The following is a 144179-nucleotide window of genomic DNA, read 5'->3' on the forward strand; positions in this document are numbered from 1 at the left end:
ATCCGGGCAGGTCAACCAGTTCGGGCTAGGGTTTGGGATGAACTCAAAAATCATGAGGAAAAAGAAAATTTGGGGGGTTTTGGGTGGATTTTGTGGTGGAGATTGTGGGGAATTGGTAGATCCACTTGGAACACAACGAATCTATGGATCACAACAACAAAACATCATCAAACCAACAAATCACAAAAAAAATTGGTGAGGCTATTTTTGTGGGGATTTTCATAATTGCACAAAAACACACAAAATTAGACTAGAAAATGGCGGTAGGGACTCCAAATTTGTGATCAACCATGGCTCATGATACCAGGATGATGTAGGGTGGAACCCTAATGGCCGATCTTTCACATTTTGGAGGGGAATTCCCAAAGAACACAATGAACATACAAGAGGAAAACACTCAAATCAACGAGATCTGGTCACACATGGGCTAAATCCACATACACAAAGGGGAACACAAGATCCAAAGTCAACAAGGGAGGATACACAGTAGCTAGTTCTTCTCAATCCATGAGTAGGGGGTCTTGAATCCACAAGGAGATCTTCTCCGTGAGGAGGTCTTGAATCCACTTGGGGGGATCTTCTCCTTGAGGAGGCCTTGGTCTCCAAAGGAGCAGGGGGATAAGTGGATGGGCAAGGCTCAATCTCAAAGTTGAGCTATCACAATGCCAACCCTAAAACATAGGAGGGGGAGTATATATAGTCTGGGGGGGCGAACGGATACATGGGCTTCAGCCCAAATCATGCACACATGCACTGTCCAGATGATTCGGGTGTTGGTCCGGATGATTTGGGTTGGCGTCCGGATGGTCCGAACGTGTCATGGAGGCTGCGGCAGGTCTAGTTGTCCGAGGCCTGGTTTGGACGTCGGGGTCCGTCCAGATGATCCGGGCTGGGGTCCGAATGATTTGGCTTTGCTGGGAGGCTTGCTATAGTCTTTGGGTGTTGTAGCCGGATCATCCGGGCCAGGGGTCGGATCGTCCGGGCGTCGTCTGGATCATCTGGGCACCGGTCCGAATCATCCAGGCAATCTCTATCTTGCTCCATTTGTTCTTCGTCTTTGTGTATGCCTTTCCCCCTCGATCGCACTTGCTCCTTAGCTTCTCCATGGCTAGCTCCTTGGTACTTGAGTATGCAAAGTGTCTCCGTTTGAGGTAGTAGCACCGGTGCGCGTCGGTCCTAAACAAACGGTTTAAAACCCCTTTCTGCGGCGGCATTTGGAACCGTCGCCAAGTGAGTGTGGGCGATAGGGGGGTCCTTCCCACACGACCCAGAAAATCGTCGGGGATAGGCCCTCGTGGGACCCAGGCTGGGGCCGTGTGCGATCGGGCGAGGCATGGAAACCCAATCATTTCCGTAGATATGTACATCCCACACGGTGAATCCCAGAAATCATTTTTGTAGGTATGTACATCCCACACGGTGAATCCCAGAAATAATTTCCGTAGGTATGTACATCCCACACGGTGAATCCTAGATCATTTATGTAGGTATGTACATCCCACACGGTGAATCCCAGAAATCATTTCCATAGGTATGTTCATCCCACACGGTGAATCCCAGAAATCATTTCCGTAGGTATGTACATCCCACACGGTGAATCCCAGAAAATCATTTCCGTAGGTATGTACATCCCACACAGTTCTTTGTGTGGAAACGTGTGTGCAAGGTGGCCTAACGCAAACAGTTCGCTGCCGGAAGCCGTGTGTGATTGTTAGTTGATCGAACACGCCTACTTTCTAGAAATCGTGCGGGTTGTTTGAGTTCATCGCCCACGGTGCTGTCTGAGTAACCGTTTGCAATAGAAAACCCCAATAAGCAGGGTAATTAGCCTATTATTGATAATCCATGTACTAATCAAACTAATATTTCTTATAAAACATGCCAGATATTTCATATCCGTATAAAAGCAACCAGGATTTCATAATCGAATTACATCAGATAGCTTCGGTACACAGTTACGCCATTACACAGCAGCACCAAGCTTCACATGCAGCATCAAAAACCTTTGGAAAGTAGCATCATACACGGTAAATAGGCAGATGAATCTCATCTGGGAAACTGCGGAAGCGGAAGGCAAATATTGAGCCTTCAGTGATGTTGAATGTCCTTGTAACTTTAGGCCAGTGGCTATGGATAATTGCCCGCCCAACCTTCGTCCTCTTCAGCAAGACTTCAATATTATACCATGGGTGTTGAATGAATACATTCCTCGCCTCTTGACCATGCAGGTGGTTTGAGAGGTAATCATCGGTGAACTGCTTTGAAAAGTATTGAAAACATAGCTATGCATAAATCGCTGTTGTAAAATTTGAAATGGCGCAAGGGGTAAAAACAAGGTAAAAGAGTTGGTACCATCTTATAGTTGATTGATGTCTTCTTCATTGTGCAAACAAAGATCTTGCCGTTATTCGTCGCAAGTTTCTTCATCCTAACAATCTTTCTGGGTTTCTTGACTTGACTGATATTCATGGACATCTCATTTCCCCATATGCAAAATGGGTCGAACAGTGGGTCTAAGCCTCTGACAGCAGGATCTACATGTGCAAGACCAAATTGTAATAAACCTAAATATTAGAATGATTCCTGCAACTGCACAATAATGTGCTATTAGCCAAAGGACCCTGCTTGAACAAACCTCGATGGTAAACCGCAGTGTCTCCCATTGTTTCCCTGCAACACACATAAGGAAGATCTTGATCAGGTTAACTGAGAGTTGTCATACTACCAGTAGAATATGTATTGAGTACAGCCAAATTCGATTAGTGTCACATGCATAACAATACAAAATTGTACCGACAGCAAATGAAAATCAAATTGCAGAACTGAACCAAACAGTTAAATGGACAGTAGACCAAATGAACCAAAATAGTTAACTGAGCACGACATTGCAGAATAGAAACATGTACTAGAAGATAAGACAGTTAACAAAATAAAGAATGCTTGAGAACAGTACTACGAAATGTAGCAATTGTTGGACCAAAGTGTTAACTGAACATTACATTTCAGAGGACCAAACTGTTAACTGAACATCAGATTGCATATTAACATTATAGAGGACAAATCACTAGAAGGCACTAGCGGTGGCCTCGAGAAAACATCACGAACTATATTTTAAAGTAGACAACCGCGCGGCGGTGTCGACGGTGGCCTCGAAGACGAGGTGCTCCTCCAAGATCTGGCGGTCGACACGCATGTCAGCCATAGCGACCTCGTTCGGCGTGCGGCCGCATGCTACTCAGCTCCATGTTATACTGTGTGTAAAATGGTTGTGGGCGGCACTTAATTGGAGGAGGGGGGCAGTGATTTCGGTGGAAGGTATCGCTCCGTCAGTCGGGGCATGTGGGACGGGAAAGGAGGAGGATGGTGTGGGCGGGGTGTGGATTACCTGACCATATCGACGAGGTCGCGCAGCAAGAAGAAGGGTTGGCGGTGAGGAGGCCGCGCAGCAAGAAGAAGGGTCGCCAGCGAGGAGGCGGCGCTGCAAGAAGAAGGGTCACCGGGGAGGAGGCGGCGCTGCAAGAAGAAGGGTAGCCGGCGAGGAGGCGGCGCTGCAAGAAGAAGGGTCGTCGGTGAAGAGACTGAGCTGCCAGTAAGTAGCAGTGGAGGTTTGAACTTGGAAAGCAAGGAGGAACAGTGGAAATGTGGCTTTTGGTAGGAGGGAGGGGCGGGGAGATAGATATTTCTGCAGTGGCAAAATTTTTTCGCTCGGTGCCGCGAGAAACTGGCGCGCAAGTGTGGTTCAAGCGGGGGCGATGGACTGTAGACGATGAGGCTTCCTGCGTAAGCCAGACAAAACGGTGCGCCAAGATATTTTATATCGCATCCCACACGATTCTTTCTAGTAAACTGTTTGTGGTATACCTGATTTTTTCATTATGTTTTGAAAGACAAGATGGTGTTACGGAGGGAAAGGGTGGTGTTTGAATTTCTAGAACATTTACGTACAGTGAACATGCAACTAGTACATGAGTGTCGTGTTTAAATTTGGAATTATTCCGGGTTCGTTTGGCATTTTTATGCATTAATTGAGTTTCTGGGCATTTAATGTGCATAATTCAAATTTGAACTACAAGCACATGCTCCAATGCACCAAAGTTTGCTGAAAAATCACATGTGTGTCTTTGGGTGAATTTATAGGTCCCATGCAAGAAATGGGAATAAAATTCAAACATCTGGGTGTCGTGGCTCAGCCGGAATGATTGAGAAACTTGGTTTTTTAATTCCTGTAAATCCAAAACACGGCTGAAAATCATGAAACTTGGCATGGTGTCATGACATGGCACCAACATGCTGCAGTAATTTTTTTGGCCGAATTGGGACAAGCTTTGGTGTAAGCTTCTTGCAAACCGGAGCTTCCCCTCAAGAAGGCTCTTAGTTCCGAAAGGGAACGTGTCACCTCCGTGCGCGAAACGACATACGTACACTGCCTTCTCCCGCCTTAGTTTTTTTACACAGGCAGATTAGACCAAATAGAAGTATCATGCTAAATTTTGGAATTATTCCGTGTTCATTTGGCCTTTTTTATACATTAATTGAGTTTCTAGGCATTTAATGTGCATAATTCAAATTTGAACTACAAGCACGTGCTCCAGTGCACCATAGTTGTTTGAAAAATCACATGTGTGTCCTTGGGTGAATTTCTAGGTCCCATGCAAGAGATGGGAGTGAAATTCAAACATCTGGGCGTCGTGGCTCGGCCGAAAATATTGAGAAACTTGGTTTTTTAATTCCTGTAATTCCAAAACACGCATGAAAATCATGAAACTTGGCATGGTCTCATGACATGGCACAAACATGCTACGGTAAATTTTTTCGCTGAATTGGGACAAGCTTTGGTGTAAGCTTCTTGCAAACCGGAGCTTTCCTCAAGAAGGCTCGTGGTTCCGAGAGGGAACGTGTCACCTCCGTGTGCGAAACGACATACGTACACTGCCTTCTCCCGCCTTAATTTTTTGCACATCCAGATTAGACCAAATAGAAGTACCGTGCTAAATTTTGAAATTATTCTGGGCTCGTTTCGCCTTTTTTATACATTAATTGAGTTTCTAGGCATTTAATGTGCATAATTCAAATTTGAACTACAAGCACATGCTCCAGTGCACCAAAGTTGTTTGAAAAATCACATGTGTATCCTTGGCTGAATTTCTAGGTCCCATGCAAGAGATGGGAGTGAAATTCAAACATCTGGGCGTCGTGGCTCGGCCGGAAAGATTGAGAAACTTGGTTTTTTAATTCCTGTAATTCCAAAACACGCCTGAAAATCATGAAACTTGGCATGGTGTCATGACATGGCACAAACATGCTGCAGTAATTTTTTTGGCCGAATTGGGACAAGCTTTGGTGTAAGCTTCTTGCAAACCGAAGCTTCCCTCAAGAAGGCTCGTGGTTCCGAGAGGGAACGTGTTACCTCCGTGTGCGAAACGACATACGTACACTGCCTTCTCCCGCCTTATTTTTTTACACAGCCAGATTAGACCAAATAGAAGTACCGTGCTAAATTTTGAAATTATTCCGGGCTCGTTTCACCTTTTTTGTACATTAATTGAGTTTTTGGACATTCAATGTGCATAATTCAAATTTAAACTACAAGCACATGCTCCAGTGCACCAAAGTTGTTTGAAAAATTACATGTGTGTCCTTGGGTGAATTTCTAGGTCCCATGCAAGAGATGGGAGTGAAATTCAAACATATGGGCATCGTGGCTCGGCCGAAAAGATTGAGAAACTTGGTTTTTTAATTCCTGTAATTCCAAAACACGCCTGAAAATCATGAAACTTGGCATGGTCTCATGACATGGCACCAACATGCTGTGGTAATTTTTCTGTCCGATTTGCGAAGGCCCATACATTAACAATCAACAAAGTCATTTTCGAACAAGTGTTGTCACGTTACAAATCGGAAACACAAGTATTATTGAAACCGTGGGTGTTCGACTTATCAATTACGTGCGGCCACGCGTCCCCTTTTTTTATTGGCTAGGAGGTGCCGTGCGGGGTAGCTATTTGAGTACGGGAGGCGTGTTATCAGCCCCCTGCGCGTGCTCATCGGGAGGAGAGCCCTTTGACCGCTACTCGCCGTGCACCTCCCTCCCAACGTCTCTATTAATGGCGCCCGAGCACCTGTTCTATGGTGTGGCTATATGTCTCACTGGACTGAGATTTAAGAGAGAAATGGAAATCTGAAAAAAAAAGTTTTGCACGGATCTTGATGTAAGATCCGATGGACCTATATAGCATCAACTACGACTTATAGCAAGCATGATGAATATGAGGATGATGACAGTGGATAATAATTGTCTTACATATTTAGAAACATAATTAAAAAAAGCCACATGCGGCAACGCCCGAAATACACAAGGGAAAAAGAAGAAGGAAGACAACGATCTGGCTCGCTGATCTCTATTTTCTTGATGCGTTGCTGCAGGCAGCGGGAACTAGTCTCCGCGGCGAGCGGCGACGAGCTCTTTCTTGTCCTCAAGATGCTGCTTGAGAGCATCCACGGATTCCTCCACCAGTCTTCTGCGCTCGATGCGCAACTTGTTATTCTCGTCCATAAGTTTCTCGACGATGACGCCGGTCCTCTTCAACAAGGCAGTGGTCTGCTCCGGCTGCTCCGCACTTCCGACGATCTTCGCCCTCAGCAAGTCGCGCTCGGCCCAGAGCTTCGCATTGCTCTCATTTAGTTGCCGGATGACGTCGGTAGACTGTTCAAACGAGGCTTGCAGGTCATCCTGCAACCTCGCCCACCTGGAGATCTGATCCATCTGCCTATGGACGAGGGCACGCATGCGCCTGTAAGAGTCCTCGCCTGCCCGCGAGGCATTTTCCCAGGCCGCCGCGGCAAGAGAGGACATCTCTGCTGCATTCGCGGTGCGGCAGGACATCTCTTCTGCTTCCACGGCACGGCCGGACTAGTCTGCTGCATCGACGGTGCGACGGGTCCTCCATGCTGCTTCAGCGGCGGCGGGACCTCTCTGCTGCTACGGCCGTGCGGCGGGACATGTTGGCTGCTATCGCGGCGAGGCGGGACATCTCTCGTGCTCCCGCTTCCAGGCTCACCTCTCCCTGGTCGCAATCTCTCGACCCAGAACTCACGCTGACCACGGCGGATGCAAGGGAACGATGATGAATGACTTGTTTGTTTTTGAATTTTTGTGGATGAGGAGTTGAGGAGGAATGTGCAGTCATCTTGAAGTAGTAGTATTTATAACCGCGTAGTAATACGCTCCTAAGTGGGAAACCGTTTAGGTTTTGATCGGTGTGAACAGGTTTGCAATTTGGAATGTGACGGGACGCATGCTCAAAATTTACTGACGGTTATAAGTGCGACACTATTCCCGGAAGGCGTAACGTGGGCACGTACGCCTTCTCGGCCGCGTACGTGGCGTTTGCACCATAGGGTGCACCGCAATAGGCAATGTCAGCACACGTCTTTTAATTAGAATGGGTGTGCCCGTCTAGCGCACACACGTTGATCTATCTAACTGTTTCAGTTTGTTGTGGCTAATCACAAACAGTTCATCCATGTGAAGTGTATGCCATCAATCGCAGACACTTTGATCTAGCTTACCCGTTTTTGTTCTGTTGCCTAATCGCAAACAGTTAATCCTTCTGAAGCGTATGCCCTCAATCACACACACCTTGATCTGGCTGACCGTTTTTTTTGTGTTGCCTAATCACAAACAGTTCATCCGAGTGAACCGTATGCTATATATCGCACACACCTTCATCTGGCTGCCCGTTTCTTTTGTGTTGCCTAATCACAAACAGTTCATCCGAGTGAACCGTTTGCTCTATATCGCACACGCCTTCATCAGGCTGCCCGTTTCTTTTGTTCTGCCTCATCGCAAACAGTTCATTGGACTGAACCGTATGCCCTGGATCGCACACGCAACTAAAATCTGAACTGTGTTTGATGCATCCTCCATCGCAGACGTTTTCACCTTTTTTGACGGTTTTCATACAGCACCATTTGCGATTATGCTATCACACACAGTTTCTCGAAGGGTCTCTGATCATAGTGTCGCGTTAGCAGCATCCTGCAGTAGTGTAGCCATGTCTCATGTGTTTCAAAGAGGAGTTGCAAGAGGAGAGATGTCACCTCGGTCTTAAGAGCTCTTGCACGTGCACGTGTAATGGGTCCACGTGGCACCTGGTGAGACAAAGGTAGGTCCATGGGGATGACCTTGGGATGCTTCGCATCACATATGCTCAACAAGATCATTGAGTAGTTACACGTGCACCTGCTTGTCTTGAAGATTCTAATGCATCTGTAGAAATTAATAATCCGATCTACATCTTATTCCGGGATGTGGACTTGTTCTCCAGGCTTCTAAAAAATCATGGGTTCGGGATACCCCTTTACCCTCATCCTTGACAATCATTTTGTGCAAAATGACACAACGTGTCATCAGCTGCCATAAAGTCTCTAATTCCCACATCATTGCAGCTCCACGAAAAATCCCCAACGAGCTTGGAGCACTCTGAATGCCCTCTACACATCCTTCCGAACTGCTTATTGCATTGTTGCAATGTGGCTTCGTTTGTTGCCATGGGGTTTGGATATGGTCTTCCCAAGTTAAGGATGTTTGACCAACCTTGGGTACAACAATTTGACAAGTAAGTTCTTTAAGTGCACAAAGAGAGAATATACCAAATAACAATTCAAAAATAAGTGGGATGTGCTAAAAAGAGTACATTATTTGGAAGACATTGAACCAAAAGGCATCCGACATTGGGTTAGATCCTGACCATTGCGGCTAGCAATGAATGCTGGGCAAGTGAGATACATGTACATATCTTCATATTAATTTCATTGGTTACTTTTTTCTGTTTGCTAATTGTTGCATTAATTTGTGATATACATTTTTTAGGGAAATGAACTTGCCGCCAAGTTTTGATTTGCTTCATTAGAGGATGAGAACAGACCAAGTGTCATCTTTGAAGATGTTAGTACGGAAAATGAGTATGCGAGGGCGCCACCTCCCTCGTCTCAAGTTGGTGGCTCTAAATTTCACAATGATGATGAAGGCAAGCTCATGATACGAGTTAGATTCTACCCATGTGACACCTACCAGAGCTAACGGTCCAAAAATGAGATCATGTCCTTATTCACCTAGTCATGCGATGGTGCAAAAGATAGTGAGGATAGAATGCAATTCAAGCATATTGCTGACATTTGGGGAAATAGGGAGATTAACCGCACATCTACTACATCTAAAATGAAGGAGGATCCTCTAAGAGATGAGATTAAGGAGATGAAGGACATGATGATTAATGATGGAGGTAAATCTGGAAGTGAAGTGTATTTCCATGCTCTAGAACTCTTTACAAGTAAGGAACATCGTGATGTCTTTAGTGCCCTCAAGTAGGAACATCCAAGTGTGAAGTTTGAATGGATCAAGAGGGCATGGGATACATTTATGTGAAAATATTAGAACATGTCTTATGTTATTTCATTTGATGTAAACTTATTTGCTTTCTTGCGAACTCATTTATATTGTTGCACACTTATTTGCTTTGTTGGGAACTCATTTGTATTGTTATGAGTTTATTTGCTTTCTTGTGAACTCATTTGTATTGATTTGAACTATTCTGTATCATTGTGGATCTATTTGGTACTAATTTCTACTGAAATGTATCATGTCTTGTGGGCCAAATAATTTGTCTTGTTGTGGACAAATGTTAATGATCTGTCTCTCGTGTTGTTTATATCACATATGTGTATCTCTGTTGAGGAGGAGGATGAAGAACTTGATTTTTGCATTGTTGCAATGGCACGTTATGTTCAAAACAAAGAGAGGGTGCCATATGGACCTAGAAGAGCACCAATGATGTTAGGACTACAGTGGGTGGGAGGGAAAGAGAAGCAACCACAAATATGCTACTCCATGTTTAGGATGCAGAGGTCAATTTTTTTCCCAGTACATGACATCTTAGTTGAGAAGTACTCTCTCCGTCCCAAAATTCTTGTCTTAGATTTGTTTAAATACGGATGTATCTAGTTGCGTTTTAGTGTTAGATACGGTGTATCTAGACAAATGTAAGACAAGAATTTTCAGACGGAGGGAGTACGATTTAAGGTCAACTTGCAACATGACAAGCAAAGCAGTATTAGCATAGTTCTTGTGGATTTTGGTGTCACGATAGACCGCCGACAATGTTGCAGATCGATTTGAACATAATCGGTCTACCATTAACAAAAAGTTTAAGGAGGGTCTGTTGTGTGTACCGTATGGGTGGTGATTACCTTCAACCCAAAGATCGATCTTACACCCAAGTTCATGACTCACTTACAAAAATTGAGATTTTGGCCTCACTTCAAGGATATCATTGCGGCAATAGATGGAATGCACATTCCATGTGTTGTGCCTGCAAGTGAGCAGCCCAACTACCGCAACGGGAAAGGTTCGACATCTCAGAATGTCATGGCAATTTGCGATTTTGATATGAGATTTACGTTTGTTGTTGCTGGATGGCCTGGATTATTCATGACACACGTGTATTGAATGATGCACAAGTTGAATATTCCTACTTCCCACATTCTTCGGACGATATTAACTTATACATGCATTCTCGTACTCTAATGTCTTATGTTGACTAATTGATTTTGGTTTTATTTATTATCAACGTACGCAAATACTATCTTGTTGACTTTGGATATCCAAACAAATGAGAGCACTAACATACAAATGAGAGCGCTGCCATGTACCTGATTTCAAAAAGTACCACCACGGGGGAGAAATGAGACCTTCAATCATTGACATTCATTACTATGAAACGTCATCGGGCAATCTTTCGGTGTATGAGGATGAAATGGTGAATCCTCCTTGGCATCCGTATCACACGGTACAAACCCGATACGCAAACAAAGACAATTACTGCATGCGTGTGTCTTCATAACTACATTCGTGAGAGCAAACTAAGTGACCAACATTTCGACATGGTTGAGAACGGATCTTATACTCACAAGGAGAACCTTTCTCATCACTTTGCATCCAACGATAATGGTAATATGGGCATCATCCGTAATGTTATTTCTGTGTGTGTCAACCCTTGATGGTTAGCTCTAGGGTGTATACTTTTGTTGGGAGAACCATGTAATATTTTGAAGATCTTCCCTATTCATATCTTCTTCTCAAGTACTCGTATGTGAGACAATGATCTTCCTTTTGTTTGATTATAACGTACTGTGGTATTTGAGAGTCAAATCTATGTCATATGGTCAGCAAAATGATAAAAGATAACTCGATACTGTTTAATTAGAACAACAATACAACCCAAGGCATTACAGTCTTTTCACTACCTAGAACACAAATAAGTTGAAAATAGGCACCAAATAAAACTGACTAACTTATTTTGACAGACCCTCATATGGGGCTTATGTTCACAGTATAGCTAGAAAATGCTCAAAAAGAAGTGGCCCTTTGGACCCTAGGTAGCCAGTTAGAGCATAAACAAAAATGCTCAGGCTCATAAGCTGTCGAGTTTGACTCGGGAAAAGAGAGATGAACATGAGAATTTGGGTTTGGAAATTGCCTGGCTTCGGTGAGGGAGGAACGATGACGACGACGTGTCTTTGATTCGCTTCAGTGCTTCTAATCGTTGCTAGCTGATCTACGGATTTGAATGTATTTATTATTCTTTATGATGTTTGTTGTACTGTCATGATTGAAAATAAACAGATTAAAAGTTCCAAAAAAAACTTGTTGTAACTAATCATTTATAAGAGTAATTTTTTAGGGGTATTTATAAGAGTAAATGGGTGCATCACAAATCTAGTAGACCTGAGCTAAAAAAGCCCACGAAACTAGATAAGGTTTTTTAAACACATTACATACGTAGACGCTCATATATATGCACATACAGTCATCCTTACGGGCACTCGCACACACACCTTATCCCCTATGAGCACCTTCGAGAGACGGAGTCGGTACAATATCTTGAGATTGATGAAGTCGTCACAGACATCTTCGTAGTTGACGGGAACATCTCCTCTCACTGAACGGCGCAGGGTGACCTAAAATAAATCAAGAAAAATGTAAGCACCAATAAACTCTAATGGTCTTAGAATACTATTGTTTTTGGAAAACGTTTAAAAACATCCGGATGAAAATATCATTGCGTAAACCGGGTCAGACGCACGACACGTGTCCCCTACGCGAGCTAGTCCGCCGCTTCCTCCCTCCAGCCTTATCTCCTCCACTCGTTCTCTCCTCCGCTCGTTCTCCGCCTGTTTCTTTTCCTCTCCCCATCTTCTATGTGTAACGCCCACGATGCGGCTATATCTCCCACGTGTAGAGGCACGACTTAGAGGCATAACCGCATTGTGGTTTTGTCGCAAGAAGGGTCATCTTCACACAATCCCATGTAATGAACAAGAATGGGATAAAGAGTTGGCTTACAATCGCCACTTCACACAATACATAAATATAATTCATACATCATCCAAAATACACACACAGACCGGCTACGGTCAAAATCCAAATGAAAGTAAGATAACCCCAAATGCTAGATTTCCGATCGTCCCAACTGGGCTCCACTACTGATCATCAGGAAAAGACACATAGTAACGACCACGTTCCTCATCGAACTCCCACTTGAGGTCGATCCCATCATCTGCACTGGCATCGTCGGCACCTGAAACTGTTTTGGTAGAATCTGTGAGTCACGAGGACTCAGCAATCTCACACCCGCGAGATCAAGACTATTTAAGCTTATAGGAAAGGATGGTGTAATGAGGTGGAGCTGCAGCAGGCACTAAGCATATATAGTGGCTAACATACGCAAAAGAGAGCGAGAAGAGAAGCAACGGAGCGGTCGTCATCTAGTAATGACCAAGAAGTGATCCTGAACTCCTACTTACGTCATTCATAACTCAAACCGTGTTCACTTCCCGGACTCCGCCGAGAAGAGACCATCACGGCTACACACGCAGTTGATGTATTTTAATTGGGTCAAGTGACAAGTTCTCTACAACCGGACATTAACAAATTCCCATCTGCCTCATAACCGCGGGCACGGCTTTCGAAAAATATTACCCTGCAGGGGTGTCCCAACTTAGCCCATCATAAGCTCTCACGGTCAATGAAGGATAAACCTTCTCCCGGAAAGACCCGATCAGTCTCGAAATCCCGGTTTACAAGACATTTCGACAATGGTAAAACAAGACCAGCAAAGCCGCCCGAATGTGCCGACAAATCCCGATAGGAGCTGCACATATCTCGTTCTCAGGGCACACCGGATGAACACTACGTACAACTAAAACCAATCCTCGAGTTTCCCCAAGGTGGCGCTGCAAGTGGCTCTAGTTTGGACCAGCACTCAGAGGAACACTGGCCCGGGGGTTTAAATAAAGATGACCCTCGGGCTCGCGAAAACCCAGGGGAAAAGGCTTAGGTGGCAAATGGTAAAACCAAGGTTGGGCCTTGCTGGAGGAGTTTTATTCAAGGCGAACTGTCAAGGGGGTCCCATAAATCACCCAACCGCGTAAGGAACGCAAACTCAAGGAACATAATACCGGTATGACAGAAACTAGGGCGGCAAGAGTGGAACAAAACACCAGGCATAAGGCCGAGCCTTCCACCCTTTACCAAATATATAGATGCATTAATATAATAAGAGATATTGTGATATCCCAACATATCCATGTTCCAACATGGAACAAACTTCAACTTCACCTGCAACTAGCAACGCTATAAGAAGGGCTGAGCAAAAGCGGTAACTTAGCCAAACAACGGTTTGCTAGGAAAGGATGGTTAGAGGCTGACATGGCAATATGGGAGGCATGATATAGCAAGTGGTAGGTAGCGCAGCATGGCAATAGAGCGAACAACTAGCAAAGCAAAGATAGAAGTGATTTCGAGGGGTGGTCATCTTACTTGCAAGGTTCTCAGAGTTGTCGAAAGCTTGATCCTCGTAAGCGTACTCAACAGGTTCCTCGTTCACGAACTCGTCTCCCGGCTCTACCCAAGACAAGAACACAAGCAACGGAACCACAATCAATCACGAGAAATGCACAAGCAACATGATGCAATACATGAATGATATGCAAGATATGATATGCGGTGCGTATGCGTGCTCCGGGAGGAAAATGATGAACAAGGCAGTAACTTGACAAACCAAGTATGCCACTGGAAATATGAGATGATTTCGGTCGAAATCGATATAAAGATCACCGGAAACGGATGCACGGTTTGCAAATGACAAGCAAAACAAAAATGACACAAATCTGTGATTAACAGCATGATAGCACTTAAAATGCAACAAGTAACAATGCTACAGCACTCCAACATAGCAAGAAAGCATATAAAAGTAATCTACAGGAGATGCTAGACAAAAGATGAACACTGAGCTACGGCTAGATCACAACAAAACAAGCTCAAATAAGCATGGCAAAAGTGCAAAAGATAACAGGTTCACAGACTTGGTGAAATTACTGGACATGGCAGAAAACAGCATCAGGTAGCAATGTTCAGAGCACGAAAACAACATTCTACAGGAACTTAACATGGCAAAACAAGACATGGCAGTGTTCTACTAAATGCATATGACAAAAGTCCCTTAATGACCATAAGCCAAAAAGGACCAGAAGATATGATGGCAACCATGCAAACATAGCAAGTTTCGTTAACAGGTTTCAGACTTAGCAGAAAACAGAGCATTGGCAGATACAATAATATGAAGGCATCTTTGTGAGCTTTATGCACTCACCACAAAGCAATTCATGACAAAACAAGCATACCTACACCAAGATGGCATGTTTATGAAGCTAACCATGGCAAGATCAAGTACATAGCATGTATGAAACAACTACAACAAGCTTGGCAAAATTGAATAACACGTAAACAATCTGCCAGAAATATTTTATAGCAAAAGTAAAGCAAGATTGAGTCATGCTATGGCACTCCATAATTGGAAACAAGTGCAGGAATGGATCAATTACAACAATATCTACAAAACATCCTTACTGAACATCTCCAAAATATGCATGGATCTCTCTGTATCATCAAGTTTACATGGCAACAAAATAACAGCAGACAAAGACTTAGAGAAATCACTAAGTCCCTGAAATCAGAAACATTACTGGGCCTAGTTTGCATGCTTGTGATAGTCACCACAGAGATCACAAAAATACATGGCATACACCACTAGAAAGATGGCATGGCATACAACAAAACACATGTAGAGCTCATGCCCATAAGATGCACAGATTAAATGATACAAAAATAACAAATTCTCAAGTTCTGCTAAGTAACAGCAGATAACAGCAACTAGCACTCTTGCACCAGAGATTTGGGCATCAAGATTTCCTCTAATGAACATGGTACAATTTAACAAAATGTAGAGCATCACGAGACGAACAATTTGATATATTACACGCGCGAAACGGAGCTACATACAGAGAGTTATGCTATGATGAACAGGGGTATATAATGTCAAACTAAAATGACTCGGAGAAATATTTCGGGGTCTCGGGGTCAACCTTAGTCGTTGACCAGATCGGATCGGGCTAGGGTTCCGACGGTGGCCGGAGCTAAGCTGCTGCCGGCGGCGGCGCGGAGGAGGAGGAGGCGCCGGGGCCCGGGGGAGATGGCGGTGAGGAGGAGGAGGACGGCGGCGAGCAGGGCGGCGGAGGCGCCGGCGACGGCTTGGCGGCGCGGCGAAGAACGGCAAGGCGGCGGCGGCGGAGGTCGAGGACGGCAGTGGCCGGCGAGGCGACGGCGGCGTGGCACGGCGACGGCACGGAGGGAGGCGCGCGCGGGGCGCGGGCGGCGTCGGCGCGCGGGCCGCGTGGGCCGCGGCGGTGGGAGAGCCGGCGGGTGACATGGCGCCGCAGGATTGGTCGGAGGGCGGCTGCGGGTTCGTCCGGCGGCGGTACGGACACGTCCGCCCGCGGAGAGGGAAGGGGACTAGGGTTGGACTGCGAATGGATTTCGGGAGGGTTGCATATTTATAGGTAGAGGGAGCTAGGAGAGTCCAAATGAGGTGCGGTTTTCGCCCACACGATCGTGATCGAACGACCTAGAGCATGGAAGAGAGCTTGGTGGGTTTTGGGCTGATTAGAGAGGGGGTTTTGCTGCAACACACAGGAGGCATCTGCGGTTACCCGGTTAACCGTTGGAGTACCAAACGACCTCCAAATGGAACAAAACTTGACTGGTGGTCTACCGGTGGTATACCAAGGCCACTTGACAAGCCTCGGTCCATTCCGAGAACATTTGACACCCGCTCACGAAAGAAAACAAGAGGGGTGCGCCAGAGGAGATGGGAGCGCCGGATTGCAAAACGGACAACGGGGAAAAAGCTCGGATGCATGAGACGAACACGTATGCAAATGCAATGCACATGATGACATGATATGAAATGCATGACATGAACAAAATGCAAAACGACAAACAAAACCCGACCACGAAGGGAATATCATAACACATAGCCGAAAATGGCAAGAGTTGAAGTTACAAATATGGAAAGTTACATCTGGGGTGTTATACTATGTTCCTTTGCAATCGAGAGAGATGCCCATGCTAAGGCCGACCGCCACTGCTGCCAGAGTTGAAAATAAACGATTTACACCATGGCCTGCCCCCAATCTCCACCTGCTGCTGCTCAAGGTCCTCCTGTCCAAGTCCCATCCGCCATGGCTGCCCCAAAATTCACCTGCTGCTGCTCAAGGTCCGCCATGGCTGCCCCAAGCTTCACCTGCTGCTGCTCAAGGTCCACATGACGATGAGACCTAGTACTGCAACGCAGCCTCGTCGTTGACTCGGATGCTGCCGGTGCTGCGACCCGACGACTCGATGGTGTTGTCGGCGTTGCGACGCGATGCTCGTCGTCGTCGGTGCTGCAACGCGGCATGGAGGCCGGAGTGCAGTCGGGCACCACTCGTCGCCGATGATGCAGCGTAGCACGCGAGGAGGAGGCGGGCGGTGCTGCGTTTGAGCTTTTTCCGTGCCGACGGAGTTGCAATGGAGCGTCGCCGGAGCTGCAATGGAGGGTCGCCGGAGCTACGCTGAAGCCGCCGGAGCTGCACTGAAGCATCGCCGGCGCTGCACTGGAGGGTCGCCGGAGCTGCGCTGAAGCCGCCGAAGCCGCACTGAAGCGTCGCCGGCCCTGCACTGGAGCTGCGCTGAAGCTGCCGGAGCTACACTGAAGCGTCGGCGGCGCTGCACTGAAGCCGCCCGGAGATGCAATGGAGGGTCGCCGGAGCTGCACTGAAGCCGTCGGTGCTGCAATGGAGCTTCGCCGGACGTGTCGATGCTGCGTTGGAGCTCCGCCGGACATCGTCGGTGCTGCATTGGAGCTTTGCCGAACGCCGGTCGTGCGACATGAGAACTGCAGTGGAGCTTCCGCTGGGTGCAGCAGCGCTGCGTGCGCGCCCAATACTGTCGTGGCACAGCTGTAATCCTACGGCCAGTAGAGCGCTAATCGGACGGCTGCCTAGCCAGATGATTTCTCTAAGAAATAGAGAAATCATCCGGCTGATTCGTAGCACTGGCCATTGTTTTTCTAACCATCCAATCATAGATTCTCGTAGCACTATTTTTTTTTTTAACTTGGTCGTAGCACTACTTTGGCAGTAAGCTTTGACGTGCTAATCTTTTTTTGTGGTAGAGACGGACGCGATAAATTTCTTGCGTGTAAATAAAAAAAGAAAAAAAGGAAAAGAAAAGAAGGCAAGGAAAACCAGATAGGAATTCAACCGTCATCCGGGAAAGGGAAGGGGGCGGAGGAGGCCGAAGGAAGTCACAGTTTGCATAGGGTTTCTCTCCTTCCCGTCCAAGACGAACAAGCACACCACACAAACCCACACACCCTCTACGGAATTCACAAGCCCACAAAAATTCCGAGCAAGATAAATCCTCTCGAAAAATCGGCGCTCCGAATCCCTTCCCAAGTGCTTCCCCAATCCCGCGAATCCCCGCGAGATTTCCCAATCCTCCGACGCCGCCGCCGCCGCCTTCCGCAGATTTCACGGCGAGACCCATCGAGGGCGCCGTACGGAGAGTGGTCGCTCGCCCGCCGAGGCGAGCCCGAGCAGCCCGCTTCCTGCTTGATCAATCTTCTCTCTTCCCACCGAGTCCTGACCTACAAACCGTGCCCTAGAGCCGCCGCCGCCGCCGCGCCGTACCCTAGCGTCACGGCCGACGCCTCAAACCCCCACGCCCGCCTCTCACGCGCGTGGCCGCCATCGCCGTTCCCGTCCTTCCTCCTCGGGACATCGCGTTCCTGCTGTCTCCACCCCGCCCGCAGTCTCTAGCCATTGGGGTTTGAGGTATGAGCTTGTTTTCATCCAGCGATTAGTTAAATCCCACTGACCTTCAAAACATCTGGGTGTGCCGCTGCACACCCGGCACACCATCTAGATCCGCCCCTGGGGGCTAGGCTTTGGTGGTCTGGGCTTCGCCCGAGTGGAGACTGGGCGCGGAACTGCGGATGTGCTGTTGAATCGTGTGTAGGCACCACCCTGAGTGACTGACTAGGACTAGGAGTGAAAGGTAGTTGTGGTGGTAGTAGTGGTGGTGGTTTCATTGCTGTGCCGGACCGGACGTTGCTGCTGGGGCGCGTAGATGGTGAACTGCGCCTGCTGGCATGGACCGAGGTGAGCCCTCATTGAAACCAGAATGGCTGGTGCGCGGGGTTGCCACACCGACAGTAGCTGCCACAGGCTTCCGGCCAGGAACTTCGCCCCGTGCAGGTGAGCTGCCTTTCCTTCAATTTACCATTTTGATGCATATAACGGCTAGGGGTTAGTGCTGCTTATAGAAAGTTTTGCAAGATTAATTGTTATTATAGTAGTCGAATCGCATACGTTTCTAGTGGTATTGGATAATTTTACACGAGCTGTTATTAGTTCTTAGACTTTTTTATGCTGGGTGGTGTTTTTTTCATTTATGCATGGTGAAGTTAGTGCACTTCTGGTGTGCAATTGCTGCCTGCTAGCTCACCATTTTTTTAAGAACAATGATCATTCTTCAACCTTCCTACCACCAGTATTGGCATGAGTCTGATTCAAGGACAATGCTTGTACTGTGAAGCGCTTTATTTAATATGTTTGTTGCATGAAACATGAAGCAAGTGTAATATGTCACATAAATGCGTAATTTTGGACTTGTGGTAATCATGGAGCAATCTGTCTTCAGAGACATTGTTTACATCAGCACATCAGCCTCGTGCTGTTGCATGGTAAAGTGATGGTTATCAGTGTGTGTAATTTTTAACTGCGGTTAGTGTTATTAAATTAAATATTATTTTACTTGGAAATGATTTAATGGTAGTTATTGGGCTATTGCGCTGGAGTCAGTCCAGACTTCAGAGACTTTCTTGGACGGGAATGTTTACTTGTTCATGTTGGTTAGCCATGTTGCCATAATGCATCAGCAGTCCGTGTAATGCCAAATGTACTAGGGAGTGCGTGAGGATTAGGCCGAATCACCTCTTAAGAATTGCTTGGAGAGAGGCATGATGTGTAGTTGATATATCATGACTATATCTCATGCCTTGCAGGCTTGCAGCTTTGTTGATCATTCTTAAATGCTTGCCTTTCTTGCCTGCATATATGGAAATAGATAGTAGAATGTATGCCCTTCTCCATACACAAATATATACATAGTTGGTACCTCTAATTTAAGTAGCTTAAGGGGTAGGCAAAACATTTTTAGCAATAGACAATTTTCTTTCCTTGGTGCAGTGGAATGTGCATGTTCACTGAACTTGCTAATTGCTATGGTATTGTTTATTGTAGTGTACTAGCAGAAGTAGAGCTATATTAGGCTAGAAGCAAAATGTGGTCTGGTATTTCGTACTATAACTTGTTTTGATTAGCAGACTAGCATAACTAGACCAAGCAAATGGTTAATGAATTAAATTATACTTCCTCCGTCCCAAAATAAGTGACTCAAGTTTATACTAGCTTTAGTATAAAGTTAGTACAAAGTTGAGTCACTTATTTTGGGATGGAGGGAGTAGTATGTAAAAGTTAACGCATAAATAACTATAAATGTATTCTTCACTTCACCATGTCTCTGCAATCTCACTGCCTGCAATCACACAAATCCTGAAATGGAAAGTTCATGACCAAGAGGTCCAAGGCACCATTTCATATTACTTGCTTTGGCCTGGAGACAAGTCTCGGGTTGTATATTGGGGTTTGCCCAGTGGAGAGGCACTGGGAGTTAACTGTGTGCAGTAGATTGGCCTGCTGCAAGGAGCCCAGGACGCAAGGTCCCAAGCTTCATCTGTGCAAGATCAGTTTTTAGCTGTCCATTGGTGTGGCAAATGTAATTATTGATTCAAGGCACAGAAGCTTGCTCTTGTAGTCACAAATAGCTATTTTAAAATTATTTTCTTTTGTTGATATGTCTAGTAAACTCATTTGTTGCTTGTTGTCACATGTGTAGTACCTGGGGACCGTTATGTGAGATACCAATCATACTGTATAGTGTATTACATCAACGATGCGGCCTTTTGTATTGTGATATATTGCATTAATGCGTATGAATTTTATTGTTCTTGCACTTGGCATGTAGTAAGGGTTGATGTCCATTGTTCCTTCAACAATTTTTGCCACGTCTTTCTGGTTGCTTTGGTTTAACTCTGCATGGTTTAGCTAAACATATATGAACCTCGTTTAAATGACTGTTCTTCTAAACTTACACACATGATGTATATTTGCTAATGAGCTGTTACTTGAATGCTTTTAGATGATCAAGACAGGGGTGCTTCATCAAGAAACCGATCTTCAGGCCGTGATCGTGAACGGAGCTCCCAACAGTCCTCTTCCCGCAGGGGTTCTGGCCCAAGTGTGTCCAGACGGCATGACCGGGATAGCACAGTGAAGTCAAGAGGGTATGCTAGTTTTGGAAGGAGCAACAGGGACAGGGGTTGTGACAAGGATTCTGATTTCCGTGATTGGGAGAGTAGATTGGGTCTTGCAGGTGACCCACTGCGTGATGGCTTTGGGCCCTTTAACTCATGCAGACCTGAAAGCGATAGGCTTAATCGCATTCGTCCAAAGTTGGACACATTGAATCGAGCATCTGGAGTAAGTTTGGACAATGGTAATCTATCTAGAAAGGATGCTGGCGGCATGTCCTTTGAGCGAGAATTCCCACACCTTAGTTCTGAGGACAACAATGGAAAACATGATGTAGTTAGAGTTCCATCTCCTGGAATTGGCTCCCCAATTCAGAGCATACCATTGGTTACTGCGCCTGATGGCTGGAACTCAGTGCTAGCAGAAGTCCCTGGACTTAGTGAGCCAAGTAATACCCAGACCTCTTCTGCTTCATCACGTGCTGGTTCCAGTCAGCAGCTTGTAGTGTCGAACTGTGGGACTGCCTTAAGCATGGCTGAAACAGTAATGCAGACTCCATTAAAAATTTCCACCACACCTCAGGTAATGTATTATGTACTGAATATGATATCTTGTGTTGTTTACTCCTTTTGGTCTATGATCATGCTCATTTTGTACCATTCACTTAATCTAATTAATGTTTCGTGTGCAATATCATTTTTTTTACCCAGCTATCGATTGACGCTCAGAAGATTGAAGAAAGAACTATGAGGCAGTGTATTCTAAGACCTCTGACGCCTTCATCAAACAAAAATTCTGTATGCACTCTGTACATTGCCTTCGCTGTGAGATCAATTGTTTTGTTTTGTTGTTTGTGTCTTGTGTGATTACCATGGTTGTATTTAAATCGTGCAATTTCTCGGATACACTGTCTGTTTTGTAATTTTGCTTTTGAAAGACAGATCATCACAAGCATAATTTCAACTTTCTTTGTCTTGCATGATCAAGTAGTATCGGACTGTTATTCATGGATGAACAATTCAATTTTGTTTCTATGTCAGGAATCTGCTTCATCAATGTCCCTTACAATTGTCTGGTCCTAAATTACGCATGTCATTAGTGATCATATTCATAATATTTACAAGATATGGTCGTAAGCTGGTTCAGTCGCTTCATGTTCTTTGCAAACTGCAAGTATCCATGAAGCGGATGTGGCAGTTACCTGAGGGTCTTCATAGCATAATAATTTATGTAAATGCAATGCATGATGTGGTGTAAGTATGGATACATATTAGTTGGTAGTTTGAACGTACGCGCTGGAGATTAGGAGATATGTTTTTCTGTTGTAAAATCTATCATCCTTTATATTTTTGTACACCTGTTATTTAAATACGCAGTTTGGTTCTGAACTAATTTACAAGGAATAGTGATCCAAAAGTCAGAAACTTCTATTCTTGTAGCATTGAGTTATGAATCGTATTGATCGTTAGAACAGTTGAAATACTCATTACATAGAAGCTGTTTGTTCTGATGTAAGACTTAACTGGTAGTGTGAGTTTTGTAGTTTCTCTTACTTGTTTGGCTCATGAACACCTGAAAGAAATTATTAGTATTACTGTGCATGTAGATTATGTATTTATGTTCCCCGCAAAGAACTTAGATTAAGAGAACTCTATTATTAGAATTTTAGTGGGATAATTTTTTTGTGTGTTTGACCTTCCATGTTATATGAGTTTGTCAATATTACTGCTTATGATCCATATTTTATTTTATTTCATAGTAGTATATGCCAACTACTAAACATTTTCTTGATACTATAACATCAACAAATATTCCACCACACAGCAAAACTGACAGAAACTTCCCTTTTGTATATTACTTGATCAGCATTTGATCATTAAGCATGCAATTGATATAATACACCGTAGTTTGTTCAGGCATGTCTACATTTTGGGGAAGGTTGCATAAAGTAAATCCTCTATATGTGCTTCTGGCTGGTTTTCTGTTTCACTTATTCTGGAGTGTTTTCTTGTGTGTGTTGATATGGAGTGGTGTTGCCTTGTACTGAAAAAAATACACTTTGGTTTGCCCTTATTCCTTAATGCTTTGCAGGTATCTACTTTGTCAGATAGGTTAAAAACGAAAGGTGCAAGAGCTGGGGATTCTAATGGTTCTATCAAAACTGCACCCCAACTGTCAGCACAGTCTTCCAATACCTCTGTTCGTACTCCAGTCAAATCTGAGGTTGCCAAGCCATCTCAACCAGGATCCTTTCAAGTCCTGACCCGTGAGCAGAATGGTGCTGCAAATACCTCAAAAGACTCCACTAGCAATCCTTTAAGCCCTATTCTAGGTCGATCTTCTTCAGTGGAACCACTGAAAAAGCCCCTTGTCAACCAAAAGCTTAAAGGTGTCATAAATGGCCTCCCTTTGCAATTACAACAAGGTCCATCTGGTGAGAGAAAATCAATAACAAAAGCCAAGCATAAATTCTTTGAGTTTCTGCGGAGCAAGTCTTTAAATGGTTCAAGCACGGGTATTGGGTCCTCATCTAGCTTGATTAATGAACAGAAGAACCCATGTCTTGATTTATCCTTGTTTGACGCTGGAATCAAGTGTATTGAGACTGGAAGTAGTTCTTGTGAGGATGCAAATTCTTGTGATGGGTCTCAGCGACACCTCTCCGACAATGAGGAAACAAAGGCATCTTTGGAACCTCTTGATGTTTTTTATCATGGGTCCCATGGGGTTGCAGCTGTCAAGGATACCAACTCTTTATCAGATCATGCTGATGCCGAAAATGGATCTATGGCGCCTCAGGCAGACAAGGCTGAAGCTACTCTGGCCATTATGGCAGCAGATATAAATGATGGTTCCGCAAAGGCAGACTCCAGCTATGGTGATGCCGGTTTGTTGTTTGTGCCCATTGTAGCTGGGGAAGAGGAATCATATCCTACTGAAGATGAACCTAGTCCAGAAGAAATGGCTTTCCTGAAATCTCTTGGCTGGAAAGAAGACGAAGTAGTTCCGCCTCTGAAACAGGAAGAGATAGCTGATTGTGTAAGTTTTGTTATGTTTCTTGTTCTAGTTCATCAACATTATTTGGCTTTCAGTACACACTCACGTGCTTAAGGTTTTTCCTTCTAATTAGTTTGCTAGCCGATAGGTACTCATAGGTCTCGGTTCATCTTCAGTTTCGCCAAAGCAGTTCCTAAAACTTCCAGTTCATCTTTAGTTATTGTACTCCCTCCATCCCAAAATTCTTGTTTTAGATTTGTCTAAATACATATGTATCAAGTCATGTTTTAGTATTAGAATCATCCATATCTAGAGGAATCTAAGGCAAGAATTTTGGGACGGAGGGAGTATATCCTCAATGCGCATCATATCAGCAAAATGAATTGATGATGTTGTTTACCATGAAAGTATTGGTTGCCATCATCATTGTACTTCTGATGAGGCATACTAAATGATTTACGGGGCTTAGAAAGAGACCATTGTCTACGAATCGGGACCCAGCCGATGTTTCTGAGACCATATCGGTATCATTTACGTGGCAGTGTGCATCATTCAAGTATTCTGGTAATCCACATTAGGAATTGACCACTTGTTAAATTTTACCATGTGTATTATTCTGACATAGATTCCCACTGTTTTGTAGTTAAGGCACAACGTGAGGCTGCAGCAGAAGCTTGAGGAATGCAGGGGCTAATGACAGGGCTCATCAACCAAAGTTTGTCACGGCGCTGAGAACTTGTGGGAATCAAGCTGTATTTTGTGATGCCATGGGACGATCGTGTCTAGCTTAACAAATCGAGATGTTTTAGTTAACTTCAGCTCTGTGGGAGTTGTCATGCTTAGACCGATGTTTCTCCCTGCTGAAAAGAGGGTTGAGGTTTTTCTTCATTTTCCCAGAAGGAATACCGAATGATAAAAGCATGTATGGTGTTGGAGGCACATAGAGGTGCTCAGAAAGAATATAGGTTGTCTTCTTTTTTATACTTCTCATGGCTTATCCTTGTTTCAGAAAGAAAGGAAAAGAATAGGTTGTCTTTTTTTTTATGCTTCTCATGACTTGCCTTTGATTATCGTGGTCTCAGATTTGCATTATGTATTTTCATTTTATGTTCTTATTCCTCTTTGTGTTTTTCTATTGATTCATGGTGCTTCAATTGCTTACCCCTTTAGGTTTTTTCTTTTTCTTTTGAGGGAATGTCATCAGTCCACAATAAAACTACGAATGAAAGAGGGAGGGTTCTCCGTCCACCCTGCCATGCTAGCTAGTTAATGAGCCAACTTAGACAAAATAATTATAAATAGGCCAGAGTCATGCGATCCAACTAAACGAATACTCCCTCTTTCTATCTATATAGGGTCTAATGCGTTTTTCAAGACCGTCTTTGACTATTGACAAGATTAATAGTACATGACATGCATAATGTGAAAATTATATCATTGAAAGCTCCTTTCACATACGAATTTGCCGGTATGCTTTGTGTAAGTTGCATGTCATATATTATTGCTTTAACATTTGGTCAAAGTTAGCCTCATGAAACGAATTAGGCCCATATAGATGGAATGAGGGAGTATGTCCAATCCCCCCCCCCCCCACCACCACCACCCCAATCCCCCAGCGTCATCTTCCTCCCCCTTCGTCTTCGATCTGCGGTGCCCTGGGAACATGTCATTCATGGCGCAAGCTCGCCACCAATGGCAAGGCTGCGTGTTGTCTGGTGGGTGTCGCCCCATCCCCTAGCGTCATCTTCTTTCTCCCCCTTCGTCTTCAATAGTAGTCTGCTACGGTGCCTTGGGAATGTGTCGTTCATGGCGCAAGCTCGCCACTGAAGGCAAGGCCGCGCGTCGTCTGGCGCTAGCAGGTGTCGGTTGCAGCATCCCGTGCCTCTGTCGTCTTTAATATCAAAGAAAAAGTTGTTGCCGTTGGTAGCAGCACCCACAATTGCTGGTTTCAGCATCCACGGCCGTGGTTGCAGCAAAAATGGCCATCGTCGCCGGTGGCAGCTATTGTTGTCGGCGGCTGCAGCACTGGTTTGGCCAGTTCCAGCACTAGGCTAGCCGGTTGCAGCAAAAACCTCACCGTCGAAGAAGTATCCTCCCGATTCCAGCAAACTTCATGGCCTGTTCCAGCACTCCGCCTCACGGTTCCAGCAACCCCGTGTCGCCGCGCGGGTCGCACTCGCTGTTTTGCTGGTTCCAGCACCGCCGCCAACTGGTCTCGTTGGGCACCGGCGGCTAGCAGTAACGGGCGATGCTGTTTCTAGCACTTGCCTCTCATGGTTGCAACTCCGCCGTGGTTTGCAGCTCGCCAACACATCAACAACTTGTATTTTTTGTCGGCGTGCGGTTGCAGCTTTGCTAGCGAGCGTTGCAACAACGGCTAGGAATAACGAACGTCGGTGGTAGTAGCGAGGCTTCCGGGGAGGAAAGAGTTCCGCGGAGAGGACATGAGCGAGAAGGATGATTCTTGATGGCTGGATATGGTGTTGGTCGTTGGGTGAATAGATAAGAGGGTCATTGGGGATAAGAGCGTCATTGCATTAGTTGCATCGGTGATACGTGGAAGTGAAAGTTGAGAAGCTTATTACTTTTGGGTGTTTGGGCACCCTAGAGCTTGTGCCCTAGATGGTTGGTGGTGTCGCGGAGCTCGATCATTGTGGTGTAAAGCTCCGGGCAAGCTTTGGGGTCTCCAATTAAGTTGTGGAGATTGCCCCGAGTAAGTTGTACGGGTTCGATGACCGCCCCAAGGGTCACCAACTGTACGGGTTCGGTGACCGCCCTCAAGTGTCCCTTCGTGGAATCACGGCACCTTGCATTCTGCGAGGGCATGAGTAGAATACGGTGGCCTTAGTGGCATTTTGAGGAGTATTGTACATTCACACCACTCTAACAGAGATTAGCATCCGCAAGGGTGTGAACTTCAGGATACATCGTCGTCTCCGCGTGCCTTGGTTATATTTCATCCGAGTCCTTTTTTTATGCACTTACTTTGTGATAGCCATAGTGATTCATGTTATACATCTTGCTATCACATAGTTTTTTAACTTGCTTAGCACAAGTTGTTGGTGCACATAGTTCAGCCTAGTGTATTTAGGTTTTGTGCTTGATAAATTAAATATTTATTTTATTATGCTTTTATTCAAACCTAAAACATAATTGTTTTAAAACTCCTATTCACCTCCCCTCTAGGCGACATCCATGTCCTTTCACCATTAAGATCGCCGACCATAAAATGGGTTACATCAATCGGACGTCCATCAACCACATTGTATGGTATTTGTGATCTCCCCCACACCCTTAGCTGCTAACAAATGAGTTTTTTTGTTATAGGCCCTTGGTTCACAGTCCTCCTATTCCAAGTTGTATTGATGGTCTATCCAATCTTATTCCTTTTCATTAGTTCCTTATGTCACCTATTGATCTCAAAATGCTTATTCATGGTCTAAATTTATGCACCTGGAAACCACGTCTCAAGAATTCATGTTTGATGAATCTGTCCTTAGTCTTCACGTAGACATGCCACTAATTAATATTGTGTAACGATGATAATGCACTACTAGGGAAAACCTTATACACAGAATCTTAGCAGCAGCGCGGCACAAAAAGAAGCGCTACTGCTGCTACTGCTAATTAGCAGTAGCGCGGTCAAGAAAAACCCGCTACTGATGCAAACTTAGCAGTAGCGCGTGAGAGCTAAACCGCGCTGCTACAAAAATCGACCGATAATAACCAACAACCTAAGTTTAGCAGCAGCGCGGGGTCACGATGCGCGCTACTGCTACATCAATAGTAGTAGCGCTTTTTTTGCTCACGTCGCTGCTGCTAATTTTGAAATTGTCCACACGGTTGGCCCTGTTTAGCAGTAGCGCGTGTGAGAAAAGTGCGTTGCTGGTACGCTCTTATCAGTAGCGCGTTTTCGATCCCGCGCTACTGCTAGGTCACAGCACCCCACCACCTTTTTCCACCCATCCTCCCCTCCCTCATCTCCTCTCCTCCCTTTCCCCTGCCTCCCATCCTTCCTCTCTCACTCTTCTTCTTCCTCAATACTTCTCCCCCCATTACTCTCCCTCTTCTACCTACCTTTCTCTCTCTTCATTACTCCTAGCTAACTACACCACCTCCATTAATGCATCTCCTTTCTCTTTTTCCTTCCCCCTCCACTAGTTGAAGTTGTCTCCTCCCAAATTAGCTAGCTAGGTAGATGTAGCATTTAGTTAAGTGCCTATTTGCCCCCTAACTAGATCTATCTTTGTCAAGAAGAGCTTTGTGCACTTTTGATCTCCCTACATATTCATCTCCACCATGTGCTCGATCTCGATATAGAGGTGATTAAAATTTCATGCTTTTGCAAAATGGAAATATGTGTATGTGTGTGTGATATGATAATTGGGCAATATGATGGAAATTGTGTCTGTGGCATGTGTTGACGCCAAATTGTGCTTTTGAGTTGCCTATGTTTTGCCGAAATGTCGATTTATTTCCGTTTCAGCGAATTCCGGGCAAACTCTAGATCTATATATGTCCTATTTTTAGGGAAGGTCATGCCGAATTTTTGTATGACTTTGATGCATGCACGCATTTTTATAATCAATTTGTTTATTATTACCGTGCAGACGTTCATGATGGTCAGTGGAACGATGGTGGACAGGTGGTTGCGGTCGGCGGTGCAGGACATGAAAGAAAATAACCGGACAGAGGTTTTATGTCTGTGTCCAAAATGCAAAGGAATAGTTTGGCTCGACCCTATGACGATGGTCGTGTCGAAGCGCACCTGCTCATGACTGGTTTCATGGATGGCTATACTCGGTGGATAATTGAAGATGAGGATGACGATGTTGAGGACGCCGACGGGGCAGGCAATGACGACACGGGGCAAGACGAAGAGATGATCGATAATGGCGGCGGGGAAGAGGCCGGACATGGCGGCGGAGAAGGGGCCGGACATGGCGGAGTAGAAGGGGCCGGACATGGCGGCGGAGAGAACGCGGACTCCACGCAGCAGAGTTCGTCGGTACTAAGTTCAATCGTGCGGGACCCTCATGTTCAAGCACTGTTTCGCAAGGAGACAAGTACTGAGAGAGCTGCTTCTAGAGAGGAGGCTAAGCTGGAGCAACTGGTGGTAGACTCGAACACTCCATTGTATGATGGTTGCAATCCTGAGGTGACCCGCTTGAGTTTCACGCTCGAACTCCTGAAGACGAAGGCTAAAAACAAATGGACCGACAGTAGCCTCGATGAGCATCTCAAGTACCTAAAGGATGTTCTTCCCGCGGGGAATCTATGTCCTACTAGTGTTGATGAGGCCAAGAAGATCGTGTGCCCTTTTGATCTGTCGCATGTTAGATACCATGCATGCATCAACGATTGTATAATTTATCGGAAGGAGCACGCGGAAAAAACAAGCTGTCCGGTGTGCAATGCTTCTCGATACAAGAAGGCCGGGAAGAAATGTCCCCAGAAAGTTGTATGGTACTTACCGATCACTCCCCGTCTCCAGCGGTATTTCGTAGATCCCAAGGAAGCAAAGCTAATGCGCTGGCACGCGGAGAGGAAGAAGCCCGACGATGGAGATGATCCGAAGCTGAGACACGTCAAGGATGGAAGCCAGTGGAGAGCGTTGAACAGCTTCTATCGGTATTTCGAATGTGATGCAAGGAACATCGTGCTCGGCGCGTGTACCGATGGCATGAATCCGTTTGGCAACCAGAACACCAACCATAGCACATGGCCCGTATTTGTATGGATGTACAACCTCCCCCCTGGTTGTGCATGAAGTCGAAGTACATTCACATGAGCATGCTTATTCAAGGGCCGAAACAACCAGGAAATAATATTAATTTGTATCTGGGGCTACTTCAAGAGGAGTTAGACACTTTATGGAAAACACTGGCCAAGACATGGGACGCCAGCAAAGGCGAGTATTTCTACATGAGAGTCGCGCTGATCACGACGGTGCACGACTATCTCGGTTACGGATATGTCGCAGGCCAGGTGTGCCATGGATATTGCGGATGCACGCGGTGCATGGATGATACGACGTCTCAGCAGCTAACGTCAAGGAAAGATGGCAGGTCTAGGAAAATCGTGTACATGGGGCATCGAAGATGGCTCGAACAGGACGACCCGTGGAGAAACCGTGGAGATCTATTCAATGGTCACGCTGAGCATCGAGGACCTCCAGGTAAGCGGAGCGGTGCCGAAATCGATGAGCTGTTGAAAAGCTGGAAGGAGTGCCCCGCGCCAGGAAAGACGATGAAAAAGGCGCCGGAGCCGCTGCTGAAGGTATGGAAGACGAGGTCTGTGTTCTGGGACTTGGAGTACTGGCACAAACTCGATACACCTCATTGCCTTGATCAAATGCACATCTGTAAGAATGTCCTTGAGAGCTTGCTCGCGACACTGATGAACATGCCGGATAAGACCAAGGATGGGCCGAAGGCAAGAAAAGACTTGCAAGATTTGAATATCAGGGAAGATCTGCACATGCCGCCTCGTAAACAGTCAGACGAGACAGAGACGGAGACAGAGGCGCGGGAGAAGAATGGCAAGAAAATAAAGAAAGAGGATTATTGCCCCCCTTCTTGCTTCACCTTAAGTCAGGCAGAGATCGATCAATTCTTTAAGTGCTTTACCGGAGTCAAAGTTAGTTCCGGATACTGTGGCATGATAAGCAGATATCTAGATACGGACAAGAAAAGGTTCAGCGGGATGAAGTCCCATGACTGTCATGTGATGATGACGCAGATACTACATGTTGCCCTTAGAGGGATAATGGACAAGCACGTCCGTGACACGCTTATTGGTCTCTGCAACTTTTTCGACATCATCTCTCAAAAGTCGATCAGTCTGAAGCAGCTCTGAAGGCTACAGGAAGAGATCGTTGTGATACTGAATGAGCTTGAGATGTACTTCCCGCCCGCGTTCTTTGACGTGATGGTGCATCTGTGTGTCCATATTGTGGGCGACATAATAGACTTGGGGCCGTCATTTCTGCACAACATGATGCCGTTTGAGAGGATGAATGGGATCATCAAAGGATTCGTTTGTAACATGTCCCGTCCGGATGGAAGCATCGTCCAGGGCTATCTGACACAAGAGTGCATCTCTTTCTGCGAGAATTTTCTATATGGCGCAGACCAGCTGCCTGGTGTTAGTGTTGGTTTGCCCGTTAACAAGCACGATGGGAGGCTCAAAGGAGAAGGTCACTCCAACGGTCGCAGGGAACTGCACATGGCATACTCAGATCGACGCAGCGACTTTGACAGAGCAAACTTGGTAGTGCTACAACACCTAGACGAGGTAGATCCTTTCGTGGCACTGCACAAAGAAATTATCGCAAAGAAGTATCGTGACCGGGGGGCATGCAGGACGGACGCCGAAGTTACTAGAGAGCACAACTCCACTTTCCTGCATTGGTTCAAAGAGCATATTATTGCTAATCCCTCGGAGGAGGGCTCTAAGGACGGATTGCTCATATACGCCTTAGCACATGGCCCCTCGCCCAACATCCTAACATATCAGGCATACGATATCAACGGATACACGTTCTACACGGAGGCCAAAGATATGGATAGTGGTGATCAGAACTCAGGGGTGATGATGGAATGCATGACCGGCAGCGACAACGGCGCAACTGAAAGATTTTACGGAAGGGTCAAGGAGATCAGGGAGCTTGACTACTCTGGACTGCACAACACGACGATGTTTGATAACCCACAAGTATAGGGGATCGCAACAGTTTTCGGGGGCAGGGTATTCAACCCAAATTTATTGATTCGACACAAGGGGAGCCAAAGAATATTCTCAAGTATTAACAGTTGAGTTGTCAATTCAACCACACCTGGATAACTTAGTATCTGTAGCAAAGTATTTAGTAGCAAAGTAGTACGATAGTAACGGTAACGGTAGCAAAAGTAATATTTTTGGGTTTTGTAGTGATTGCAACAGTAGCAACGGAAAAGTAAATAAGCGAAGAACAATATGTGAAAAGCTCGTAGGCATTGGATCGGTGATGGAGAATTATGCCGGATGCGGTTCATCATGTAACACTCATAACATAGGGTGACAGAGAACTAGCTCCAATTCATCAATGTAACGTAGGCATGTATTCCGAATATAGTCATACGTGCTTATGGAATAGAACTTGCATCACATCTTTTGTCCTACCCTCCCGTGGCAGCGGGCTCCTAGCGAAAACTAAGGGATATTAAGGCCTCCTTTTAATAGAGTACCAGACCAAAGCATTAACACATAGTGAATACATGAACTCCTCAAACTACGGTCATCACCGGGAGTGGTCCCGATTATTGTCACTTCGGGGTTGCCGTATCATAACACATAGTAGGTGACTATAGACTTGCAAGATAGGATCAAGAACTCACATATATTCATGAAAACATAATAGGTTCAGATTTGAAATCATGGCACTCGGGCCCTAGTGACAAGCATTAAGCATAGCAAAGTCATAGCAACATCAATCTCAGAACATAGTGGATACTAGGGATCAAGCCCTAACAAATCTAACTCGATTACATGATAAATCTCATCCAACCCATCACCGTCCAGCAAGCCTACGATGGAATTACTCACGCACGGCGGTGAGCATCATGAAATTGGTGATGGAGGATGGTTGATGATGACGATGGCGACGGATTCCCCTCTGATACGTCTCCAATGTATCTATAATTTTTCATTGTTCCATGCTATATTATATTCTGTTTTGGATGTTTAAAGGGCTTTATTATACACTTTTATATTATTTTTGGGACTAACCTATTAACCGGAGGCCCAGCCCAAATTGCTGTTTTTTTGCCTATTTCAGAGTTTCGCAGAAAAAGAATATCAAACAGAATGAAACCTTTGGGAACGTGATTTTTGGAACGAACGTGATCCAGAGGACTTGGACCCTATGTCAAGAAATCAACCAGGAGAGCACGAGGCAGGGGGCGCGCCTACCCCCTGAGCGCGCCCTCCACCCTCGTGGGGCCCACGTTGCTCCACCGACGTACTTCTTCCTCCTATATATACCTACGTACCCCCAAACCAACACAGGCATCCACGAAAACCTAATTCCACCACCGCAACCTTCTGTACCCGTGAGATCCCATCTTGGGGCCTTTTCCGGCGTCCTGCCGGAGGGGGCATTGATCACGGAGGGCTTCTACATCAACACCATAGCCTCTCCGATGATGTGTGAGTAGTTTACCTCAGACCTTCGGGTCCATAGTTATTAGCTAGATGGCTTCTTCTCTCTCTTTGGATCTCAATACAAATTTCTCCACGATTCTCGTGGAGATCTATTCGATGTAATCTTCTTTTGCGGTGTGTTTGTTGAGACCGATGAATTGTGGGTTTATGATCAAGTTTATCTATGAACAATATTTGAATCTTCTCTGAATTCTTTTATGTATGATTGGTTATCTTTGCAAGTCTCTTCGAACTATCAGTTTGGTTTGGCCTACTAGATTGATCTTTCTTGCAATGGGAGAAGTGCTTAGCTTTGGGTTCAATCTTGCGGTGTCCTTTCCCAGTGATAGCAGGGGCAGCAAGGCACGTATTGTATTGCTGCCATCGAGGATAACAAGATGGGGTTTATATCATATTGCATGAGTTTATCCCTCTACATCATGTCGTCTTACTTAAAGCGTTACTCTGTTCTTTTGAACTTAATACTCTAGATGCATGCTGGATAGCGGTCGATGTGTGGAGTAATAGTAGTAGATGCAGGCAGGAGTCGGTCTACTTGTCATGGACGTGATGCCTATATACATGATCATACCTAGATATTCTCATAACTATGCTCAATTCTATCAATTGCTCAACAGTAATTTGTTCACCCACCATAATATTTATGCTCTTGAGAGAAGCCATTAGTGAAACCTATGGCCCCCGGGTCTATTTTCCATCATATTAATCTTCCAACACTTTGCTATTTTTGTTGCCTTTTATTTTACTTTGCATCTTTATTATAAAAATACCAAAAATATTATCTTATCATATCTATCAGATCTCACTTTCGTAAGTGACCGTGAAGGGATTAACAACCCCTTTATTGCGTTGGTTGCGAGGTTTTTATTTGTTTGTGTAGGTGCGAGGGACTTGAGCGTGGCCTCCTACTGGATTGATACCTTGGTTCTCAAAAACTGAGGGAAATACTTACGCTACTTTGCTGCATCACCCTTTCCTCTTCAAGGGAAAACCAACGCAGTGCTCAAGAGGTAGCAAGAAGGATTTCTGGCGCTGTTGCCGGGGAGTCTACGCAAAATTCAGCATACCAAGTACCCATCACAAACTCTTATCTCCCGCATTACATTATTTGTCATTTGCCTCTCGTTTTCCTCTCCCCCACTTCACCCTTGCCATTTTATTCGCCCTCTCTTTTCGTTTGCCTCTTTTTCACTTGCTTTTTGTTTGCTCGTGTGTTGGATTGCTTGCTTGTCACGATGGCTCTACCTAGATTTGGTGATCTTCACCTTAAAAGGTTAGAAGAGATCGAAAGCAACCTCAGGAGTTTTATGACTTTACAATTTGAGCATAATAATTTCTTTAGGAACGAGCTTAAGGAACAAAAAAGCTTTATGGGTTACATGAATAAAGAGCTCGATGATATGTCTAAAGAATTTTATGGTTTGAAATCTCATATTGTTTATCTCGAAAAATTAATTGCTGAAGTTTCGGATAAGCAGGCCACCTTTGTTAATAAGATGGCCGCTAAGCAGGAAAATTTTGAAAATAAAGATGAAGATCTAAAAGTTATTGATGTGTCCCCTATTAAATCTTTGTTTTCCAATATGAATCTTGATAATGATGGGACTGAATATGATCCACCTTTACCTAGAAGGCGTCCCAAAAATTCGGAGTTTTTAGATCTTGATGCAAAAATTGGTAAAAGTGGGATTGAAGAGATCAAAACTTTAAATATTAATGAACCCACTATTTTGGATTTCAAGGAATTTAATTATGATAATTTCTCTTTGATAGTTTGTATTTCCTTGTTGCAATCCGTACTAAATTCTCCTCATGCTTATAGCCAAAATAAAGCTTTTACCAAACATATCGTTGATGCTTTGATGCAATCTTATGAAGAAAAACTTGAGTTGGAAGTTTCTATCCCTAGAAAACTTTATGATGAGTGGGAACCTACTATTAAAATTAAAATTAAAGATCATGAATGCTATGCTTTGTGTGATTTGGGTGCTAGTGTTTCCACGAGTCCAAAAACTTTGTGTGATTTGTTAGGTTTCCGCGAATTTGATGATTGCTCTTTAAACTTGCACCTTGCGGATTCCACCATTAAGAAACGTATGGGAAGAATTAATGATGTTCTTATTGTTGCAAATAGGAACTATGTGCCCGTAGATTTTATCGTTCTTGACATAGATTGCAATCCTTCATGTCCTATTATTCTTGGTAGACCTTTCCTTAGAACGATTGGTGCAATTATTGATATGAAGGAAGGAAATATTAGATTCCAATTTCCCTTAAAGAAAGGCATGGAACACTTTCCTAGAAAGAAAATTAAACTACCATATGAATCTATTATGAGAGACACTTATGGATTTCCTATCAAAGATGGCAATACCTAGATCTATCCTTACTTTTATGCCTAGCTAGGGGCGTTAAACGATAGCGCTTGTTGGGAGGCAACCCAATTTTATTTTAGTTTTTTACTTTTTGCTTCTGTTTAGGAATAAATATTTGATCTAGCCTCTGGTTAGATTTGTTTTTATGTTTTAATTAGTGTTTGTGCCAAGTTTAACCTATAGGAACTTCTTGGATGTTAGTTATTTGATCTTGCTGAAAATTCCAGAAACTTTCTGTTCACGAAAACAATTGTTAAAAATCACCAGAACGTGATAAAATATTGATTACAATTTAAGAAGATCAATAAACAAATTGTTTAGGTCTTCCTATTTTGGTAGATTTTTTGGAGTTCCAGAAGTTTGCGTTAGTTACAGATTACTACAGACTGTTCTGTTTTTGACAGATTCTGTTTTTCGTGTGTTGTTTGCTTATTTTGATGAATCTATGGCTAGTAAAATAGTTTATAAACTATAGAGAAGTTGGAATACAGTAGGTTTAACACCAATATAAATAAATAATGAGTTCATTACATTACCTTGAAGTGGTGTTTTCTTTTCTTTCACTAACGGAGCTCACGAGATTTTCTGCTAAGTTTTGTGTTGTGAAGTTTTCAAGTTTTGGGTAAAAGATTTGATGGATTATTGAACAAGGAGTGGAAAGAGCCTAAGCTTGGGGATGCCCATGGCACCCCAAGATAATCTAAGGACACCTAAAAGCCAAAGCTTGGGGATGCCCCTGAAGGCATCCCCTCTTTCGTCTACTTCCATCGGTAACTTTACTTGGAGCTATATTTTTATTCACCACATGATATGTGTTTTGCTTGGAGCGTCTTGTATGATTTGAGTCTTTGTTTTTGAGTTTACCACAATCATCCTTTATGTACACACCATTTGAGAGAGACACACATAAATTGGAATTTATTAGAATACTCTATGTGCTTCACTTATATTTTTTGAGCTATATAGTTTCGCTCTAGTGCTTCACTCATATCTTTTAGAGCACGGTGGTGGATTTGTTTTATAGAAACTATTGTTCTCTCATGCTTCACTTATATTATTTTGAGAGTCTTAAAACAGCATGGCAATTTGCTTTAATTATAATATCATGAGAAATTTGATGCTTGATAATTGTTTTGAGATATAAAGGTGGTAATATCATGGTTGTGCTAGTTGAGTAATTGTGGAATTGAAAAATACTTGTGTTGAAGTTTGTGATTCCCGTAGCATGCACGTATGGTGAACCGTTATGTAACAAAGTCGGAGCATGAGGTATTTGTTGATTGTCATCCTTTGTGTGGCGGTCGGGATCGCGCGATGGTTAACTCCTACCAACCCTTCCCCTAGGAGCATGCGTAGTAGTACTTTGCTTCGAGGGCTAATAAATTTTTGCAATAAGTATATGAGTTCTTTATGACTAATGTGAGTCCATGGATTATACGCACACTTACCTTTCCGCAATTTTCTAGCTTCTTCGGTACCGTGCATTGCCCTTTCTCACCTTGAGAGTTGGTGCAAACTTCGGCGGTGCATCCAAACCCCGTGATATGATACGCTCTATCACACATAAATCTCCTTATATCTTCCTCAAAGCAGCCACCATCCCTACCTATTATGGCATTTCCATAGCCATTCCAAGATATATTGCCATGCAACTTTCCACCTTTTCGTTTATCATGACACGCTCCATCATTGTCATATTGCTTTGCATGATCATGTAGTTGACATTGTATTTGTGGCAAAGCCACCGTTCATAATTCTTTCATACATGTCGCTCTTGATTCATTACATATCCCGGTACTCCGCCGGAGGCATCCACATAGAGTCATATTTTGTTCTAAGTATTGAGTTGTAATTCATGAGTTGTAAGTAAATAAAAGTGTGATGATCATCATTTTTAGAGCGTTGTCCCAAGTGAGGAAAGGATGATGGAGACTATGATTCCGCCACAAGTCGGGATGAGACTCCGGACTAATAAAAAAAGAGAAAAGGCCCAAATAAAAAAAATAAAAAAATGAGAGAAAAAGAGAGAAGGGACAATGTTACTATCCTTTTACCACACTTGTGCTTCAAAGTAGCACCGTGATCTTCATGATAGAGAGTCTCTCATTTTGTCACTTTCATATACTAGTGGGAAATTTCATTATAGAACTTGGCTTGTATATTCCAATGATGGGCTTCCTCAAATGCCCGAGGTCTTCGTGAGCAAGCAAGTTAGATGCACACCCACTTAGTTTCTTTTGTTTGAGATTTCATACACTTATAGCTCTAAGTACATCCGTTGCATGGCAATCCCTACTCCTTGCATTGACATCAATTGATGGGCATCTCCATAGCCCGTTGATTAGCCTCGCTGATGTGAGACTTTCTCCTTTTTTGACTTCCCACATAACCCCTATCGTTATAGCTTATTCCACCATAGTGCTATATCCATGGCTTGCGCTCATGTATTGTGTAAGAGTTGAAAAGGCTGAAGCGCGTTAAAAAGTATGAACCAATTGCTTGGCTAAAACCGGGGTTGTACATGATATGAATATTTTGTGTGGGGAAGATGGAGCATAGCCAGACTATATGATTTTGTAGGGATAACTTGCTTTGGCTATGTTATTTTGATAAGACATAATTGCTTGGTTAGCATGCTTGAAGTATTATTGTTTTTATGTCAACATCAAACTTTTATCTTGAATCATATCAAATCTGAACATTCGTGCCACAATAAGAAGAATTACATTGAAATTATGCTAAGTAGCATTCCACATCAAAAATTCTGTTTTTATCATTTACCTACTCGAGGACGAGCAGGAATTAAGCTTGGGGATGCTTGATACGTCTCCAACGTATCTATAGTTTTTGATTGTTCCATGCTATATTATATTCTGTTTTGGATGTTTAAAGGGCTTTATTATACACTTTTATATTATTTTTGGGACTAACCTATTAACCGGAGGCCCAGCCCAAATTGCTGTTTTTTTGCCTATTTCAGAGTTTCGCAGAAAAAGAATATCAAACGGAGTCCAAACGGAATGAAACCTTCGGGAACGTGATTTTTGGAACGAACGTGATCCAGAGGACTTGGACCCTACGTCAAGAAAGCAACCAGGAGAGCACGAGGCAGGGGGCGTGCCTACCCCCCTGGGCGCGCCCTCCACCCTCGTGGGGCCCACGTTGCTCCATCGACGTACTTCTTCCTCCTATATATTGAGGGAGTCCTGGATTAGGGGGTCCTCGGATAGCCGGACTATATACTTTAGCAGGACTGTTGGACTATGAAGATACAAGATTGAAGACTTCGTCCCATGTCCGGATGGGACTCTCCTTGGTGTGGAAGGCAAGCTTGAATACGGATGTGTGGATCTCCTCCCTTGTAACCGACTCTGTGTAACCCTAGCCCCCTCCGGTGTCTATATAAACCGGAGGGTTTAGTCCGTAGGACAAGAACAATCATACCATAGGCTAGCTTCTAGGGTTTAGCCTCTACGATCTCGTGGTAGATCAACTCTTATAATACTCATATCATCAAGATCAATCAAGCAGGAAGTAGGGTATTACCTCCATCGAGAGGGCCCAAACCTGGGTAAACATCGTGTCCCCCGCCTCCTGTTACCATCTGCCTTAGACGCACAGTTCGGGACCCCCTACCCGAGATCCGCCGGTTTTGACACCGACATTGGTGCTTTCATTGAGAGTTCCACTGTGCCGTCACCGAAGGGCTTGATGGCTCCGTCGATCATCGACAACGATGCGATCCAGGGTGAGGTTTTCCTCCCCGGACAGATCTTCGTATTCGGCGGCTTCGTACTGCGGGCCAACTCGCTTGGCCATCTGGAGAAGATCGAGAGCTACGCCCCTGGCCATCAGGTCAGGTTTGGAAACTTGAACTATACTGCCGACATCCGCGGAGACTTGATCTTCGACGGATTCGAGCCCATGTCAGGTGCACCGCATAGTCACGACGAGCATGGCTTAGCTCTGCCGTCGGACAGGGTTCGGGAGATCGCACCTGCAACTGCTCCGGCCCTCAATCCGGAACAAATCGCGCCGTCTGAGGACGGGTGGATGGACCCCGCCACGGAGGCCGCGCACTCAACGGCGATAGAGCCGAATGCTGACTTCACTTCCTATGAGACCCGTGTTGCCAGACACTTGGATTCGTCCCCGGCCACGGGCTCCGAGCCGCCTGCGTCCGTGCCTATCGAATCCGATTGGGCACCGATCATGGAGTTTACCTCCGCGGATATCTTTCAGCACTCGCCCTTTGGCGACGTGCTAAACTCGTTGAAGTCTCTATCCCTGTAAGGAGACCCTTGGCCGAACTATGTCCGGCTAGAATGGGATGCGGACGACGAAGAAATTCGCTCCCCGCCCACCACCCACTTAGTAGCCACTGTCGACGATTTAACCGACATGCTCGACTTCGGCTCCGAAGACATCGACGGTATGGACGACGATGCAGGAGACGAACAGGAACCACCGCCCACAGGGCGCTGGACTGCCACCTCATCATATGATATATACATGGTGGACACCCCCAAAGAAGGCGATGGCGATAAGACAACGGAGGATAATCCCTCCAAGAAGCAATCTGAGCACCGACGTCAGCGGCGCCGCTCTAAGTCCCACCATAGCAAAAGCAGCAAAACCGGCACAAGAGACAATAACGCTCCGGATAGTGCCAAAGACAACGACAATCCCCTCCAGCCAGATCTCGAGCCGGAGGATGGGCAAGCTAGCCCTAAGGAACAGGCGGCAGGCGGAGAACTAGAGGATGACAATTACATGCCTCTCTCTGAAGACTAGGTGAGCCTCGGCGACGAAGAATTTATCATGCCCGAGGATCCCGTCGAACAGGAGCGCTTCAAGCGCAGGCTCATAGCCACAACAAAAAGCCTGGAGAAAAAGCAACAACAGCTTCAAGCTGACCAGGATCTGCTAGCGGATAAGTGGATTGAGGTCCTAGCGGCCGAGGAATATGGACTCGAAAGCCCAACCAAAAGTTATCCAAAGCGCAGGTTGCTACCCCAACTCGAGGAGGAAGCATTAAAACCTACGCTCCCAGCATATGATGCGGCTGACCGGCCACCTCATGGCCGAGACAAAGCGGCATATCAGGCCGAAGCCCAGCTTGCACCCCGCCGCCAGTCAAATAAAAATACCAAGGCCCGGGGCAACACACAGGACCTGCGAGACGTATTGGAAAACAAAGCAGGACATGCAAGATCGATCTACGGATCACGGGGGCGCGCCCCAACGCGTGACGGTGACCGTCACACCGGATATACTAAAAGCAAATCCGGCCGGGCCGAATACAGCAGACAAGACTCGTATGAATTGCGTCGTGATATAGCCCGGCACAGAGGCGCCGCACACCCCCTATGCTTCACTGATGAAGTAATGCATCACGAATTTCCAGAGGGTTTTAAACCCGTGAACATCGAATCATATGATGGCACTACGGACCCCGCGGTGTGGATATAAGATTTCTTCCTCCACATTCACATGGCCCGCGGAGATGATTTACACGCCATCAAGTACCTCCCGCTAAAACTCAAAGGACCGGCTCGGCATTGGCTGAATAGCTTGCCGGCAAACTCCATTGGAAGTTGGGAGAACCTGGCAGACGCATTCCTGGACAACTTCCAGGGCGCTTATGTGCGGCCACCGGATGCTGACGATTTAAGTCACATAACACAACAGCCCGGAGAGTCAGCCAGGAAATTCTGGACTCGGTTCCTAACCAAAAAGAACCAAATTGTCGACTGTCCGGATGCCGAAGCCCTAGCGGCCTTTAAACATAACATCTGTGACGAGTGGCTCGCCCGACATCTCGGCCAAGAGAAGCCAAAATCCATGGCAGCCCTCACGACACTCATGACCCGCTTTTGCGCGGGCGAAGATAGCTGGTTGGCCCGTAGCAACAACACAGCAAGCAAACCTGGCACATCAGAAGCCAGAGATAGCAACGGCAAACCCTGACGCAATAAACACAAGTGCCGCAAATATGGTGAAAACGCCAAAGATATGGCAGTTAATGCCGGATTTAGGGGCTCTAAGTCCGGTCAGCGGAAAGGGCCACTCAAAAATAACAATTCGGGTCCGTCCAGTCTGGACCGCATACTCGACCGCCAATGCCAAATTCATGGCACCCCAGGAACGCCAGCCACCCATACCAACAGATAATGCTGGGTCTTTAAACAAGCTGGCAGGGCAGGCGCCAAAAACAAAGATGGGGGGTCCCAAAGCGATGATGGCGACGAAGAGCCCAGATCACCAAATACAGGAGGGCAAAAGAAATTTCACTCTCAAATACAAACAGTTAACGTGGTAAACAACACCTGCATTCCTAACCCGGACCGGATGCGCACCCTTAGGGATGCCGACTTAATGGAACTAGTCTTCCCACAATATAAACTAGGGCCGGTCACCTTCAACCGCATGGATCGTCCGGTTAATGCCAATCAGGGCAATCCAGCTGCATTAGTCCTCGGCCCAATAATTGGCGGGTTCCGCCTCAAACGAGTCCTTATGGACGGAGGCAGCAGTCTAAACCTGCTTTACCAGGACACAGTGCGCAAGATGGGCATCGATCATTCGGTGATGAAACCCACTAAAGCCACTTTTGGAGGCATTATACCAGGTGTGGAAGCCAGCTGTACAGGCTCCATCGCCCTTGAGGTAGTCTTCGGATCACCTGACAATTACCGTACCGAAGAGTTAATCTTCGAAATCGTCCCCTTCCACAGTGATTATCAGGCATTGCTCAGACGACCCGCATTCGCTCGATTCTACGCGATGCTACATTATGCCTACCGTAAGCTCAAAATGCCCAGTCCACGAGGCGTCATCACGGTTAATGGCAAGGACGAACTTTACTTCGGCATCAACGAATACACCACTGCCTTAACAGCAGAATCAACGAGCAGCACCTTGCAGCCGAACCTCGAGTCGACGGCCAGGCTCCCGGACACTGTCAAAGGACTCCGAACTACTTCGCAGAAGGATAGCCCGGCTCGTCCAGAGCTCAGTTAAACACTCCGGCGAAGGCCAGGACAGGCCGCACTCAGCGGCTCAACCGCTCTCCGGCACGCAAACATTTCTTACATTTCCTTCGCAGGTTCACCTTTGCGCCGACCAGGATGGGCGATATGGAGGCAGCTTGAACGCGCAAGGGAATCCTTAGACATTCCCCGCGATGACCATCCGACTATACTTCGGATCCGCACACAGCTGCTTCTCTCCTGGTCTCAGCAGGTTCCACAGTCATATTTCCGTTTTATACCTGTACTTATACGCATCGAAGTACTATTCAAATACAACATGTGGATTTATATGACGCCTTTCTGTTGTTATCTCTTATTAAAATTCTTTTGTCAAATGGCATCCGTACACCGCGATATGCCTTTAAACATGCCAGGGGCTTCGTTTTACCCATAATACGACAATAAAGTCCGAACACCTTCACGGAAGTTCGGCACCCCGAACCTATAGCATTATATGCATCAGCTCCGAATCATGTCTTGGGTCAACAGTTGGGTTTGCCCGGCTCCCATGTTTTGGTACCTTACGTTCCGCTATATCGGCTAAGGTAGCACTAGGAGAACTACTGCGATTGTGTCCCGGTTCTTCCGGACGAGCACCTCAGTAGAGAAAGCCGAAAACTGACTGTCATGATACGGCGAGAGCTGGTCAGTTGTTCGAGAGGTTGTAAAATCTTTAATGATTTCTCCCGCATAATGCCATAACCAATGCAGCGTGCGATGGATCAGTTTTTCTTCCGATCAGGTGCTTATAGAGCCCCTCGTGCGGTCTTCCGAACACCAGGGGCTGCGCCTACCTTCCTAAAGCTCCTATGGCTAAGTGAGAGTGATAAAGCCATATAGTCCGATTGCCTGGTTCGTTGTGCTGAACACCTCCTTCGAAGGACCCAAAACTGGGATAAAGAGTGATCAGGTTTATCCCGAACACCCCCGTACTTCTTACGTGGGGGCAAAAGCCGACGACTGGCCAACTCTCAGGATTAATACATAAAACGGCCGCGTAGGAGGATAAACTTTTATATAACAGGCAATAAATAATATAAATGACCTTGTTTAAACATTACAAAGGACAACATGATTTGCATTCATGGAAATATAATGTCCTTGGTGCATAGCTCTGCTGCAAGGTAGGATCCTTTCAGGACACTCTCATAATATAACTCGGGCTTGCGGTGCTCCTTCCCCTCCGGCGGTCCTTCGGTCATCAGCTTTTCAGCATCCATCTTCCCCCAGTGCACCTTTGCGCGGGCGAAGGCCATTCGTGCATCCTCTATACAGACCGACCGCTTGATGACATCAAGTCGAGGACAGGCACTCACAAGGCGCTTCACGAGCCCGAAGTAGCTAGTTGGGATCGGCTCGGCGGGCCATAGCCGGATAATCAAATCCTTCATGGCTAGTTCCGCCGCCTTCTGCAGTTCGATCAGCTGTTTCAGTTGATCGGCAAAGGGCACCGGATAATTCGGTGCCAAATACTGCGATCAGAAGAGCTTATCCGCAGTGTCCCTTCCTTCGGCTCGGTAGAATTGGGCGGCATTCGATATGCTGCGGGGCAGCTCCGCAAATACTCCTGGAGAAATCCGAATTCAAAATTAGCAACATAATTTTCTGCTCAAATACTTGCTTTACATGGCAAAAGCCTTACTCGCCGCGATCTTCCTCGCCTCTTGAACCTCCTGCAGGGCGCTTCGGGTTTCCCCCCGGGCATCGCTCGTGGCCTGATCAGCCTTGGTGAGTTCGGATTCTTTCTCCGTTAAACTCTGCTCCAAGGTCTCGCATTTCTTCACGGCCTCTTGAAGCTCCCGCTCAGCTTCAATAACCCTGGCCTTGTGCTTCTCATGAAGAGCCTGCTCTGCGGCTGCCTTTTCCTCGGCCTTGGCCACAGCCTTTTTAAGAGCCTCGACTTCGGTCATCGTCCCTAGAGAAAATCAGGGAACATATATTATCATACTGGAAATTCGTTCGCACCGAACGCGAACAAGGCTTGTGCCTACCTTGCTTATCTTCCAATTGCATTTTCAACTGGCCAAGTTCTTCGTTGGCCCGCCCCAGACTTTGATTCAGTCCGGAGACCTTCGCAGTATGCGAGGCAGCAGCCACTACAGACGCCTACTTATAAAAAAGAGAGATAGATGTCATCAAGTGAGTCCTCCTGCGAACATAAGTTTGATCCTCTGTCCGGTTCTTTCTTTCACCGAACAGTGTATCAGGGGCTACTATCCATACCATGACCCTTTTCGAAACCTCATAAAACATACTCAAAACCTTTTATAAGGCTGATACAGGCTTCATTCAGTCCACTCTCAGCAGACTGAATCTTCTCAATCACCGCACCCATAAGGGCACGATGTTCATCGACGATGGAGGCGCTCTTCAGCGCCGCCAATAAAGCATCCGACACCTCTGGTTGGACAGAGGCTGCCGGTGGAACAGGAATGCCCCCTCCAGCCGAGGGAGGCCGCCTGCTTGACTCTGGAGCCGTATTGATCTCCGGAATTGCATCCGGTCGGGAGCCGAATTCAAGATGGCCTCCGCCGTCAACTCCCATGGGAATCTTCTCCCCCATGTGTCCGGCCCCTGAAGTGTGACCTCCAGGCACCGCCTTCACGATTTTTTCCTCCCCTCCTTGGCCGGGGTCCTTCTGGGATGAAGCCTCGGTGTTATCCACCTATTTGGGGGAAGGGGCCTTCAGGGGCGTCCCGCTCTCCATAGCATCCGAACTCAGCAAATCCTCTGATGAGGATCGTTCGGTGCGGGACCTCGCCGGACTACAAAAAATATGGCTCAGGTTAAAATATTATGCCATGATGAGTCTGGACGCATAAACGTATTCAGACTTTATATACTTACGAGTTCACCAGGGGCTGGGCCCTGGGATCCCACGCCGGGCCGCTGTCGGCGGCGGCAGTGGACTCTTCCGGAAGAGGAGCTTTTCCCCTTTTAGGCGACTCGGTCTCCAAGTCCACGGAGGCCGTCCTCTTCTTTCTTCCCCCCCCCCCCGAGGGGAGTCATCTTCCTCCTCCTCGTCCTCTTCGGAGGCGGAACGGGCATTGGAGCCTTCGGATATTGTGTCCGAAGTGCCGCGGCGACGAAGGCCGCCCCGGGTCTTTTTGGCCTCCTTCTTGGCCGTCTTCTTCGGCACCTTGTAAGGCGCCGGGACCAACATCTTCGTCAGAAGTGGGACGGCTGGTTCTTCGGGCAGCGGGGCCGGACAGTGGATCCGCTTCGCCTTCTTCGTCCAGCCCTAGGAGAGTTGTGGAAAACATATTAAGCGTTTCCTTTGGGTTATGCGGATAAAATGTATGATGCCTTACCGAGCTTGCAGGGCGGGACGGTTGGTACCCGCGGTCCTTGGCTAAGTTCGGCCATGATTTGCCGGACTTGAAAAGCACCTTCCAGATGTCTTTGTGCGAGGAGCCAAAGAGCTCTCGCAGGGTTTGGTGCTTGGCCAGATCGAATTCCCATAGATTGCAAGTTCGGTGTTGACAAGGCAGGATCCGGCGAACTAACATCACCTGGACCACGTTGACAAGTTCAACGTTCTTGTCTTCCATATCTTTAACACACATCTGGAGCACCGACAGTTCGTCGGACGAAGACCAGTTTAGGCCCTTCTTGATCCAGGATGTAAGCCGCAGAGGGGCTCCAGATCGAAACTCGAGAGTAGCGGCCCATTCCGTACCGCGCGGCTCGGTGATGTAAAACCACTGTTGTTGCCATTCCTTGACGGAATCATTAAAGGTGCCTGTTGGCCATACGACGTTGGGCATCTTGCTCACCATAGCACCCCCGCACTCGGCGTGCTCGCCGCCCACTACCTTGGGCTTCACATTAAAAATCTTCAGCCATAAGCCGAAATGTGGCGAGATGCGGAGAAAAGCCTCGCACACGACGATGAATGTCGAGATGTTGAGGAAGGAATTGGGGGACAGATCATGAAGATCGATCCCATAATAATACATGATGCCGCGAACAAACGGGTGGAGGGGAAACCCTAGCCCGCGGACAAAGTGAGGGAGGAATACAACCCTCTCGTGGGGTTCCAGAGTGGGGACGATCTGTCCCGCCGTCGGAAGACGATGGCTGATTCTCTTGGCTAGATACCCGGCCTCCCGAAGCTTTTTGATATCCTTCTCCCGGACAGTAGAGGCCATCCATTTGCCTCCTGCTCCGGATCCAGACATTTTCGGAAGGCCTTTGTGGGCAGAGAAGATGAACGCTTGGGCGCTAGAGCTTGGGTGGAGGGGAATAGATCGGGAAAGAAGAAAGCGTGGGTGCGAAAGGGAGCCCTTATCCCCTTATAAAGGCAGCAGGGATTCTGCGCCTCCCCACTAGCCTGGTAAAACCGCTTATTCCCCAAGCGCCGTAATTGATGGCGCGATTGGGTTACCCACACCCGTATTGATGAGAATCCCGTGATAAGGGGACACGATCTCTGCTTCGACAAGACGTGCCAAGAAAACCGCCTCGCAATATGTGCAGTAGCTGGTTGAGAAAAACGGTTCGAATAATGACCGGGGCGTGGTATGATGTCATAGTACAGAATGTGTCAGCAGATTAGATTTGTGAAAATATTATTCTCTCTACGGTGGTATCTGGAATTTGTTTTGCAGAGCCGGACACTATCTTTGTGTTCAAAATCTTCTATGGAGTATTCGGAGGAAGAACCCGCCTAGCAATGCCGAAGACAATCTGTGCGCCGGACTCATTGTCATTGAAGCCTGGTTCAGGGGCCACTGAGGGAGTCCTGGATTAGGGGGTCCTCGGATAGCCGGACTATATACTTTAGCCGGACTGTTGGACTATGAAGATACAAGATTGAAGATTCCGTCCCGTGTCCGGATGGGACTCTCCTTGGCGTGGAAGGCAAGCTTGGCAATACGGATATGTAGATCTCCTCCCTTGTAACCGACTCTGTGTAACCCTAGCCCCCTCCGGTGTCTATATAAACCAGAGGGTTTAGTCCGTAGGACAAGAACAATCATACCATAGGCTAGCTTCTAGGGTTTAGCCTCTACGATCTCGTGGTAGATCAACTATTATAATACTCATATCATCAAGATCAATCAAGCAGGAAGTAGGGTATTACCTCCATCGAGAGGGCCCGAACCTGGGTAAACATCGTGTCCCCCGCCTCCTGTTACCATCCGCCTTAGACGCACAGTTCGGGACCCCCTACCCGAGATCCGCCGATTTTGACACCGACATATATACCTACGTACCCCCAAACCAACAGAGGCATCCACGAAAACCTAATTCCACCGCCGCAACCTTCTGTACCCGTGATATCCCATCTTGGGGCCTTTTCCGGCGTCCTGCCGGAGGGGGCATTGATCACGGAGGGCTTCTACATCAACACCATAGCCTCTCCAATGATGTGTGAGTGGTTTACCTCAGACCTTCGGGTCCATAGTTATTAGCTAGATGGCTTCTTCTCTCTCTTTGGATCTCAATACAAAGTTCTCCATGATTCTCGTGGAGATCTATTCGATGTAATCTTCTTTTGCGTTGTGTTTGTTGAGACCGATGGATTGTGGGTTTATGATCAAGTTTATCTATGAACAATATTTGAATCTTCTCTGAATTCTTTTATGTATGATTGGTTATCTTTGCAAGTCTCTTCGAATTATCAGTTTGGTTTGGCCTACTAGATTGATCTTTCTTGCAATGGGAGAAGTTCTTAGCTTTGGGTTCAATCTTGTGGTGTCCTTTCCCAGTGACAGCAGGGGCAGCAAGGCACGTATTGTATTGGTGCCATCGAGGATAACAAGATGGGGTTTATATCATATTGCATGAGTTTATCCCTCTATATCATGTCATCTTACTTAAAGCGTTATTGAACTAAATACTCTAGATGCATGTTGGATAGCGGTCGATGTGTGGAGTAATAGTAGTAGATGCAGGCAGGAGTCGGTCTACTTGTCACGGACGTGATGCCTATATGCATGATCATACCTAGATATTCTCATACTATGCTCAATTCTATCAATTGCTCAACAGTAATTTGTTCACCCACCATAATATTTATGCTCTTGAGAGAAGCCATTAGTGAAACCTATGGCCCCCGGGTCTATTTTCCATCATATTAATCTTCCAACACTTTGCTATTTTTGTTGCCTTTTATTTTACTTTGCATCTTTATTATAAAAATACCAAAAATATTATCTTATCATATCTATCAGATCTCACTTTCGTAAGTGACCGTGAAGGGATTGACAACCCCTTTATTGCGTTGGTTGCGAGGTTTTTATTTGTTTGTGTAGGTGCGAGGGACTTGAGCGTGGCCTCCTACTGGATTGATACCTTGGTTCTCAAAAACTGAGGGAAATACTTACGCTACTTTGCTGCATCACCCTTTCCTCTTCAAGGGAAAACCAACGCAGTGCTCAAGAGGTAGTACCCTCTCCGGAGCCCCGAACGGACTCCAGATCAGCCCTCCCGAGAGAGTTTAGGGCTTGGCGGCGGCTCCGTATCGTAAAACGCGATGAATCTTTCTCTCTGATTTTTCCTCCCCGAACACGAATATATAGAGTCGGAGTTGAGGTCAGTGGAGCTCCAGGGGGCCCACGAGGCAGGGGCGCGCACTGGGGGGGCAGGCGTGCCTCCCACCCTCGTGGACAGGGTGTGGCCCCCTGGCCTTGATTCTTTCGCCAGTATTTTTAATTATTTCCAAAAATAATCTCCGTGAAGTTTCAGGTCATTCTGAAAACTTTTGTTTCTGCACAGAGATAACACCATGGCAATTCTGCTGAAAACAGCGTCAGTCCGGCTTAGTTCCATTCAAATCATGCAAGTTAGAGTCCAAAACAAGGGCAAAAGTGTTTGGAAAAGTAGATACGACGGAGACGTATCAACTCCCCCAAGCTTAAACCATTGGTTGTCCTCAAGCAATTCAGTTGATAAACTGAAAGTGATAAAGAAAAACTTTTACAAACTCTGTTTGCTCTTGTTGTTGTAAATATGTAAAGCCAGCATTCAAGTTTTCAGCAAGGATTATGAACTAACCATATTCACAATAACATTTAGGTCTCATGTTTACTCATATCAGTGGCATAGTCAACTAGCGAGCAATAATAATAAATCTCGGATGACAACACTTTCTCAAAACAATCATAATATGATATAACAAGATGGTATCTCGCTAGCCCTTTCTGAGACCGCAAAACATAAATGCAGAGCACCTTTAAAGATCAAGGACTGACTAGACATTGTAATTCATGGTAAAAGAGATCCAGTCATACCCAATATAAATTAACAGTAATGAATGCAAATGACAGTGGTGCTCTCCAGCTAGTGCTTTTTAATAAGAGGGTGATGACTCAACATAAAAGTAAATAGATAAGCCCTTCGCAGAGGGAAGCAAGGATTTGTAGAGGTGCCAGAGCTCGATTTTGAAATAGAGATGAATAATATTTTGAGCGGCATACTTACATTGTCAACATAACAACCAAGAGATGGCGATATCTTCCATGCTACACACATTATAGGCGGTTCCCAAACAGAATGGTAAAGTTTATAGTCCCCCTCCACCAACAAGCATCAATCCGTGGCTTGCTCAAAACAACGAGTGCCTCCAACTAACAAGAGTCCCGGGGGAGTTTTGTTTGCAATTATTTTGATTTGATTTGCATCAAGCATGGGACTGGGCATCCCGGTGACCAGCCATTTTCTCGTGAGTGAGGATCGGAGTCCACTCCTCTTGAGAATAGCCCTCCTAGCATGGAAGATACAGACAACCGTAGTTGATACATGAGCTATTCGAGCATACAAAACAGAATTTCATTTGAAGGTTTAGAGTTTGGCACATACAAATTTACTTGGAACAACAGGTAGATACCGCATATAGGAAGGTATAGTGGACTCATATGGAATAACTTTGGGGTTTAAGGGATTGGATGCACAAGCAGTATTCCCGCTTAGTACAAGTGAAGGCTAGCAAAAGACTGGGAAGCGACCAACTAGAGAGCGACAACAGTCATGAACATGCATTAAAATTAATAAACATGGAGTGCAAGCATGAGTAGGATATAATCCACCATGAACATAAATATCATGAAGGCTATGTTGATTTTGTTTCAACTACATGCGTGAACATGTACCAAGTTAAGTCACTCGAATCATTCAAAGGAGGATACCACCCTATCATACCACATCACAACCATTTTAATAGCATGTTGGCACGCAAGGTAAACCATTATAAACTCCTAGCTAATTAAGCATGGCATAAGTAACTATAATCTCTAATTGTCATTGCAAACATGTTTATTCATAATAAGCTGAATCAGGAACGATGGACTAATCATATTTACAAAAACAAGAGAGGTCGAGTTCATACCAGCTTCTCTCATCTCAATCAGTCCATCTTATATCGTCATAATTGCCTTTCACTTGCACGACCGAATGATGTGAATAATAATAATAGTGCACGTGCATTGGACTAAGCTGGAATCTGCAAGCATTCAATAAACAGGAGAAGACAAGACAATATGGGCTCTTGGTTAAATCAACAATAATGCATATAAGAGCCACTTCAACAATTTCATCATGGTCTTCTCCTATCGACCCCAAAGGAAAAAAAGAAATAAAAACTATTTACACGGGAAAGCTCCCAACAAGCAAAAGAAGAACATGAAATATTTTTTGGTTTCTTTCTAATTACTACTACTACAAGCAAGAAAGTAAACTAGCTAAACGCTACAACTATTTTTTTTGGTTTTCTTAAGGTTTTTCAAACACACAAGAAGAAAGCAAGAAAAAGAAAATAAACTAGCATGAATATTACAGTGAAAAAGTATGTGCACCGACATCTAGTAATAAATGTGGGAACATAAACGTAATGTCGGTGAGAAATACATACTCCCCCAAGCTTAGGCTTTTGGCTTAAGTTGGTCTATTGCCACGGTTGGCCTGGCGGATATCCGAATTTGTAACTGGGGTCGTACTGAGATGCAGCGGCTATTGCATCGTGGACTGCAGCTTGGAGGCAAGCCGCCCTCGTCCTCCTCTCGTACTCATTTGCCTCCTCCCTGGTTATAACATGTCTCCCTTTTGCCTGAAAGTCAAAGAGAGTAGGAGCAGGGAGGACAATATTGACGGCGTGACGCCTGTCAAAGATTAGTCGGTACTGGAGAGGCGGTTCATTCCTCTCAACAAACCGATGGTGAACCATGGCATTAAAATCTAGATAAGCAGGAGGCAATTCCATATCATAATCGCGAATGGGTATATTAAGAAAATTAGCTAAACGGGTTGCATAAATTCCACCAAAGAAATCTCCATTAAATATATTATTATGCAACCTACGTGCAACAATGGCTCCCAAATTATAATGTTTATCTCCTAATACAACACTCCTGAGAACACTGAGATCTGGGACACACATGTGGCATGCTTCATCCTTACCATTTATGCACCTACCTATGAAGAGAGCAAAATAATATATAGCAGGAAAATGAATGCTCCCTATGGTAGCTTGTGTTATGTCTCTAGATTCCCTCACAGTTATACTAGCAAGAAAATCTCTAAATTCAGATTTGCGAGATTCACTAGGACTACCCCATTGTGGAAGTTTGCAAGCAGTATTAAAATCCTTTAAGTCCATAGTATAAGAATTTTCATAAAGATCAAACAGGATAGTTTGAGAATTGCGTGATGATGAAAATTCAAACCCTCCTCACAAAGGAATCAGTGAGATAGTGGTACTGATGGCACTTATCTACCTCGAAGCTCACAAGATCAGCGTTACGCACATATGCGTTAAATTCTTCCTTGATTCCTGCTCGATCCATGAAGTCCTCTGAAGACCATTCACAAGCCCGCACTTGAGCATCCCTTGGTGGTTCATCGTCGGCATCGCGCATTGCGAGCCTGGGTCCTTGCTTCCTTGAAGGGCCACCTTGGTACATTTTCCTAAACATATTTCTTCCTCTGAAAATTTTAGTAACTTCAAAATAAAAGTGAACCAAACTCAACAAAATTGATAGCAACTACTCCCTCATGTGCGTAGAGACTATATCATGCATTAGAACTACTTGGAACCATATAAATTTGACATGCAAGCTCAAGAACATGGTCACCTAGGCAGCACAAATTTGCAATGAATAAAGCACTAGAACAAAAAACAAATTGGACCATTGGAGGAGTTACATACCAAGGAACAATCCCCCAAAGCAGTTTTGTGAGAGGTGGTTTGAGCAAAGAGATCGAAAATCACAGCAAAATGAGCTAGAACTCGTGCTTGAGCTGGTTGGTGATTTTTTTGGGAGGAAGGAGTGTGTGGGTGCAGGAATAAGTGGAGGGGAGCCACCATGAGCCCACGAGGCAGGGGGCGCTCCCTGTAGGGGTCAGCGCGCCCTGGACCCTCGTGGCCAGGTGCTTGCCCCCCCTGCTGTGTTCTCAGTGCCAGATATTCTCAAATATTCCAGAAAAAATCATATTTCAATTTCGGGGCATTTGGAGAACTTTATTTTCGGGGTAATTTTTTATTGCACGGATAAATCAGAAAACAGACAGAAAATATTATTTTTACTTTATTTCAACTAAACAACAGAAAGTAAAAGGAGGGTACAGAAGGATGTGCTTTCTAACTTCATCCATATCATGCTCATCAAAAGGAATCCACTAACAAGGTTGATCAGGTCTTGTTAACAAACTCATTCCGAATTGCATGAAACCGGAGAATTTTCAAATAGCACTATGTTACCTCAACGGGGATATGCACGTCCCCAATAATAAGAATATCATATCTCTTTGTGACAGTAGGAAGAGGAAATTCAAAACCTCCAAAAATAATCGATGGAATTTTTCTAATAGAATTTATACTATGAACTTGAGGTTGTTTCCTAGGAAAGTGTACCGTATGTTCATTGCCATTAACATGAAAAGTGGCATTGCCTTTGTTGCAATCAATAACAGCCCCTGCAGTATTCAAAAAGGGTCTTCCAAGAATAATAGACATACTATCGTCCTCGGGGATATCAAGAATAACAAAGTCCGTTAAAATAGTAACGTTTGCAACCACAACAGGCACATCCTCACAAATACCGACAGGTGTAGCAGTTCATTTATCGGCCATTTGCAAAGATATTTCAGTAGGTGTCAACTTATTTAAATCAAGTCTACGATATAAAGAGAGAGGCATAACACTAACACCGGCTCCAAGATCACATAAGGCAGTTCTAACATAATTTATTTTAATGGAGCATGGTATAGTGGGTACTCCTGGATCTCCTAACTTCTTAGGTATTCCACCCTTAAAAGTGTAATTAGCAAGCATGGTGGAAATTTCAGCTTCCGGTATCTTTCTTTTATTTGTAACAATTTCTTTCATATACTTAGCATAAGGATTCATTTTGAGCATATCAGTCAAACGCATACGTAAAAAGATAGGTCTAATCATTTCAGCAAAGCGCTCAAAATCCTCATCATCCTTCTTCTTGGATGGTTTGGGAGGAAAAGGCATGGGTTTCTGAACCCATGGCTCTCTTTCCTTACCGTGCTTCCTAGCAACAAAGTCTCTCTTATCATAACGTTGATTCTTTGATTGTGGGTTATCAAGATCAACAGCAGGTTCAGTTTCTACATCATTATCATTGCTAGGTTGAGCATCAACATGACATTATCATTAACGTTATCACTAGGTTCATGTTCATTACCAGATTGTGTTTCAGCATCAGAAATAGAAATGTCATTGGGATTCTCAGGTGTGTCTACAACAGGTTCACTAGAAGCATGCAAAGTCCTATCTTTTTTTTTCTTCTTCTTAGAAGGACTAGGTGCATCTAAATTATTTCTCTGAGAATCCTGCTCAATTCTCTTAGGATGGCCTTCAGGATACAAAGGTTCCTGAGTCATTTTACTAGTTCTAGTAGCCACTCTAATAGCAAAATCATTATTCTTACTATTCAATTCATTGAGCAAATCATTCTGAGCTTTAAGTACTTGTTCTACTTGAGTGGTAACCATAGAAGCATGTTTACTAATGAGTTTAAGTTCACCTTTAACTCTAGACATATAATGACTCAAGTGTTCAATCATATAAGCATTATGTTTTAATTGTCTACCAACATAAGCATTGAAGTTTTCTTGTTTGACAATAAAATTATCAAACTCATCTAAGCATTGGCTAGCAAACTTAGTAGGAGGGACTTCAGCTTTATCAAATCTATAGAGAGAATTTACCTTTACTACCTGTGTCGGGTTATCAAGACCATGTGTTTCTTCAACAGGCGGTAAATTAAGACCATGTATTTCTTCAATAGGAGGTAAATTCTTAACATCTTCAGCTTTTATACCTTTTTCTTTCATAGATTTCTTTGCCTCTTGCATATCTTCAGGACTGAGAAATAGAACACCCCTTTTCTTCGGAGTTGGCTTAGGAGTTGGTTCAGGAAGTGTCCAATTATTTTCATTGGTCAGCATATTATTCAATAGAATTTCAGCTTGATCAATAGTTCTTTCCCTGAAAACACAACCAGCACAACTATCCAGATGGTCTCTGGAAGCATCGGTTAGTCCATTATAAAAGATATCAAGTATTTCATTTTTCTTAAGAGGATGATCAGGCAAAGCATTAAGTAGTTGGAGAAGCCTCCCCCAAGCTTGTGGGAGACTCTCTTCTTCAATTTGCACAAAATTATATATTTCCCTTAAGGCAGCTTGTTTCTTATGAGCAGGGAAATATTTAGCAGAGAAGTAATAAATCATATCCTGGGGACTACGCACACAACCAGGATCAAGAGAATTAAACCATATCTTAGCATCACCCTTTAATGAGAACGGAAATATTTTAAGGATAATAGTAGCGAGTTTTCTCATCATTAGTGAACAGGGTGGCTATATCATTTAATTTAGTAAGATGTGCCACAACAGTTTCAGATTCATAGCCATAGAAAGGATCAAATTCAACCAAAGTAATTATATCAGGGTCGACAGAGAATTCATAATCCTTATCAGTAACAAAGATAGGTGAAGTAGCATAAGCAGGATCATATTTCATTCTAGCATTCAGAGTTTTTTGTTTCAGCTTAGCTAATAATTTCTTAAGATCACTTCTATCATTGCAAGCAAGAAAGTCTCTAGCGGTTTCTTCATCCATAACATAGCCCTCAGGCACAACAGGCAATTTATATCTAGGGGGAGAATCTTCATCATCACTTTCATCAATATTATCAGTTTCAATAATTTCATTCTCTCTAGCCCTAGCAAGTTGTTCATCAAGAAATTTACCAAGTGGCAGTATCAAGCATAGAAGTAGTTTCATCATAAGTATCATGCATAGCAGAAGTGGCATCATCAATAACATGCGACATATCGGAATTAATAGCAGAAGCAGGTTTAGGTGTCGCAAGCTTACTCAAAACAGAAGGTGAATCAAGTGCAGAGCTAGATGGCAGTTCCTTACCTCCCCTCGTAGTTGAGGGATAAATTTTTGTTTTCGCGTCTTTCAAGTTCTTCATAGTGACCAGCAGATATAAATCCCAAATGACTCAAAGAATAGAGCTATGCTCCCCGGCAACGGCGCCAGAAAATGGTCTTGATAACCCACAAGTATAGGGGATCGCAACAGTTTTCGAGGGTAGAGTATTCAACCCAAATTTATTGATTCGACACAAGGGGAGCCAAAGAATATTCTCAAGTATTAACAGTTGAGTTGTCAATTCAACCACACCTGGATAACTTAGTATCTGCAGCAAAGTATTTAGTAGCAAAGTAGTATGATAGTAACGGTAACGGTAGCAAAAGTAATATTTTTGGGTTTTGTAGTGATTGCAACAGTAGCAACAGAAAAGTAAATAAGCGAAGAACAATATGTGAAAAGCTCGTAGGCATTGGATCGGTGATGGAGAATTATGCCGGATGCGGTTCATCATGTAACACTCATAACATAGGGTGACACAGAACTAGCTCCAATTCATCAATGTAACGTAGGCATGTATTCTGAATATAGTCATATGTGCTTATGGAATAGAACTTGCATGACATCTTTTGTCCTACCCTCCCGTGGCAGCGGGGTCCTAGCGGAAACTAAGGGATATTAAGGCCTCCTTTTAATAGAGTACCGGACCAAAGCATTAACACATAGTGCATACATGAACTTCTCAAACTATGGTCATCACCGGGAGTGGTCCCGATTATTGTCACTTCGGGGTTGCCGGATCATAACACATAGTAGGTGACTATAGACTTGCAAGATAGGATCAAGAACTCACATATATTCATGAAAACATAATAGGTTCAGATCTGAAATCATGGCACTCGGGCCCTAGTGACAAGCATTAAGCATAGCAAAGTCATAGCAACATCAATCTCAGAACATAGTGGATACTAGGGATCAAACCCTAACAAATCTAACTCCATTACATGATAAATTTCATCCAACCCATCACCGTCCAGCAAGCCTACGATGGAATTACTCACGCACGGCGGTGAGCATCATGAAATTGGTGATGGAGGATGGTTGATGATGACGATGGCGACGGATTCCCCTCTCCGGAGCCCCGAACGGACTCCAGATCAGCCCTCCCGAGAGAGTTTAGGGCTTGGCGGCGCCTCCGTATCATAAAACGTGATGAATCTTTCTCTCTGATTTTTTTCTCCCCGAACACGAATATATAGAGTTGGAGTTGAGGTCGGTGGAGCTCCAGGGGGCCCACGAGGCAGGGGGGCGCGCCCTGGGGGGCAGGCGCGCCTCCCACCCTCGTGGACAGGGTGTGGGCCCCCTGGCCTTGATTCTTTCGCCAGTATTTTTAATTATTTCCAAAAATAATCTCCGTGAAGTTTCAGGTCATTCCAAGAACTTTTGTTTCTGCACAAAGATAACACCATGGCAATTCTGCTGAAAATAGCGTCAGTCCGGGTTAGTTCCATTCAAATCATGCAAGTTAGAGTCCAAAACAAGGGCAAAAGTGTTTGGAAAAAGTAGATACGACGGAGACGTATCAATGTTCCGTGTCAGATGGGCTAAGAATGTCGAAAGAGAAAACCGGAATTTCACTATCATGACTATACCCGACGCCAAGAGCGCTACTGTGAACCCTATTGCAAAAAATGAGCCATGGGTACATGCTAAGCACGTGACACAATGCTTCTTCATAACCGACCCGCGCAATCCCAGCCGTGTTGTCGTGAGGAGAGGCAAAAGGAACATCATTGGAATGGATGGAGTCGCTAACGAGGAAGACTATGATTAGTACGACAACCCAATGAGGGAAGATGATGATGATGATGAAGTATACGTGAAAAGAAGAATCAATACTACATTACCTAAGAAAAATCGTACTCCATGGAAAAGGCAAAGTCACAATGAGGGGCTCAATTATTCTTCAACGAACAAGAAGGGAAAGAAGCGACTCAAAAACGAAAACGTCAACGCTGAGGAACCGTATGTTATCGGTCAAATGATGTAATATATATGTTCCTATTTTGTATACACACTTAGCCATTATTATGCATGGGTCCAATGATGTAATATATATGTTCCTATTTTGTATACATATTTAACCGTCAAATGATGCAATATATATCGCCTTCAATTCCCTTCGTTAACTGCTCTCGGAAAAAAGTGAGAAAATAAAGGAAAAGAAAATAGAAGGAAACAAACAGGAAAGCAACAGCGCTTTTTTGAGAAAAGAGCTACAGCTAGTCAAGGTAGCAGTAGCGGTTTCTACATGAAACCGCTATAGCTACCTGGAGTAGCTATAGCGCGTTTTGCCTAAACGCGCTACTACTATGCCCACTTAACCCCGAAAATCCCCACTCCTCTCTTCATCCCGCCTCTTTTCCCCGAAATCCCTACACTCTCTCTTCCCCCGTCGTGCCGCCGGAGCCCTCGCCGCGCCTCTGCGCTCGCCCCCGACCCCGACGCCGGCTCCGGCCCCCGACCCCGACCCCGGCTCCAGCCCCGGCGCTCGCCCACGGCCCCGGCCCCGACCCCGACCCCGGCTCCGGCCCCGGCGCTCGACCCCGACCCCTCCCAACCTCGGCTGTCGTCGGGCCTGCACCCTCTGTAAGCCCCCCACCTCTCCTCCTCTCTCTGGTAGCTAGTTTTTTTGGTTAATTTAGTTAGGTTTTAGTTAGGGTAGATGGTTAATTAGGTTATATATTTAGTTATGAATTTATCTAGGTTTTTTCTTCAAATTCTATATTTTTCTTCCTTTTATATGCAAATTTGAAGTGGACATGTGATATGTGGACATGTGATGTTTTGGACATGTCATATTTGGAAATTTGGACATGATGATTATGTGCAGGGTAAATGATCCGAGTGGCCTATGTTACGCCGGAATGTTGATTCATTTCCGTTCCGGTGAATTTCAGGCGCTCGATATGTCCATTTTTTAGCAAAGGTCATGCCGAAATTTTCCGTGAATTTTGGTATGATTTGTGCTAGATAGTAGGCATATTGAGTGCTGGGAAACGACATTCCGGCAAACATAGATTTCTTTTTATGTCATTTCTCTTTTTTTTCATAGTTTTAGAATTAAACGAGGAGACTTAATCATAGGAAACATGTCGAACAACGAAGAAACTGGGCCTTCTGACCAAGATGCACACGAGATGGATTATGAGGGTGAACAAGAGTACCTCGACTATTTGACTGATAAGAAAATGCAAAGTCAAGGTTTGCAGGTCGGCCTCGATGATGGTACTGACGCCGACATCGACACCGACGGCGCCGGCACCGATGGCGGCGCCGAGACTGGCGGGGAAGGTACCGGCGAGGAAGATACCGGCGGGGAAGGTACCGGCGCCGATGCCGCTACCGAAAAGAAGAAGCAGAAGAAGCAGAGGATACGAAAACCTAACAAACTAGGGATTGGACGACTGGTGATCACAAAGATGGCACCTGGCAAGTTTGAGCCTTTAGAGCCGGAAGAACCTCGCAAGTGCTATGGGAACCAAGTAGGATGCATCCTACGGGAATGCGCGAGCATCAACGACGATGACTTAAGGAGTAAAGAACATTTGATGCAGTTGCTCCTGACGAAGTTGCACAAGAGATTCAAGTTCCCCGACCGGGATGATAACATAGAACAACCGTGGCATGATCCGAAGATGAAAAAGATTAACAATCACGCCATGGGCATGTTTAGCAATGATTTGGCCTCCTGGAAAGGGAGGGTGAAACGAGCTATTGAGGCTGAGGAACCCCTGTCCAAGATTCTGGAGGAAAATCCGACACTTACGGAAGAGGAGTTTGAAAAGTTCAAGGACACTTGCGCTACCGAGGCAGCCAAGTCTAAGGCTGCGGAATTCAAGAGCCTTCAGCAAAGGAACACGGGGAAGCATCACCTCGGAAGCCGTGGCTACCTCGGTAAAAGGCCCATATGGGATAAGGAGAATGCGGAACGTGATGCCGCGGGTATCCCAGACCCCTTCGCGAAGTTCACCAACCCCTTGGAGCGTGACTTCATCAGGGCCCGCTACAAGTGGGACAAGGAAAAGAAGGTTTTTTACACGGAGCAGATCATGAGGAAATTGATTAGACTACTGGTAATTATTCTTTTACCACCTTACATTTAGCTCCAGATCTAGTCGACTACACATTCCTAAATGGTTCACGCTCCTTCTATAGGAGAAGCAACACCAGCTTGCAGCCGAAAGCCCTCCTTCTCCGATGAGGCCCAAGTGGGACACCCCTCTCAACCGGGCCTTGAACGAACTTAAGGGACTCCCTTTGGGCCAGCGGCCGCAATATGGTCGTGTGCACGGCGCTGGAGACGGCGCCACGTGGAAGGTGTTTTACAACGAGGGCCCGGAGGCCAAGAAGCAGAAAAAGATGTTTAGTCAGGCGGACATCGACGCGAAGGTGAAGCTTGTGGTCGAGAAAAAAGCAGATGAGGATGCAAAAAAAAAAACAGCCGAGGAGAAAAATGAGTTGCTACAGCAGGCAGTCAATGCAGCTGTAACTGCCTGCAGAAATGATTTTGCTACTAACTTGGTTCTAGCTATCATCAACTAGACGAAAGAAAATCCAGACAAGACGGTACATGATTTTCCGTTGCCCAGTTTCGTCGGGAGCAACTCCATGAACAACAACACCACCGCACCATCACTTGCTCACGCAACCGGGCCTCCTCTCGCAGTCGCTCCCGCTCATAGTAGCCCGTCCTCAGTCTCTGGCGCGCTAGGTGGGCCTTCGTCTTTGGCTGAGCTCGACGCCGTCACGGTAATTACATGGCGCACCAACATATATATATATATATATATATATATATATATATAATATTCCATTTTCGTTGCCTTTCGGATGTTTTGTGCCACAGACATGTGTTTGCAGGCCGAAGAAACCCCGTGCACCATACTCTACTTGATCAAAGGCCAGAAGGTGGACGTGGGAAAGGGGATGATAATGAACCCCTTGCAACCCACGTTCCACAACCAGCCGATCCCCGCTGGGCACTTCAGGGTTAACTTGTCCAGTGTGAAATCGGGGCACGAGGATTTGCCTCCTCTAGTACAGCATGTGGGAGAGGACGACGAGACCCCGCCGTGGATTGGAAGCTGCAAGGGTTGGGTGCTGCTATGGCCGAAGAATCTTATTCGTCTGGAGCCGGCCGAGAGCACACCAATAACCACACATCAACAACCATGTGCGGAGACCACCACCCCGCCTACGCAATTACCAGCTCCTGTAGTGCCGGGTGAGAGCGGCGGACGACGTGATGAAGGGGGTGCAATAGTACTGGCTGATGTAATCGGTCCTGTAGAACATATAATGGATGATGAGACAGAGGTCGACCCAATGGGTTTCCTCAATACAAACGCGTATGACTGTGACATAGATATGATGAGTCAACCATATGACGAATCGGGCTATCAGCATGCTAATGAGGATATGGATGATTTGCCCGGGCAGGAAGGTCGTAGCAGGGATTGCAAAAAGTCTCTCTTCATGAAATCCTCACAGGACACGCCTGAAGATGCCACCTCAACACAGGCTCAACTAGCCGAGGGTCGTACAGTGCTTAGCCCGTGAACACTGGGGCAGGGGTTAAGGAAGGGTCTGGAAGGTGTGCCCAAGAAAAAGGAGAGGAAGAGATTGGGGAAGATAGCTGCCTACAAACAAGCCAGAGCACATAGTAGCCAGATGATGGATTCTGAAGAGCGTGTGCCCGTGAAAGGTGCGGCCATGTTCCATCTCACGGGCGAGCCGATGCTACCGTCGAAACCGCTGGAGGCACTATCAGGGGATATCAGGAGACTGCATGACCATGTGCTGTCGACTGAGAAAAGCCTACTAGCCTTGAAGGATCCAGGATATCCGATATACACGGCTCGTGTGCCTGAGGGGAAGTGCTACGTCGACACACGGCCCGCGGAGGTGTTCTTCCTGCGGTTTGACCATATCTTTGAGATGTTTCTGACAAGGCGGCTCGATTTTACAATCGGCCGCCTTTTTGCGCTACATACGAGCTCCGTCATGAAGAGAGAAGAAGTCTCGCAAATCTGTGTGGCGGATCCGTACTACATGCACGAGTCTTTCTTGAGTCTCGGCGACTTTGAGCGTGAAACTGCTAGGGACTACCTCCAAAACTTCATGGTACAGAATAAGGACCAGGAAATTGTCCTCCTGCCTTATCATCCAAAGTAAGTCAGTTTTGGACAACCCTTTCGTACATTTCAATCATTCCTTCTCGCTCATATGGAGAATAATTTGAGGTGTCTTTTCCCCGCAGCAACGGGCGCGCTGTCCTTATCGTTCTTTACCCGCGAGTCTCCCACGCCGTGTATTTCGACCCTTCCAGAGACTACGAGAAGAAGGACTACACCCACATAACGAATATCCTAGATGATGCTCTCCAAGGCTTCAGCATTAGAGGTGGCCACATGCAGATCAGGAAACAAAGGAACAAGAAGATGGGTTTCGCGCATAAAACTAACTTCTGCTGCATCCATGTCCCAAAACCAAGCAAGAAGGATGGATTCTACATCCTCCATCTCATGATTGAGTTCAACACGGATCACCAAAAGCTTCGCATGACAAGCAGAAATGATGATCATATCCACAAGTGGCTAGAATCTCATGGAGAAGCGGATTATAAACTTAGAGATGACTTCTTTCGCATCCAAAGGGACATTGCGACGATCATCATGAAGGAAGTCGTCGATGAGAAGGGGATGTTCCACCACGGCCCTATATCGCGAGCTGACGTCTGAACTCGCATAGGCATGCAACGTCAAGACCTCACGCTGTTCAAGAAGCTAGGGTCCATCCTCGATGATATGGAAGGATGGAACTTCTAGTGATTTACGATGCCGATGATGATGATATGTGTCGGTTGAACTTGTATACTTTCTGTAGCGATGAAACTTTGTGATGTCCACGGTCCCTGCCGAACTTGCGTAACGCTACTTTGTTTGTTTGGGTACGATGACCTGCGTACCTCTAGTTAATTAGTTTGCGTACTGTATGTTGCATCTAGTTGCTAATTAACCCTTTTCTTTTTCGTGTTGCTCTAATATATTTTGTTGCATATGATTGTACATCCTCTTGATGAAGATGCATCTCTAACAGGTACCTAGTTTCTTGATGGCGAGATGGCGGTGCTATGTCGTGTACAAAGGGAAGGTTCCGGGGGTGTCCAACGAGTGGCCTGAGTGTCAGGCGCAAGTGAATGGGGTCTCGGGCGCCAGCCATAAAGGCTTCAAAAGCAGACAAGAAGGAGAAGGTAGTTACTTGAGGTTCACGCTAGCGCGAGAGAGGACTCGTAACCGCCGCCTCATGTACTGCATAGTTCCGCTCTCACTCATAGTGATAGTTCTTCTTGCGTATACCATTGTTTAGATGGATGACATTGTAGTTGCAAGTATTCGAGACTTGCATGTATCGCTATTTTCGAGATGATGACGAGATACCACTTTGTGTTGGATGATGATTATGATAAGACTATTTGTATGTATATGCTATGATTACATTTGTGGTCTCGCAGCCATTTGTATGTGTATCATGATGACATTTGTATCTGCTAAAGATTCTTGTATAAAGCCTGTTCAAATACAAAACAAATATGCAGAAAAAACAAAAACTACTAAAATTAGCAGTAGCGAGTGGAGAAAAGTTAGCAGCAGCGCCATAGTAGCAGTAGCGCGTCCAGGCAAAGCGCGCTAGAGCTATTAGCAGTAGCGAGCTTCCACGAAGCGCGCTGCTGCTACACTTGTATAGCAGTAGTGCGGGTGTGCACGCGCTACTGCTACGGGTTAGCTGTAACGCCGGTCCCCGCGCTACTGATATACCTAGAACCCGCGCTGCTGCTAGCCTTTTCGCTAGTAGTGATGTTCTGATGTACATTCCATGCTCGATGGATACAAGGGAGATTATATAGGTGCGGGACCATACTACCGGTAACATTTGCTACTATATAGGTAGGTGTAGAGTAAGAGTAAGTTGCAAGACATGATGTTTCCGGGGGTGTGTGCAAATGTTTCAAGGGAGCATACTGAAGTAGATCGGTCAGAGATCCTGCCCCTTCATGCACATCTGACGCACCAATAGGTGCACGAGCAGCGTATCACATCATGGGTTAGAGCACTTGATATTTTCCCCTCTTATCTCATATGGGAGTGTTACAAAATTTGAAAAATAGTCAAATTATATAGACACACATACCCACCAGGCTATAAGTTTTTAAATCTAAACACTAAACATTGCGCAGAAACAACAACAAAATCCATTCGGTGACAGTGAAATAGTCTGAATTTACAGTTTAATTTGGTTTAGCTGCTATTCACAAACAATGAACTTTGTCTTTTTTCTTGGAGTTGTTTATGAAATTGAATTTGTAATCTTGTAATACGGACAAAGACATCACACTCATCCCTATGAGACACATTGTCGGAAGGACTAAAATAAATTATATGCACTTATGTCACCAGTGTTCAGGAAAATGCGAGCACTGATGTCAAGTTTAGGATTTGAACTCTGGTCGTCTGCTGTCCTCCTAATCATCTAACCGTAAGTTAGTTCGCGTATTATGTATTTCTATTTCGAAACGAGATAGTAGTGAACATATCCAACGAGCAAAGGCATTGAGACGTACCCCTTCGCTCCCATGATCCAAGATTAGCTACGGTTTCGCTTGCCTCTCGCCGGCGCTGCCGCCGGTCCGCCTCATCTCCTGTGGTCCTAGGATCATGGAGGCACGGTGGATCTCCGCCCTTTGCTGGCGGGAGAGCTTATTTTTTATATGTTTTTTTGAGTTTTGTTAGGGTTTGTGCCATGCTCAGAAAAGACGAGGCGGCGACGACTTTCTTAAGATGGAATAAGGGTCTCCCTGCTAGCATTCGTTCCGGTGGTGCTTCTAGTATTGTCGGAGGGCGTGTGGAGGTGTGTTTCCGGCGGATCTCGTGGGATCCGGTCGGTGTTTGTCTTCGACGGATCCGTTTGGATCCGGTCTTTGTTCGTCTGTGTCCGTGTGTCTGCACTTTGGATTCTTCTGATCTACGCTTCTCTTCATCGGGCGATGGTTGCTGTTCTGCTACGCTGGCCTTATGGGACCTTAGCACGATGACTTGCCGATTGTCTACTACAACAAGGTTTGCCCGGCTCCTATGAGGGAGGGGCGATGACGGCGGCGCGCCTTCGGCTTGCTCCGGTGCTTGTAGTCATCGCTAGGTGGTCTACGGACCTGGATGTAATTTTTACTTCTGGTGTTTTCTGTACTATCGTGACGGTTGATGAATAGATCTGAAGTTTTCTAAAAAAAAAGAGATAGTAGTGAACGTGTTATGTAACCAGGCCATTCTGTGTGTAACAGAAAAGGAAGAAGACGGCGAGGAAGCCAGATAGGAAATCAACCGTCATCCGGGACAGGGAAGGTGCGAGGAGGGCGCTGAAAGTCACATTTTGCATAGGGTTTCTCTCCCTCCTGCCCAGACGAACAAGCACACCACACAAACCCACACACTCCCCACGCCCACGGAACCCACAAAAAATTCCGAGAAAGATAATTCCTCTCGAAAAATCGGCGCTCCAAATCCTCCCCTCCCAAGAGCTTCCCCAATCCCGCGAATCCCGACGAATCCCCGCGAAATTTTCCAACCCTCCAACGCCGCCGCCTTCCGCAGATTTCCGACGAGGCCCATCGAGAAATCTAGCGCGCCGTACACAGAGTCGTCGCTGACTCGCTGGTCGCCCGCCGAGGCGCCCTCTCCCGGGCGGCCGCTTCCTGGTCGATCAATTGTGTCGCGGCGGCGTGATACCGATAGCTACGAGAGGAGGGGAGCGATTTTTGCCCCCCTGAGCAGTCTTTTTTATTATTTTTTGAGCATGTCTGCCTGAGATAGATTGTATTGTGAGAGAGTTAGGGTTTGGTGCGGGGGCTAGGGTTTGGTGGTCTCTGCTCCGCCCCGAGTTGAGGCTGGGTGCGGATGCGCCGTTGAATCCTGTGCTGTAACCGCCTTCAGTGACTGGCGAGAAGTGTAGGGCATTGGTGGTTGTTTCATTGTTGTGCCGGACTGGATCCTGCTGCTGGGAAGTGTAGATGGTGAGTGGCGCCCGCTGGCATGGACCGAGGTGAGCCCTCGTTGAAGCCAGAATGGCTGGTTCGCGGGGTTGCTACACCGACAGCGTCTGCCACATGTCTCCGACCAGGAACTTCACCCCGTGCAGGTGAGATGCCTTTCCTTGTCAATTTGCTATTTTGGTGCATATTCTGGCTAGTGGTTACTGCTGTTTATAGAATGTATGTACGCAAGATCAATTGTTATTATAGTCGCATGTTTCTAGTGGCATTGCATAACTTTACACCAGCTGTAGTTGTTATTATGGGAGTCGCACCGGAGACGTTTCTAGTGGCATTGGATGACTCTACACCGGCTTTAATCAGTGCTTAGATTTATTTATTTATGCATGGTGAAGTTAGTGCAGTTGCTGCCTGCAAACTCACCATTTTCCTTATGACAATGATCATTCTTCAGTGTTCCTATCACCAATATTCGTCTTAGTTTGATTTAAGGGCAATACTTGTACTGTGAAGCGCTTTATTTATATGTTGCATGGATCATGGAGCCAGTATAATATGTCGAACTATAACTGAGTAATTGTGCACCTGCGGTAATCATTGAGGAATCTGACTTCGGATACATTGCTCACATCAGCATCGTGTCGGTGCTTGTTAAACTAATGATTATCAGTCTGTGTGCCGTTTTAACTGCAGTAAGTTCTGTTAAATTAGATATTATTTTACTCGGACATGCATACATGATTTAATGTGAGTTACCTCGGAGACTTTCTTGGATGGGAAAATTTACAGTTGTATGTTGGTTAGCCATGTTGCTATAATGCAGCAGTCCTCGTAGCGCCAGTTTTGCTAGGGAATACAGCAGGATTAGCCAGAAGCACGTATTAAGAAATTCTTGGAGAGGTATGACACGTAGTTGATATACTGAGACTATTCTCATGGCTTGCATTTTTGTGAATCTTTGTTATATACTCCCTCTGTAAAGATTTATAAGAGCGTTTAGGTCACTACTTTAGTGATCCAAACGCTCTTATATTTCTTTACGGAGGGAGTACTTGGCAATAGATAGTAGAATGTAATTCCCTTTTTTGTGTACACAAATATATACAGTGATATCACTAGTTTTGAAAGGGGTAGGGTGGTAGGCAACACATTTTTAGCAATATATAATATTCTTTTCTTGATACAGCGGACATGCGTGGTCGCTGATCTTCCTAAGCTAGTTGTTCAATGTAGTGTACTGGTAGCAGTAGACCCATATTAGGCTAGTAGCAATATGTGCAGGTAAGAAGCAAATGCAGTCCGGTCTTTCTTACCATAACCTGCTTTGATTTGCAGACTAGCATATACTCCCTCCGTCCCAAAATAAGTGACTCAACTTCGTACTAATTTTGTACTAAAGTTAGTCCAAAGTTGAGTCACTTATTTTGGGACGGAGGAAGTATAAATGAAGCTAATGTTGGACGAATTAAACTAAATTATTTGAAATGTATATACATAATTAGCTAAACTTATTTTTCACTTCAGCATTTCTTGGCAACCTCACTGCACTTACACAAGTGCTGAAATTTAAAAAAATGTCACCAAGAGTTCCATGACACTATTTCACATTATTCACTTTGGCCTGGCGGCTCAGTCTGGGGTTGTAGATCGGGACCACTCAGAGCCAGGATAGGTGCCGGGAGTTACTGCATGCACTAGACTCTTCCTACAGGGACACAAAGGATACAAGGTCCTAAGCTTCATCCGTGCAAATGGAATTGCGGATTCCAGGCGCAGAGGCCTCCTGCGCTGCATACTCTTCTAGATACAAGAAGTTTGTTGAAGACAGTATTTTATTATTGTTTTCTTCTGTTGATGTGCTAGTAAGACTGTTAAGATCATATTTTTTGCCTTTTGTAACCTGTGTGTTATTTGCGACAATGAGATACTGATTATACTGTACAATGTATATTACATTGTCACTGCATCTTTTTATTTAATACTTACATTAATACTTTTGATTTATTTTGTTCTTGTACTTTGCACTTAGTAAGGATTGATGTTCAATTGTTCAGTTACCAATCATTGTTGTTGGCACTATCTTTGTGGTTTGGTGTGCTGTTTCATGGTTTAACTGATCATATATGGACCACTTTGAATTGACTATTCTTTTGTGCTTGCAAATTCACAGCATTTTGCTAAGAAGTTGTTGTTTGATGCTTTAGGTGATCAAGACAGGGGTGCTTCATCAAGAAACCGATCAACAGTTCGTGATCGTGAACGGAGCTCCCAACAGTCCTCTTCACGTAGGGGTTCTGGCCCAAGTGTGTCCAGACGGCATGATCGGGATGGCACAGTGAAGTCAAGAGGCTATGCCAGTTTTGGAAGAAGCAACAGAGACAGGGTGTGTGAAAAGGACTCTGATTTCCATGATTGGGAGAGTAGGTTGGGTCTTCCAGATGGCCCTTTGCGTGATGGCTTTGGGTCCTTTAGCTCTTGCAGACCTGAAAGCGATAGGCTCAGTCGTGTTCGTCCAAAGCTGGACACATCGACTCGGACAGCAGGAGTAAGTTTGGAAAATGGTAATCTATCTAGAAAGGATGCTGCAGGTATCTCCTTTGAGCGAGAATTTCCACACCTTAGTTCTGAGGATAACGATGGGAAGCAAGATATTGGTAGAGTTCCATCTCCTGGAATTAGCACCCCGCTTCAGAGCATACCATTGGTTACTGCACCTGATGGCTGGAACTCGGTGCTAGCAGAAGTTCCTGGACTTAGTGAGCCAAGCAATAACTATGTTTCTTCTGGTTTATCACATGCTGGTTCCGGTAGGCAGCCTGAAGTGTCGAGCTGCGGAACGGCATTAAGCATGGCTGAAACAGTAATGCAAGCACCATTAAAAGTTTCCACCACACCCCAGGTAGTGCAATCTATAATGAATATGATATCCGTGTTTTGTTTCTTTCTTTGGTCTGTAATCATATTTCGTTCCAGTCACTTGATCTAAATAGTGTCTTATGTGCAACTTTTTTACCCAGCTATCTGTTGATGCTCAAAAGATTGAAGAAAGAACTATGAGGCTAAGACCTCTGACGCCTTCATCAAACAAAACATCTGTATGTGCCTTTGTCGCAATATGAATATTTCTTGTTTTGTTGTTTGCTGCTTGTGTTATTACCAGTGACTTTATTTGAATATGACTGTCATTAGTGGATCATCCACATCATTTGTTCCTACGGGAGCAATCTGCTCCTGAATGATACTAAATTATGTATGTTATTAGTGATTGCATTCAAATTAGTTGAAGATATGGCCATAGATTGGTTCAGTTGCTTCATGTTCTTTGCAAACTGCAAGTATCCACTAAGCAGATTTTGGCAATTATCTGAGCATTGTTAAGGACTGGTGTCTTTCTACCATAACAATTTATGTAAATGCAATGCATCTTGTGTTCTAAGTAAGCGTATTGTGTTGGTTGGTAGTTTGAAGATACTTTGTCGAATATTGTGAAGTATGCATTTTTCTGTTTTAATAAACTATCATCCTCAATATTTTCCTACATCTGTTATTTAACTGCAGTTTGGACCTGAACAAATTTATGACACATGTTGGTCCACCAATCACTGTTAGGTTAGAAACTTTATTTTATAGCACAGGATTATGGATTGTATTGATCTAAGTTGGTGCTTTACTAACTATACAATGGACAAATAAAAAAACTTAAAGCACATGAAATATCTCTTACATAGATGGAGTTTTGTTCTGACAAAACTTTCACTGGTAGTGTGATTCTTGCGTTTTTTCCTATTTGTCTGAGGAGTACACTTCACTGTTGTATATTACTTGATCAGCATTGGTTCATTAAGCATGCAATCGATAAAATGGAACATAGTTTGTTTAGACATGTGAACATGTCTGCATTTTGTGGGATATTGCAGTTTATTTTTACATAAAATTGTAATTCCAATCCTTACTAGGATGCAGACATTTTCGAACTTGTATGTGCTTCCTAAAGCTGTATTTCTGTTTCACTTGTTTATGGAGTGATGCGTTATACTAAAGAAACAGCATTTTGGTTTGCACTGATTCATTCAGAATGCTGTGCAGATATCAAGTTTGTCGGATAAGTTAAAAATTAGAGGTGCAAGAGCTGGGGATTCTAATGGTCCTGTGAAGACTGCGCCACAACTGTCAACACAGCCTTCTAACAGCTCTGTTCGTACTCCAGTCAAATCTGAGCCTGTAAAGCCATCTCAATCAGGAAGCTTTCAAGTCCTGACCCGCGAGCAGAATGGTGCTGCAAATACTGCCAAAGACTGCTCCAGCAATCCTGTGAGCCCTGTTCTAGGTCAATCTTCTTCAGTGGAACCACTGGAAAGGTCTAATGTCAACCATAAGCTTAAAGGTGTTGTAAACGGCCTCCCTTTGCCTGTACAACAAGGTTCATCTGGTGAGAGAAAATCAATTGCAAAATCAAAGCATAAATTCTTCGAGTTACTGCGGAGCAAATCTTTAAATGGTTCAAGCGCTGGCATCGAGTCCTCATCTAGCTTGGCTGATGAGCAGAAGAACCCCTCTGTTGATTTGTCCTTGTTTAACAGTGGAATCAAGTGTATTGAAACTGGAAGTAGTTCATGTGAGGATGCAAATTCTTGTGATGGATCTCAGCGACACCTCTCCGACAATGAGGAAATCAAGCCACCTTCAGAGCCTCATGATGCTTTTTATGAGGGGTTGCATGAGATTGTAGCTGACAACAAGGACGCCAACTCTTCATCAGATCCTGTTGATGCTGAAGATGAAGCTAAAGCTAGTCTGTCCATTATACCCACAGATACAACTGATGTTTCAGCGAGATCGGACTCTAGATATGACGAAGCCCTTTTGTTGTCTGAGCCCATTGTAGCAGGGCAAGAGGAATCGTATCCTACCGAAGAGGAACCAAGTCCAGAAGAAATGGCTTTCCTTAAATCTCTTGGCTGGAAACAAGACGAAGTAGTTCCTCCACTGAAACAGGAAGAGATCGCTGATTGTGTAAGTTCTGTTATGTTTCTTACTCTACTAGTTTATCAACATTATTTGGCTTTCAATAATCAATTCCCATGTTTAGTTTTTTAATTAATAAATTTCATAACTCTCAATGAAGTACACAATTCACTTGTTTATTTTTTATAATAAATTTCATAAGTCTCCATCAAGTACTCATAGTTTTGTTGTCCCCGTTCTTTCAGTTTTGCCAAAAACAGCTCCAAATACTTTCATTTCGATTTTAGTAATTCCTTAACCCATTTAATGTGACTTGCAGTGTCAGCAAAATGCATAATTGTCGTGGTTTGCCATGCAAGTATTGGGTGTCATTATCAATGAACTTCTGATGAGGCATGCCGAATAATTATGGGGTTTAGCAATAAACAAAAGCATTTGTCAATTGAAGTGGAAATGAAATCCTAGTATTTTTGTTTTACTAAATTGTGAGATTCTGGATTTGGTAGATGTTTTGAGATTTTTTTTACCATTTACGTGATAGTGCATACACTTTTTTATCATTTAAGTTTCTGGTAATGCACATCAGGAATGCACACACACTTGTTTTTACCATCTGTGCCTATCATTTACTGCTTTTTAACATATCTCCCACTACTTTGTAGTTAAGGCACAACGTGAGGCTGCAGCAGAAGCTTGAGGAATGCAGGGGCTAATGACATGACACATCAACCAAAATTACTGGGGTTGTCAACCATGCTTGGAACCTTTGGAGATCAAGCTGTACCATGATGAGTTTGGGTAACTACCTCAACTCTCATGGGGTGATTAGCTTAGCAAATCGAGATATTTTCCCGTTAACTTCAGCTCTGTGGGTAGTTTTCATGGGTAGATTGATGCTTTTCCGTGCTGAAAAGAGGTTTGAGGGTTTTCTTCATTTTCCCGGAAGGAATGCCGAATGAAACAGGCATGTACGGTGTTGGATGCACATAGTTGTGCACCTGCGGTGCTCAGAAAGAATAGGTTGTCTTCTTTTTTTATACTTCTTGTGGCTTATCCTTGTTTCAGAAAAGAAAAGAAAAAAGAATACTTGGGGTCTTTACATGAAAAGGACGCGCCTGTGGCTACCATGGTCTCAAATTTTGCTTAATTTATTTTATTGTTTTACTCAAATATGGCTTCCTGTCTTTGCTTTGATTGGTGGCGTTCAGTTGCGCACCCTGCCTTAAATGGGATCAAAAAGGTCTGCCCAGGATTTTATTGGGTCCAGATATCTCATTTTAGTCATACAGACGGTGGTCAATTCGGTAATCCTGTTTGATCATGAGGTATTTAATTTAGGCCCCCTCCTACATTTTCAAGGTTTGATAAATTATCAGATTGTTCAACTCTTGGCATGTTACTGTTTTGTTGGCTTGGCTTTAATTATTATTTTTACTGGGAAACAATGGTGGGGTACATTTTTTTTAATGGCATGTTACAACATATACATGTACATGTAATAAGTTAGAGCACTCTTTGGCTGCTTTCGGGGCTGAAGCACTCCCAGACGATGTACTTAAGTGCCATGAGGACCAACGGTCTTGCTGAGCCGGTGTGAGGTATGGAATCCTAGTGTTTCATTTCCAAAAAAAAAGAAGCCTTCTTGGCCAACCACTACCCTAAAAAAACTAATCTAGATAAGCAACTTTTATTTAGAGAAAAGAAGCAACGTTAGCAGCATATTTTTAAAGAAAGAGCACTGCTACGCGGACGACAGTTGCCAGCCGAAATTAGCACGACAGGCTATATATCGCACCATCCATGGGCATGTTTGAAAAGCAGAAGGCGGTTGGATTAGCAATCGTGTTCAGCAAAACGTTGTCCGTGAAGAGACGATCTCTATTTTCTAGTGTATTGAGGCTGTCAGAGCTCCCCCCCTCAAAGAGAAAAAAAGTCAAAGAAAAAAAAAGAATAAGCTGTCAGAGCCCTTAAGATTGCAAGGCAGTGCATACTGATTGCAACAAAGTTAGGATACGGATTTGCTCTAGATGAGAATTAGCTCACTAAAGTCCAAGTTTACCACCGTTGAATCTAAGCCCTTAAGATTCGTGCTTATATTTTCTTATCAGTGTACGGTGCGTTGTTGTCTTGCCGCGTTGGCTCGTTCGTTTCGCGGCCTAGGGTGTGCGTCGTTCGTTTTACCCCCTTTTATATTTGTTTTGGATTGTGGGATTTTTCCACGTATGTGTATGGCTGCTCGAAATTAGTAAGTTTACATGGTCTGTGGCTCCTGGCTCGTGTCCATACAATCCGCAACACACTACAAGTACTCCATTTGATCTAAATTAATTGACGTAGCTTTAGACTAAAGCCGCGTCAATTAATTTGCATCAAAGGGAGTAACATTTCTTTTTGTCTTTTTAGTCGCACCGAATGAGAAAAAAAATACAAATATTATCTACTCCTTCAAGGAAAAAGTTTTTATGTCTTTCTTTTTTAGTTATATGTCCATTTCTCCATATATGCAACTGCCCGGTCCACAACACGACTACAACTAAGAGAATGGATGATAGCCTGATGCATGTCCACCACTCAAGTTGCAGTTGTAACCGCACTGCAGTTGCATGAACACACACATGACTATAAATGGGAAGAGGGGTGTCAATCAGTTTCATGTCCACCACTAGACATGTAGCTTTAAGTGTTGCAACCTGACTGCAACCGCACACGGCTCAACGCACTGCAACCGGGGTTTGCTGGGTGCGCGTGGTTGCGGAAGTGGACATTCGTCGGGGGTGGGAAGTTGCATGTTTCCACTACACATGCAACTGCAAGTGTTGCCCACGACTGCAACTGTACGCCCTCAACGTGTCTGCAACTGGGGTTGTTGGGTGCGAGGGGTTGCGGAAGTGGCATTTTATCGGAGGGTGGGCGTGCCTTTTTGCGTCTAGATTAATAGCCCACTCTCCATACACAACCAATCCTGAACCTTTATTTTTGTCCTATTTGCAAGTCCATCCTTGGCATGCAAACGGGGCCCACTCCTTTTTGACCAAGTTGCAACTCCACCACCAACATGCAACTAGGGGCCACATTTTTTTATCCCAACTGCAAGTCTACTCTCGATAGCAACTGGGTCATACCCTTTTTGTCCGAATTTTATGCAATTCCACCCTCGCCAGGCAACTTAGGGGGGGGGGGGGGGGATTTTGTCTAGTTGCAACTTCACCCCGACATACAATCCACCCCCAACCTTTTTTGTCCTGGTTGCAAGTCCACCCTTTACTCGTAATTGGGCTCGACCCATTTTTGTCCAGTTTGCCAGTCCACCCTCAACACGCAATTGGGCTTGACTCATTTTTGTCCCGCTTGCAAGTCCAACCTCGACACGCAACTAAGAGGCTGACAATTTTGTCCTAGTTGTAACTCCACCCCCGACGTGCAATTGGGGCCCCCATCTTTTTCTTGTCTTAGTTGCAAGTCCAACTACACCCTTGATATGCATTGAGGAGAGGGATTTTTTTTGTCCCATTTGCAAGTCCACCCTCGATATGTAACTAGGGCCCTAACCAATTTTGTCCCAGTCCAAACTCCATCCTCGATACACAACAGGGGGCCGACCCATTTTTGCCCCAATTGCAAGTCCAACATCTACATGCAACTGCATGCTCGCACGAGACATAAATTAAGGGCAGGAGGAGGGTTGTCGACCACTTGCATATCCACATTTAAAAAATATTCATGCTACTTTTTCATTTTCATATTTTTTATAAATAGTATTGAATATTTTCTTAAAATCATTAGTTTTTTGAATTCGCATCTAAAAAAATCATGATATTTTTTGAAATTCATGGACATTTATTTATTTCATGAACAATTTTTGTATTCACTAACTTTTTTTGAATTCGTGAGCATTTTTCAAAATTTTAATTCATTTCTAATTCGTGAACCTTTTTTAAATTTTCAACAATGTTTTATTTCACCAAACATTCAAAATTAGCATAAAACACTTTTTTGTACCGAGACAACAAATACGTATATTGCTAAAAGATGAGCGAGGAAAAATCTAAGAACTAAAGCGAGCAACGCATAGTTGACCAATCTGAATAGGAGTTCTCGAAGCAATAACCTGCAAAACAAGCCAATGCACTATAGCCCATCCCAAATGACACTGGTGACCAAGGCTTGATAAATGCGTCAACATAGAAAAATACGGAGCTATATGATGAGTCAGTGACCATATAATCACCGACAGTCGTACATGTTGATTGTATTCTTAAGTACAGTGACCAAAGTGAGCTTGTGAGACAAGTACACTGACTGTCAATGCATTTTACTCTTCTTAGAACTAACAAATGCATGTGAAGCTGGTGATGGTAGTTTGCTGAACTCTCATTTTGCAGAAAATGTAGAGAAGTTTGGGCATTTTAAGAATTTGTTCACTTCTTGCTTTTGGGGAGAAGTTTGGCCTTGTTGTAGTTCTGGGCCTCCAGTTCTTCAAGCTTGAGGACTCCAGTGTATTTCTGAGCTAAACCACCATGTGATATGATCAACATATTGAGCTCTTAGTTCTGGTGTTGGATAGCACTAAAAAAAAGTTCTGGTGTTGAATTGTATTGTTAAGTAAGAAACTACTGCAAACTGCGTGTAGCTCAGATGGTTAAGTTTCTTCTGATGGACTCGACCCATCAGGGTTTAAATCTTAGATTTGGCACTGGTGTTCACATCTTCCTTGTTAGTGAATGTATGTGTTTATGTGAGCGCTTGCGTCTGTATTGTTATATGAGAAAAAAAAATCGATATATTGTTTCTAACTCTATTAGGTTACTCTGAACTCGATGGAGTAGATGATCAAGCTGGACTTGAGTAAGCTGTTATGCTGGAGCGATTTTATCAGCAGTCGTTGTTACTCACTCACTCAAGTACGTACTCAACTTGTGATCGCACAGCATGCCTCCTCCTCTCCCCTCCCATCGAAATCATCATGCGTCGACAATTGTCGCTCTATCCACTAGCATGTCATACGACGACTCGGAGTGTCACGTCACATCCCCACATTGTTTGGGCACCTGCCCAGGATGGTCGGACCCACCAGAACGGACGCGGTGATCTACTCAACAGATCCCCTCGGCCCCTTGGTCACGAAAATAATCAGGGTTATGCATACTTCGTCGGTAAAACGTAGCTTTCTCACCTACGCCGGCCCATATTGACCACTTGCATAATCGGCTCACCGGACAGCTACTCGCAGCTTTCGTCGACCATTTTGCTTGCACACCTTTGCAGAACTTCTCTAATTTCTTTTCAGAGCCCAAAAAGAAGCTAGGCACAAAAACACCTTCACACACGTATACACACCCACGCGTGCACGTCTTGTGTTCACACCATGTTAATTGGACTGGTGTAAACCTATAATTGCAACGATGGCCAGCACACACAACCGAGTTCCACACGGGCGAGAGAAATCCTTATCAGAATTACTTGCAAGGGAAACAAGCGCAGCTAGGCCACTCATGTCGTTGGGAGAACATGGTGGGCAAAGGCCGGCCAAACAATCTATAATTCGTTCTAATTAAAGGGACCCGGCCGATCGACGCCGGTTGCCCACCAACTCAGGCATCATCGACCGGGATGTTGGCTACCTAGCATAGACATCCCTGACCTATCTTTTGTTCACAAGTCAAATAATACTAGCGGGAAGACCCGTACATATAATCCCATATCAGTCCAAACATGTGTATTATAGTGCTTCTGGAAAGACATGTACTTGGAAACGGGCTTGCTAAAACTCAATCGACTGAGATTTAACAAAGTTTTAATCAACCTTGCAGCATTTTGTCCCATTGTATGCAACATTTGTTCGTGCCGGTTGTAGCATCCCGTCTTGCTGGTTGTAGCATGCCATCCTTCGTCGATTGTAGCATGTCATCTCACCGGTCGCAACATCCTCCATTAATAGTTGTAACATTTTTTGGTCAGAACGGTTGTAGCATATGTTGCCATTGCTTGCAGTATTGTCGCAACATTTTTCATCGCCATTTGCAGCATCTAGCCATGCCGCTTGTAGCACCACAACTACGCTAACGTCACTCGACTGAGACTTCGAATGAGTTCCAGACAGACCCATTTGGAAAGCTGCATCAACCACCCACCAAATACATGGAGATGGAGGTTAGTAGTTCCTTTGCTGGAGTTGTGGTGGAACGTCGATATGTAACTTTTTATATTTCCGCGAACCTTTAATTTGTTGTCCACTTTGTATCAGACTGTTGAAGTCAACCTAATGTATCTTGCTTACTTAGTCAACAAAGTTGTATTATTACCATGAAATTAGGACTGGCTACTTGACAGTCACCTGAAAAATATTATGGGTCAGTCGATTGTCTCAAGCAGTTAGATGCAAGATGGACGGTTAGATCAGCTTCTTCAACCTCCAGGCATCCTCATGTTCATCTTCTTCCCCTCAACCGCCCCACATACCACTGGCCTAACCACCGGCCACCACCGCCACCACCCCGTTCCCCCCTCAACTGCCTCCCACCGCCGTGCTGCGGCAGCCCCCAACCATCCCTCTAACCCCGACCATAACCCATTTTTTAAGGCGAACCTGCATGACCCCCCCCCCCCCCCCCCCCCCCAACACCTCTAAGATAGATAACGGGACAACCTGCCACCCTAAGATAGATAGTGGGGTACGGCGTCTTCTTCCTTCTCTCCGGCGTCATCTTCCTTCCTTCCACAAAATCGACAGGTCCACATTTGATTTTCAAGCGACTTACATATACATTCATATAAGCAAAATTTGAAGGAAGGTTCTAAAAGTGGGATCCACTGACCTGGTAGGCCAGTAGTAGTCACCAAAATCTTAACCATATGACCTAAAAGGCCACCCTGGGCACACGTACTCAAATCAGACTTCCTATCATTGTGGCGACAAGCGCCAAGGAGAAGCTTAGCAGTGAGGTGAAGTTGTCGCATCCAATTAGGTACTGATTGTACCAGTCTCCCACACGGCTCGCTTCAGCTGACCGGCCACTAGCTTTTCCCATCTTCTCAGCTCTCCCAGCAGCTTCCTTTCCCTCTCTTGCTTAGGCTAAAACTTCAAGCCATCATCTGGATATGGTCATAGCTAGAGCAAACCAAACCTAACTATAACTACCGATCATTGTTTTATGTCGTGAGAAGAATATAAAATCTAGCCTTTCTTCGATTCAAGGATCATTAAGCACTAGCTTGCTCTTCTCGCACTTGCCGAAAGCCAAAAACATGGGGGCGCAGGTGCAGCTACGGTTGCTTCTTTTGGTAGCTACGGCGGTGTTCGCCAGCTGCGCCACCGGCGGCCTCGCCGCGACGTCGTCCCAGCTGGGCCGCCTGGAGGGCCTGCGCGTGGCCCTGACGCACGTCGACGCGCACGGCAACTACACGAAGCTGCAGCTGCTGCGGCGGGCGGCGAGGCGGAGCCGCCACCGCATGTCCAGGCTCGTCGCGCGGACCACCGGCGTGCCGATGATGTCGAGCAAGGCCGTCGCGCCGGCGCTGCAGGTGCCGGTGCACGCCGGGAACGGTGAGTTCCTCATGGACATGTCCATCGGCACGCCTGCGGTGGCCTACGCGGCCATCATCGACACCGGCAGCGACCTCGTGTGGACGCAGTGCAAGCCGTGCGTGGAGTGCTTCAACCAGAGCACGCCGGTGTTCGACCCCTCGTCGTCCTCCACCTACGCCGCGCTGCCGTGCTCCAGCTCCTTCTGCAGCGACCTGCCCAGCTCTAAGTGCACCTCGGCCAAGTGCGGCTACACATACACCTACGGCGACTCCTCCTCGACGCAGGGCGTCCTGGCCGCCGAGACCTTCACGCTGGCCAAGACGAAGCTCCCCGACGTCGCCTTCGGCTGCGGCGACACGAACGAGGGCGACGGGTTCACGCAGGGCGCGGGGCTCGTGGGGCTCGGCCGGGGCCCCCTCTCGCTGGTCTCGCAGCTCGGCCTCAAGAAGTTCTCCTACTGCCTCACCTCCCTCGACGACACCAGCAAGAGCCCGCTCCTCCTGGGTTCCCTCGCCAGCATCTCGGAGAGCGCGGCGGCCGCGTCGTCGGTGCAGACCACCCCTCTCATCAAGAACCCGAGCCAGCCGTCCTTCTACTACGTGAACCTCAAGGGCCTGACGGTCGGTTCGACGCACATCACCCTGCCGAGCTCGGCGTTCGCCGTGCAGGACGACGGCACAGGCGGAGTGATCGTGGACTCCGGCACGTCGATCACGTACCTGGAGCTGCAGGGGTACCGCGCGCTGAAGAAGGCGTTCGCGGCGCAGATGAAGCTGCCGGCGGCGGACGGGTCGGGGATCGGGCTGGACATGTGCTTCGAGGCGCCGGCGAGCGGGGTGGACCAGGTGGAGGTGCCGAAGCTGGTGTTCCACTTCAACGGTGCGGACCTCGACCTGCCGGCGGAGAACTACATGGTGCTGGACTCCGGGTCCGGCGCGCTGTGCGTGACGGTGATGGGGTCGCGGGGCCTGTCCATCATCGGCAACTTCCAGCAGCAGAACATCCAGTTCGTGTACGACGTGGGCGAGAACACCCTCTCCTTCGCGCCCGTGCAGTGCGCCAAATTGTGAGTACGTACGTGCCGGTGTACGTTGTTGATTAGTCGTAGATGTGTCGGTCTGTGCATGCGGATGCAGGCATGCCGTGTTCATATGCCATGGAGCGATCGATCGGGTCGATCAGCTGCGTGCTTGCTACATTAAATTAGCTCGTCTCGGTCGCTGCTCGACATGCATGGATCGGTGTATGTACTTATGTGACTGGATATGCCATGGATGGATGATGATGGATCTGTGTATATGACCAACGGTGATATCTGATCAGTTGTATAATCTATGGCACCCTGGGTTTTTTATTATCTGGAATTGTCGGAAATCTTATCTGGCTGACGTTTGCTGGGAGAGCATGGCGTTTCAAACATTTTCCTCGCAATTTTAGTTGTATCGGGGATGACAATTTCTTCGAAACAACATGGCATTTTTTGGGAGGATGACAATTTAGTCCATAAAATGTCATGTTGTTCTGAATCCCCTCGGCTAACTAAAACTGCAAAACATTCACAAATGCCATCCCCTCCCAGCGAACATCAGCCAAATAAGAGGGTCCGGAATTATTGCTTCGTTTCGGTTTGTGGTTTTTTTTTTTGATAAGCTTCAGTGAGCCTATCAGAGACAGTAGAATCGGAAACAAACACTGGTTGGGATGGTAAAAAAAAAGAGAAGAGATGTGCTTGCTGGCAGGGTAAACTCATGTTTTCTATTGTTGGGAGAATTGCTTTGGTTCTGGCCTGTTTAATTAATATGCCCCTCTTTATGATGTCATTCTATCCTATCCCAATGCGGGATTTAAAGAAGGCTGACTTCTTAAGAGCTAGGATGGTCTAGCAGGAGGATGAAGATAAGAAAAAGTATCACCCAGTGAACTGGAAAACATGTTGCAAACCCAGAGACTTGGGTGGTCTGGGTATTCTAAAACTAGAGGTTATGAACAAAGCTTTATTAGCTAAGTGATTTTGGAAACTTGAAACAAAAGATGGTCTTTGGCAAGCTGTCCTACTGAAGAAATATGTGGCTGACATATGTATATCTAGAGTGAAGCACAAAATCGGTGACTCATAATTTTGGACTAGCATTTTGAAAGTCAAAGATCTTTTTTATCAATTCTGTAGATGGAATTGGGAGATGTGCATAGTACATTAGATTTCGGGAAGTTGTTTGAGTCGATAATAAACCTCTAAAAGATGCCGATCCCATGTTTTATCTGCTCAGCTTTGACCATATTATAACTGTGGCTGAAATATTGCAGAAAGGGTGGGGTAGGACCTTGTATGATGAATCTATGGAATTATGGAGAAACCTTAAACTGAGATGTGAGGAAATTGAAATGAGATCTGGTACAGATCAGATTGAATGGGTTCTAACTTCTAACTGGGGATAGGAATTTTTCAATTAAATCTTTGTATAGGAAATTGATTGAAGTGGACTATAATTTCCCACAAAATACTTGTGAGAGGTAAGGTCCCTGCCAAGATTAAAGTTTTCCTATGGCTAATAGTTAGGAAGAGTATCCTTACTAAAGATGTTTTGTTGAAGAGAGGCTGGAAAGGGGACACAATTGTGTCTTTTGTGGGAAAGATGAGACAATTGATCATCTCTTCTTCACTTATTCTGTTGTTGTTTTGGTGTGATGTTTATTGATATGTGCATTTCGTTTAAATTTTATTCCGTCTTCAGTTGAAAATTGTTTTGGGATGTGGATTAAGACCTTTCCCAAGAAAGAGGAAAGGCTCGTCCTAGTTGGTATCTCTGTTGTGTTTTGGACATTATGGAAATGCAAATAGAACCATCTTTGATAGTAAGCTATTCAATGATCCAATGATTCTTATAAAGCTAAGTTGCTCGTTGGCCGGTCCATTTTGCAGACAAGGGTGGAACCAAAGAGGTGTTGATGCTGGGAGCAAAGTTAGTAGAGCAAGTAGCAAATGAAGTTTTCAGATCTTCTCAATGCTAGAGACATGGGGTCCTACGCTTAGGTGGCTAAAGATGACGGCAGAAACCTCTCCAATGGCTTTGAGCTTCTTCTCTTCGACTTCAAATTGTTGTTGTCTGGCGGCTTTGGCTTCTTTAGCTCCGTTACCTCTTCTTTAGCTCTGTTTCTGTCTGTGCTCCAAGACTATTAATGTGGGTTAATTTTTGTCGATGTATGATATTTAGCTAGATGTTATCAAGTGTGGGTTGTGTTGCTCGCATGTTGAAGATTTCACCAATGGTTGTTGCGCTGGTGATTGTTTTCTTTTACATTCTTGTACTTACTCACTGGATCAAACAAGCAACCACGCAATCTTTGCAGCTTGATTCCTTGCTAATTTTCTTTGACCAATTCCTTTCGCTCCTCGTTGGGTTCGATGTTATTACTTGTCAGAAATATCTATAATGGATTCCTACAAATGTGGGTTATTAGTGGGCAACAAAAAAACTTGTAAACTCCATGTCACACCGCCAGGGTGAAGATTTCGCCCGTCGAAGACTTCACCTATGTTTGCTCGCCAATTTTTCTCCTTAGTATTGTGACGCCCCCGATTTGACCGTACACTAATCATGCACGCAAATGTGTACGATCAAGATCAGGGACTCACGCGAAGATATCACAACACAACTCTAAAACATAAATAAGTCATACAAGCATCATAATACAAGCCAGGGGCCTCGAGGGCTCGAATACAAGTGCTCGATCACAGACGAGTCAGCGGAAGCAACAATATCTGAGTACAGACATAAGTTAAACAAGTTTGCCTTAAGAAGGCTAGCACAAACTGGGATACAGATCGAACGAGGCACAGGCCTCCTGCCTGGGATCCTCCGAACTACTCCTGGTCGTCGTCAGCGGGCTGCACGTAGTAGTAGGCTCCTCCAGTGCCGCAGGAGTCGTCGTCGACGGTGGCGTCTGGCTCCTGGACTCCAACATCTGGTTGTGACAACCAGGTAGAAAGGAAAGGGGGAAAAGAGGGAGAGAAGCAACCGTGAGTACTCATCCAAAGTACTCGCAAGCAAGGAGCTACACTACATATGCATGGGTATATGTGTAAAGGGCCATATCAGTGGACTGAACTGCAGAATGCCAGAATAAGAGGGGGATAGCTAATCCTGTCGAAGACTACGCTTCTGGCCATCTCCATCTTGCAGCATGTAGAAGAGAGTAGATTGAAGTCCTCCAAGTAGCATCGCATAGCATAATCCTACCCGGCGATCCCCTCCTCGTCGCCCTGTTAGAGAGCGATCACTGGGTTGTATCTGGCACTTGGAAGGGTGTATTTTATTAAGTATCCGGTTCTAGTTGTCATAAGGTCAAGGTACAACTCCGGGTCGTCCTTTTACCGAGGGACACGGCTATTCGAATAGATAAACTTCCCTGCAGGGGTGCACCACATAACCCAACACGCTCGATCCCATTTGGCCGGACACACTTTCCTGGGTCATGCCCGGCCTTGGAAGATCAACACGTCGTAGCCCCACCTAGGCACAACAGAGAGGTCAGCACGCCGGTCTAAATCCTATGCACGCAGGGGTCTGGGCCCATCGCCCATTGCACACCTGCACGTTGCGTACGCGGCTGGAAGCAGACCTAGCCTAGTGGCGTTCCAGTCCAATCCGGCGCACGCCGCGCGGTCGCTGACGTCACGAAGGCTTCGGCTGATACCACGACGTCGAGTGCCCATAACTGTTCCCGCGTAGCTGGTTAGTGCGTATAGACCAAATGGCCAGACTCAGATCAAATACCAAGAACTCGTTAAGCGTGTTATGTTGAAGTAACCGCGGACGCCGTCCAGGGCCAGTCCCACCTCTCGCCTAGGTGGTCTCAACCTGCCCTGTCGCTCCGCCACAAAGATCCACTTGCGGGTACTCCTACAAGCCGACCCGACTTTAGTCACCACAGGTGTCATGTATATAGTATATAAGTATATACCCGTGATCACCGCCCAAGTGATCACGGCCCGATAGTATAGCACAGCAGACGGACAAGAATGTAGGGCCACTGATGGGAAACTAGCATCCTATACTAAGCATGTAGGATTGCAGGTAAAGGTAACAAAAGAAGCAAGGACAGGCTATGCATCAGGATAGGATAAACGGAAAGCAGTAACATGCTACACTACTCTAATGCAAGCAGTATAGAGAAGAATAGGCAATATCTGGTGATCAAGTTGGGGGCTTGCCTGGTTGCTCTGGCAAGTAGGAGGGGTCGTCAACTCCGTAGTCGAACTGGGCAACAGCAGCGTCGGTCTCGTAGTCTACCGGAGAGAAGAGGGGGGAAGAAACAGTAAATACAATGCAAACATAAGCATGACGATGCGTGACATGACAATGAGCGGTGCTAGGTGTGTCCTAACGCGTCAGTAGGTGGTACCGGCGAAGGGGGCGAACATCCGGGAAAGTATTCCCGATGTTTCGCATTTTCGGACAGATGAAACACAGGGGGAAAGTTGCGAGTTCGATAGGTTAGGGATGTGTGGAGGACGAACCGGCTGCGTATCCGGATTCGTCTCGTCGTTCTGAGCAACTTTCATGTACAAAGTTTTTCCATCCGAGCTACGGTTTATTTAATATTAAATTTTAAAGTTTTAAATCATTTTTAGAATTTAATAAATTAATTTAATTTGAAATTTAATTAATGCATCAGCATGACGTCAGCAGTCAACGTTGACCGTTGACCTGGTCAACCTGACAGGTGGGTCCCACCTGTCAGGGGCTGTTAGCTAATTAACAGTAGTTAATTAGGTTAATTTGTTATTAGGTTAATTAATCTTAATTAGTTAATACTAACAGGATTAATTAAGTTAATTAATTATCTTAATTATTTATTTATTTATTTTTATTAATTTAATTAATTTTTTTAAATCATTCATTTTTTTAACAAACGTTCTGGGGGATGGGGCCCCACATGTCATAGGGCCAGGGGGCACTAGCCCAGTGGTCAGTGGCCCTGGCCACAACGGGTTTGGTCCAGCGGGTGCGGGCGCACCCGAGCGAGCGCTCGCTCGCAGGGCGGGACGAGGGCGCCAGGGCACCGATTGCGGGGCTCGCCGGCGCGGCCAGGGGCCACGGCGGGTGGAGGCGAGGGGTGGCGCCGGTGCGGCCATTGGCGCGCGGGCGGGCGCGGTGGCGCGGCCACGGGAGGAGGAGATGGCAGGGACGAGGCGCGCCGAGGCACGGGGCCATGGGGCGCCGGCCGGAGCGGGACGCGGCGTGGCGCCGGTGTGGTCAGAGTGGCGCGGTGGGGCGGGCGCGGTGGCGCGGCCACGGGACAGAGGGAGAGACAGGGGAGGGCGAGGCCATGGCCGAGGTGGCCGGAGCAGGGGAAACGTCGTTAGCCGGAGGGCGGGGCGGTGGTCGCGGGGCGCGGTGAGCGCGGTCGCGGGCGCGACCAACGGGCGCGAGGGCCACGGTGAGCGCGGGGGCGAGGGAGAGGGTAGGAGAGGGGGAAGGGCTCGCGCGAAGACGAGCGCGGCGGCGGGGCTCACATTGCCGGTAGGGGAGTGGCAGCGGGGCGCGAGGGGGAGGTCGGGGACGGCGCGCGTAGAGGGAAGCAGGCCGGCGAGGGGGTCCGGCGAGGTCCAGGCGACTCCGGGCGGTGGACGAGGACGAGGCGTCGGCGGTGGTCGTGGGGCGCGGTGGTCTCCTCCTCTCGATCCCGATCCAATCGGGGGAGAGGGGGGGAGGAGATATTTTCGTGGGGGGGGGGGGAAGTGGGGGTGTCGGTGGAGTGGGTGGGGGTGGTGAGTGGATAAGGGGGAAAGTGGGTGGCCGGCTGGGCCTGATGGGTTGGCCCAGTTGGGCCACGGCCCAGGGGGTTTTCTCCTTTCTTTTTTCTTTATTTGTTTTCTCTTTTGTATTTTCTTTCTTTTATTTATTTTCTTTTCTGTTTTATTTCAATTTAAATTATTTAGGCATTTTATAAAAATGTGTTTACTACACCATATTTACTTATGCAAAATATGGCACCTACCGAACATTTTTGTTGTAAATTTTGAAAAACTTTTATTATTGACATTAATTTGAATTTGAATTTTGAAACGGTTTGACCTAACGGTAGCTTAGCAACAGTAACTGTGGTGACGTGGCACCATTAGCGTGGGATTACTGTAGCTTGATTATCCGGGCATTACAAGTATACCCTGTTAAACACACCTAATTATATATTTTTGTCGTGATCTAGATAAACATTTTTTGTGTTGAAGTACCAACATACGATTTTTTAATATATCTTCGTAAATTTCTATATTAGAGGATGGCTGTTTTTTTAAAGCATAACATCGCATTTTTGTATACATAGAGGATAGCATTTTTGTAATATGGCAAACTGTAATTTTATGCATTTGTTCCCTTTTCTTAATAAAGAAAAAATATTTTCTTATTCATGGAATTTTTCCACAAATAACAATTTAATGGGCCTATGGGCCAACTAGGGCGGTCATGTCGCGGCTTCAAACACTTCTATAGGGTTTATCTTTTTATTTATTTTCGAGAGTACGCCAAAGGAGTCATATCTTTATAGAAGGTGTAGGATCGAAAGTATGTCTAGAGGGGGGGGGGTGATTAGACTACTTGACCAAATAAAAATCTAGCCTTTTCCCAATTTTAGTTCTTGGCAGATTTTAACAACTTAGCACAAGTCAAGCAATCAACCTACACATGCAATTCTAAGAGTATAGTAGCGGAATGTAAAACAATTGCATATGAAGGTAAAGGGAGGAGTTTGAGGGAGCAAACGCAATGTTGACACGGAGATTTTTTATCCGTGGTTCCGATAGGTGGTGCTATCGTACATCCACGTTGATGGAGACTTCAACCTACGAAGGGTAACGGTTGCGCGAGTCCACGGAGGGCTCCACCCATGAAGGGTCCACGAAGAAGCAACCTTGTCTATCCCACCATGGCCGTCGCCCACAAAGGACTTGCCTCACTAGGGTAGATCTTCACGAAGTAGGCGATCTCCTTGCCCTTACAAACTCCTTGGTTCAACTCCACAATCTTGACGAGGGCTCCCAAGTGACACCTAGCCAATCTAGGAGACACCACTCTCCAAGAAGTAACAAATGGTGTGTTGATGATGAACTCCTTGCTCTTGTGCTTCAAATGATAGTCTCCCCAACACTCAACTCTCTCTCACAGGATTAGGATTTGGTGGAAAGAAGATTTGAGTGAAAAGCAACTTGGGGAAGGCTAGGGATCAAGATTTATGTGGTTGGAATGGGATATCTTGACCTCAACACAAGTGTAGGTGGTTCTCTCTCAGAAAATATGTGTTGGAAGTGTAGGCATGTTCTGATGGCTCTCTCCACGAATGAAGAGTGGGTGGAGGGGTATATATAGCCTCCACATAAAATCTTTACACACAAATCACCAAACTCGGTGGGACCTATTCAGAGAACTCGGTCAGACCGATTTGGTTCATAATGTGACCGTTAGGTATTTCGGTGGGACCGACACGTCAACTCGGTGGGAACAATTTCATTAGGGTTAGGGCATAACGTAATCTCGGTGAGACCGATTACACAAACTCGGTGGGACCGATTTTGGTAATAGACTAATAGAGAGTTGGTCAGGCAAACTTGGTGGGACCGATTCGCTCATCTCGGTTGGACCGAAACGTTACGAAAGGGAAACAGAGAGTTTGCATTGCAATCTCGGTGGGACCGATCGCTCATCTCGGTTTGACCGAAACGTTACGAAGGGAAACAGAGTGATTACAATCCCATCTCGGTGAGATCGAGATCCCTATCGGTGGGACTGAAAAGACTAGGGTTTCTGGCAGTGGCTATGTCAACTGAACTCGGTGGCTCCGGATAGAAAGTTTCGGTGGGGCCGCGTTTGACTTTTTGGTATGGGACATATGTGGATATGAGAAAGTAGTGGAGGGTTTTGGAGCATATCACTAAGCATTTTGAGCAAGAACCTCATTAAGCAACACCTCATTCCCTCTTAATATTATTGGCTTTTCCTATAGACTCAATGTGATCTTGGATCACTAAAATAGAAAATGTAGAGTCTTGTGCTTTGAGCTTGAGCCAATCTCTTGTCCTTAGCATTTTGAAGGGTCCACTTTCTAATCCATGCCATGCCAATTATTGAGCTTTCCTGAAATATTTATCTTGAAATAGCCTTAGCTCAATGAGCTATATGTTGTTAGGAATTACCAAAACCACCCAGGGATAGTTGCACTTTCAATCTCCCCCTTTTTGGTAATTGATGACAACATATAGATCAAAGCTTCGACAAATGATAAATAAGATTGAAAAACATCGTCGCTTTGAGAAGTATGTGATAAGCAAGAGCTCCTCCTAAATTTGTGCATTATTTAAAATTTTCTTTTGAATGCAAATGCACAATCGATTAGGATCATGGGTTACTCTTCCATGTCACATACATCTTGGTGGAGCGCTCAAAATGATAGGAATTAAAAAACATGCACTCATCACCATGCAAAGTGAATGATCATATAAGGATATAAGAGATAATAACATCCAACAAGCATTAAGGGTATCATATGATCAACAAGTATCTCACAAAAGGATGTAAAGTATCTCACAAAAGCACACAAATAAAGTTTCAAACCAAATAAGCAAGAGAGATAAAAAACCAACACTCTCTCTCTCTCGAAGACTATGATCTATACATTTTTCTCCCCCTTTGGCAACAAGTTACCAAAAAGTTCAAAAAATGCATAGTGCTAAACGTCTCTCAGGCGTGGTCTTTAGGAGGCAGTGCAGAGCGAACTCCAAGAACGAAGGCTTCAGATGAAGTAGCTGGAGCTGGTGGAGTAGCCACGGAAGGTGGAACTGGAGCTGGAGCTGGTGGAGTAGCCGCGGGAGGTGGAACTGGAGCTGTAGCTGGTGGTGCTGAGGTTGTAGCTCGAGGATCTGTCACAGGCACTGTAGCAGATCTTTGTCCTCTGGGCACTCTAGCAAAAGCATCTGTAGTAGACTTGCCCTTCTTCTCCTCTGCTTCCTCCTGGAGATGCTCAACTGCAGTTTGGATCTCAGTGACCTTCAGATCAAGATCATAGAACTTTGTCTCAATAATCCTTTCCAAGATCTCCTGGTTCTGAGTCAGGGTGGCCAAGCCCTTCTCAATTCTCAGTGTGGACTGGATCAGATAAGCAAGTTGATCTTGCTTGCTCTTCAGAAACACTTGGGATGCCTCTTCTGCGCTTGGCATCTTGGCAGCTTTCTTAGTTTTAGCTTTCTCTCTCTTCTCATGTGCTTGCACTGATGTGGGGTCTTCCTCAGTCATCACCACAGTGTTGTTTTCAAATTCAGGGAATATGGCCAGGTGTTCCTTATCCAATAGATAAGTCTCGATGCCCATTTTGGAATTGATGAGCTCCTGAATTTGTGGGGCATACCCACAGCTTCTTTTCTGGTCAGCAGCAGTTCTCTTGATTGTCTCAACAATCAAACTCATGACCTTGAACTTCTATGGGGCATCAAATATGTGCAGCAAGTTTATAGCATGTCCTCTGATCATCTTGTGATCACCTGACTTGGGTAGCAGTGTGTGCCTTAGAATCCAGTTTATGGTAGGTAGACCAGACAACAAGAAGTGGACAGATCCAAACTTATGAGTCTCCAAAGCAACATCTGGGATCTCTCTGTACATGTGTGCCATGGTGTTGTGGTCTTTCTTCTTCTCAGCATAAACATCCAAGTCATCCTCATGTTCCTCAGGAGCATTGATAAGCTTGGCCCACTCATCAAATGTAGACTGGTACCTAGTACCCTCAGACATCCATACTATCCTTCCATCTGGATAGAAGTGAGCAGTGGAGTAAAACTGCATGATCAACTCATCATTCCACTTAGTGAGCTTCTGGGCAACAAATGTGTCAACTCCACATGCCTTGAAGCTATCATACACACCAGGGAAGTGATCCTCATTCTCCTTGATGAACTCCCAGTCAACCCATCTCATGTCACACACTATGGGCTTCTTATCAAGCAGAATTTATCTCATAGAAGTCCTGATGTTCCTTAGTGTGAAACCTGTAGTCCACAGCAGTTGTTCTCCTGATAACATATGGATCAGACTGTCTCCATAGTCTCAATCCTGCATCCTTCCTGATTTTCATGTTTTCTGCAACTGGGTGTGCATCATTGTGTTCACGGATCTTGGGCTTCATCTTCCTTAGCACTTGAGCTTCATCTTCTTCAGCAGCTTCAGGCACTGGGGCCTTGTTCTTCTCTGCAGCTGGAATGTTTCTAGTGCTTCTCTTGGGCTTCTGAGTTGGAGCAGCTGCCTTGGGAGCAGCTTTGGGCTTTGATGGAGCAGCCCCTGATCTGATTGCATCCCCCATAAGCTTATGTGCTTTGGGTGCTGGTGCAGCATCCTCTTCCTCTTCTTCTTCTGAATCTCTCCTCATTGAGGGCTTGCCAAGAACTTTGGCAGTAGTAGTTCTTGCTCTTTTCTTCTTCTTATCCTCACCAGCTGCATCTTCTTCAGATTCAATGGTGAACTTCATGGTTTCACCTGTGGCAACTTTTCTTGGCTTTGACATGGGCTGTCTTCTTGCTGGAGCCTTAGTTTTCAGTCCAGGCTTTGTTGCAGCAGCTGTGCCATACTCCTTTTTCAGTACTTTTTTTCTTTGAAGTGGCTTCATCTTCAATAGCCACATAACCCTCATCTTCTGAATCAGAAGTTCTCTTCTTCCTTGTCCTGGTAGTAGCCTTTGGCAGGTTGTTGGGAGTGCTCCTGCTGCCTTCATCATAGCTACTAGAGGGATCTGAACCCTCACTCATCTGCACCTGTTGCTCAGACCTGTTCTGACTATCACTTTGATCTGACATCTCTGCAAATACTCTCACAGCAGACCCTGTGAATAGGTTATAGATGAGGTAGAGTAGATGAGCATCACAAAGTACAGGAGTTTTGCAAAACAGGTGACTTAAAAACTTAGTTTTAGTTCTCCACAGAAAGCATTTTGGAGCTACCGATTTGTAAACTCGGTGATACCGAAGCAGCTTTTGGAACCTAAACTAGTGAACTCGGTCAGACCGAGTCACAGTTCGGTGGTACCGAGATTGCTAGGGTTTCACAGAGAATCGAACTCGGTCACACCGATTTGCATTTTTCGGTCAGACCAAAAACGCGTGTGCTCTGGCCTAAGCCAAATCGGTGAGACCGATTTCTACAACTCGGTCGGTCTGAGATGAATTCGGCGGAGATCTAACCCTAAATTTTCAAATCAAAACTAATCTACGGGACGTTTTCGCTGGTCAGGATGATTTCATTCGTGGCAAGAATCATGGCAAAGCAATGTGCTAAGAATCAGAGTTATGGATTAGCACAAAGATCAAGTTCGTACCCTAGTTCGGCGGCGAACTTGCTACGGCGGCAACGGCGGGGCAGATTGCCGTTGACGGCGGCGGAGACCAGCGGCGGGAGGTCGCTGGGACCGAGAGGACGATCCGGAGACCCGAGGAGGCAGAGCAGGTTACGCGCGGGCGAAGAGGTTTGGAAAAATTTCCAAAATTTGGCCCGTCAGTATATATAACCCGACCCTGTCGGTGTGACCGAGTGGAACGACTCGGTGGCACCGAGATGCAAGAACTGCATGCAGTTACTGCAACTCGGTGTGACCGAAAGGTTCTAATTGGTTGCACTGAGATTGAAAACCTAGATCAACTAAGTGACCTCGGTAGGACCGAAAAGGATGAATCGGTCAGACCGAAATGCACAAAGAGGTTTTGGAAGTTTAAGTCTATGACGAATCGGGGACTCCGAATGCTCCTCACACAGAGTGGTTCGAATCTGACTTGATCAAACTTTGTGATGTAGCATGAATAGAGTTTGAGACGAGAAAAGCATAGATAGCTAGAGGGAGTTCTTAGGCATTCTTGTCCATCCATTTGGCAAAAGAGAAAGAGCCAAACAATCAAAATAACAAATGGATGTCCTCGAATGAGTAAAATATGCAACCAACATGCTCACACAATGAAATGGCAAATGAAATATGTGACAAAGCATGCACAATCACTCTAGCATCTATCAAGAAATTTAGCGATGACTAGGTCATCTATATATGAGTATATTGACTTAGGAGTCAAATGAGAACATTTGATCATAGGTCATACTCATCGTTTAAGCACAAGTGGGGTTACCACTTTTACATAAAGCATTGTTGTGTTCACACCATTAGAGTTGCTTTAGCTCAATTGATTAGAGTAAAGCTCCCCCTAGATGTGATATCCCCCCTAAGAGGGATGAACTAACCTTGGGTTCTGTCGATGATGACTTCATGTAGGTGTTGAAGAAGTAGATGCTCAATGTCGATGTAGATCATTCGGAGCAATCCATTGGAGTGAGTTGCACTTTCAATACCTACACGGGTTAGTCCCACAAGGAACAAGTAAGGATATCCATAGACATAGAGTGATGTATACACAAGATGATGTCCATGAAAGCATTATGTTACCTTGTCCCTTGTCTTACCAACAAGAGGGTTTGTGACTCCTTGAACTAGTGCAAGATATGGAAGTTGTTTGCACTTCTCCTCGCCAAAATGATAAAAGTGAAGTATGTTGGCGGAGTCACCCTCAAGAACTCTCTAGTTCTTCTTCTTCGGGATCCACATCATATTGATGGGAATCCTTGGGGTTGTAGTCATACTTGATGAAGTAGAACTTGATGTAGTCTTGGGAACCCACTTGACCAAGGCCTTAGGTGCTTCTTCAAATGCATCAATTTCCTCTTGAAGCTTGTCCTTGCCTTTTTGCTTGTGGTCTTGTGGTGGAAGATCATCTTGAGCTTGTGTTCCTTTGAAAGAAGTAGGATCATACTTCTCTTGTTGAGAAACAAACTTCGTCTTGGGGTATTGATCTTCTTCCCACTCAACTCCATTGGCATTGAACTTTCGTTCAAAACCAACACCTTGATTCTTCCGGTGCCTTCCTTGCTTGCGTACAATTTCCTCAAATTGCTTACTTCCGGCAAGGCTCTTGTAAACACCTTTCTCTATAATTCCCTTCAACAAGCTATTTTCTTGCTCAAGTGTAACTTGGCTAAGAGAATCATTAGTGGAATCAAGAGAACTACTAGACGCAACACCATTGGATTTAGCATGATTGTTGTTACCACTAGATGAAGTATCTTTCTTGCTCTTGTTGCTAGATTTAACTTGTGGCATGCAAGTAGACAAGAGTAAACGCTTGGCAATGTAAGAAGAACTTTTCTTGCGAAGATCATCATTGATTGCCTTTAAAAACTCATGTTCTTGCTCAAGGTTGAGCTTTTCAAAGCGTAGCTTATCATGAGTCTTTAAAAGTTTTCGATGATCTTCCAAGGTAGTTTCATGAGCTAACTTAAGAGTGTTTAGTTCTTTAGTTAGACGCTCAATCTCCTTCTTATCATCATCATTCATTTTATCTTGATTAACATGATTAATTGACATTTCATCATAGTTTTCATCACTAGAGTTGTCAACAAGTAAATCATCATCACCCAGCAAATCATCTTCATCACTATTGAAATCAACATACTCGGGGTGTGTTACCTTTGGACCTTTAGCCATGAAGCATCTTCCAATTCCTTCATTTGGTGAGTCAAATATGTCGTACGAGTTGGTTGTCACAAGTGCTAGTCCGGCAACACCTTCATCTTGAGTATATCAGGAGTCGGAGTGATAACTTCTTTCGGAGTGATGGTCGGAGTCGGAACCGGATACCCATTCACCAACATGAGCTTGATGTCTTCTTTTTGTATAGCTTCTTGATGACTTGTCCTTCCTTTCCGAATCCTTGCTTCTCCGAGAGGGTCTTCGCTCATAACGATCATCTCTACTCCTTCTTTCTCTTGGTGGTGATTCTTCTCTTCTACTTCTTCTTTTGGGAGAATCTTCTCTTCTTTTGTAGGGAGCCGTACACTCATTGGAGTAGTGTCCGGGTCTTCCACAATTGTAGCAATTATGCTCACGACTAGAAAATCTTTTGTCATTGTAGGACCTTGACTTGGAACTTCTTTCCTTGCTTCTACTCTTGTAGAACTTGTTGAAGTTCTTCACCATCAGACTCAATTCTTCATTGAAGGTTTGATTCTCACTTGATGATGTGGGAGCTTCACATGAGGCTTTGTAAGCACCACTTGACTTGTTGTGAAGCTCTTCCTTATCCTTGAGTGACATCTCATGAACAACAATTCTTCCAATGACTTCCGTTGGCTTGAGATCTTTGTAGTTGGGCATCATTTGGATCAATGTGCACACGGTATCATATTTTCCATCCAAGGCTCTTAGGATCTTCTTGATGATGAATCTATCGGTCATCTCTTCACTTCCTAAGCCGGCAATCTCATTTGTGATGAGAGCAAGCCTAGAGTACATTCCAGCGACACCTTCACCATCCTTCATTTTGAACTTGTCAAGTTGACTTTGAAGCACATCCAATTTGGATTCCTTGACGGAGTCGGTACCTTCGTGCATATCAATCAAAGTATCCCAAATTTCCTTTGCATTCTCGAGACGGCTGATTTTGTTGAATTCTTCGGGGCACAATCCGTTGAAAAGAATATCACAAGCTTGAGCATTGTATTGTAGCATCTTCAACTCTTCCGCGGTAGCTTCACGGTTTGGTTCTCTCCCATCAAAGAATTCACCTTGCAAGCCAATACACACAATAGCCCAAACGGCGGGGTTATGTCCAAGAATATACATTTTCATCTTATGCTTCCAACTAGCAAAATTTGTACCATCAAAGTAAGGACCTCTACGGTGGTAATTTCCCTCGCTAGACGCCATACTCTCCTAGGTTGTGAAACCAAGGCTATGACCACCAAAAGCTATGGAAATCAAAGCAAATGGAGACCAAAGCTCTGATACCACTTGTAGGATCGAAAGTATGTCTAGAGGGGGGTGATTAGACTACTTGACCAATTAAAAATCTAGCCTTTTCCCAATTTTAGTTATTGGCAGATTTTAACAACTTAGCACAAGTCAAGCAATCAACCTACACATGCAATTCTAAGAGTATAGCAGCGGAATGTAAAACAATTGCATATGAAGGTAAAGGGAGGAGTTTGAGGGAGCAAACGCAATGTTGACACGAAGATTTTTTATCCGTGGTTCCGATAGGTGGTGCTATCGTACATCCACGTTGATGGAGACTTCAACCCACGAAGGGTAACGGTTGCGCGAGTCCACGGAGGGCTCCACCCATGAAGGGTCCACGAAGAAGCAACCTTGTCTATCCCACCATGGCCGTCGCCCACGAAGGACTTGCCTCACTAGGGTAGATCTTCACGAAGTAGGCGATCTCCTTGCCCTTACAAACTCCTTGGTTCAACTCCACAATCTTGACGGAGGCTCCCAAGTGACACCTAGCCAATCTAGGAGACACCACTCTCCAAGAAGTAACAAATGGTGTGTTGATGATGAACTCCTTGCTCTTGTGCTTCAAATGATAGTCTCCCCAACACTCAACTCTCTCTCACGGGATTTGGATTTGGTGGAAAGAAGATTTGGGTGGAAAGCAACTTGGGGAAGGCTAGGGATCAAGATTTATGTGGTTGGAATGGGATATCTTGACCTCAACACAAGTGTAGGTGGTTCTCTCTCAGAAAATATGTGTTGGAAGTGTAGGCATGTTCTGATGGCTCTCTCCACGAATGAAGAGTGGGTGGAGGGGTATATATAGCCTCCACATAAAATCTTTACACACAAATCACCAAACTCGGTGGGACCGATTCAGAGAACTCGGTCAGACCGATTTGGTTCATAATGTGACCGTTAGGTATTTCGGTGGGACCGACACATCAACTCGGTGGGAACAATTTCATTAGGGTTAGGGCATAACGTAATCTCGGTGAGACCGATTACACAAACTCGGTGGGACCGATTTTGGTAATAGACTAATAGAGAGTTGGTCAGGCAAACTTGGTGGGACCGATTCGCTCATCTCGGTTGGACCGAAACGTTACGAAAGGGAAACAGAGAGTTTGCATTGCAATCTCGGTGGGACCGATCGCTCATCTCGGTTTGACCGAAACGTTACGAAGGGAAACAGAGTGATTACAATCCCATCTTGGTGAGATCGAGATCCCTATCGGTGGGACTGAAAAGACTAGGGTTTCTGGCAGTGGCTATGTCAACTGAACTCGGTGGCTCCGGATAGAAAGTTTCGGTGGGGCCGCGTTTGACTTTTTGGTATGGGACATATGTGGATATGAGAAAGTAGTGGAGGGTTTTGGAGAATATCACTAAGCATTTTGAGCAAGAACCTCATTAAGTAACACCTCATTCCCTCTTAATATTATTGGCTTTTCCTATAGACTCAATGTGATCTTGGATCACTAAAATAGAAAATGTAGAGTCTTGTGCTTTGAGCTTGAGCCAATCTCTTGTCCTTAGCATTTTGAAGGGTCCACTTTCTAATCCATGCCATGCCAATTATTGAGCTTTCCTGAAATATTTATCTTGAAATAGCATTAGCTCAATGAGCTATATGTTGTGAGGAATTACCAAAACCACCCAGGGATAGTTGCACTTTCAGAAGGCAAAGACATAATTACAAGATCATGTCCCTATGCGTACATCCTAATAGGGGTACACGAACACACACCAGTACCAACACCCTAATACAAGCTATGTCACTCTCTCGCGAAACGATCTAAGCCTCCAACACCGCCCATGCCAGCTTTCCTCCAATCATTGATCTCTTTTAGGATTTGAGAAGCAAGAAAACTATGGGTTCTTTGTTGATGCAATCTATTAAACACCCCATCATTCCTTTGCTTCCAAGGAGACCAAGAAATCCCGATGATGAGAGAGTCAAAACCTCGCTTAACCAATCCGTGGAAATGGTTTCTTTGTTGTAGCAACCATTGAGTGAATGTCAAGTTCACATTTTGGCATTGAATGTTGATTTTTAGTGAATCAAAGAACAAATGCCAAACTTCCCTCACGTAGACACTCTGGAGAAGGATGTGGTCCACATTGTCTTCACATTGTAGGCGGGGTGGAGCACGGGGAGGCCTCATCTTGTAGACCATGCCTAGCTCGTCTACCAGAAGTCCATAGCTAGTATTGCACCGCCTACCAGGCAATTTTTTGCACTTGTGGAGTCCAGCTTCTCCAGATGCATGTAGCAGTAGGAGATCGGACCAACCCAATGCAAAGCCTCTTGTAGACAGAACTAGTTGTGTACTTGCCTGATGCATAACAAGGCCAAGCAAACAAATCCGGATCCTGAGTGTTACGCTGCACCGACACAATGGCCTGACAGAGATGAGAAATCTAAATGTGCATGAGAAAGGAAATCTCTCCTTGATCGTCCAACACCCATGCATTGTTGATCATGGCCTGGTGGACAGATCATCTGTTCTGATCACACATGCTAACCATGCCAGGATCATGGGAGCGATGTCGAAGATTGCGAATCCATGGATCCATCGATCCTTCTAGAAAAGAACATTGTTCCCGATTCCCACTGTGATCTTAACAGGTTGTCGAAAACCGCCTTAGCCTGCTCATCCACAATCATCAACATGCCATGCCAAGGTCTTTCCGGATCTCTCCGGTGCAACCACTCGCATCGAACGCGGAGAGCCAACAGCTGCAAATTAAGGTTCTTGATTCCAAGACCACCGAAACATGTACGCCGACAAATCGTATCCCACGCAACCAGACATTGGCCACCGTTAGTCTAATCCTTGCTCGCCTAAAAGAAGGACGACATCCATTTGTTGATCTCTTCAAAGACCTAGATCCCACCATGACTTGATAGATTTTCCTTGTACCAATAACTGATTTCACTAGAACCAGTCTTCCCGGACGCTGGATGAGGCCATGTTGCCACGTTGGTATGAACTGTTGTGCCTGGTCCAGTAAAGGTTGCCAATCTGCCCTTGCTAGCTGCTTGATTGCCAAAGGAAGCCCAAGGTACCGACAAGGAAAGCTCCCAATGCTGCATTGCAGAAGGTTGGCAACGCAATGACTATCCTCGTCGCTGCTTGTGATTAGGACATCACATGATTTACTGTAATTTTATCACAAATCCGAAGCCTCACCAAATACCTCAAGAGCTTCCCTGACGAAGTATAGGTCCCGAACTGACGGCCTGACAAAAGGAACCACGTCGTCACCATAGCTCGACAGCCTTTGGGTGGCAGCCATACCATGGAATGAGCTGACAACTCCATCCACCATAGCTCGATTAATAATCGCAGTTAGAGCGTCCATGGCAATGACGAATAACAAATGGGAGATCAGTTCCCCTTGCTGCAGTCCACGAGCGTGATGGAAGCGCCTGCCTGGAACACCATTCACGGTCAGCTTGGTACACGCCAAGTAAAGGAGAACGGCGATGCAATGTAGCCAACTTGAGCCAAAGACTTCATCCGTGAGGACTTCGAACAAAACAGGTCATGCGAGAGAATTAAATGCCTCTGTAATGTCAAGCTTCAAGAAGAGAGTCTCGACTCTTTCCTGGCATGGATCTTGCGTGCAACATGGAGAACCAACAAGAAGTTATGATGGATGTTGTGCCCCTTAATGAAGGCAGATTGGTTGATCCCTACTATTTCCGACATGTGATGGCGGGCACGGGTGGCAAGGAGCTTTGCGAACAACTTGTAGAAGCTATGAGGGAGGCTAATAGGTCTAAAGTCGCCAACCTCCAAGGCCTCAACCTTCTTAGGGATTAGCTCGATGTGGGCACAGTTGAGCTTGTGAAATCCCCTGCCATCACCCATGGATAGCTTAAGCAGCCCCGCCATGATGCCATTTTTGATTGCCCAAGCTTTATAATAGAAAGCACCAATGAATCGATCGGGTCCGGGGGCTCTGTCCGGGATCTCTTTTGTGATATTTTCATAGGGTCATTTTGGGTTCCTCCCAGATCAAACTCGTTCGCTGGGTTTTCCCCGATCAAACATGAGCTTGATATTAGGGTCTTTGATCCATTTGTTGTTTGTCTCCTACTCAACTTTGTACTAAATCAACAACACTTATTTTGAGATGGAGGAAATAGAACATAATTATCATCTTGTCTAAAAATGCATAATTACCATCTAGTGCTAATTAGCAAACTCCGAAACTAATGAAAGCATACGTGCAAAGAACGCAAGGATGTCATGCAACGAAGCGATGCTACCCTCAACCAGTTCACCTTTCCTCCACTGCCTTTATGTGCTCCCGAACATATCGGGAACAAAGAATTACCGCTGCTTGTGTGATCTACTTAACCCATTTAACTACTGACCAACACGCAAATTGCCGTCGTGGTGCATGTCAGTCCACCGTAGTACTACAACGTACAGCGCCATGGAGGCCATGCCGCTGCTGCTCTTCCTCGCCCTCCTCGTCCTCCCGGCGTACTGCCTGCAGTCGCCGCGGCAGTCCTACCACCTCGAACTCGCCCGCGTCGACGCCGCGGACACGGGAAGCCTCAACATCAGCGACCATGAGCTCCTCCGGCGCGCCATCCAGCGCAGCCGGGACCGGCTGGCCAGCATCACGCCCCGCCTGTACCCGACCCGCAACCGCAAGGTGGTGGTGGGCGAGGCCCCGGTGCTGTCGGCCGGGGGCGAGTACCTGGTGAAGCTCGGCCTGGGCACGCCGCAGCACTGCTTCACGGCGGCCATCGACACGGCCAGCGACCTCATCTGGACGCAGTGCCAGCCGTGCGTCAAGTGCTACCGCCAGAAGGACCCCGTGTTCAACCCCATGGCCTCGACCACCTACGCCGTGGTGCCGTGCAACAGCGACACGTGCGACGAGCTGGACACCCACCGGTGCGGCCGCAGCGGCAGCGAGGACGACGACGACGACGACGTGTGCCAGTACACCTACACGTACGGCGGGAACTCGACGACGAGGGGCACGCTGGCCGTCGACAAGCTGACCATCGGCGAGGACTCGTTCCACGGCGTCGTCTTCGGCTGCAGCAGCTCCAGCGTCGGGGGGCCGCCCGCGGAGGTGTCGGGGGTGGTGGGCCTCGGCCGCGGGCCGCTCTCGCTGGTGTCCCAGCTGTCGGTGCGGAGGTTCATGTACTGCCTGCCCCCGCCGGCCTCCAGGAGCGCGGGGAGGCTGGTCCTCGGCGCCGACGCCACGGCCATGCGCAACGCGTCGGACCGGATCGTGGTGCCCATGTCCATCAACCCGCGGTACCCGTCCTACTACTACCTCAACCTCAACGGGCTGTCCATCGGCGACAAGGCCATGTCCTCCTCCTTCAGGAGCATCATGAACGCGACGACTCCAGGTACTTCAGACCCCGACCCCAACGTGGCGGCGTCTCCCATGCCCGTGTCCGGCGACGGCGACGGCGGCGGCGGCACGGGGCCGAACGCGTTCGGGATGATCATCGACATCGCGTCGACGATCACGTTCCTGGAGGAGTCGCTGTACGAGGAGCTGGTGGACGACCTGGAGGAGGAGATCAGGCTGCCGCGGGGTTCCGGGTCGAGCCTGGGGCTGGACCTCTGCTTCATCCTGCCCAACGGGGTGCCGATGAGCCGCGTGTACGCGCCGTCCATGTCGCTGGCGTTCGACGGGGAGTGGCTCAAGCTGGAGAAGGAGCTGCTGTTCGTGGAGGACAGGGAGAGCGGGATGATGTGCCTCATGATCGGCAAGACGGACGGGGTATCTATCCTCGGCAACTACCAGCAGCAGAACATTCAGGTCATGTACAACCTGCGCCGGGAGAGGATCACCTTCGTCAAGACCAACTGCGAATCCATGACTCACTAGGATTTCTTTATATTATTTACCCAATAACAAATTTAGACATCCAAGAGGATAGGTACGGTATGGCATTGAGCTCTGCGTTTACCTAGCTTCTCTGAACATTCAGAAATCAGAACTGGACAGTGAGGGCAGAAAAAGAGCAACCACTCATTGAATTTGTGAGTGCATTTTTACAGCATATCTATATCATCCGAAAATGTATCAAGCGAATTGATACAATGGTCTAAGGGCATCCTTTTTTCTTTCTCCTTTTGCAGATTGTCAATGAATGAAATTTGTGAATCTACGAAGAATGTGAATTTTATGTTCGCACAAGGGAATTCATTTATTTTTTGTCTCATTCTACTTTTTCTAGGCTCCTTGCCTTGGTCCTCAGTGTGAGTAAAATACAAGGACAGCCAATAGCTCTCATTACCATCTCACTTATGTAATTTTTATACTGCCATCTATAGAGGGGCATGAATATATTCACGACTCACAAGCTTTTCAGACCTTACATGAATAAAGATGTTTCCGCAACAATCAATTCCACCTTCATGTGATCCTATAATGAGATTACAAACTATCTGCATACTTGCGCACAGCATTCGCCAAATCCTGAACATGTTGATCCACAACTCCTGCCATGAACACATAACTGAGGAACACACTTGCACTTTTTATATAAGAACAGAAAATATAAATGACAACCATACCTATTTTGTTTAACGCGTCCTCGAGCTTGAACAAATACTCTTTATTAGGTCCAGTCGGGCCTTCAGCAAGGTAGATTTGCCTGAACATCACATAGGTTATCATGGAAATTAACCGCAGTTTCAGTTCAGACAAAATAATGCTGAAGTTAAGGAGATGCTATACTTGGCCATTTCTTCCAGCGGAGCAGGACCCAGATAGTTTTGGTTGGCCTCCTTATTTGTGGTGGCTAAATATCTGTTGGTAGAATTCAGTTCCATCAGTTTTTTTAAGGAATTTTACCAAGAGCTCGTTTTAATAATACCATAAAAACACTTACACCATCATATCTTGGACTTCTGGTATTTTGGGGGAAGAATCCTGGAACACGAGTAGTAGCACGTTTCAGATATAATTCAAGCACTTGGTAGTCATATCTTACTGTATACATAATCACATCAAACATCTGGAGCATAAGAAATAATTCAAGCACTTGGTAGTCATATCTTACTGTATACAAGTCAAGGTAAACCTTCTCATCATATTGCTTCTCTCTTACTTCCAGATACTGCAATTCAAGGCTGAAGGTAAATTGCCAATAGATGAAGGTAACCAACTCAAAGTCGGTTTATGAAAACACCGATCAAGGGCAGTATTACTTTGATACACAAACGGGATGCTAGAAGTAGCATCTAGTCTAGACAAAGTATCTGATTTCAAATGAAGGGTTCTTACTTTTTTTTCTTAAAGAAAAAATATTTTTCTTAGCTCAGGGCTGAATCATCAATATCTCAACGAGCAATATAATAAAGCACACCCATACCATTAACCAATCTATTTTTTTTAGATGAACAGGGAGGAACATTAACCAATCTCTTTATCTCCATTATGACAGACAAAGAACAGCATTCTCGTTCGAACCATGGAATAATTGTGCATAATCATTTACAATGTACAGCTAAACGTGTCCAACTTGGTCCATATATAGAGTCTTCTTTTTACCTCCAGGGCTGTCTGCTTATCTTGCTCCCTTGAAATTTTGTAAGCAACTCCCCACTGCAATTGTACAACAAAAATTCACTTGCAAAATCTTTTTCACACTCCGTTAACAGAGTTGCCATGAGCATGAAACAAATGCTACAAATAACATAGCAGTATTGGGGAGCATTAGCATAATGAAAAGATGTTACTGAGGATAACTAACGAACTTGTGAACCCATTTCACATGTACTCCCTCCGTTTGGAATTACTTGTCTCGGAAATGGATGTATCTAGAACTAAAATACGTCTAGATACATTCATTTCTGCGACAAGTAATTCCGAACGGAGGGAGTACTATCTAAGGTCCTCATGATTTCTCTGAGATAACTCAGGGAAGGTACGATTCACCATCCTAATGCACTCCACACCCATATAAACTAAGCTTCAACATTCCGGTTCAGGACCACTGACACAGACAATCGCTAAAACGCGTGAACCCATTTCAATATGGACTACATACGGACCAAAATGTGTGAACAAACACACTAAAACGCGTCTATATACATCTGATTCTGAAAAGAGTTAGAACATCTTATAATTCAGAGCGGAGGGAGTAAGCATCAACATTCAGGTTACAATCACTATCTGATCAAGCGATACTATGCAATCACTATCTGATCAAAAACTCACTGACAGTGAGGAACAGAAAAAAAAAACTAATATCTCAACCAATCCTAGCACAGGAGGGGTTAATCCTAAACTCAGAGAGCAGAGAGCTGGGCGGCGTACGCATGTGGACCCGGGCTGGTGCTCGAGCGTGACGGTCCTCCCGGGGAATTCCGGCGTGCCCCTGTGGTCCGTGCTCCCTGCCGATCCGGCGACGAAACCCCCAAGAAGAAAAACCAGAGGGTCAGCGAGATAGATCTGGGAAGCGCGGGCGAGTGGCCGCCGGAGTAATCTGCAGTTAGCTAATCATACCCTGGTAGAAGACGCGGCGGTAGTCCCTGACGAAGCCGACGAGGCGGGCGTCGTAGGCGAACCCGGGGTTCCACACCAGGGAGCCGTAGCCGAACACCCACATCACCATGCCTCCTCCTCCGTCTACCTCACCCTCACTTACTCCGGTCCGGTGGAATCGTATGTGTATCGAATCGGCGGTGCGTGTTGGTGCCTCTGCCGCTTCTCTGATTGGACACCTCCCCTCCCGAGGACGGCTGGACAGTTGGAAGACAACTGGCTGGGTCTACTGAAGGCCCATGTTTCCCGAAATAAAAAAGTACTGGAGGCCCATGTTTTGGCCCGAATATGGCACGCGAGTAGAAGCACGTTACAGATCAGGTCACTCTACCACATCGCTTGCCTGAGGAGGTTGGACGGGGAACTGTGGTATATAACCAAGGCACGGGGCGACCTTGAAAATTACTTACCTGGACGGGGTCGATGGCTGATCAACAAGAGTCATGGCCTAGGCTAGTGGTCCACATTGCATTTGGTAGATGCGCTGGCTTACCATCTCCCCAACTGGGAGAGTGGACGTCATAATTTGTGACAGAGGGGGTACGCGTTCGCGCGGCCCCTTGCCAATTCTTGAATTGAAAATTTGATGAATTTGCAAATATTTGCTGCCTTTTGTTCATGAATTATGAATGACTCTATTCTAGAATCTGGAAATGGAACTGAGCTTACTTACTATTAAACATTTGGTCTCCAAAAACGCCATATACCAAAACCATTATGTTAGCCGCTACTTTGACTACAAAGCAGCACCTACCAAACCATAAGAGAAGGCCAACATTTTTACTCCTACAAACACTAAACAGAAGTACTAGCATTCTGGAACAATCAAGATTGCACATGCCAAATCCCCAGTCAATAACTCCAGAACACATTGCAGGATCAATCCACACAATCAAGAACACACTTACAGAGCAATTACCTCAGAGACAGACGCCAAGCTAAAAACAATGCTTAACTCGGTCAGACAACAGTAAGCATTTCAAATTGAAGTTTCATCTAACCAAAAGGATCCTGAAAACCCAGCCGTTTAGCCACCTGGATTTTGCACCACATAGAGTCAATCATCGCTTTCGGTGTCATCGTAGTCGCCATCGCCACCACTGCTCGAGTACTCGTGATACTCAGGCTCCCATGGCTCCCGGAACGACTCGAGAGCGCAGCATCTGTCCTCGATGTCGCCGTCGAGCCTGACATTCAAGCTGCCAAGTATGTCCAGTGTACGCAGCAGAGGGCATTGGTTGAGGATGGCATCTAGGCCAATATCACTGAACAAACCATATGCAAGCTCAAGTTGTGTAAGCATCGGCATGGTATTTGCAACCGCCAGGGCCTCGTCTTCAACCACCGTAGGTGCTGCATTGTTGCCCAGGGGAGGCTGTGGAGGAGGCATGTTCCTCTTCAGCTGAGCAAGCGACTTGCATTGTCGGCCTATTGCTTCCATGCCTCTCGATGTGACTTTCACGCAGTAACTGATGTCCAACACTCTTAGGGCAGTAAAGCATTTCACGTACTTCTCCACGGCTTGGTCAGATATCTCGCTCATCGGGATCAGGAGGACATTAAGCAATTTCCCACTGTCCAGTGGAAATTAACCATCACAATCCTAACTTCAATTTTTTCGATAAAGAATCGGAACTTAAATAGTTGCAGCAATGGTAAATTAGGTGCCAACTTTGCAGCATATGACAGGAAAGAAAAGATGTAGTACCGTTAAGCCGACTGGCACATAACAGAGCAATGGCATTACACACAATGTCATAGAGAAGTATCGCTATAGTCCTAATCTTCTATGCTACATAGAAGTTCTGAACTGAAGCAGTACAAATTAAGCAATATGTGATATGTATCAAGAAATAGATTGGCTAGTTGGTTGTGATTTTCTTCACATGACAAGAAGCCTCAGAAAAACCAGGACCGGCATCCTCTGAAACTAGTGGTTCTCATTTTGTTTTGAGAGAAAACAAAGGTTGGCCCTAGTGTCATCTAACAATATCCACACATCATAGAATCAAAATAGCAGATTATCATTCTGTCAAATCAAAAATAGCAGATCATGATGTTCACATTTGCACACAAGCAGATGCCCTTCAGTAGCAAATTAGCGGAGGTTTATCCCCAATGCACTTGCGTGGGTGTGTGCCTGCGTGTGACGGTGTAATCCCTGAAAAAAAAGTATGACTCTGAACTCTGATTCATTCTGTAAGACTAAAAACGTAGGAGGTGTGTTGGCAAAACTTCTTTTCTTTACAGAAGTGAGCTGCCACCTACAAATGGTTATCATATAAACATGGATTTATAGTGCCATCACTGGTGCCTGATCACTAAACTGAAAAACCTCTAGCAGCAGCTCTAATGCACAATAGCTCGTAGGGCAGAACTCTACAGCTTGAAAGCAATTAATTAATTTCTACCCCAAATATATAGAGTAGCTCTCACAGGTCCAAACTATGAGTCTCGTGAACTACTGATGCAAAATTGGAAATTTTATTAGCAGTCATCGCACCACAGTTATAAATGTGGCACAAAACTAAGATAATCAGAAAGGGCATTTCATAGTTCAAGCAGTGGTTTTTTCTTTCACCACAAATCACAAGGCATCGACACGACATATCACGGCAGCTTCTTCTCCAACTAGCATTATGAACCTTTTGGGCAAGGCAAAGGGGGCAGCGCGACTTACGAGGCGGCGACATAGGCAAGCGCAGCGTCGCCGACACGGTAGGCTGAGAGCCGCCGGATCGTGCCCTGGGAGCGGGCGACAAGGCGGCGCACAGCTGCGTCGGCCCTGACACGGCACTTGATGCGGCGGCACCAGGCCTCGATGTCCACGTCCCCCCACATGTCCGGCGACGCAGCGGCCTCCCTCCACGCCCTGCACACCGCCGAGGGCCCGCGCGCAATCTCGTCGGCGGCGAACCTGCCCCGCAGTATCAGCGCCATTATCTCCGGGCTCACAGCCTCCGTCCACCTCCAATCGTACAGTTCCTCCTTGACCTCATCGCCCCTCGCATCTCCTCCACCGCCCCCTTCCACGGCCTCGCAAGGACTCGCCTTTTCCGTCTCCGGCAAACGCCACTCGTTCTCTCCTCCGCCGGTGGCCGCATCCGCGCTCTTCTCCGCCGCCTCCGCCCAGCTCGTTCCAAAAAACCCTCTTCCGCCGCAGCTTCGTCCATCAAGCCCCACCATTTCCGCCTCCGTCTCCATCCGCCACCCTCCGCCATCTCCGACCAAGGCTGCTCCGCCACCAACTTTGGGCTTCTTCTTCATGGCCTCGGCGTGCGACCACTTCACCACGGGCGCCGGCTGTCTCCCTCTCCAACGCCCATTAGGCCGCTCCCACTTCGCCTCCCACCCCGAGCCCTCTCCTGCGGGCAATCCGGCGCCGGACGGAGGGTTCCGACGCTTCATCGCCGGCGATTTGCCCCTCGACCAACTCGCCGTGTTTGTTTTGGGGTTTTCCGTTCCCTTTTTGGTTGGAATTGGGGAGGAGCGGAGAAGCGCACATCCGGCTCACTAGAGCTGAGCTAACCTCTTGTAGCAATGGAGATGCCCCACCCACGCCGCGGATCGGCGGAGCTGATGTGCGACGCGTGTCTGCTCCAACGGATCGACGCCCTTGCGCGCCTCTTGGAGTTCGTGGGTTCGGGATTCGGGGGTACTGGACTGCGGGTGCACGGTGGCGTTTCGCATTCAAAGGGAGGAGATCAGTAAACTGAGTATAGGTGGGCTGGGTAACTCCTAGGCGGTCCACCAAAACAGACACCATCAAATATTTGTGACATAATTGAACTACCTATGGACAGATAGAATTAGATGTTCCCATCGTCCAACTATATTCATCAATTTTTTTTTGTCCAATGAAGAGAGGAGACAGAAAAAGAAGGGAGAAAGGGGAAAAGATGGATTTGCGATGGGGTCTAAGGCTAAGTTGGTGTGTCCGCAATATGCCTAACTTCTCCAAATCACTAATGTTTGGTACTGGTTTATGCGATTTTGGACATTTTTCTGTGTCCGCAACATTGATGACTCCTGTTGAAGGGCAAATATTGTCTGGGCCGCTGATCCAAATATTAAAAACGATTTGGTGGGCCACGCTAGAGGAGCCCTTAGAGGTCAAAATAGGATGGATTCATGTAATGTTTCTTTTATTATTGATAAGATGAGATTTTTCGCTGCAAATTTCATTGTAAATGAACTTGATAAGGGCATCTCAAAGGGCAATGTTAAATTTGAGCCTTGGTATGTTCGAGTACATGTCCATAGATAAATACCATCTGACTCTAAAAAGTGGGCGTCCATCGGCGTCCTCCATTTCTCCCTTTCCCATATGTGTGGTCCATTTTGTCCAAAATTTCCATTATATTACACACATTCAACAATAGAAATTGAGTACAAATAAAATGCAATTATTCAATAATCAACATGTCAAACAAATCAACAATTCAGACATGATCCTCTTACAAATGATTTAATAATTCAAACATAGTTGATAAATTGAATGAACAGAAAAACATTTGTGTTGATGTTTCTGTGCATCACGTGAACCACTCCTTAGCAGCGTCATCCATGAGACTAATGTCCGCCAACATGATCCTCGACTCCTCGATAATCCTCATAAGCACAACTTGTTCGGCCTTGATTGTCGCTCGCTTTGCTTCAATGCCCATTCTCTCTCTCTCTCTCTCTCTCTCTCTCTCTCTCTCTCTCTCTCTCGGATAGAAAGTATGTCTAGGGATGATTAGACTACTTGACAAAATAAAATTTATTCTTTTCTCAATTTTAGTTGTGGACAAGTTTTAGCAATTCTACCAAGTCCATCAACACCCTACACATGCAAGTCTAAGAGTTGTGTAGTAGAAAGTAAAAATTTTGCACATGAATGTAAAGGAGGGACCGGAGAAATCAAACGCAATGAAGACACAGTGATTTTTGGCATGGTTCCGATAGGTGGTGCTAGTGTACATCCACATTGATGGAGACTTCAATCCACGAAGAGTAACGGCTGCGCGAGTCCACGGAGGGCTCCACCCACGAAGAGTCCACGAAGAAGCTGTAAGTGCATCTAGTGCCACCCCTAGTTGGTTTTGGAGTATTGACGACAAACCTGGTTGAGGGACTAATTGTTTGTGAGAATTGAAGGATAACACAGGTAGTAGTCCCTCATTGATTCGGTTTACCTACCGGAGATGACCCCTAAAAATGTATGAAGACATTGAAGACAAAGGTGGTATGTGAAGACATTCACATTGAAGACTATGACAGGGAAGACATCGCGTGAAGACGATGGAGCGCGAAGACTTAGTTGTTTCGTTGTTTCCTTTTCTTCTTTCTTGAGTCATAGGAACCACCGTACTGTTAAGTGGGGTCCCAGTGAACAAAGCCAGAGTGACTGAAGTGATGCTCAACCGGAATCCTATGTCTTCGAGCGAAGACAATGAGAGCAAATCTTATCCAGAGCTGGATGAGTCAGCTTTACTTGTAGCCCAAGTCAAGGTGCCGCGTGTGTTTGAAATCTGACCGTTGGAACACGTGCCAGTTCCTTAGTGACCCAGGGTCATTTCGGACAAATCAGGTCGGGTTGCCTAGTGGCTATAAATAGCCCACCCCCTACACCATAAATTGGTGGCTGCTCAGAGTTAGTGCACGACTTTTGTCGTTTGAGAGCAACCCACCTGCGAAGCTTTTGACAGAGAGAAATCCTTGCGAGGACAAAGCCCAAACACCCAGAGCCAAAGAGTGTTAGGCATCACTGAAGTCTTTCTGTCCGCGTGATCTGAAGACTTGTTACACTTGAGGACTGTGAATCCTCCAGCCGGTTAGGCGTCGCGTTCTGAGCATCCAAGAGTCATTGTGGATCGCCGGTGAACGAAGTCTGTGAAGGTTTGGAAGTCTACCTTGAAGACTTACCAGAGTGATTGGGCGAGGACTGGGTGTCCTTAGCTCAAGGGGAATAAGGTGAAGACCCGATCTTCTGAGTTAAATCTCAGCCTCCCTAACCAGACGTACAGTTGTCACAGCAACTGGAACTGGTCCAACAAATCCTTGTCCTCACCAAGCGACTGGTTCTATCTTCTCCCTCTCTTTATTTACAGTTTGTCTTCGTGAAGTCATTGCCTGCCTGTGTTACCTGTTTGGCTTCATTGTGTGACTTCTATTGTTGTTTGGCTTCATACTATCCTCTATTCTGATCATTACTACCTAGCTGCTATTAGTCTTCGTGCTTTCACTTCATTGAATACTTGACTATGGCTTGCATAGTGTAGTCTACCTTCCGCTGCATGTTAATAGGTTCATTTCTATCGTTTGTCTTCGAAACTCCCATGTTTTGAAGACTTTCATAAAAATCGCCTATTCACCCCCCCTCTAGTCGATAACTAGCACTTTCAATTGGTATCAGAGCAAGGTACTCCCTTGTTCTGTGTGATTCGGTTTAACCACCTGGAGTTTTAGCTATGTCGACTGCAGGGATAATCAAAGTCTCCGCTGCGTGCCCCATCTTCGATGGAACTGAATATCCCTACTGGAAGAATACGATGCGCATGCATCTTGAAGCCATTGATGTCGACCTCTGGTATGTCGTCAAGAATGGTGTTCCCAAGACTGGTGAAGGTGTCACCCCTGCTGATGTCAAGAAGTTCATTCAACTGGATTCTACTGCCAAGAACATCATCTGTGGTCATCTGACCAAAGGACAGTATGGCCGTGTGAGTGCTCTGGAAACGTCGAAGCTAGTCTGGGACTGGCTCTCCAAGGTCAACGAAGGCGTCTCAACCCAGAGAGATCAAAGGATCAGTGTTCTTCGCAACCTCTTCAACCGCTTCAAGAGAAACGACAATCAGAATGTCCAGCTCACGTTTGATCGCCTCACTGACATCACAAATGAGCTTTGTGCTCTCGGCGCCACTGAGATCACCAAGCATGAAATCGTCAAGACACTCTTGAGATCACTTGACAGCTCGTTCGACACCCTTGCCCTGATGATACAAGAACGCCCTGACTTCAAGACACTCGATCCGTCTGACATACTAGAGAGGCTCAACACACATGAGTTCCAGCTATCTGAGAAAAGAGATATCTATGGTCCCAACTATGGCCGAACTCGCGCTTTGAAGGCAAAAGTTGTTTCCTCATCTGAAGAAGAATCTGACTGCAGTTCTGGTGATCCTGAAGACATTGGAAAGGAGCTTGCTATGCTTGTGAAGAAGTTCCAGAAGTTCACTAAGAAGAAGGGCTTCAGAAAGTCTTCACGATCCAGCTCAAGAAATGATGAAGCTTCCACTCATGATTACAAGAAGAAAACATGTCACAAGTGCAAGAAACCTGGACACTACATCTCTGAGTGTCCATAGTGGGACAATGAGAACAACAACAACAAGAAGAAGAGCAAGGAATATGATTCTGATGACAAGAAGAAGAAGAAATCTTCAAAGTCTTCGTCCAAGTCTTCATCACACAAGAAGAGCTCATATGGCAAGGCTCGTGCTTTTGTTGGCAAGGAGATGGATTCAGAGGAGGAGTCTGCTTCTGAGGAGGCGGAGGTGGAGTCCGAGGAGGAGTCCGACTCTGGTGTTGCAAGTCTGGCTCTAGCTACAGCCTACGTTGCCAAGTCCATCTTCAACACTGAAGACAATGGCCCCGTCACCAACGCTGATGCTAATGACAAGGAAGACTCTGCTCCCACCTACTGCTTCATGGCACGTGGTGCCAAGGTAAAATAACGTGATGCTTACTTTCAAACATCAAGTGAAGATGACTCTGATTGTGAATCCAAAGCCAGCTACAAAACACTTGCTAAAATTGCAACTGAACAACAGAAAGCTATGGAACATACTCAAAAACTGTTAGACAAAAGCGATGACCTGTTGGACGCGGAAATGACCCGATCTCAGTCCTTAATTGAAGACATAAAAAATCTTCATGTTAAGTACCAGGAACTTGAAAGTCGTCATGAAACGCTCTCAACGACTCATGAAAAGCTTTCCTATGATTATCTTCAAAGGAAGCAAGAACTTGAGAAATTGAGAGCGGCTCATGAAGATCTTCAAAAGGAGAATGAGTCACTTCGCGCTCAACAGATCAGTCCCGCTCAGGAAGGATTTGAGCCACCATGTCTAAAATGCCTTGAGCATGATAACACTACTTCTGTTGCTGAATGTTCTACTGCTGCTACTGTTGCAATATCTTCAACTGTTGATGTGGTAACTAACCCCTCTGATGAGGATACCACAACTATTGCTGATGAAAATGCTAGGTTGAAGACATTGCTTGAAATAGGGATGTACAAAAGTCTCAAAGGGCATCACACACTGTGCGATGTCCTCAAAAAGCAAATTCTGAACCGAAACCCTAGGAAAGAGGGTGTTGGGTTCGAGAGGAAAATGAATGTTGATGGTTCCTACTGGAAGCCTGAGCAGTACCCCAAAACCACATGGGTTGCTGCAAAGGGACCTTGAGTGGATCCATCCACTTTATCTGGCTTCACTTGTGCTAACCCAATTATCATTGATGAATCCTTTGATGCAAACTATAAACTGTTTAAGAATCAGAATGTTGAATTGTTCGCCAGGTATATTGGTACTAACTGCAAGAATGGGCCACCTATGAAGAAGATCTGGGTTCCCAAAAGTTGTCTTGAGAATCTTCCTGTGAATGTCATCATGACACCGCCTGGGAAGAAGACAAATCCCAGACCAAAAGCTTCATATGGTCCAAAGGCTTCATACAGATACAGGACTCACCTGAGTCACCCTAACGCCAATGTTTTGCAGGGAAATCATACTCAAACTTATGAATATGAGCGTGTTTCATCAAACCACTATGTTCATAAAACTAAGAACTTCTCTGCTTATTCATATGAGTATCATTCATCTCCTGCAAGGCTATTTGCTAGGGCTCCAAAGCCGAAGTTCTCAGATGCTGCACTTAGACTCATTGCTTCTAAGCCACCCCTGAAGATGTGGGTGGTTAAGAAGAATTAACTTTCTTTTGCAGGGAAAGGTCTCCAACCAGAAATCAAAGGCGTCTGATGCTAATGCTGGGGACCTAAAACGTCTTGTAGGGCGCAAGATAAAATGCCCAAATGGTCTTACTATGTATTTTGTTCCTGAATCGCTTGCCAGTCATCCTATCAGTCCTAACCTTGATCTGAGCTTTGATAATCCTCTTGTGCGTCAAATGTTTATGCTTCACAATACTCTTGGTGAAGCCTATCCCCCTAACTGTACTGTAGGGTATGACACCTCATGCTTCAGAATGGATTATGGACAGCGGATGCACTAATCATATGACTGGTGATCGAAGTCTTCTCATGGACTCAACTTTACGTCCATCTGACAAAAGTCACATCACATTTGCTGACACTGGTAAAAGCAAGGTATTGGGTCTAGGTAGAGTTGCAATCTCAAAGGATCAGCACATGGATAAAGTGATGCTTGTTGAATCCCTTGGTTTCAACTTAATGTCTGTCTCAATGCTTTGCGATCTGAACATGATTGTGATATTTGGAAAATATCGTTTTCTTGTACTAATGGAATCTGACAAGTCTCTAGTCTTTGAAGGGTATCGGAAGGATGATTTGTACATGGTAGATTTCTCAGCAGGACCACAGCTTGCCGTATGTCTTCTAGCAAAGCTTCAGAGTGCTGGCTCTGGCATCGACGGCTAGGGCATGCTGGCATGAGGAACTTGCTTATGCTTGCAAAGAAGAAACACTTCATAGGCATCGAGGGCGTCAAGTTCAAGAAGGATCACTTATGTGGTGCCTGCGAAGCTGGAAAGATGACTAGGGCCAAGCATCCCTCGAAGACAATCATGACGACGTCTCAACCCTTCGAGCTGCTACACATGGACCTATTTGGCCCTACTCACTACTCTACTCTCACTACTACTGCTTGTCTCTATGGTTTCGTCATTGTTGATGATTATTCAAGATATACTTGGGTGCACATAATTCTCTACAAGACTGAAGTGCAGGATGTATTCAGACGCTTCGCCAACCATGCCATGAACAACTATGGCGTCAAGATCAAGCATATTAGAAGTGACAACGGCACAGAGTTCAAGAACACCGGCCTCGACCTTTACTTGGATACATTGGGAATCACTCATGAGTTCTCAGCTCCGTACACACCTCAGCAAAATGGCATCGTGGAGCGCAAGAACAGAACACTCATTGAGATGGCTCGGACGATGCTTGATGAATACAAGACTCCAAGAAAGTTCTGGCCTGAAGCCATTGATACTGCATGTCACGTCATCAACTGTGTTTATCTTCACAAGCTTCTGAAGAAGACATCCTATGAACTCCTAACTGGTAAGAAGCCAAATGTCAGTTACTTCAGAGTATTTAGTGCTAGGTGCTGGATCAAGGATCCACATCACACTTCAAAATTTGCACCGAAAGCACATGAAGGTTTTATGCTTGTTTACGGAAAGGACTCGCACTCCTACAAAGTCTTCAACCTCTTTCACTGTAAAGTGGTTGAAACTGTAGATGTGTGGTTCGATGAAACTAACGGCTCGCAAAGAGAGCACCTGCCAAATGTGATAGATGAAGTTCCACCTAGTGAATCCATCAAGCTTATGGGAACTGGAGAAATCATACCATCTGAAGCACAGCCTGAAGAGGAACTTATCATTTCTGCACCTAATCAACCTGAAGACAATGTTCAGCCTGAAGACAATCCTCCTAACGATGACAATGATCAGCAAGAGCAAAATCTTCGTCCAGTTCATCCTCGTGTTGCAAATGAAGTACAGATTGAGAAGATAATTGATAGCATCAATGCGCCTGGTCCACTCACTCGTTCAAGAGCAACACAGCTAGCAAATTTCTGTGGGCACTTTGCATTTGTCTCAATATCAGAACCCAAGAAAGTTGCTGAAGCCTTCATGGAACCTGAATGGATTCAAGCTATGCAAGAAGAGCTTCAACAGTTCAAGCTGAACAATGTCTGGGAACTTGTCAAGCGTCCTGACCCTCGCAAGCACAACATAATAGGCACAAAATGGATATATCGCAACAAGCAAGATGAGCATGGTCAAGTCGTCAGAAACAAGGCCCGTCTTGTTGCTCAAGGATACACTCAAGTTGAAGGGATTGACTTCGATGAAACATTTGCTCCTGTGGCTAGGCTTGAAGCCATTCGCATATTGCTAGCATACGCAAATCATCACAACATCCTTCTGTATCAAATGGATGTGAAGAGTGCCTTTCTCAACGGCAAGATTGAAGAAGAAGTGTATGTTGCACAACCTCCTGGCTTTGAAGATCCAAAACATCCTGATATGGTATACAAGCTTAACAAGGCACTGTATTGCCTCAAACAAGCCCCTCGCGCTTGGTATGACACACTCAAAGACTTCCTGAAGAGCAAAGGCTTCAAACCTGGTTCCCTGGATCCCACACTCTTCACGAAGACATATGATGGTGAACTGTTTGTGTGCCAAATATATGTGGATGACATTATCTTCGGCTGCACCAACCAGAAATACAGTGATGAGTTTGGACACATGATGCAAGAGCAATATCAGATGTCCATGATGGGTGAGCTGAAGTTCTTCCTTGGTCTTCAAATTCGTCAGCAAAGCAATGGCATCTTCATATCTCAAGAGAAATATCTCAAAGATTGCCTGAAGAAGTTTGGAATGCAAGACTGCAAAGGTTACACGACGCCAATGCCAACCAAGAGTCATCTGGGTCCTGACGCCAATGGTAAAGAGTTCGATCAAAAGGTATACCACTCCATGATTGGTTCTTTACTTTATTTATGTGCATCTAGGCTAGATATCATGCTTAGTGTTTGCATGTGTGCTCGATTCCAAGCGGCACCAAAGGAATCGCATCACTTAGCTGTGAAGCGAATTCTTCGATATTTGGCTTACACCCCGACACTAGGATTATGGTATCCAAAGGGCTCAGAATTTGATCTAGTTGGATTCTCGAATGCGGATTATGCTGGTGACAAGGTGAATCGCAAGTCTACATCAGGCACATGTCACTTTTTGGGACGATCACTTGTCTGTTGGTCTTCAAAGAAGCAGAACTGTGTATCACTCTCCACTGCTGAATCTAAATACATTGCTGCTGGATCTTGCTGCGCTCAGCTTCTATGGATGAAGCAAACACTCAAGGACTATGGCATCCATCTGAAGCAAGTACCACTCTACTGCGACAATGAAAGCGCCATCAAGATTGCCAACAACCTAGTTCAGCACTCGAAGACAAAGCACATTAAAATTCGTCATCACTTTCTCAGAGATCATGTTATGAAGGAAGATATTGATATCATTCATGTCAACACTGAAGACCAATTGACAAACATCTTCACAAAGCCCTTGGATGAGAAAAGGTTTTGCAAGTTGCGGTGTGAGCTAAATATCTTGGAATCCTCGAATGTCCTGTGATCAGGCACACATCCTAACACTTATGCATGTTGATGACTTAGATGTGCAACACACGAAGTAATGTATATCTTCAATCAATGAAGACTTACACTCTGAGTGTGAATACATTAATGCGGAATTTGACTTCGGAGCGCCACGATAATTGTGCGCCGTGTCTGGGTCTAATACTTCCTATACGGTGGGTAACGCCACCACCAAACTTTTGTTTGGAATGTTTTCTCTTGGCGTTACATTTGCTGAGTCTTCGCATTTGATTTATCTTCAACATTGATTTGTCTTCATGTTTATCTTCACAATGTTGATTTGGTCTTATTCTGATATATACATATATTAGTGTTCTGTCCTCTACAGCATTCACTTATAGCTATGTCTTCTATTTTGAATCTTTTAAACTAAGTGAATGTGATCCGACCCTACCCTCTCTACGCTTCTACCTCAAACTCTATCTATCCAAATCATATGCATTCTATTGAAACTGTCGAATGTCTTCTATGCGTCCTTGTCAGCAGAAGATACAGAGACAAACATTAAATCTGTTTTAAATGCTCAATCCTTATTGCCTGAAACCCGGAGAAGCCGGAACGACCACCCGACAGTCCAGGCGTGCGTGGGAACATGGAACAACTTCCAATGTGTTGCATGTTCGCCATGTGTCCCTCAGATGTGAACCGCCAGGGGCACCTGTGTAATTGCGTTGTGTCGTCCCTCTCCCTATAAATGCACATCCCATCGCGGTCAAAATCTTTCCTCCACCTCAAAAAACCCTAGCGCCACCGCTAGCTCTTGACGACGCCGACGACTAAGCGCTTAGCTGCCGCGACCTCACCGACGCCGTCCTCACGCCGGCCGCAGACATCGTCTTCTCCGCCGCCACCGTAGGTGTCCTCCGTCGCCAAGTTAGGGCATGGAAGATCGAACTGCTCGGCCTCCTCTTCTGCTCCGTCTAGCAGTTCATCGTGTGGTAAATTAAAACTCTCTTTTTACTATCCTTTTGATCCAATAGATTCATCCTTACTACCAAAAGTGGTTTCTGCCTCCACAAATTTGGATCTATCCTGTTCTGCATCTCATATTATGCCTAGTATATTCACTTATGCTTCACACGTAGTTAGATTCCTCACTTGTACCTATTCTTGGATTCGTACAAATCTGGAACCAACTCTCAACATATAAGTGAATGTCTTCGCGCTATGAGGTCAATGTCTTCTAAACTGATTTATTGTCAAAATCTTCTGAGAATGCATATGACCTCTTCCCCTTCCCTCGCATCTCTAAAGCTGTCACAGGTACATGTCCGTGGGAGAATCCCTTGGTTCTCATAGTCTGCATTCATTTGCAGAATTCTTACAGCATCACATCAACTCTCCCGAAGCTAGTTCATGCCTGACCAGCAGACGGAAGCCTTTGACAGTTTTGAAGCCATTCAGTCTGAACTACATGGCCACAGATAGGTCAGCAAGGAAGGAAGGCAGACAGCGCCGTGGGGGGACATCAAGAGATTTGCCACCTGACCTCTATGAGCTATACAAGACAGATCCATAGGAGGATTACAATCAGTGCAAACACGAATCCAATGGATTCAAAGATATTGGGCAGAGTAATGGTTCAAGTACAGGTTCGTGACCCAGGAATATGCAGAAAAGAATGCCATCAAGCGACCCTGGGGAGACATCTTGTACAAAAATCTTCCACCCAGGTCCAGAACTGAAGCCATTGAACAAGGGTTCTACCCTTGCATAGTCCGTGGACCACAGCCTGCTGATGCCGACCCATCTTCTCTGCTATGGTGTCGTGACGACAATCTGTTCAAGCGCAACTATCAGTTTGCCAAGAACTCGACAAAAGAGAACAAGAAGTCGCGAGGATTAGACTTCAACCTAGGTCCCTCTGCTCCTCGTGCAGATGGCACACGCGATGCTGAACCCAATATTGTTGGGCCCTTCTACAACCTTGAAGGTCTCATCACTCACATTATGGTTCAAGGGGCTGCCGTGGATCACTCTGACGAAGACGCTGATTATGACGAAGCGCCTGCACCACCGAAGCCTAAGAAGCTGAAGAAACCCAAGGCTTCGAAGCCCTCCACTGCACCAAGAGCTTCGCGAGCGAAGCCTCTGGCCACTGCTCCTCCTGCACCATGTGTGCATTCTGAAGATCTCTCATGCATCTCCAAGTCTAAGAAGAAGAAGAAGCCCGTACAGACGACTGGTCAAGCACTGACCCGTGCTGCTGTTCTAAGAAATGAGAACGAAGCCATTGATCTGTCTAGTGACGACGATCTTGGCGATGATGCTCTTGAGATGTTAATAAAGAGCAAGCAAGAGGCGGAAATCTTCAATGATCTTTCCCTCTTCGATGTGGACATTCTGAACAAGTTCATTGACGAGTGGTTTGATAGCCCAAACCTCAGGTTTGATGATCTTCAGCTCCCCATTGGTCTCAGCGTCTCCTTCCATGGAGCCATTGCTCCTGAGCTGGCTCTAGCTCAGAAAATTGTTGAACTGAAGCACAAGATTGACTATGAAAAGGCACAGTTCAAGAAGCATGTGGCCAAGCTCAGTGTGACTGATGTTCAGAATTTCAAGCAAATGATGCATGAGCTCAAGGAGGCGTTTCACAAGAAACGTGACGAAGCTAAAGGTTCTCGAGAGCGCATGAAGCTCCCAGCTGCCAAATGTGTTCAAGCCTATAATGAAGCTGAGAAGCGTAAGGCACTTGGGCGTCCTGGCATCGACCCCAAGATGGCTGCCAAGCAGAAGAAGCCTACTGTGGCCCCAGCAGAAGCATCTAGGCGGGAAGAACCTCCCATTGTCTTCCCCGCCAGTATGACAGGTGTGAAGCCAAAGGTCCCCACAGTGGCTTCAGATCTCAAGAAAACAAGAACAGCCGAAGCTGAAGCCAGAAAGCGCAAGTCCAAGAACACCACTGATGAAGCTCCATCAGCCAAGAAAAGAAAAACCAAGAAGAAAGATCGGCCTGCTCCCATCGAGCCCCTTGTCGTCGAGCCAATTTCTGTTGCTCGTCCTGCGTCTGCACACCAAGAGCGTCGTTTGATTGTTCACGAGCCTGCTACCACAGAGGCTCCTGAAACTGAAGAGATTCTAGCTGTTGACCCCACCGCAGCTGAAGACATTGGTCACCAAGACAATGTAGAGGATGATGAAGTCCTTCCTCAGATCGAGCACAATGTGGTATCATCGCCTGTTCTCACGAACAGCGAACTCATCAGCATTGGTCGTCCCTTGACGCCAATTGCTCAGGATGATTCATGGGCTGATCACCCTCAAGACCCCCCCCCCCCCCCGTGAAGAAGAAACGCCAACTACTCCCCCAACTCAAGTCACCACGCCGGTACTTGAAGATGAAGACTTTGTGGCCCAGACAACTCCATCTCCACAAGCGTCGCCAGCATTTCGTAGGCTTCACAAAGGACCAAGGCCACAAGTCACTCTTTCGAGTGTTCCATAAGGAGAAGAGCACCAATCGGTATCTCGCCAAGTATTTCCTGAAGCCTCTCCAACTGCGAACATCTCCGAGTCTGAAGCCAAAGCGGCTGAAGACATTCTGGCTGCATCAGCCGATGAACAAGAAGAGCCAAGAGATGAAGAAGAACGTGTTGCTACACCCCCAACCAACCCTGAAGTTGTTCTCGAGGAGAACGTGTCCGACCCTCCAGCTACTTGAGTGGAGGTTGATAACATTGAGGCGACCACCAACACCAATACTGAAGCCAACGACATTGTCATGGCTGAAGCTAATGTGGCGCCTGAAGCTAATGTGGTGCCAGAAGTTCATGCACCTGAAGCCAATGCTGCACCTGATGCAAATCTGCAGCCTGAAGTTAATGCCACTGCCACTGGTCCTGTACCGCCTCCAAGGCCACACACCATCGAGCAAGCATATGATCATGGTCAGCTGGTTACTGTCAGATGGCCCATTCTGGTTCCTCCACCTGCTGCTGGTCCTCAATTTGACTATCATGTCGAGCACAGGCCTCAGGTCCAGAAGCCTAAGCCAAGGTTGCCAAGGTTTCCAGGTACTATAACTTCACCAGGGTCCTTCAATGCAAATGGCTTCATTGCGCACAACACTTTCTTTGATAGTGCCAAGAACCCCTACTCCAAGCCAAGAATTTCATCTGATCAGTTCTGGAGCTATCAGCAGCGCAGTTACTATTCATGTGTTCTCTATGATCAAGGCCGCATTTTTCCACATATGTGCCTAGACTGTGAAGCCATTGCTGGACTACCGTGCTTAGAAGAAGCCCTTGACTGCTTCCGTGATGCCGGTCTTCTGAACTTTGTGACTGATAAAGAGCATTGGAATGAAGAGCTTCTGCTACAATTTTATGCTACCCTCCACATTCGCGGCTACAACAGGGATCCGAAGACATGGATCCTTGAGTGGATGACAGACAACGTACACCATGAAGCTAAAGCTCTTGACATTATTGAGCTCACTGGTCTGCCCACTCCAGGTGAATTATATGAACCTGGTTGTCAGCTTCACCGCAATGCATTGGAGACCATCTTTCAGAAGCCAGAGCCCAACATGAGCCAAATGCTGAGCATGATGAAGCCTCTGCCACGCGACGCTGAATACCCAAGAGAATTCTTTGTTGAAGACCTAGAGTATCTGCCCCGTACTATTTATCATATCATCAGGTGAACTCTATGGCCTGTCAAAGGACATTCTTCTGCAGCGAAGCTTGAAGGAGCAATGAAGACATTGGTCTTTTATATCTTCAATGGCATCAGCTTCAATGCTCAAGACTTCTTTATCAGGCAATTGGCTGCATCAGGCTCTGGTCTCTTTGGTCTGAAATTCTACGCTCCATGGGTTATGCGACTCATCAAGCTTCACTCTGCCGTCAACTATCAACCTTCTGCATGCAACCATCTGATATTTTTGCCAGAGGTTGATATGTCAGTTGAAGCCATATACCCAGAGCCTGCCAAGGAGCCTGTTTCTCTTCACAATGCTGATCACCAAAGCTTCACACAACCCATTGAAGGAGTTCAGGCCGTCACTCGTGTTTATCCTTTGGCTGGCAATACATGCTTCCCTCACCGTGCCCATACTGAAGCCACTGAAAGCACTATTTCTCAAAGGCCTCGGAAGCGATCTCATGTTCTCAATGACCGAGAGCTTCTCGTCGCCCTGCATCAGAGACAGGATAAGCATCACTACTGGCTGAAGCGGCAGATGCAAAGCCTCTTGGTGGATGTCAATCGCATTCGCAACCTTGCCACCAAGAATGCATTTTTCACTCATGAAACCTGTCGGAGGTCATGGAAGAGTTTGACTTTGCTCAGTGCTGAAGCTGATCTTCAAGACGATGGCTTCACTGAAAGATTCAAGTTTGACTCCACTCCTCCAAGGAATGTTGTCTTGCGTCGGACTCCCTCTCTTGAAGACTCTGACTATTCCTCCTCAGGTGCAACAGTGAATGCAAGAGTCATTGATGACCAAGATGATGCTACTTCACCACCTCCAACGTTGGCGTGTATCGACACTGCACCAAGTTCTTCTGCACCACCAAACCTCAACGACGACCCTGCTGCTTCACCTACTCCTCATGGGAACGAGTAGAGACTCTATGTCTTCAAACCTTTTTGGTCCTTACTGACAAAAGGTGGAGAAGCATATGAGTTGATAGTCTTCAAGAGGGTCCATATGGGTGGTTGCTTTATATATTTTGCCAAGTGTTTACAACTCTCGCTTTTTGATACATTTGGTTCTTTGAGTTGTAACACTTAAACTTGATGGTCGTCTGCTACTTGTTTCCTATTCTGTGATGCGATGATAAATTCCACATGTGCGATGATAAATCCCGCACGAAGTCATATTGCAGACGTCCATTTTCCATTATGCATGTTATTATCTTCGCTATATCAAATCATGCATGATGAATTGTCTTCATAAGTTGAAGAGGATCTCCACAAGTACAACCTGCCATGTGTATTTGCATTCCAAAAGCAAATTACTTATATGCACATCTTCAGGGGGAGCCTTTTGCTACTTATGAATACAATACCTTAATCCTCTACAATTTCACACACTTTTATCCCCGTTGAAAACTTCAACCAGTTTGTCATCAATCACCAAAAAGGGGGAGATTGTAAGTGCATCTAGTGCCACCCCTAGTTGGTTTTGGAGTATTGACGACAAACCTGGTTGAGGGACTAATGTGTTTGTGAGAATTGCAGGATAACACAGGTAGTAGTCCCTCATTGATTCGGTTTACCTACCGGAGATGACCCCTAAAAATGTATGAAGACATTGAAGACAAAGGTGGTATGTGAAGACATTCACATTGAAGACTATGACAGGGAAGACATCGCGTGAAGACTATGGAGCGCGAAGACTTAGTTGTTTCGTTGTTTCCTTTTCTTCTTTGTTGAGTCATAGGAACCACCGTACTGTTAAGTGGGGTCCTAGTGAACAAAGTCAGAGTGACTGAAGTGATGCTCAACCAGAATCCTATGTCTTCGAGCGAAGACAATGAGAGCAAATCTTATCCAGAGCTGGATGAGTCAGCTTTACTTGTAGCCCAAGTCAAGTTGCCACGTGTGTTTGAAATCTGACCGTTGGAACACGTGTCAGTTCCTTAGTGACCCAGGGTCATTTCGGACAAATCAGGTCGGGTTGCCTAGTGGCTATAAATAGCCCACCCCCTACACCATAAATTGGTGGCTGCTCAGAGTTAGTGCACGGCTTTTGTCGTTTGAGAGCAACCCACCTCCGAAGCTTTTGAGAGAGAGAAATCCTTGCGAGGACAAAGCCCAAACACCCAGAGCCAAAGAGTGTTAGGCATCACTGAAGTCTTTCTGTCCGCATGATCTGAAGACTTGTTACACTTGAGGACTGTGAATCCTCCAGCCGGTTAGGCGTCGCGTTCTGAGCATCCAAGAGTCATTGTGGATCGCCGGCGAACAAAGTCTGTGAAGGTTTGGAAGTCTACCTTCAAGACTTACCAGAGTGATTGGGCGAGGACTGGGTGTCCTTAGCTTAAGGGGAATAAGGTGAAGACACGGTCTTCTGAGTTAAATCTCAGCCTCCCTAACCAGACGTACAGTTGTCACAGCAACTGGAACTGGTCCAACAAATCCTTGTCCTCACCAAGCGACTGGTTCTATCTTCTCCCTCTCTTTATTTACAGTTTGTCTTCGTGAAGTCATTGCCTGCCTGTGTTACCTGTTTGGCTTCACTGTGTGACTTCTATTGTTGTTTGGCTTCATACTATCTTCCATTTTGATCATTACTACCTAGCTGCTATTAGTCTTCGTGCTTTCACTTCATTGAATACTTGACTATGGCTTGCATAGTGTAGTATACCTTCCGCTGCATGTCAATAGGTTCATTTATATCGTTTGCCTTCGAAACTCCCATGTTTTGAAGACATTCATAAAAATCGCCTATTCACCCCCCTCTAGTTGATAACTAGCACTTTCAGAAGCAACCTTGTCTATTTCACCATTGCTTACGCCCACGAAGGACTAGCATCACTTGGGGTAGATCTTCATGAAGTAGGTGATCTCTTTGCCCTTACAAACTCCTTGGTTCAACTCCACATGATCTTGGAGGCTCCCAAGTGACACCTAACCAATCCAGGAGACACCACTCTCCAAAAGTGATGTAGGGTGGAACCCTTGGGGCCGATCTTTCACGATTTGGAGGGAATCCTACGAAGAACACGACGAACACACAAGGTTAAACACGAGGGAAAACACTTAAATCAACGAGAAGAATCACACATGTGATAGATCCATGAACACAAAGAGTGAAACAAGATTCAAACGCAACAAAGGACGATACAAGAGGCGGTAGTTCTTCCCGATCCGGAGGCAGGGTCTTGAATCCACGAGGGGATCTTCCCTTGCGGGGTCTTGAATCCACTTGGGATCTTCTCTGCGGAGGCCTCGGTTTCCAATGGAGCATGTATCAAGTGGATGAGCAAAGTTCTGTCTCTAAAATGAGCTAATCCTTTGCTCTAGAAAAGTGGAGGTGGGGTCGTTTATATAGGCTATGTTGGAGATATGCCCTAGAGGCAATCATGTATGATGATATTTCCTATGTGTTTGTAAGTGCATCTAGTGCCCCTTAGTGATTTTGGTGTATTGAAGACTTATAGGTTAAGGGACTGATGCATTTATGAGTGTACACAGGTCTATAAGTCTATGAGGAGTTTGATATTTACAGAGAAAGTCGACCCCTAAAAATGAAGTTCTTCATCTGAAGACTTTGGATTTCTGAAGACTTTCTGAAGACTTTGAAAGTGAAGAAATTGGTGTGACCCTGAAGACTTGGTATTCATTCGAGGAACATGAAGCGTGAAGACATTTGTTTTTGTAGTTTCATTTTCTCTTTCTTGAGTCATAGGAAACACAATACTGTTAAAGGGGGTCGAGGAAATACTAAGGAAAAATTTCCATGTGATGCTCAACTCAAAATCCTACACCTACCAATCCCTTCGAGTGAAGCCATTGGAAATCTCATACAGTTCAGTCAATTTCTTCGGTGACAGAGACGAAGTTCTTCTGGTCGCTGAGGAATTTGTTCTGACTGAGGAGTTAGGAATTCGCCAGTGCGGATTGCCTACACAGTGAGGAACATGATAGCTCTGAGGAATTTGAGCCTCAAATTTCCGACCGTTGCTGCGCCTTGTGCCAGCTGTCACAAAATATCTACCCACCTAACGGTCATATCATTGAAGGGCATTTATGTCTTATCATGTCGGGCTGCTCCCTAGGCTATAAATAGCCGCCCCCTACAACCACTAGCTGGTTGGCTGCTCCGAGAGAAACTGACACTTGTCATTTGAGAGCATCCCATCCTCCGAGGACTTTGAGTGAAAATCATCGAGTGAGGAAAACCCAAACCCAAACACCTACAAACCCAAAGTGATTGAGCATCACTGAAGAGATTGATCCCGCGTGGATCCGACGCTTGTTACCTTTCAAGACTGTGCTTCTTCCAGACGGTTAGGCGTCATGGTCTAGAGCATCCAAGAGGAATTGTGGATCGCCGAGTGACCGAGTTTGTGAAGGTTCGGAAGTCACCTGAAGACTTACCACGAGTGATTTGGCGAGGTCTGTGTGACCTTAGCTCAAGGAGAATACGGTGAGGACTATGTGTCCGGGACTGTGTATCCTCAGGTTTAAATACCTAGCCGCTCCAACCAGATGTACAACTGAGACAGCAGTTGGAACTGGTCTACCAAATCATTTTCTTCACCAAGCCTACTGGTTCTATTTCCTCAACCCTTTCATTTCCTCATTACTGTGTTGTGTGCTTGTCATATCTGTGTTTGAAGACTTTGACTGAAGACTTTATCAATTTCCTCAGTTCAATTTCTTCAGTCTGTTTGTCTTCATCCTATGCTATCTTGTGTTTACGCTTTCTGTACTCTGTGCTTGTCTTCATTTCATCATGATGACCATGCTTGTGTTCTGCTATGTTTACTTTTGAGTACTTATTCCACTGCAAGTAGTTCTTCGCTAAGGAATTTCCTCACCCGCAAATTCCTCAGTGAAGAATTCATAAAAATCGCCTATTCACCCCCCCTCTAGTCGATATAACACACTTTCAATTGGTATCAGGGCAATGTACTCCCTTGTTCTGTGTGATTTTGGTTTAACCGCCTGGAGTTTTAGTTATGTCGATCACAGGAATGAAGACTGTGTCATGCCCCATCTTTGACGGTCTCGAGTATCCCAAGTGGAAGGCCATGATGAAGAAGCGCCTCATGGCGATGAACAACAAACTGTGGACCGTCACTGAGATTGGTCTTACCGATCTGTGCAAGATGGCGGAAGCTGATGACATTCGCAGGTACACTCTTCTCAACCTCACAGCGAAGGACGTCATCTGCTCCTGTCTGTCTCAAAATCAGTTCAGGAACATCATGCATCTCGATCATGCGAAGCTTATCTGGGACTGTCTCTCTGAGGTCTATGAAGGTCATCGAACCCATCATGATCCTTGGTTTGAGGACTTCAAGGAATCTCTCAAAGCGATGACATTCGAACCAGAATCATCATCCTCTTCATCATGCCTTATGGCAAAAAGTGCTGAGGTAACTGAATGCTACCTATCCGAGTCTAGTGATGAATTTGGACCCAACTATGTCAAACTTGCTTCTCTTGCCACCAAACAACAAAGAGCTTTGGAAAAAGTTCAATACATGCTAAATAGGAGCGATGATATGTTGGGTGAAGAAATGGATCAGTCAAAAGCTTTGGCTGAAAGTCTTCAGAGACTTCATACTAAGTATGACACCCTTCAAGATCAACATAACACTCTCTTATCTGATCATGAGAAGCTTTCTTATGAATTTCTTCAAAGAAAGCAAGATCTTGAAAAGCTAAGAGTGAGTTATGAAGATCTTCAGAAGGAGCACGATTCATTACTTGCTGAACAAATCAGCGTTTCTCAGGAAGAATTTGTTCCTCCATGTTTGAAATGCATTGAACGTGAATCTTCTAATTCTTCACCTGAATGTTCAAATGCTTCTAATGTTACAAATTCTTCACCTGTCTCTGCTATCACTAATTCCTCATCTGAGGACATTGCTAGTATCACTGACAATGTAGGGCTGAAGGAATTGTACATGACAGGCATGTACAAAAGCCTCAAAGGGCATCAGACTCTTTGTGATGTGCTTAAAAAGCAGATCCTCAACAGGAACCCTAGGAAAGAGGGTATTTCCTTTGAGAGGAAACTCAATGCTGATGGTACATATTGGAAGCCTGAGCAGTACCCCAAAACCTCATGGGTTGCTGCAAAGGGACCTCCAGTTGATCCATCTAATCTATCTGGCTCTACATGTGAATCTTCCCATTCTTCTGATGAGTCATTTGACTCCAACTATAAACTGTTCAAAAATCAGAATGGTGAAGTATTTGCTAGATATGTTGGTACTAACTGCAGGAACGGTTCCCCTATGAAAAAAATCTGGGTTCCCAAAAGGTGCCTTGAAAGTCTTTAGGTGAATGTCCTCATGACACCACCTGTGAAGAATAGGAACCCCAGATCAAATTCTTCATATGGATCCAAGTCCTCATACAGACCAAATTCCTCACGTGGATCATATTCCTCAAAAGGATCAAAGTCCTCATATGATTATCATCGTGCTAATACCTCTGTTTCGCAGGGAAGAGCTAAGGGCTATGAATATGAGCATTATTCTTCTAACCATTATGTTCATAAGTCATCGAAGAATTTCTCAGCTTATTCATATGCTTACCCTAACTTCTCTTATGTGAAACGAAATGGGCTGGCTTCTATGCCACCTTTCTCGTATGGAGCTCGCAGAGTGATGAACTCTTTGCCACCCCTTCAGATGTGGGTGGTGAAGAAAAAGAACTAATCTCTTCTGCAGGGTCAGGTCTCCAGACGTGCTTAAACGTCTGAAGAATTTGCTGGAGACCTGAGATTGCCTGAAAGGACGCAGGCTAATCATAAAGAAATGAACCTTAATTTCTCACGTCCTCCTACTGCTTTATCTATTCTGTTGCTTGATTAAATTGATCTGATGAAGTGTGATGTCATATTCTTCACTGATGAAGTATATGAAGTTCGTAAGTTGCACTAATTCATCTGCAGGATGATCAACCCAAAGCCACTGAGTGGGTCCTCGATAGTGGATGTACAAATCACATGACTGGTGACAAGAATCTATTGATGGATGCTCCCTTATCACCATTGCATCTGAAGCATATCATCTTCGCTGACAAAGGCAAAAGTCAGGTATTGGGTCTAGGTAAGGTTGCGATCACAAAGGATCGACACATGGAAAAAGTGATGCTTGTCGAGTCCTTAGGATACAACCTCATGTCCATCTCAATGCTTTGTGATCTTGATATGGTTGTTGTCTTTGGCAAGTATCGTTGTGTTGTGGTTATGGAAGCTGACAATTCCAAAGTCTTCGAAGGCTTTAGGAGAGGAGACTTGTATATTGTTGATTTCTCTACAGGACCGCAACCAGCCGTGTGCCTACTTGCAAAAGCTTCAGAAGGTTGGCTATGGCATCGACGACTTGGTCATGCAGGCATGAGGAATTTGCACATGCTTGCAAAGAAGAAGCATGTCATTGGCATTGAGAATGTCAAATTCCTCAAGGATCACTTATGCGGAGCTTGTGAAGCTGGAAAGATGACAAAGGCTAAGCATCCAGCGAAGACTATCATGACCACTACTCGACCATTTGAATTGCTTCACATGGATCTCTTCGGTCCTAACCATTATTCTGCAGTTTCAAATGATGCATCTCAATATGGCTTTGTTATTGTTGATGATTACTCTCGATACACATGGGTACACATTGTTACTTACAAACATGAAGTGCAGGAAGTCTTCAAACGATTTTCCTCGAGGGCTTCAACCAACTTTGGTGTGAACATCAAGCACATCAGAAGTGACAATGGAACTGAGTTCAAGAATTCTGGTCTTGATGAACTTGGTATTAATCATGAGTTATCTGCTCCTTATACTCCTCAGCAGAACGGCGTCGTGGAGCGCAAGATCAGGACTCTTGCTGAGATGGCTCGCACTATGCTTGATGAATACAAAACGCCTTGTTGTTTCTGGATTGATGCAACTGATACTGCGTGCCACATCATCAACGGAGTATATCTTCACAAATTCTTCAAGAAGACTGCCTATGAACTCCTCACTGACAAGAAACCCAATGTGAGTTATTTCAAAGTCTTCGGTGCTAAATGCTGGATTAGAGATCCTCATCACAACTCTAAATTTGCACCGAAAGCACATGAAGGTTTCATGCTTGGTTACGAAAAGGACTCGCACACCTACAGAGTGTTCAACAACATTCTTCACAAGGTTGTTGAAACTGTAGATGTGCGGTTTGATGAAACTAATGGCTCGCAAAGAGAGCACCTACCTTCTGTGATAGATGAACCAGCACCTAAGGAAACTATCAAGTTCAAGGCTACTGAAGATGTCATTCCTACCGAAGAATCTGCTGAAGAATTCATTCCAGAACGTGAAGATCGTCGAGCTAATGCACCTGAAGAAAATGCTGATCAAATTCCTCGACGACAACCAGCTCATCCTCGCGTTGCAAAAGAAGTGCAAGTTGAAAAGATCATCAATGACATTGAAGCACCAGGTCCTCTCACACGCTCAAAAGCTTCACATTTATCTAACTTTTGTGGGCACTATGCTTTTGTCTCTATCATAGAGCCCACTAAGGTAGATGAAGCACTTCTGGAGCCTGAGTGGAGTCAAGCCATGCAAGAAGAATTACATCAGTTCGAGCTCAACAACGTCTGGGAACTGGTCAAACGTCCAGATCCTCACAAGCACAATATCATTGGCACAAAGTGGATCTACCGCAACAAGCAAGATGAAAATGGCCTTGTGGTGAGGAATAAGGCACGACTAGTAGCTCAAGGCTATACACAGGTTGAAGGAATTGATTTCGATGAAACTTTTGCGCCTGTTGCTAGACTTGAGGCTATTCACATATTACTTTCTTATGCTAACCATCATGATATCACTTTATATCAAATGGATGTGAAAAGTGCATTCCTCAATGGTAAGCTAGAGGAAGAAGTATATGTTGCTCAACCCCCAGGTTTTGAAGATCCAAAGCATCCCGACAAAGTCTTCAGATTCAATAAGGCCCTCTATGGCCTCAAGCAGGCCACTCGGGCGTGGTATGATACTTTGAAGGAATTCCTCATGAAGAAAGGCTTCAAACCCAGTTCACTCGACCCTACTCTTTTCACTAAATCTTATGATGGTGAACTGTTTGTGTGCCAAATATATGTTGATGATATTATCTTTGGATGTACTGACCAACGTTATAGTGATGAATTTGCCTATATGATGAGTGAAGAATATCAAATGTCTATGATGGGAGAGTTGAAATTCTTCTTAGGTCTTCAAATTCGTCAACAGCGCAATGGCATATTCATATCTCAAGAGCAATACCTCAAGGATGTACTGAGGAAATTCGGCATGCAAGATTGCAAAGGCGTCAAAATTCCTATGCCCACAAATGGCCATCTATGCACTGATGAAAATGGTATTGACTTCGATCATAAGGTATACCGCTCCATGATTGGTTCTTTATTGTACTTATGTGCATCTAGGCCAGATATAATGCTTAGTGTTTGCATGTGTGCCCGATTTCAAGCTACACCGAAGGAATCACACCATAAGGCTGTGAAGCATATTCTTCGAATGTTCTTTGAAAAGGACACTCATCCTAACACTTATGCAAAATTGATGACTTAGATGTGCAACACATGAAGAAATGTTTTTCTTCAATCAATGAAGAATAACACTCTAAGTGTGAAGAAATTAACGAAGAATTTGATTCTCAGAACCCTACGACAATTGTACGCGGTGTCTGAAATCATCATTCTTATACGGTGGGTCACGCCACCACCAAAAGTTGAAAATCTTCAATTTGAGTTTTTTAATTTTGAAATTCCTCAGTTGTTCAAATTCTTCAACTTTGCAAAATCTTCACTATTTCCGTCGTTTTTCTTCATTGGCTATATATATATATATAGATTATGAGTTTATGTCCTCTACAACATTCACTTATGGCTAATTTTTCAAGTTGGTTTTTCTGCTAAGTGAATGTGATCGGACTCTTCCCCCTCTATGCTAAACTCAACCCAATCTATTCACAAATTCTTCATGTGCGTTCTATTTGAAACTCGTTCAAAATCTTCACTGTGTCCTTGTCAGCTGAAGAATTTGCGAACGGAACTTTAAAACTTATCTTATCCAAATTTCTGGCTTTGCCGCTCAAACCGCTCCGCATCCCACGAAATACTTATCTATTCACCCACAATCTCACACGATCTCCACTTCTCAGTACGTGGGTGACACATGTCAAGCGAATGAGAAGGGTCAGGGGCACGTTCGTCCAAATTCTTTGGCGAATAGTTTTTCACCGTGGCTATAAATAACCCCTCCCCTTCCTCACTTTCTTTACTCCGCTCGACCTCTCTCCCGCTCGAGCTCCTCAAACCCTAGCGCTGCCGCTACTTCATCGTCTCCGGTGAGGAAGAGCTTCACTGCCTCGACCTCGTCGCCGTCGTACTCGCGCCGGCCGCGAAAATCTTCACTCCGCCGCCGCCGTAGCTGTCTTCCTCCGCCGAGTTAGGGCGTGGAAGATCTGCACTGACGAACTTCACATCTCCACATCCCAGTTCGTCGTGTTCTTCATTCAGGGTAATTAAAAGTTACTTTTACTGCCCTCTTTGATTCAAATGATTTCTACAAAATCTTCAAAGGTGTTTTTTTCAAATCCTCACAAACTAAAACACCTCACATGTCATCTGTTCTTGATACATTTCTCTAAGCTATGTTTTTCTTCAACATTCCTCAATTGTGTGGATCTTCGATCTATACAACTCTGGAACCTAAGACAAAGAACGCTTAGTGAAATTCTTCAAGACTCATCTGGTCAAATTTCTCAAACTTGTTCTTTTTACAAAACCTTCTGAGAACGCATATGACCTCTCCAAATTCCTCGCAATTATACTCTGTTCACAGGTACTCATGTCCGCTGCTGAATCACTAGGTTCTCATCAACTTAACTCATTTGCAACGTTCCTCGAAGAAAAGTTGCATACTTCTTCAGAGAATTCAATTGTTCAAATTCCTCATCTGAAGAAAATGGCTGATGGAAAGAAGCCACAGAAGGGAGGAAAGAGGCCTGAGGTTAATACTGCTTTCGAAATCCCTGATGACATATACAAGGATTACTGCACTCCTGATGAGGACAAGTTTGGAAAAGAGGATAAAAATCAGCGCAAGGTGCGCATCCAGAGGATAGAAAGGAGATGGGCAAGAGAGTGGAGGGAGTACAGATATGTTACTCCCAAATACATGAAGAAATTCGCACTCAATCCTCCATGCTCAAGACCTCCATTGGCACCTGGCCAAATAGCTGATCCCACCAGCCTCAAGCACGGTGAGGATTATCCTGATGAATGGGCCAAGTGCCAGGCCAAGCTGGCCAGACAAGCTAGAGAAGCAGTGAGGAAATTCAATGAAGACTCTGCTGCTGCTGCTGCCTCTGCTGAGGCCTCTGCTAGCAAGCCGAAGAAATCCATGGCAAAGAAGCCTGCGCATAAGCCAAGTGCTTCACCTTCAAAGCCCTCATGGCCAACTCCTCATGCTGCTCCTGCTCCAAAGTCCTCAGCTCCTCCTCCAAAGTCCTCAGCTGCTCCGACAAAATCCTCAGCACCTGTGCATCTTGCCACGTGCCAAAGGACTACAGGCATCTCTATTGCCTCAGGAGCTTCTGCTAGTTCCTCAGCTGCACCAAATTCTTCAATGGGACCCTCTCTGCTGAAGACAAAGACCACTGTTGAACGAGGTTCTCGCCCAAGTCCTCACAAGAAGCAGGTCGCCTTCCAAGTGCCGTCTGATGAAGACGAAGCTGATGATGAGGAACTTGCTGAAATCATCAGAGATAGGCAAGTCAGGGCCGCTAGAGCCAAGGGCACAAATGTGCCTCTGCTTTTGGATCCAAAGTTGATCCTAGACTACATTGATCTCTGGCGAAAGGACCCAAACACTCCTATGCCTGATTTCAAGTTGACTCCTGGCCAAAGTCATATGCTGACTGCCTTCATCCAAGAAGAGAAATGGAAATTTGAGAAGGCCAGGCAAATCAAGAAAGTGCAGTACAGGAAGGAGAAATTCCTGAAGAACAATGTTGTCTCTATGACAACTGACGAACTTGTGAAGATCCAGTCTGAAATCAAAGTCCTCAGCGATGATTTCAATGCTTACTATGCTGATTGGCAAGGAGCCAAGGTCAGGTTTGTAAAACTGACTGAGAAATTCACTTCAAAGGTTGCAGCTCCATCGCAACCAGAAATTCCTCAGGCTGAAGCATCTGCTCAGCCGACTGAAGAACATGCCAGCACCGCTGATGACATTCAGGCTGCTGAAGAAAATGTAAGTTCCAGGGCTGATGACTGCATTCCAGCCACTGAAGAAACTGCGAGGGCATCCACTAGTGGTGCGCCTGAAGAAAATGAAGAAGTCAGGGCAACTGCATCAGTTGTGCCTGAAGAAACTCAACCACATTCCTCTGCTCCACCTGCGCCTACACCAACTCCAATTCTTCCATCTACATCAGATGCAAAGAAGACCAAGGCTGCAGAGCGAGCAGCAGTGAAGAAAAGGAAGGCATCTACTCTATCAGATTCTTCAGCTCCGAAGAAGATGAAGACACTGACAAGCTCACTCAAGAACCCAATTGATGTCGTTTCCCTCGCTACCTTACCATCAAAGGCACTAGTTCCTTTTGATGAAGATTATGTGATTCCTAGCGAATCTGATGAAGAAAATCCTTCTGCTGCTTCGTCGGAGCAGATGGATGAAGAAATTGAAGTGGATGAAATCCCTTCAACTCCAGCTATTTCCTCGCCTATGCCTCAGTTTACTGCTAAAGAGGCCGGCGTTGAAATGGAAGATGAAGATGTGGACATTGGCTGTACCACACCTGTGCTGAATGATGACTTTTGGGAAAGTCAGCACCCCAACTCTCCACTCTTCACACCATTGCAACAAATTCCTCAGTCCCCAGCAACTACAGTTCAATTGGGATCTGATGAACCACATGCCACACCGTTTGTCCATGAAGAAATTCCAGCCACTAGTGCTAAATAAAACGTAAATGAAGAATTGAAGACCCAGGCTGTCACTGGAGTAGAAATTCCTCAGCCTGAAGAACCTGAGATTGCGATTCCTGAGGTGATAATGCAATTGACTGACACTCCTCAGCCCAATCCAAAGGATCCATTCTCAAAGAAGCAGAAATTCAAGGCTGATGATTTCTTCGGCGAGCACGTGTTCTTCACTAACTACAATCCCTATGATTCTGCTCGTCTTAGAAGGAAGCGCTTCTGGACCGCCAGCCAGGCCAACTTCTATTCTTCACTACTCTTCAACAAGGATAAAGTCTTCGACCACGAGCATATTCCTCATGTGGACATGGAATCACTGCCATGCTTCACACCTGTCCTCAGTGTGCTTCATGACACAGGCCTCCTCAACTTTTGCACAGACATAGTTGATTGGAATGAAGAGCTCATTCTTCAATTCTACGTAACTTTGCACATCACATGAGATGCTGACAATGTGAACTCCTGGGTTTTGGACTGGATGACCAAAAATACTCACTATAAGGCACCGGCCTCTGAATTGCTTCACGCCCTGCCCATCAGTCCTCCACCTGAAGGAGCTCGTTGCATGTACCAAGAGCCTGAGCTTACAGATCACTATATGCAAGTGCTGATGAAGCCATTGAAACCCGGTCAAGCCTCAAGGACAAAATTCCCCGTGAAGGAATTGCAGTATGTACCAAGGACAATCTATCGCATTCTAACGAAGACTATGAGTCCAATCAAAGGCCACGACTCATCTAATGAGGAAATTGTCGGCATCATGAAGAATCTGGTTTTGAACATCATTCATGGCATTCTTGTCAATTATCACGATTTCTTCATGAGGACTCTGGCAAATGTTGCACTTTCTCCGTTTGAGCTGAAGCCATATGCACCGTGGAATGTGAGATTCCTCAGAACAAGGTCTTCACTCAACTACAAGGCTGATTTTCAGAATCACCTCAGCTACTTGCCCCCGATTGAAGTCCTCAAGCGGACTTATTCTTCTGCTGATGAAAAGGGCAAGGCACCAGCTGTTATAGATGAAGGCATTCGTCCATTGGATGGTCAATTTCGCAAGGCCGCATCCTATTCCACCAATGATGACTCTGCCACTCATGATTCTGCTGCCCATGCCTCCAAGCCAAATCCTCAAGCTACTGCTCGTCGTGTGTTGACTGACCGTGAGCTTCTGCTAAGTCTTCACCAGAAGGTTGATCACAATCACAAATGGGTCAAGCGTCAGTTTGGTTCAATTCTTCACAACATGACTGCTACACATAATGCAGTGAAGAAAAACCATTACTACCTCCATGAAGTCTTCGATCGCACCTGGGCTATTCTGTCACATGTATATGGTGAAGAAGATCTGAAGAACATGGGTCTCAAGGAGGACTTTGACTGGTCTGCACCTCCACCGAAGAAATACAAGAAGGTCAAGGTTCCTTCCTTGGTGGCCAGCTCATATTGTTCATCGCGCGACACCGATGAGCATGAAGACTTGGACGACACTGCGGCAGGCCCTACTACGACAAACGACCCCAAGAACGCTGGCGCTCCTTCATCAACTTGATATTCTTCAGGGGCGTTAGTCCTCATTTTCGATCCTTTTGGTCATTCGATGACAAAGGGGGAGAAATTTGAGTTAGTCTTCAAGCGGGTCTATCTTATGTGGGCGTTTTTTTTCTTAAGTTACAACTCTCGTTCTTCTGATGACTTTGCTGGATTGAGTTGTAAACTTAAACTCTATGGTGGCCTGATACTTTTGCTGTGCTTTTCTGCATGCTTATTCCTCGTTAATGTTAATGCACGCATGCTGAATTACATCAGTCACCATATTTCATCATGCATTTCAAATTCTTCATATACTATGTCAAATGCGTGTATGAATTACAAGATATAGGGGAGATCTCCATGATTCAACTCTTCAAGTGTGCATTGCTTCAAAAGCAAATTCCTCACTATGCACATCTTTAGGGGGAGTTCTTCTATATCTTGCAATCAAATTCCTCAATATCAGTATTTACACTTCATATGTTTATCCCCGTTGAAAACTTAACCTATATTGTCATCAATCACCAAAAAGGGGGAGATTGTAAGTGCATCTAGTGCCCCTTAGTAATTTTGGTGTATTGAAGACTTATAGGTTAAGGGACTGATGCGTTTATGAGTGTACACAGGTCTATAAGTCTATGAGGAGTTTGATATTTACAGACAGAGTCGACCCCTAAAAATGAAGTTCTTCATCTGAAGACTTTGAAAGTGAAGAAATTGGTGTGACCCTGAAGACTTGGTATTCATTCGAGGAACATGAAGCGTGAAGACTTTTGTTTTCGTAGTTTCATTTTCTCTTTCTTGAGTCATAGGAAACACCGTACTGTTAAAGGGGGTCGAGGAAATACTAAGGAAAAATTTCCATGTGATGCTCAACTCAAAATCCTACACCTACCAATCCCTTCGAGTGAAGCCATTGGAAATCTCATACAGTTCAGTCAATTTCTTCGGTGACAGAGACGAAGTTCTTCTGGTCGCTGAGGAATTTGTTCTGACTGAGGAGTTAGGAATTTGCCAGTGCGGATTGCCTACACAGTGAGGAACATGATAGCCCTGAGGAATTTGAGCCTCAAATTCCCAACAGTTGTTGTGCCTTGTGCCAGCTGTCCCAAAATATCCACCCACCTAACGGTCATATCATTGAAGGGCATTTATGTCTTATCATGTCAGGCTGCTCCCTAGGCTATAAATAGCCGCCCCCTACAACCACTAGCTGGTTGGCTGCACCGAGAGAAACTGACACTTGTCATTTGAGAGCATCCTATCGTCCAAGGACTTTGAGTGAAAATCATCAAGTGAGGAAAACCCAAACCCAAACACCTACAAACCCAAAGTGATTGAGCATCACTGAAGAGATTGATCCTGCGTGGATCCGACGCTTGTTACCTTTGAAGACTGTCCTTCTTCCAGACGGTTAGGCGTCATGGTCTAGAGCATCCAAGAGGAATTGTGGATCGCCGAGTGACCGAGTTTGTGAAGGTTCAGAAGTCACCTGAAGACTTACCACGAGTGATTGGGCGAGGTCTGTGTGACCTTAGCTCAAGGAGAATACAGTGAAGACTGTGTGTCCGGGACTGTGTGTCCTCAGGTTTAAATACCTAGCCGCTCCAACCAGATGTGCATGTGACGCCCCCGATTCAATCGTACACTAATCATGCACCTAAATGTGTACGATCAAGATCAGGGACTCACGGGAAGATATCACAAAACAACTCTACAACATAAATAAGTCATACAAGCATCATAATACAAGCCGGGGGCCTCGAGGGCTCGAATACAAGTGCTCGATCATAGACGAGTCAGCGGAAGCAACAATATCTGAGTACAGACATAAGTTAAACAAGTTTACCTTAAGAAGGCTAGCACAAAAGTAGCAATGATCGAAAAGGCAAGGCCTCCTACCTAGGACCTCCTAACTACTCCTCAAAGCCGAACTCCATGTAGAATCATCCTCAGGATCTCTAGCTCCTGGACTCCAGCATCTGGTTGCGACAACCAGGTATAGAAAGGGAAAAATAGGGAGAAAAGCAACCGTGAGTACTCATCCAAAGTACTCGCAAGCAAGGAGCTACACTACATATGCATGGGTATATGTGTAAAGGGCCATATCGGTGGACTGAACTGCAGAATGCCAGGATAAGGGGGGATAGCTAATCCTGTCGAAGACTACGCTTCTGGCCACCTCCATCTTGCAGCATGTAGAAGAGAGTAGATGGTAAGTTCACCAAGTAGCATCGCATAGCATAATCCTACCCGGCGATCCCCTCCTCGTCGCCCTGTTAGAGAGCGATCACCGGGTTATATCTGGCACTTGGAAGGGTGTGTTTTATTAAGTATCCAGTTCTAGTTGTCATAAGGTCAAGGTACAACTCCGGGTCGTCCTTTTACCGAGGGAGACGACTATTCGAATAGATAAACTTCCCTGCAGGGGTGCACCACATAACCCAACATGCTTGATCCCATTTGGCCGGACACACTTTCCTAGGTCATGCCCGGCCTCGGAAGATCAACACGTCGCAGCCCCACCTAGGCACAACAGAGAGGTCAGCACGCCGGTCTAAATCCTATGGCGCAGGGGTCTGGGCCCATCGCCCATTGCACACCTGCATGTTGCGTACGCGGCCGGAAGCAGACCTAGCCTAGCAGGCGTTGCAGTCCAATCCGGCGCGCGCCGCTCAGTCGCTGACGTCAAGAAGGCTTCGGCTGATACCACGACGTCGAGTGCCCATAACTGTTCCCGCGTAGTTGGTTAGTGCGTATAGACCAAATGGCCAGACTCATATCAAATACCAAGAACTCGTTAAGCGTGTTATTTTGAAGTAACCGCGAACGCCGACCAGGGCCAGGCCCACCTCTCACCTAGGTAGTCTCAACCTGCCATGTTGCTCCGCCACAAAGTAACAGCCGGGGGCCGTCAGGAACCCAGGCCCACCTCTACCGGGATGGAGCCACCTGTCCTTTCAGCCCCCTCATCAGAATCACTTGCGGGTACTCAACGAGCTGACCCGACTTTAGTCACCACATGTGTCATGTATATAAAGTATATAGTATATACCCGTGATCACCTCCCTAGTGATCACGGCCCGATAGTATAGCATGGCAGACGGACAAGAGTGTAAGGCCACTGATGGAACTCTAGCATCCTATACTAAGCAGTAGGATAGCAGGTAAGGGTAACAACTGTAGCAAACAATGACAGGCTATGCAGCAGAATAGGATTAACCGAAAGCAGTAACATGCTACACTACTCTAATGCAAGCAGTATAGAGAAGAATAGGCGATATCTGGTGATCAAGGGGGGGCTTGCCTGGTTGCTCTGGCAAGAAGGAGGGGTCGTCAACTCCGTAGTCAAACTAGGCAGCAGCATCGTCGGTCTCGTAGTCTACCGGAGAAGGAGAGGGGGGGGGAGAAACAGTAAATACGGAGCAAACAAAGCATCACAAAACATAAGGAGGCAAAACACGGTGCTAGGTATGCCCTAACGTGGTAGGAGGTGATACCGACGAAGGGGGGAAACATCCGGGAAAGTATCCCCGGTGTTTCGCGTTTTTGGACAGATGAACCGCAGGGGGAAAGTTGCGTGTTCGGTATGCTAGGGATGTGTGGTGGACGAGCGGGCTATGTATTCGAATTCATCTTGTCGTTCTGAGCAACTTTCATGTACAAAGTTTTTCCATCCGAGCTACGGTTTATTTTATATTAATTTTAAAAGGTTTAATCATTTTTAGAATTTACTTAATTATTTTAAATCAACATTATCCAGAATAGTGAATGCTGATGTCATCATGACATCAGCATGACGTCAGCAGTCAACAGGGCTTTGACTGGGTCAACTGACGTGTGGGTCCAATGGGACCCACCTGTCATAGACTAAACATGTTAATTAGGGTTTAATTAAGCAGGATTGGATATGTTTAATTAAACTAGATTAATTAAGTTAATTAATTAATTAACTATTTAATATTTTTATTTATTATTATCATTTCATTTTTTTAAACCTTTTTTTCATTTTCGTTCTCAGGGGCATGGGCCCCGTTTGTCATTGGCCCAAAGGCCATACAGGGCGCGGGCGACGGGTTACGGGCGCGCCCCGTTCGGGCGCACGCCCAGGGGCACGCGGGCGTGGGCGCTGGCGGCCACGGCGGGGCACGGCGCCGGCCAGGGATGGGCGCAGGGGCGCAACCCGCCCAGTGCGGGGCGAGGTTGCTGGTGACGGGGGAGGCCGCCCAGGAGGGCGCAGCTGTGGTGGCAGGCGCCGGGCGCCGAGACTGCGCGGGGGCATGGCACAGCGGCAGGGCCACCACGAGGCGGAAGCGGGGCGAACGCAGGGCACCGCAGCGGGGGTCACGAGCACGGCGAGCGCGGCCCCGGAGCGAGGCAGGGCGTGGGAGCGGCGTCGTAGCACGCGACGAGTGGCAACGGTGCGAGGCGGCGGCGAGGCCACGGCTGGGTAGCGCGGCCGCAGATGCGATGCGGGGCGACGGCGCAGGGCAGAGAGGGGAAGAGGGGGCTCACGGCGCGGTGCAGGGATCGGGGCAATGGTGCTCGTGGTGGGGGACGGGGACGACGGCGTCGACGTAGACGAGGAGGAAGACCGGCGATGGCGGCCTCCGGCGAGGTAGCGATCCGGGCGGCGTCGGTGGCGAGCGCCGATGCGCAGTCATGGTCGGCACGGCGAGGGGCGTCGTCAAGGGAGAGGGGACGGGGGCGCGAGGCAGAGGGCAGGGGCCGGCGAGGCGGCTTCGGGCGACGGCCACGGGGTCAGCCCCGATCTGATCTGGATGGGGGGGAGAGGGAGAGATGAGGGAGTGGGTGCGGGTCAGCGGTTAGGGTTCCAGGGCAGGGGGGTTATGGAGTGAGGGGGCCGGCCTGGGCCTGGCCTGGCTAGAAGCTGGGTCGGATGGCCCAGTGGAAGGGGGGGTTGTTTTTTTTGTATTTTCTTTTTCTTTTATTTATTTCACTTTTCTGTTTTTGTATTTATTTTAGTTAGTGAATCCTTCTACAAAAATATAATGCCCGCTCCTAAATTAGCATTTTAACATAGGCCACTTCCTCAACAAACTTGGTGATCCAAAGAACTAGTTTAATATTTTTTTAGTATTTAAAAGCATTTAAATAATTGTTTTGCCGCTGTTTTATCCCCTATAGTGCATTTAAACATTTTATTTAAATATGGGTTCTTCACTATAATTACCTATGCAATATTTGTCACAACCCGAACATTTTGGTTTTAACATTTGAAAATTTTTGTTCTTTGCCTTTAAATGCTATTTGAATTTGGATCGATTTTGAACTAACGCGAATTTAATAACAGTAACCGTGGTCACGTGGCACCATTAATGTGGGATTACCGTGGCCTACTTATCCGGGCGTCACAATTCTCCTCCACTGCAAGAAATCTTGTCCCGAGATTTAAGAGGTTGTGTAAGGGAGGAAGGTTTGGTAACGAATCTAGCGGGTCTTGTCCTTCTGGCTTGCTCTTCTCGAAGATGCCGGTCCAATACATTGATGTCCTTATTCCTCCGCTTCAGGTCATCATGATGAAGTCGTCATCCTTTCTTCCGGGTCCTCATTGTACGTATGAAGGACAAGGGGTAACTTCGGAATAACAGACCTCTGAACGGTTGACTGGTTGATAACATCGGGGAAGGTGGCGGAAAGTAACTCTCGAATGGAAATTTAAGACAATATCGAGAGCAAAGTAAGGAGGTATCATGGGGAAGTTTTGAGCGGGCAGGCAATCGTTCGATGCCTGAAGGGTTCAGAGCAACGGGAATAAGTATTGTGTCTGATACCAAAATTGATGATCTCAGGAAAGGTGGCACGTGAATTACATACGAAGCTAAGCGTGAGGAATAACCTTGGGAACAGGGGGTGTACAAGAGAGTCAGGTTTCGATCCTGTGGAATTGTGGGTTATGGGCCCACCATGTGGTTTTTTTATAGGAGCAGTGACATCTTGCACGGTCATGATAGCAAGGCATGTCAGAGAGTACCCTGTCAGTTATGTCGGCAACACATTGGTACCAAGGGCGAGGAACAAAGAGAACCATTTTCCCTGCTCGTTGAAATGAGGCGGACCAATAGGCAAAGTTCTCATCCATCGGTGGCTACCGAAATGTCATCAACAAAAGTAACATGGTCTACTGAGAGAGTGGTACAACGAGGTGCTCAACTAAGCAGGGAATTATCTCTGCTCAGCTAAGTCAGATTACAAGAAAGGTTAAACAAAACAATGGAAAGGAAAATATGATTATCAGAGTAAACAGAACAATGGAAAGGAAAATGTGTTTAAACACATATTTCAAGGGTATATCCTTCCCAAGGACAAGCAGAGCATGATATCCATGACATGATATAATGTAGAAAACTCTTTAGGTAAGGGGAGAGAAATTTTATGACATTACCCATACAGCGGTGTTTGGATAATTGAGCAGGAAACCTTTAGCATTGGGCTTCAAATGTTCTTGTTGAAAATCGGAGTACCTTAGACATGCTTCGAGATAGCATTGACATGGTCATTAGGTGAAGATCGGACTTTGGAAACACAAAGGATCCATCAGGAATAACTTGTAGAATAAGTCTTACAATTTCCTCATGGAAGAATGGATAACCTTGCTGAAAAGGAATCTATAACAATAGGGCCAACCGGCCAGGTGTGCTAGGCACGACATCACCTTACCGGGTCACATAAGACCAATGTTATAACTCTTGGAAATATGTTCCAACCATCATATCTGACCGAGATTCAGATCTGATTGGTGTCAGGATAACTCAGACTTAGTGAGGCCCGAGGAGAAAAGGTGCAACACAATTGACGAGATGACATTGTAAGATTTTCAGGAAATGAACTATGGAAGCGAGTTCTGAAACAAGAGTTCATCATTAACCCAAGGAGAGGATGAGGAGGTGGCTGATGGGCTCAGCGACAATTCATCGAGAATTCCAAACAGATGGATTTCCACAATAATGTGAACAAGAAGATGACACTTGTCAATTCAAATGATATAATGTTGTATGCTCGAGGGAAACATACACCATCAATCATTAGTTGAAAGGTGTGCCCGAAATATGACCTTAGGCGGCAAGATCAATGTTAGAGTGACGATTCAATAACCAGCAGTCTAAGAACGAACTGTCGATTGTTAACTTCAAAGCAATAGGGTTGCTAGAAGTACAGAACTCAAGCAACATCCTTAGCATATTGGTATCCTGGTTAAAAACAACACGAGGACCAAGGAAGAATGGTGATGGTGAGAAGTATCATCATACCGGGAATTTCTAAGAGGTGGAGCAATTCTCACAACATCCTCGACATACAGATGGTAATACTTCAAGGTAGAACACAATATAAGCTAGATAGCAAGGAAATCAAGGTACAACTCAAAACATGAACAAGTTTGTGTTGGGGGGAGGCAAGAATGCTTGTCGATGATAACACAATCCTCGAGGGGTAAGGATGGTATTTCTCATCACGAATTCGATTGATATCCTGTAAGAGCTCAGAATGTTGATGATGATCACGACACAATTGTCGAGAGATTTCATGAAGATGTAATCAATCGGTGATGACATCAAGTCAAAGGAATGATGAAGCGAAAGGTTATTGGAACCACGAGTACGACACAAACTCGAAATCAAGCTTGTTGTTCAAGGACAAATGGTATGACGAGGAAGATCGACGTAAGATTAGCTCACCGTCGAAATTTTTGCTCCGGGAAGAAGGACCAGGTAGCACAGTTAAAATCGGCACGACAAGGATATAGCCAAGTAGGCTAGGAATGACGTGATCGAGTTCAAACTCGTAAGTAATGAAGGTTACCAAGAGTTGTTTAATCGCGGTGTGGACTCGAGTCAGTTATCGGTGTCTTTGAGTGTTTAATAACTCAGAGCCCGTGAAATATTGGAATCAGTGAGAATGTAGCACTTGATGAAGAACTCATAAGAAGTTATGCAGTTCCATGATAATCTCGAGATACCAGGGGGTAATACTCGACGACAGATCAAAGTAGAGGTTGGACTAGGGTATTGCTCTGCAGAAGACAAGTGCTCAAACTAGCACGAGAAATGGAATCAAGGAGAAACATGGTCGGAACCACGTCCACAGATACAAGATGAACTTATAACAAGGGGATAATTATTTTAGGAGAACTTCCATGATAAGGTATACATCGTGTCCATGGGCATGAGCACAGAGTTCAAGGTCGACTCCCACTTGTTCAACACATAACCTTTCATTCACTGCTCTAGATAAAGATGATTTCAGTGTCAAAACCTACCTGGTGAATTACCAGAGGAGTATGACCCGTGAAAACTTTTGGGTTCACACATATTAAGGAAGGCATAGGTTCAACCCGTCAGGGTATCGTGGAAACATATACCACAAGCTTCAATACTAAATATCACCAGCTCGAAAGTAGAGCATGGTTGGCCAAATCATAGAACGACATTTACCAATGGTATTATGTATCCCGAAAAGAACTTCTCGAGGTTTTTGTATACGAAGGACACTGTCAGATGATAATTCAACAACGGGCTTGATGGTTCATAACGGAGCTGATGTGAGCATCGGCACACAACCAGAGGAAGAATCAAGGCAAGGGCCTTAGATTATAGAAACAACTGACTAACTCAAAGCTCAAAGGCAAAGAATCATAATTTCCAAATCAAGGGCTCAGAGGCAAAAACTCTGATTAAGGATGGATAAGTTGAGTAGGCTTAGGGTACAATCGACGGCAATTGGATTGCTTGAGAACCAGCTCACGTTTAAAATGATCTGAGCCGGAAGGAAATTTCCACGGAATAACTCATGATTGTGTGTATTTACACACATGTTGAATCAACACGATCAGAATGTCAATCACAAGGATTTTAATGGTTATTGTTAGTCAAATGGAATTGTCCAAACTGCAAGTAGACAAGTATTTGCAGAAGGACTACCGGAAGATCGGGTAGTATTTCAAAGACTTTTGTGAAACACCTGAACAACTGGGGATGACCGGATACTCAGTAAGTGCGAGGAATTATCCGTAGGGGTATTTAATGTGGCAAAGAACTGCAATGCAGTAGGCACAAAGTATTCTCGGAACAATAGAGAGAATATCGAGGTATCTTATAATAACAAGATCAATGAGGAATGATTGTATGAATGGCAAGTGTACATGGTTATCCATAGAGGTTTATCGATGGATGGGAATTGCAAAAGCGATGGCACAAATTCTCGAGAGAACATCATAGAGTATCCTCGGAATCTTCTGGTGCGGCAGACGATCATCGGTAATAAGGTGCTCTCCGGGTGAAAGTGATCACGAGATCCTAATGTTAGGTTTAGCAAAATTCACTTAACCCGAATAGAAGAGAGATCAGAGTCCCAGAGTATAGACAAGGAGTAAAAGATCCTAATACCACCCAATGGCGACGTGGGCCCGTAAGCCACACAACCATGTTAGTAAAAGTTTTTCAATGACTAGACTCGACTTCGGCCAAGGAGTTGGAAAGGGGGATTCCTACAGGCAGTCGGCTCTGATACCAACTTGTGACGCCCCCGATTCAATCGTACACTAATCATGCACGCAAATGTGTACGATCAAGATCAGGGACTCACGGGAAGATATCACAAAACAACTCTACAACATAAAATAAGTCATACAAGCATCATAATACAAGCCAGGGGCCTCGAGGGCTCGAATACAAGTGCTCGATCATAGACGAGTCAGCGGAAGCAACAATATCTGAGTACAGACATAAGTTAAACAAGTTTGCCTTAAGAAGGCTAGC

At 45.5% G+C, this 144179-nt stretch overlaps 6 protein-coding genes and 1 non-coding gene across 7 annotated transcripts; 5 read left to right on the plus strand and 2 right to left on the minus strand.

Moving 5' to 3' along the window:
• The first annotated feature begins 17686 nt into the window (after positions 1-17686).
• On the plus strand, positions 17687-24794 carry LOC109743863 (uncharacterized). Its single transcript, XM_020302951.4, has 5 exons — positions 17687-18696; positions 20702-21396; positions 21525-21611; positions 22906-23853; positions 24455-24794. The coding sequence occupies exons 1-5, from the start codon at positions 18591-18593 to the stop codon at positions 24503-24505; spliced, it is 1887 nt and encodes a 628-aa protein (XP_020158540.1). The 5' UTR covers positions 17687-18590; the 3' UTR covers positions 24506-24794.
• Positions 24795-65208: 40414 nt separating this feature from the next.
• Positions 65209-71958, plus strand: LOC109743872 (uncharacterized). Its single transcript, XM_020302961.4, has 5 exons — positions 65209-66032; positions 68091-68785; positions 68904-68981; positions 69973-70899; positions 71514-71958. The coding sequence occupies exons 1-5, from the start codon at positions 65927-65929 to the stop codon at positions 71562-71564; spliced, it is 1857 nt and encodes a 618-aa protein (XP_020158550.1). The 5' UTR covers positions 65209-65926; the 3' UTR covers positions 71565-71958.
• Positions 71959-77795: 5837 nt separating this feature from the next.
• LOC109743878 (aspartic proteinase nepenthesin-1) lies at positions 77796-79699 on the plus strand. Its single transcript, XM_020302966.4, has one exon. The coding sequence runs from the start codon at positions 78097-78099 to the stop codon at positions 79444-79446; it is 1350 nt and encodes a 449-aa protein (XP_020158555.1). The 5' UTR covers positions 77796-78096; the 3' UTR covers positions 79447-79699.
• Positions 79700-98651: 18952 nt separating this feature from the next.
• LOC109743889 (aspartyl protease 37-like) lies at positions 98652-100194 on the plus strand. Its single transcript, XM_020302977.4, has one exon. It carries the CDS (start codon positions 98681-98683, stop codon positions 100106-100108), a length of 1428 nt encoding a protein of 475 aa, XP_020158566.1. The 5' UTR covers positions 98652-98680; the 3' UTR covers positions 100109-100194.
• Positions 100195-100483: 289 nt separating this feature from the next.
• Positions 100484-103037, minus strand: LOC109743898 (gamma-glutamylcyclotransferase 2-3). Its single transcript, XM_020302987.3, has 8 exons — positions 102737-103037; positions 102548-102624; positions 101780-101833; positions 101289-101345; positions 101118-101158; positions 100964-101035; positions 100801-100880; positions 100484-100725 (listed from the first exon to the last, which is right to left on the minus strand). The coding sequence occupies exons 1-8, from the start codon at positions 102843-102845 to the stop codon at positions 100661-100663; spliced, it is 555 nt and encodes a 184-aa protein (XP_020158576.1). The 5' UTR covers positions 102846-103037; the 3' UTR covers positions 100484-100660.
• A 140-nt stretch (positions 103038-103177) lies between these two features.
• Positions 103178-103338, plus strand: LOC120975190 (U1 spliceosomal RNA). The gene has a single exon (XR_005771017.1). It is a non-coding gene; the product is annotated as a U1 spliceosomal RNA (small nuclear RNA).
• A 246-nt stretch (positions 103339-103584) lies between these two features.
• LOC109743979 (F-box protein FBW2-like) lies at positions 103585-106352 on the minus strand. The gene is made up of 2 exons (XM_020303077.4): positions 105456-106352; positions 103585-104349 (listed from the first exon to the last, which is right to left on the minus strand). The coding sequence occupies exons 1-2, from the start codon at positions 106181-106183 to the stop codon at positions 103833-103835; spliced, it is 1245 nt and encodes a 414-aa protein (XP_020158666.1). The 5' UTR covers positions 106184-106352; the 3' UTR covers positions 103585-103832.
• Between the last annotated feature and the right edge of the window lie 37827 nt (positions 106353-144179).

The sequence above is a fragment of the Aegilops tauschii genome, chromosome 2, assembly GCF_002575655.3.
Source record: "Aegilops tauschii subsp. strangulata cultivar AL8/78 chromosome 2, Aet v6.0, whole genome shotgun sequence".
In the NCBI taxonomy this organism is placed as follows: domain Eukaryota; kingdom Viridiplantae; phylum Streptophyta; class Magnoliopsida; order Poales; family Poaceae; genus Aegilops; species Aegilops tauschii.

Bases quoted from the DNA above. Each gene is read 5' to 3' on its own strand.
- LOC109743889 (XM_020302977.4), top strand. From the start codon at position 98,681: ATGGAGGCCATGCCGCTGCTGCTCTTCCTCGCCCTCCTCGTCCTCCCG.
- LOC109743863 (XM_020302951.4), top strand. From the start codon at position 18,591: ATGGACCGAGGTGAGCCCTCATTGAAACCAGAATGGCTGGTGCGCGGG. The intron at 18,697-20,701 runs GTGAGCTGCCTT...GAATGCTTTTAG, and splicing joins AGGAACTTCGCCCCGTGCAG to ATGATCAAGACAGGGGTGCT. The intron at 21,397-21,524 runs GTAATGTATTAT...TTTTTTACCCAG, and splicing joins AAATTTCCACCACACCTCAG to CTATCGATTGACGCTCAGAA.
- LOC109743979 (XM_020303077.4), bottom strand. From the start codon at position 106,183: ATGAAGCGTCGGAACCCTCCGTCCGGCGCCGGATTGCCCGCAGGAGAG. The intron at 104,350-105,455 runs GTAAGTCGCGCT...TCCACTGGACAG, and splicing joins CTTGCCTATGTCGCCGCCTC to TGGGAAATTGCTTAATGTCC.
- LOC109743898 (XM_020302987.3), bottom strand. From the start codon at position 102,845: ATGGTGATGTGGGTGTTCGGCTACGGCTCCCTGGTGTGGAACCCCGGG. The intron at 101,159-101,288 runs GTAAGATATGAC...CTCGTGTTCCAG, and splicing joins TTTACCTTGACTTGTATACA to GATTCTTCCCCCAAAATACC. The intron at 101,036-101,117 runs GTAAGTGTTTTT...TTCTACCAACAG, and splicing joins GAAGTCCAAGATATGATGGT to ATATTTAGCCACCACAAATA.
- LOC109743872 (XM_020302961.4), top strand. From the start codon at position 65,927: ATGGACCGAGGTGAGCCCTCGTTGAAGCCAGAATGGCTGGTTCGCGGG. The intron at 68,982-69,972 runs GTATGTGCCTTT...AATGCTGTGCAG, and splicing joins CTTCATCAAACAAAACATCT to ATATCAAGTTTGTCGGATAA. The intron at 70,900-71,513 runs GTAAGTTCTGTT...ACTACTTTGTAG, and splicing joins AGGAAGAGATCGCTGATTGT to TTAAGGCACAACGTGAGGCT.
- LOC109743878 (XM_020302966.4), top strand. From the start codon at position 78,097: ATGGGGGCGCAGGTGCAGCTACGGTTGCTTCTTTTGGTAGCTACGGCG.